The sequence below is a fragment of the Oryzias latipes genome, chromosome 18 (genome assembly GCF_053564925.1).
Source record: "Oryzias latipes strain Hd-rR chromosome 18, Olatipes_Hd-rR_3.1".
Classification (NCBI taxonomy): Eukaryota; Metazoa; Chordata; class Actinopteri; order Beloniformes; family Adrianichthyidae; genus Oryzias; species Oryzias latipes.
The window spans coordinates 1,651,513-1,789,328 of record NC_136254.1 but is presented as its reverse complement, the minus strand read 5'-3'; the positions used below and the strand labels follow the sequence as shown (position 1 = coordinate 1,789,328).

General features: G+C 44.7%; 5 protein-coding genes and 1 long non-coding RNA gene across 9 annotated transcripts; 4 read left to right on the top strand and 2 right to left on the bottom strand.

The window, feature by feature from the left end:
• Positions 1–1,150: 1,150 nt before the first annotated feature.
• On the top strand, positions 1,151–3,752 carry LOC144987274 (tripartite motif-containing protein 16-like). The gene has a single exon (XM_078936593.1). It carries the CDS (start codon positions 1,181–1,183, stop codon positions 2,843–2,845), a length of 1,665 nt encoding a protein of 554 aa, XP_078792719.1. The 5' UTR covers positions 1,151–1,180; the 3' UTR covers positions 2,846–3,752.
• A 15,241-nt stretch (positions 3,753–18,993) lies between these two features.
• On the top strand, positions 18,994–20,265 carry LOC144987272 (uncharacterized). Its single transcript, XM_078936591.1, has one exon. It carries the CDS (start codon positions 19,054–19,056, stop codon positions 20,056–20,058), a length of 1,005 nt encoding a protein of 334 aa, XP_078792717.1. The 5' UTR covers positions 18,994–19,053; the 3' UTR covers positions 20,059–20,265.
• An 8,833-nt stretch (positions 20,266–29,098) lies between these two features.
• LOC105356494 (uncharacterized) lies at positions 29,099–30,357 on the top strand. Its single transcript, XM_011487792.4, has 2 exons — positions 29,099–29,503; positions 29,784–30,357. The coding sequence occupies exons 1-2, from the start codon at positions 29,218–29,220 to the stop codon at positions 30,197–30,199; spliced, it is 702 nt and encodes a 233-aa protein (XP_011486094.2). The 5' UTR covers positions 29,099–29,217; the 3' UTR covers positions 30,200–30,357.
• Positions 30,358–38,497: 8,140 nt separating this feature from the next.
• Positions 38,498–48,744, top strand: tspan5a (tetraspanin 5a). 3 transcript variants are annotated; one of them, XM_011487793.4, is made up of 11 exons: positions 38,507–38,842; positions 40,863–40,913; positions 42,108–42,254; positions 42,330–42,500; positions 42,888–43,013; positions 43,095–43,142; positions 43,425–43,541; positions 43,626–43,687; positions 44,864–44,944; positions 47,027–47,067; positions 47,143–48,744. In XM_011487793.4, the coding sequence occupies exons 1-9, from the start codon at positions 38,759–38,761 to the stop codon at positions 44,934–44,936; spliced, it is 879 nt and encodes a 292-aa protein (XP_011486095.1). In that variant the 5' UTR covers positions 38,507–38,758; the 3' UTR covers positions 44,937–44,944; positions 47,027–47,067; positions 47,143–48,744. The 3 variants fall into 3 exon arrangements, with proteins under 3 accessions (XP_004080116.2, XP_011486095.1, XP_011486096.1); XM_004080068.5 differs by lacking the exon at positions 44,864–44,944 and having other exon boundaries at positions 38,498–38,842; XM_011487794.4 differs by lacking the exon at positions 40,863–40,913 and having other exon boundaries at positions 38,522–38,842.
• A 1,189-nt stretch (positions 48,745–49,933) lies between these two features.
• rap1gds1 (RAP1, GTP-GDP dissociation stimulator 1) lies at positions 49,934–79,353 on the bottom strand. Of its 2 annotated transcripts, XM_004080070.4 has the most exons (15): positions 78,980–79,353; positions 73,463–73,570; positions 72,968–73,090; positions 71,084–71,209; positions 67,799–67,945; positions 64,246–64,374; positions 63,521–63,646; positions 60,729–60,872; positions 59,567–59,698; positions 58,712–58,846; positions 57,314–57,439; positions 56,973–57,112; positions 53,922–54,048; positions 53,642–53,770; positions 49,934–51,807 (listed from the first exon to the last, which is right to left on the bottom strand). In XM_004080070.4, exons 1-15 carry the CDS (start codon positions 78,981–78,983, stop codon positions 51,680–51,682), a joined length of 1,824 nt encoding a protein of 607 aa, XP_004080118.1. In that variant the 5' UTR covers positions 78,984–79,353; the 3' UTR covers positions 49,934–51,679. The 2 variants fall into 2 exon arrangements, with proteins under 2 accessions (XP_004080118.1, XP_011486097.1); XM_011487795.3 differs by lacking the exon at positions 67,799–67,945 and having other exon boundaries at positions 78,980–79,352.
• LOC144987273 (uncharacterized) lies at positions 60,233–60,731 on the bottom strand. The gene is made up of 3 exons (XR_013651152.1): positions 60,602–60,731; positions 60,451–60,520; positions 60,233–60,368 (listed from the first exon to the last, which is right to left on the bottom strand). It is a non-coding gene; the product is annotated as an uncharacterized LOC144987273 (long non-coding RNA).
• Positions 79,354–137,816: the final 58,463 nt, after the last annotated feature.

The following is a 137,816-nucleotide window of genomic DNA, read 5'->3' as shown; positions in this document are numbered from 1 at the left end:
GTAAAGGGCGTATACTTATATAGCGCTTTCTACCTTCTTTCAAAGGGCCAAAGCCCTTTACAGTCACAGTCCCATTCACCCATGCACACACACATTCACACACTGGCGGCGGATCCGCTGCTGAACACTGGCGCCAACCTCCCACCAGAGGCAAGGTGGGGTTCAGGGTCTTGCCCAAGGACACTTCGACACATGGGCATGCAAGGCGGGAATTGAACCTGCAATCTTACAATCATGGGTCGACTGCCCTACCGCTGCACCACAGCCGCCCCAGAGATGGACCCTGGGTATCTCACAAATCCATTTGATGCATTTCTTTTCTTTTCCCCAAGGTCTTTCTGATTGCTGTTGTTTTGGCTTCCTGTTGTCATGATCCAGTCAGTAAGAGAGCTTCATGAAGGAAAATCTTGGCTTTAGTTTAGTTTCTTCAGCAGCAATCTGACTCATCATCAATCAAGCAAACAGATTTCCTAAAATTCCGAGTGTTTCAAACATGAAGCTGTGTGAAGAACAACACGTCTTGTCCTTTTTGTAGCAGCTGACAGTTGTCTTCAGGTGTTTTTCAGCAGCGTCTCTGCAGCGTCAAAGAGCAGCACAGCAGCAACAGTCTGAACTACAGAAGAAACTCTGAGAATTGATTTTAGTTCCTAGAATATTCACAGGATGTGGTCAGAAATGTTTGACAATTTGATGTTTGTTCTGTAAAAAAACATTAGAATTTATTAGTAGAATGACTAGAATGATTCTGTTTTTACATGGAACTGATCAAACAGTTTAACGTTCTGTATGATTTCTGTTCTTGTTGAAACTTAAAGCTTTTGCTTTCATTTTCAGTTTAGTTTGTAATAGAAATGCCTTTTCTTCTGGAAAAACTGTTGCATCATGGTCCTTCAGTGCATCTGTTATGTTTAAAGGATGAAATAAATGTAGAAATCTGACCCACCTGCTGATGACACATTTCTCAGGTTCTTTGGTTCCTATCCTGATCTAACAACCATCTTCTCTAAAGTTCTCCTCTTCCTCATCTGCAGCACCTCTGTCATGATGGCGGTAACAAACAGGAAGAGAAGAAAGAAGCTGTTTGGCTGAACTCACAGTGAAACCATCTGATTGGAGGATCAGAGTCAAACCGATTTCTGAGAAAGTGTAAATCTCACAGTCTGTGTGTCTGAGAGGAGAAATGGCGCAGAAAAGACCAGATCTGGATGAAGAAAGCTTCTGCTGTTCCATCTGTCTGGATCTGCTGAAGGATCCGGTGACTATTCCCTGTGGACACAGCTACTGCATGAAGTGTCTTCAAGGATTGTGGGATGCAGAGGAGAAAGTCCCCAGCTGTCCTCAGTGCAGGAAGACCTTCACACCGAGGCCTGTTCTGGTGATAAATGTCATGTTAGCAGCTTTAGTGGAGCAGCTGAAGAAGACCGGACTCCAAGCTGCTCCTGCTGGTCTCTGCTATGCTGGACCTGAAGATGTGGTCTGTGACGTCTGCACTGGAAGAAAACTGAAAGCCATCAAGTCCTGCTTGAGCTGCCTGGCCTCTTACTGTGAGGAACACCTTCAGCCTCATTTGAAAGCAGCTGCATTGAAGAAACACAAGCTGGTGGAACCCTCCAAGAAGCTGCAGGAGAACATCTGCTCCCGTCATGATGAGGTGATGAAGATGTTCTGTCGCACTGATCAGAAGAGCATCTGTTATCTCTGCTCTGTGGAAGAACACAGAGGCCACGACACAGTCTCAGCTGCAGCAGAAAGGACTGAGAAGCAGAGAGAGCTGGAGGAGAGTCAGCAACAAATCCAGCAGAGAATCCAGGACAGAGAGAAAGAGGTGAAGCTGCTCCAACGGGAGGTGGAGGCCATCAATCACTCTGCTGATCAAAGCGTGGAGGACAGTGAGAAGATCTTCACTCAGATGATCCGTCTCCTCCAGAAAAGAAGCCGTGATGTGGAGCAGCAGATCAGATCCCAGCAGCAAACTGAAGTGAGGCGAGTCAAAGGTCTTCAGGAGGAGCTGGAGCAGGACATGGCTGAGCTGAAGAGGAGAGACGCTGAGCTGAAGCAGCTCTGGCTCACAGAGGATCACAGCCACTTTCTGCTCAACTACCCCTCACTGCCCCCACTCAGTGAGTCCACCCCCTCAGCCAGCATCCATGTCCGTCCTCTGACATACTTTGAGGATGTGACAGCAGCTGTGTCAGAGCTCAGAGACAAACTGCAGGACATTCTGAGAGAGGAATGGACAAACATCTCACTGACCGTCTCTCATGTGGACGTTTTACTGTCAGAACCAGAACCAGAACCAAAGAGCAGAGCTGACTTCCTCAGATATTCACGTCAAATCACACTGGATCCAAACACAGCACACAGACATCTGTTACTGTCAGAGGAGAACAGAAAGGTGACAGCGATGGAAGAACCTCAGTCTGATTCTGATCATCCAGACAGATTTACTGATTGGTTTCAGGTTCTGAGTAGAGAGAGTCTGACTGGACGTTGTTACTGGGAGGTGGAGAGGAGAGGAGAATATGTCAAAGTAGCAGTCGCATACAAGAACATCAGCAGATCTGGAAGTGAAAGTGGATTTGGTTTAAATGATAAGTCTTGGTCATTATATTGTCAGCCAGACTTGTTCTCATTTGTCCACAACAGCATAGAAACCTCCATCTCAGCTCGTGTTCCCTCCAGAGTAGGAGTGTACCTGGATCACAGAGCAGGTGTTCTGTCCTTCTACAGCGTCTCTGAAAGCATGACTCTCCTCCACAGAGTCCAGACCACTTTCACTCAGCCGCTCCATGCTGGACTGTTGGTGTGTTTAGGATCCACAGCAGAGTTGTGTAAAGTGAAGTAGTTCCTTAAAGAAGTGAAATGTTTGTTTTCAGTGATTTCTCTGCTTTGGATCATCTACAACTAAACGTTTGAACTGTTCAGATTCTGTGGAGTCATGTTTGGAGTCAGAAATGGAGAGAAATGAAAATCTCTAGAATGTGGATTGGAGACATTTTGGAACATGAATGTCAAACTTTTGGGAGTCCAATCTGTTTTCTTGTGGTTTCTTTGAACTTTGGGATTCCAATGTTTTTGTGTTGTTGTCATGGAGACTGAAGGAAGCTGCAACACAAATGGAATCAGTGAGGTCACCATCCCAGACTTTCTCTGGTTTGTTCTCCACAGAAACACCAAGAGAAGAAGCTGAAGGAGAAGATTGTGTTTGTGGAAAGAAGAACATTTACAACTTTGTGTTCTTTCTGCTTCATTTGACAACCTTGGATTGAAGATTTGTGTTTTCATGTCTCTGTTTCTGAGAGCAAAACTTGAAAAGGTTGTTAAGATAAGATAGAATAGGAAATTCAGTTGTCACAGCAGTCAAAACCAGTGGCGCCTCCAGAAATGTTTTACTTCCGCCCCAAAGGCTCTGAGTGTTCGAACGCGGGAGTGAACCCCAAAGGAAGACCAGCCTCACCGTCTTATCCGTGTTCTGCATTCAGCGGCTCGTCTTTTGATGTCTGCACACTCAAAGGCAGCAGGGAGGGGAGGGGAGGGGGTGTGGGCCGGTTTAGGTGATCAGAGCTACTTGCCACCTGCTGGCTGTACATTTGGGATCAAATGCACAACTGATGCTACCACAGTTTGTAGTGGCTAGTGGGGTGACCGTGGCGTGGCCACTGGGGTGGCCAGGTGTCGGCCAGGGGTGGCCACCCCCTGCTGGCACCACTGGTCAAAACAAGAAATATAGCTGTTAGAAAAAACAAAGTAGCATTGACTACGAATAAAATTGTAATATTAGAAACTGGGAGTAAAAGTACACATCATCAATAACAAGATAAATTGTTAAAAAACAGCAGCAGTTTCAGCAGTCCTAGACCGTGTTGTTGTATAGTCTGACTGTTGGGACAAAGGACCTCAGGTATGGTTTCTTTTTGCACTGGGGGTGCAGCAGTCTTCGGCTGAACGAGCTACTCATGGTCGTCACCGTCACATACAGAGGGTGGGAGTCCACGCCAGAGACTACAGGAACTGCAACTTGGTTTGTGAGGTGATAATGGATGGTGGTAATCTTTGAAACAAAGAATGACATTAGAGCATTGCAAAAGTCAGGGTGAAAAGAGATGATTACAAAGAAAGTCAGGGGTTTTTGTTGTGTTGGAGAGAAGTGAGTAAAGAGTCCTAGAGCTGTGTCTGTTTGAATGAATCAGGCCAGAGTAATCGGAAGTTTTAGCAGAAGCTTTGGAATCTTTGTAGAGGATAATTTGGTTTTTGTACATGTCCTTAAGAATTTTCCAGTTTTATTTTGAAGTCTTTCCAGTTGTCTGCCTTTGGCTTTGAGCTGACGTAGTGAAGGTGTGAACCAAGGTGCAGAGCGGGTGAAGGAAACAAATCTTGTTCTGAGGGGTGCATGAGTGTTTAGAAGTGAATGCAAGTTATTGTTATAATGTAAAACCAGGTCTTCAGATGTGGCATCAGGATTTAATCTGGGAAGGTTGTTGATGTTAGCTGAAAAACTAGCAGTATTGATGTCTTGTATCTTACCGAATGATATGATGCTTGGAAGGTTGAGTTTGGATCATGTGAGCAGGAGATTAAAGGTGATGAGTTTATGGTCAGTGAACGGGAGTGAGTGAGGTTTGCAATCAGATGGAGCAAGTTCAGAGCAGCACACTAAGTCCAGAGTGTGTCCTTTGTAGTGAGTGGGAAAATTAATAAATTGCTGCAATCAAAGGCTTCTCATCATCTAAACATGATGAGAAGTCTTTGGCGAGAGGATTATTACAATTGTCCATGTGGAAATTAAAATCACCAAGAGTAATAATGTTCTGAGATCGCTAAGTGAAATGGGTCAGGAGATGCAAAAAGTCGTTCAGAAAATCCTTGTTGTATTTGGATGGACGGTAGACCGTAGATACTATGGTGGGGGCGGGTCCAGGAAGAAGTGACGCGGTGTATTCAAATGAGCAGACACAGGACGGACTTTCCAGGACTCACGGTGAATCATCAAGACACCACCACCTCGTGCACGTGTGCGCGGCTCACTGGTGAACACAAATCAAATCAAACTTTATTTATAAAGCACTTTTCATATAAAAATATAACACAGTGCTTTACATTAAAACACAACAAAGTATAAAAACAAGCATGATGATTAAAGAATAAATAAATAAAACTAAATAAATAAATAGGGCCCCCCTCCCCGTACCTAGCCCCCCACTCCTTTCACACCTCCCACCCCCTAACTGATGGGAAAAGACAGTGAGATAGGCTGAGCACAAAAACAAGATGCTGGAAACGCTGATAGTTGGAACCTCCCCCCCTGTGAACAGCCGCATAGACAGCCAAATGCAGCATCACAGGCGGGGACCGCTCCACCACAGCTAAGCAGTGATGCAGGTCCCCATCTAGAGCCGCAGTGGCTGAACAGCAGCCGACCCAGAGGGAGAGGTTCCAGCTGAGGAAGCACCGGAAATAAAATGAATAAAAATGAGAATAAAAAAGTAAACATATTGATAAAAACAATAAAACATTCAAATGAGGTCAACTAAAATAATGTGTTAAAGATCTAGTTCAAGTTCATAAAAGAAGATAAAATGGATAAGCATTTTAGATATAAAGCTATGGATGGCAGAAAACTTCTTGCAGCTCAACCAGGACAAAACTGAAGTTTTGATCATCGGTTCTGAAGACAAGAGAGAGATGATTTTACCCAAACTTAGGAATTTTAAATCTTCTCAGTGTGTGAGAAACCTGGGCGTTCTTTTTGACTCTGAGCTGAATTTTATTCCCCACATCAGAAACGTTGTGAAAACAGGATTTTACCATCTTAAGAACATTGCCAGAGTCGCCCGTTCCTCTCTCTTGCCAGCACAGAGGTGCTAATGCATGCTTTTATTTTTAGTCGTTTAGATTATTTTTCTCTCTGGTTTACCCAAAAAGTCAATCTCAAATCTACAACTATTGCAGAACTCAGCGGCACGAGTTCTGACGAGGACCAGAGGGCGGGAACACATTACACCGGTTTTAAAATCGCTGCATTGGCTCCCTGTGCGTTTCAGGATTGATTTTAAAATTATTTTAATGGTTTATAAATGTTTTTATGGTCTTGGGCCTTCTTGTTTACATGATATTATTTTAAAATACGAACCCTCGCGGACCCTGAGGTCCTTTGGCACTGGCCTCTTAGTTGTCCCTAAGGTGAGGACCAAGACACACGGTGAGGCTTCGTTCTGCCATTATGGTCCTCGCCTGTGGAACGGCCTGCCGGAGAACCTCAGGGCCGCAGAGACTGTAGAGGTTTTTAAGAAGAGGCTCAAGACCCACCTTTTTAGTCTGGCTTTTACATGACTTTGATCATTCCTTATGTCTTTTATTATTCATCTATTTATTAATTAATGTATTTATTTACGTATTTATTTATTTATTTATTTGTAAGGACTATTATTATCTCTGTTTTTAATATGCTATTCTTTTTATTGTTATTTTACCAATGATACTTAGGTTATGTTTTAATCACTGACGTATTTTATTTTTTAATTACTAACATTCTTATTTTATTTTTTATCTTTTTCTCTTTTTATTGTTGTTATTTTATTTTTTAATTACTAACATTCTTATTTTATTTTTTATCTTTTTCTCTTTTTATTGTTGTTATTTTATGATCATTTTTATTCTGGTGAGGTAGGGGTCCCTTCTTTGTGTGATTGTCCTTTGTTTTCCGTTTTTAACAACTTTAATTTTTTATGACTGTTTTATCTGTTTTTATGTTAAGTTATGTTTTTATGTTCCTTTGTGTTTTTAACCAAAATTAAAGTCGCTATATAAATAAATAAAGTTTGAGTTTGAGTTTAAATAAATAAACACATATAAATAACTAACTGAACAAATAAATAAATAAACAACTAAATAAAAGTAGTAAGAAATTAGCTAAAAGCCAGGTTAAAAATATGGTCTGGAGCCTTTTCTTAAAAGCATTAATGCTCTCTGCGGCTCTCAGGTCCTCCGGCAGACTGTTCCATAAACGGGGACCATAGTGCTGAAATACAGCCTCTCCATAGGTTTTAGTTTTTACAGTTGGAATGGTTCACAGACCAGAGCCAGAGAATCTCAGGGTCCGCGAGGGTTCATACTTTACTAAAAGATCTGATAGATAAGAAGGCGCAAGACCATTAAGACATTTAAAAACAGTTAAAAGTATCTTAAAATCAATCCTGAAGCATATGGGGAGCCAATGCAGGGATTTTAAAATTGGGGTGATGTGAGCTCGCCTCCTGGTCTTTGTAAGAACTCGTGCAGCAGAATTTTGGAGAAGCTGAAGGTTCCTAATGTTGGTTTGCAGTGGTCTGCAAAGTCCTCACACAATGAGGCGGAGGCTGGCATTGTGTTTTTGTTCGCATTTGAGTTTATTATAGATTCATTTGTGGTGAAAAGGACTCTTTGACATGGTGCCTCTGCCAGCTGCTCTCCCCCTCCCCTGCCTGCTCTGCTCCGGACGCGACCAGCTGTCTCCACTTACCCTCATCACCACCATGGCCTCTTAAGGAGTTCCTGGACCTCCACTCGACGCCAGTTCGTTTTCCTCCCACGGTGCTTAGTCTGACTTGCTCAAGTTCTTGTCCTGTTTACCAAGCTTCATGTTACTAATTGCCCCTATCGTCTCTGACTCAGGAATAATCTACTCTGGATCTCACCTGGTCGCTGTCCCCTGGTTCCACGCTGTCCCTCGTCTGGAATCCTGCTGCTGCTCTCCTCCAGCCAGCTGCTGCGCCCCTGTTGGAAAGAAGCCTAAGACTCACCTTTCTATATAAAGACTTCTTAACTCACCTTATTGTCCTAGTCTCCTTCTGGGTTACAGCATCTGGGTCACTCTGAACTTTTGACAAACCATGACAGAACAAACTGGCCAAACTCCTGACCCAGCTGACCCGGAAGGGCTCCAACATGCCTTATCCATACAAGAAAATCTTCTTACTCATCAAGCGGAGGCCATCACTCTCCTGTCCTCGGCTCAGTGGGATCTTTTTCGTCGCCTCGACAGCATCACGCAATTCCTCAGTGCATCTACTAGCCAACATGCTAATTCCGCAGCCGCTGCTCAAGATCCCGATTCCGTCAACAAAGCCACTTCCGTTTCCGCCGACATCCCAGAAAATGTCCGCCTTCAGCCGGAACCTTTCTACGGCAATGTTGATGCCTTTGGAGGGTTCCTACTACAGTGCCGACTCATTTTCCAGCAGGCTCCAAGGTATTACCATTCCGACCACAGCAAAATCTCATTGATTGTTAACTCTCTCCGCAGTAAGGCGCTACAATGGGCCCAAGCTTTTCTAGTCTCGCATCCTATCGCTCATCTCCCATACGACAGTTTCATTGGAGAATTCCGGCTCGTCTTCGATCAGCCCCGAAAGCAGGAAGAAGCAGTCCGGCGGTTACTAAGTCTCAAACAAGGTAACCGCCCGGTAAGCGACCATCTGATTGACTTCCGCATTCTAGCGGTCGAAGCTGGTTGGCCTGACTCTGCTCTAAAAGGGATATTTTATCAGTCACTTAACGAACGTATCAAGGATCATTTATGTTCTCAGCCAGAGGCGGACTCTTTTGAAGACCTGGTCACCGCAGCCCTAAGGTCAGACGTCAGGTTACGGGAACGGTTCGCAGAACAAAAACGTAAGTCTCCGGTCAATCCATCTCCTCCTATGCATGCGGTTCAACCTTCTAACCGTGAAACTCTTGACAATGTCCCCCATGAACCTATGCAGATCGGTCACTCAAAACTATCCCCCGAGGAACGTGATAAACGACGGGACGAGGGCTTATGTTTATATTGTGGCCAAGCCGGTCATATGGTCTCCGATTGCCGCGCACGTTTAAAACTCCCGAGCCCCCCGTTAGATAACAGGCCACGGGGAGGAGATGCTGAACTCATTCACAGTTCCAAGTTTTTATGTGTTCCAGTCAAGCTCAGTCACAAGAATCTGGTTTTCGAACTCGAGGCTCTCATAGACTCTGGGGCTGAACATAGCCTTATCGATCAACGTCTCGTTCAAGAACTCTCTCTTCCTGTTGAACCTCTCGCTAATCCTGTTAAAGCTGCCGGCCTAGGAGGCAAACAACTCACTCGCATTACTAAGCGCACTGGTCCCGTACTCCTTCTCACCTCGGGAAATCACCGGGAATACCTTCAGTTTTTCATTACTCACTGTCCTCAGACCCCGATAATCCTGGGGTTCTCCTGGCTCCAGATTCATAATCCACACATTGACTGGAGCTCGCCCCGTATTGCTAATTGGAGTACCTACTGTTTGGCTAATTGTCTCCATTCCGCCTTGCCCATTACTAACGTACCTGATTCAGCTCAAGAGGATATCGACCTGTCAAACGTTCCTGCCTGTTATCACGATCTTCGTACGGTCTTCAGTAAAGTTAAAGCTAGTTCACTTCCGCCTCACCGACCTTATGATTGTTCCATCGAGCTATTAAACGGCGCCCCCCTTCCCAAGGGGAAACTATATAAACCTTCGGGTCCAGAAAAGACTGCCATGGAGAATTATATTCAGGAAGCTCTGTCCCAAGGTCACATTCGCCCCTCATCATCTCCTGTCGGTGCAGGTTTTTTCTTTGTAGAAAAGAAAGACAAGACTCTACGTCCCTGCATTGATTTCCGTGAGTTAAATCAAATCACGGTTAAGGACAAATATTCTCTCCCTCTAATCGATTCCGTGTTTGAATCTGTCCAGCAAGCCAAAATCTTTACAAAACTAGATCTTCGTAATGCTTACCACCTCGTGCGAATCCGTGAGGGGGATGAATGGAAGACCGCATTCACCACGCCATTAGGTCATTACGAATATCTTGTTATGCCGTTCGACCTCACTAACGCCCCCGCAGTATTTCAACGCCTTGTAAATGACGTTCTGCGGGATTTCCTTAACAGATTTGTCTTCATATATTTGGATGACATCCTCATCTACTCTTCCGATTCCTCCCAGCATAAACATCATGTTCGCCTAGTTCTAGAAAGATTATTGGCTAATCAGCTGTTTGTTAAAGCCGAAAAGTGCGAATTCCATGTTTCCACCGTCCCATTCTTGGGATACATCATCGAAGCAGGCAACATACGTCCGGATCCAGCTAAGATTGAGGCCGTTGCCCAGTGGAAAATACCCCAGACCAGGAAAAAGCTCCAACAGTTTTTGGGTTTCGCAAATTTCTACTGCCGCTTTATCCGTAACTACAGTAGTATTGCAGCGCCTCTCACTCAACTCACCTCCATCAATAAAACTTACTCCTGGAACCCTGCTGCCGATTCCGCATTCAAAAAACTTAAGTCCCTTTTTGTTTCAGCTCCCATCCTCATTCAACCTGATGTCACGAAGCAATTTATCGTTGAGGTGGACGCCTCTGATTCTGGCGTGGGGGCGGTTCTGTCACAACGGTAGGAAAGCTCTGGGAAGCTTAAACCGTGTGCTTTATTTTCCCGCAAACTAAGCCAGGCGGAGCAAAACTATGATGTGGGCAACCGTGAGTTATTGGCTATAAAACTAGCCTTGGAAGAATGGCGCCACTGGCTGGAGGGAGCAGAAAAACCATTCATAGTCTGGACAGATCATAAGAACCTCGCCTATCTCCGCAGCGCAAAACGCTTAAACTCCCGCCAGGCCAGGTGGTGTTTGTTTTTCGATCGTTTTCACTTTACGATCTCCTACCGGCCTGGCAGCCGAAATGTTAAGCCTGATGCTTTGTCCCGCAAATACTCCTCCTCTGATTCCTCCTCTGACTCATCCATTCTCCCCATGTCCTGTTTCGTTGGAAGTCTCACCTGGGAGATCGAGAGCAAACTCCAGCAAGCTCAAGGTGAGATTCCTGCCGGCACCTTCTGTCCTTCTGGTACACTGTATGTCCCCGAATCCCTCAGGTCAGAAGTCATTGCCTGGGGACACACGTCCCGCATCTCCTGCCACGGGGGAGTTTACAGGACCATCCGCCTCCTAAAGCGGCGTTTTTTCTGGCCCTCCCTGGAACGGGATGTCAGGGAATATATCTCAGCCTGCAGTATCTGCGCCCGTTCCAAGGCTTCCAACAGGCCCCCCTCAGGTCATCTCCTGCCTCTATCCACGCCTAGCCGTCCCTGGTCTCATATTGCGGTGGATTTTGTTACTGGGCTTCCTCCGTCTCAAGGCCATACGGTAATCCTTACAGTCATTGATCGTTTTTCAAAAGCCGCTCAATTCATTCCTCTGCCTCAGTTGCCCTCTGCCATGGAAACGGCCGATGCCCTCATCCATCACGTTTTCAGACACCATGGGATACCCAGTGACATCGTGTCCGACCGCGGACCTCAATTTACATCTCAAGTATGGAAGGCCTTCTGCTCCGCCCTCGGAGCCACAGTCAGCCTTACCTCCGGGTACCACCCACAGGCCAATGGACAAGCTGAACGGGCTAACCAGGAGCTGGAGGCGGCTCTCAGGTGTCTGGCGGCTCAGAATCAGGAGGACTGGTCCAAATACCTGGTGTGGGTAGAGTATGCCCACAATTCCCATTCATCCACTGCCACCGGGATATCACCTTTTGAGGCCTCCTTGGGTTACTCACCCCCTTTGTTTCCTTCCCAGGAATTGGATCTGGCAGTGCCCTCGGTCCAGCTCCACCTTCAGCGGTGTCGTGACATCTGGCTGCAGACCAGGGCGGCTCTCCTCCGCACCAAGGAGAGCAACTGCCAGATAGCCAACCGTCATAGGGTGGTGAGTCCCAACTACCAACCTGGCCAGAAGGTTTGGTTATCGTCTCGTAACATTCCTCTACAGGCCTCATCCCGGAAACTGGCTCCCAAGTTCATTGGACCCTACACCATTGACGGGGTCATAAATCCTGTTTGTGTCAAGCTGCGTCTCCCTGCTGCCCCCAAGGTGAATCCCACGTTCCACGTCTCACAGGTCAAGCCAGTCACTGAGAGTCCGCTTTGCCCGCCGTCCGCTTCCCCGCCACCCGCCCGTACCATCGACGGCGCCCCGGCCTTTACGGTTGATAGGATCTTGGATGTCCGGCGTCGTGGGCGGGGGGTGCAGTTCTTGGTGGACTGGGAAGGGTATGGTCCAGAGGAACGTTCATGGATTTCCCGCTCCCTCATTCTGGACCATACCCTCATCGACGACTTTTACCGGGCCCATCCTGACCGTCGTCTTGGACCGCCTGGTGGCGGTCGTTGAGGGGGGGGTACTGACATGGTGCCTCTGCCAGCTGCTCTCCCCCTCCCCTGCCTGCTCTGCTCCGGACGCGACCAGCTGTCTCCACTTACCCTCATCACCACCATGGCCTCTTAAGGAGTTCCTGGACCTCCACTCGACGCCAGTTCGTTTTCCTCCCACGGTGCTTAGTCTGACTTGCTCAAGTTCTTGTCCTGTTTACCAAGCTTCATGTTACTAATTGCCCCTATCGTCTCTGACTCAGGAATAATCTACTCTGGATCTCACCTGGTCGCTGTCCCCTGGTTCCACGCTGTCCCTCGTCTGGAATCCTGCTGCTGCTCTCCTCCAGCCAGCTGCTGCGCCCCTGTTGGAAAGAAGCCTAAGACTCACCTTTCTATATAAAGACTTCTTAACTCACCTTATTGTCCTAGTCTCCTTCTGGGTTACAGCATCTGGGTCACTCTGAACTTTTGACAAACCATGACACTCTTGGGTTATTTGTATTTACAGAAATGATGTTCGCAAAGTAGGAATTTCTGGTCTGTTTTACGGTTTGATTATATAGTTTTAGTTGGTTTTGGTATAGTTGATATTTTATTTCAAGTTTGTGTTTTCTCCAAAGTCTTTCAGCAGATCTACAACGTCTCTTCAATTGTTTAATTTCCTCAGTTCTCCAGGGTGGTGTAAGTTTGATTCTTATCTTTTTAGATTTTAGAGGAGCAACTGATTCAAGACTGGATTTTAATTTACTGTTAAAACTTTCATGAGTAGATCACAGGGGACTGGTAAGAAAGTTGAAGAGTGGGAGTGAACAGATGTAATAAAATTTTCGACCACCTCAGGAGCAGGAGTCAAGTAGCGTTTCTTCACCGTTCTCACAGAGGTCTCCTGTTTTATAAAACCAGTGATGTTAAAAAGTACACAGTTATGGTCAGATACTATGAGGTGCCGTGTAGGTCATTATTCAGAATTAGCATTCATAAACACATATGAAATCTCTCACACACACATGTGAAAATGCTCTCACACATACTACTGAAATTTTCAAAAGAAACGACGGAAGGCATTGTGTTCTGATCATGGAAAACGTGGCTGATTTATAAATAATTAAATTACAAACACTTTGGTGTTAATTTAATGTATTTGTTCATAAATAAACCCCTCAAGTTATTTGTTCATGCCAATATTTATTTTTTGTTTTTGTGCCGCTGAACGATTAACGGGCTCTTGCGAGGAGGCATTTTTTTCTGTAGTTTTCTTACACCTTACTAAAAATGGCTTTGAATATGAATCTGTCCGTGTTCATGGCAATAATTCAACCGTTTTTCTTGAGATCATTTTGTATCGTCCCCCGCCCCGCAGGAAAAAAAACAGGTATTGGTATTAATATTATAAAAGAGATTCATGTCCCTCCTCCAGCCTCATCTTTTCATGCATTCCTCCTTTGTGTAATGTGCAACTTCATATATTTTCTCAAATCCTGCTCGGTTAAAAGTGTGCGTGTGTCCGCGCGCAGACAGACGGCCTGAAGCGCGCTAAACCAGCTGGTAAAGATGCAGGTCAAAGTAAAAAAAAACATTGTAATGGTTCGACAGAGCTGAAAATCTATGAATTAATTTTTTCCTGATGGAAAAACACTTTTTTTTTTAGCTTCAGCCATTTCCTGTTTTTGCTGTTTTGCGCTTCAGTTGGGCATCGGCATGCAGATCTGAACACCATGCGTGTCTCACGATTCAATTCAATTCAATTCAATTCAATTTTATTTGTATAGCCCAAAATCACAACAACAGTCGTCTCGATGGGCTTCGAAGTAAAACATGAAATCAAAAGGATCACGAATACAAAGAGTTCAATAGAAAAATACTAAAATGAACTAACAAACTGACTAAGCTATACTGGCATCCCTGCCCTTAGACCCCCCTTCGCGGTAAGGAAAAACTCCCAAAAAAAACGGATTCCGGAAAAAACGAAGAAACCTCAGGGGTGCCCACATGAAGGAGGGATCCTCCCCCAGGACGGACAGGCGATTTACCAGAAATCTTAGAGAAGAATTAACTTATCTAAATCTACAACTACATATATAAAAGTCCAGCAGACGAGCTTCATCCAGCCGTGGTTATCGGGACAGTCAAAGGCGCGAGTCGAGCCGGAGACAGGAACCACAGCCAGGTGTAGGAGCAGGAGCAGAGACGAGGTACTCGGTCAGGTACAGAGCAGAGACGAGCCAGAGATGAGCCGGAGACAGGATCCACAGCCAGGTGTAGGAGGGCGAGCAAAGGCGAGGTAAACGGTCAGGAACTGGAGCACGGATGAGCCAACTGGAGTCTGGAAGCACTCCCACTCCCCAGGAGGGGAGAGGAAAAGAGGGACAATACATGAATCGCACTGCACCAAACAGAGGCATGGAGAACTAAATGATAAATTATGATCAAGAATAGAGGAGAGGAAGGGTAGAAGTAAAAAAGGAAAGAGGACAGAACCCCAGTGTACCATAGTTACCCCAGCTTCAACTTCTAGCAGCCTTTTAAAAGAAATAGTTATTATTAAGTTTAATTTAAACAAACTAACATTAAGTTAAATAATCTCTGAATACTAACTAGTCTGACAATAAGCCTGTCCAAAGAGGAATGTTTTCAGTCTAACTTTGAATGTAGAAACTGAGTCGGCCTCTCTTACATGAGCTGGGAGTTTATTCCATAAGACAGGGGCTTGGTGGCTAAACGCTCTACCTCCAACCGTACTTTTACTAATTCTAGGAACCACAAGCAGTCCTGCATTTAGTGAGTGAAGTGTTCTGATTGGATGGTAAGGGACTATGAGGTCATTAATATAGGACGGGGCCATTCCATGTAAGGCCTTATAGGTTAACAGGAGGATCTTGAACTTAATTCTAGAATCAACTGGGAGCCAATGGAGCGAAACTAACACAGGAGTGATGTGATCTCTTCTGCTAGTTCCAGCTAACAATCTAGCAGCTGCGTTCTGAACAAGCTGGAGACTTCTTAAGGAACTCTTAGGACACGCTGCTAACAAGGAGTTACAGTAATCCAGCCTCGACGTAACAAATGCATGGATGAGTTTTTCAGCATCACTCTTAGAAAGTATATTTCTGATCTTAGCAATATTCCGCAGGTGAAAAAAGGCAGTTCTACACGCCTGAGATATATGAGCCTTAAATGATAAATCCTGGTCAAGTAAAACCCCAAGGTTTCTAACTGTGGAATTGGGGGCTATACTTATACCATCCAGGGAGACTATCTGAGCAGACAGAGCATCTCTGAGGTTTTTAGGACCAAGTATAATGACCTCAGTTTTTTCTGGGTTCAAGAGGAGGTAATTAATTGTCATCCAGGTCTTGATGTCACTGATGCAGGCGTTCAGTTTCTCTATCTGGTCATTCTGGTCAGGCTTCATGGATAAATACAACTGCGTATCGTCGGCATAACAATGAAAATTGATGCTGTGTTTCCTGATTATGTTTCCTAGGGGTAACATATAAAGCGTAAACAGGATCGGTCCCAAGACTGAGCCCTGTGGGACTCCATAGTTGACTCGAGTGCACTGAGAGGAATGGCCATTTACATTAACGAACTGATACCTATCAGACAGATAGGATTTAAACCACTGGAGAGCAGATCCTCTGATCCCTATGTCCTGCTCTAATCTATGGAGTAAAATACCGTGGTCGATAGTGTCAAAGGCAGCACTGAGGTCCAACAGGACCAGAATAGAAAGTAGTCCCTTTTCTGAGGCCAATAACAAGTCATTAGAGACTCTAACTAGTGCAGTTTCCGTACTGTGGTGAGGTCTAAACCCCGACTGAAAGTCTTCAAAGCGGCTGTTGTCCTGTAGGTGGCAGTAAAGCTGCTTAACTACAACTCTTTCTAGGATTTTAGAAATAAAGGGCAGGTTTGATATCGGTCTATAGTTGGCCAAGATGCTAGGATCCAAACTGGGCTTTTTCAGAAGAGGTTTAACAACTGCATATTTAAAAGACTGTGGCACGTAACCCGTTTCCAGAGAGGCATTTATCATTGTTAATATGGGATCATTAATTAGGGGAAAAGTTTCTTTAAAAAGTCTAGTGGGAATTGGGTCTAACAGACACGTTGAGGATTTGGAGGACGTAATAATTGATGTTATTTCCGCTTGATCCACAGCAGTGAAGCAGTCTAATGTTACAGAGGTTTCTTTGGATGCCTCCATTTCTACCGCTTCAGCCTGTTCTGGGCTGATAGTAGGAATAACTTGATTTAACTTATGTCTAATATTTGAGATTTTACTATCGAAAAATGTAAGAAAATCATCAGAGCTGAGAGAAACAGGAACATGTGGTTCTACTGAGCTCTGACTGCGAGTTAATTTAGCTATAGTGCTAAAAAGAAATCTTGGATTGTTTCCATTCTCTGATATTAAGGTTGAATAGTACTGGCTTCTAGCTCTACGCAGGGCTTTTTTATAATTTAAAAGGCTATGTTTCCAGATATCCAGAGACTGCTCTGAACCGGAGCGGCGCCATTCTCTTTCCAACTTACGGGTTTCTCGTTTAAGAGAACGAGTTTCAGCGTTAAACCACGGTGCTACTCGGTTTTGTCTGACGAACTTAGGTTTCAAGGGGGCAACAACATGGAGTGTACTCCTGAGGGCTTGTAAGGCATCATTAACAAAGTGGTCATTTATACTAGGACTGATACTATGGGAGCTGGTCTCAGAGTATTTTCTCAGAATATCACTAAGTACTGGCTGAACTGTGTGTTTAAACTCAGACACAGAACGGTCAGTTAAGGTTCTTCTAAGCTGTTTCTTATTCACTGGGGCAGAAGGATGTTCCAGTGTAAGCTGGAAGGTAATCATAAAGTGATCAGAAATGATGGGGTTAAGAGGAAGGACACTCAGCTGGCTGATCTCTATCCCATGGGTTAGAACAAGGTCCAGGGTGTGCTTATGACAGTGAGTGGGTTCATTCACACTTTGGGTGAAACCAACATCATCTAATAAAGCTGCAAAAGCCTCACGATGAAGCTCGTTTGAGCTTCTTTTCTGCTTTATCAATTGACATCATGTCCCTGCCAGGAAACCTGCTCCTTCCTTCCTCATCCAGCGCAGTGTTGCCAGATAGAGACACAGCTCTTTCATCCTTCTGCTGATTAATGTAATTTTGCTATGATCAGACTGATAGTACCTTGGGGCTTGTTGAAACAGCAAGCGGCACTGAAGAACGAAACCGCCACAGGCTTCGACGTCCCCATAGAATGGTTCAGGTAGTAGGCGGAAGTTTTCCAGGTTCATGGTGGAAGCGGAATTGGAAGCGTTGCTGGGAGCCGGAAGTGTAGCTGCGGTGGAAGAAGTGGACATTTGACCAGTTAAATTCATTAATGTTTAGGTCAAACCATCTGGGCGTCGAAACAGCTCTTGTTGGGTGGATGATATTTGGGACAGAGCGTCGGCTTGACGACCCAGGCCGATGCCTTGCTGTTTTACGGCGAAACGTAGTGCTTCTGGGTCAGCTGGGTCCGGAGTAAGGCCAGTTTGTTCTGTCATTATAATCAGGCAGAGCGAACCCAGACGCTGGAACCCAGAGTAAAGACAGGTAAGTGGGAGGTGAGAAAAGATTTATCGTTTCTCTGTGGAAGACAGTGGCATGGCCATGACGAGGTCCGGACTTGAGAATGGCTTGTGTCATGGCTGGAGGTGCTAACGCGGTAAGCGAGAGAGGCAGAGGCTGCAGGCTCACTGATACTGCTTAGCAGAGGGTCCACACTGGCGTCACTGGTTTCCTGAGGCATGAGAACAAGAGTTAGTTCTGGATTGAGAGCAAGGCAGAGCAAAACAGAGCACAACTGAGACCAAGCGAGTCACCGCTGAAGGCCAACGAACTGGCATCGGCTTGAGGCATGGGAGCTCCTTAAGAGCAGAAGTGGTGATGAGGAGAGTGACGGCTGCTGGTGGTAATCAGGAGCAGAATGGAGTAGAGCAGGAGGGGGAGGAGTCTGACAGAGGCACCATGACAGAAACAAATAGTTCTTCCTGCAGAAATCAACCACACAGAATCTTCCAGTGACTCATAAATGTATTCTGGGGCTGACATGAACACAAAATAGGTTGATTTGTAACTTGTAACAACTGTCTTTATGGGTGGTTTGTGTGTGGTTTTCTGTGTGTGGGGGGTGGGGTGGGGGGGGATGATAGACTGGCCTTTGCTCTGCAGTAGCTTGGATAGGCTCCAGCATCCCCATGACGGAGAAGTAACAGAAGATAGTTAGATGAAGGTGACTCATAAATGTATTCTGGGCCTGTGTGGACGTGTTAGTTCTTAGAAATCTGACCAAACCAGAGTAACGTGCTCTCCAAATAGTGCAGAAGGCGTGTTCCTTCTAAAACTGGAAACACCAGCAACCTTTTAGTCCCCTGAAGCAGAGCCAGTGAGCACGTTCAGACTGAATGAAAGCAGGATTCTGCAGCAGAAACAGCAAAAGAAAGAAGAAAGCTTCTGCTGCGACAGACTGGCGACCTGTCCAGGTTGTCCCCTGCCTTTGCCCACAAGTGGCCGGGATAGGCTCCGGCAGCCCCGTGACCCCGAAAGGGAAAAAGCGGTTAAGAAAATGAATGAATAAATGAATGAGCTTCTGCTGTTCCATCTGCCGGATCTGCTGAAGGAGAAAACTGTTGATGTCTTCTGTCTCTCTTTCTGAAAGGGTTAACAGATCAGGGCTCCTCTTCCTAATCTGCAGTTCCTCCTCTGTCATGATGGGCGTCACCACCAGGAAGAGAAGAAAGAAGCTGATTGGCTGAACTCAAAGTGAAACCATCTGATTTAAAGATTGGAGTCAAACCGGTTTCTGAAAAAGTGAAACTCTCACAGTCTGTGTGTCTGAGAGGAGAAATGGCGCAGAAAAGAGCAGATCTGGATGAAGAAAGCTTCTGCTGTTCCATCTGTCTGGATCTGCTGAAGGATCCGGTGACTATTCCCTGTGGACACAGCTACTGCATGAAGTGTCTTCAAGGATTGTGGGATGCAGAGGAGAAAGTCCCCAGCTGTCCTCAGTGCAGGAAGACCTTCACACCGAGGCCTGTTCTGGGGAAAAATGTCATGTTAGCAGCTTTAGTGGAGCAGCGGAAGAAGACCGGACTCCAAGCTGCTCCTGCTGGTCTCTGCTATGCTGGACCTGAAGATGTGGTCTGTGAGAAGCAGAGAGAGCTGGAGGAGAGTCAGCAACAAATCCAACAGAGAATCCAGGACAGAGAGAAAGAGGTGAAGCTGCTTCAACGGGAGCTGGAGGCCATCAATCACTCTGCTGATCAAAGCGTGGAGGACAGTGAGAAGATCTTCACTCAGATGATCCGTCTCCTCCAGAAAAGAAGCCGTGATGTGGAGCAGCAGATCAGATCCCAGCAGCAAACTGAAGTGAGGCGAGTCAAAGGTCTTCAGGAGGAGCTGGAGCAGGACATGGCTGAGCTGAAGAGGAGAGACGCTGAGCTGAAGCAGCTCTGGCTCACAGAGGATCACAGCCACTTTCTGCTCAACTACCCCTCACTGCCCCCACTCAGTGAGTCCACCCCCTCAGCCAGCATCCATGTCCGTCCTCTGACATACTTTGAGGATGTGACAGCAGCTGTGTCAGAGCTCAGAGACAAACTGCAGGACATTCTGAGAGAGGAATGGACAAACATCTCACTGACAGTCTCTCATGTGGACGTTTTACTGTCAGAACCAGAACCAGAACCAAAGAGCAGAGCTGACTTCCTCAGATATTCACGTCAAATCACACTGGATCCAAACACAGCACACAGAAAACTGTTACTGTCAGAGAAAAAAAAATTGCGCAAAAAAAAAAAAAAGTTAACAATGGCAGATATTAGTGTGGGCGCTATGAAGTGGTCAGCATAGAAGACAAGCTCTGCTAAAAACAAATTAAATTGATTTTTTCAGACACTTTATGCCAGGAAAAACACCAGAACTCTACTTGTCGTCATCTTAATCTCAACGAACATTATATATTGACAAGTTAAAAATCGAAAAGTGGCCAATAATCTTCGAAAATTCAAATGCTGCGGAGCGGCGCCAACTACAGGACACAAAACATCGACCGGTGAGGGTTCACCTCCCAAAGCTACCACATCACAACCTGGAGACCCAATGGACCCGTCGGTTCTGAAGGCAGAAATTCTGTCCTCCCAGAAAGCGGACTTTACGGCAATGTTCAGGCAGGAGCTAAAGGCCGCGCTCACAGAGGACCTTGAAGCCATCAAAACGGAGCTGTCTGAAGACCGAGCTGGCCAGCAGCACCGCAGCAGTCCGCTCTGAGGTGGAAACGATGAAAGCAACAATGACACACATGAAACACGCGCTTTCATCCCAGTCAGATGATGTAGTATCCCTTCAAAACAAGGTTGAAAAACTCAAAACAGAAGTGAACGACCTGCGAGGGAAAGGTCTGGACATGGAGGGGCAAATGAGGCGCTCCAACATCTGCATACTGAATGTCCCGGATACCGCAGGCTCCAGCTCCCCGACAGCAGAGTCCACACTCCTTGAAGAAGTCCTAAATATGGACAAGGATATCCTGATAGACCACTCTCACCGAGGATTAAAAACAAGAAGCCAAAACGACAAACCCTGAGTTATCGTTTCAAAAGTGCCCTACTATCAGGACTGTGTTGACATTCTCCGCCGCGCCAGAGAGTCCGGACTGCTCCGCTGGAAAGGAAAAGACATCCTCATCTTCCCCAATTACCCTCCAAACGTGGTGCAAGCCCGGTCAGACTTTGGCGAGGTGAGGCGGCTCCTCCGCGGGCTAGAGGGCATCAAATACGGACTTCTGTATCCAGCGCGACTCCGGTTAACGCACAACGGGATTGAACTCCTTTCTCTTTCGGCTTTTCCCATCAGGGGTCGCCACAGCGAATCATCGTTTTCCACTTCACTCTATCATGGACATCTTCTACCCTAACATTAGCCAACTTCATGTCCTCTGTTAAGACATCCATATATCTCCTCTTTGGCCGTCCTCTTGCCCTCCTGTCAGGCAGTTCCATCTCCAACATCCTTCTACCAATAAATCCACTGTCCCTCCTCTGAACATGTCCAAACCATCTCAGTCTGGCTTCTCTGACTTTGTCGCTAACACAGGCAACATGAGCCATCCCTCTGATGTACTCGTTCCTTATCCTGTCTAACCTGGTCACTCCTAAGGAGAACCTCAACATCTTCATCTCTGCTACCTCCATCTCAGCCTCTTGTCTCTGTCTCACTGCTACCGTCTCTAACCCATAGAGCAGAGCTGGTCTCACCACTGTCTTGTACACCTTTCCTTTGAGTCTTGCTGACACTCTTCTTCACACAACACTCCTGACACTTTCCTCCAACTTTCTTTCCCTGTCATTTTCCTCGTTCATCAGCTCCTCAAAATACTCCTTCCATCTTTTCTGTACACTCTCCTGGGTTGTTAGCACCTTTCCATCTCTGTCCTTAATCACCCTTACCTGTTGCACGTCCTTCCCATCTCTGTCTCTCTGTCTGGCTAGCCTGTACAAGTCCTTCTCTCCTTCCTTTGTGTCTAGCCTGTCATATAGCTCATCGTAAGCTTTCTGTTTGGCCTTTGCCACCTCTCTCTTCACTCTACGCTGCGCTTCCTTGTACTCCTGTCTACCTTCCTCAGTCCTTTCTACATCCCACTTCCTTTTAGCCAACCTCTTCCCCAGGACCCATTCCTGTACTTCCTCATTCCACCACCAAGTGTCTTTACCGTTTTTCCTCTTTCCAGATGACACACCTAGCACTTTCCTACCTGTTTCCCTGATAATCTCTGCTGTAGTTTCCCAGTCATCTGGAAGTTCATCCTGACCACCCAGGACCTGCCTCAACTTCTGCCTAAATTCCTCACAAGTTTCTTCATTCTGTAGCTTCCACCACTTGGTCTTCTTTTCTGTTTTCCCTCTCTTCTTCTTCCTGACCTCCAGAGTCATCTTACACACCACCATGCGGTGCTGTCTGGTTACACTCTCTCCTACCACCACTTTGCAGTCATTAACCTCTCTCAAATGACCTCGTCTACATAGGATGTAGTCCACCTGAGTACTCCTACCTCCACTTCTGTACGTCACTCTGTGTTCCTCTCTCTTCTGGAAGTAAGTGTTGACTACAGCCATTTCCATCCTCTTTGCAAAGTCCACCACCATCTGTCCCTCCAGATTCCTTTCCTTCACACCAAACCTGCCCATCACCTCCTCATCACCTCTGTTGCCCTCACCAACATGCCCATTAAAGTCTGCTCCAATAACAACTCTCTCTCCTCTGGGAAAACTCTCTATGACCTCATCCAACTCACTCCAGAATCTCTCCTTCACTTCTAACTCACAGCCAACCTGTGGCGCATACCCACTGACTACATTCACCATCACCCCTTCAATTTCTAACTTTAGGCTCATCATCCTGTCTGAGACTCTTTTCACCTCTAGAACACTGTTTACAAACTCCCCCTTCAGAATCACTCCTACCCCGTTTATCTTCCTATCAACACCATGATAGAACAGTTTGTATCCTCCTCCAATACTACGTGCCTTGCTGCCCTTCCACCTTGTCTCCTGCACACACAGTACATCTACCTTCCTTCTCTCCATCATGTCTGCCAGCTCACTGCCTTTCCCTGTCATGGGCCAACGTTAAGAGTCCCTATTCTCAAACCTATGTTCCTGCCTTTTCCCTTCTCTCTCTGGCCACGGACCCTTCTGCCTCCCCTCTTTCTTCGACCAACAGTAGTCAACGGGATTGAACAGTGGTTCCAAAACTCAGAGGAAGCCATGGCTTATGTGAAAACCAAGATCCTACCTGGAACATCAAATGACTGAGGATATAAGTTATATGTTCTGATTCATACCTTACTGTTTTTCGAAATGGTATGAGGTGCCTGATAAATAATAATTTAATGACATAGCAGATCTCTGTCAGTAGGAGTTACATTACCTTTTTTAAGCATTTAGATGTGCATTTACTTTTTTGGGGGTTTGTGTTGTCACTGCGTTCTGATCAGTAAAGGTTTGGGTTTTACTGCACCACGTTTTTATTGTATTTTTTGATGTTTTGGTTTTCAATCTCAATTTGTATTTATTTTTTACCTTTCTTTTTGATGGTCATCCTAATTTCCAAATGAGCATTTATATAAGTGACAAATAGCTCAAATTCCAATCACATATGACCACAACTAAAGTAGATTTCCTAAACAAACCAGCTGGGTGTGACGGAAATTTTATAAGTTGGAATGTCAAATCTTTGAATACCCCAGTCAACCGTAAAAAAGTAATGAACCATTTAAACAAATTAAAAGCAGGAATTGTTTTTCTTCAAGAGAGTCATCTCTGAAATTCTGCCCCAAGAGGGTTGCCCCGCCCCGTCCCAGAGCCAGGGAAGGGTTGATCCCAGCCCCAGGTGCAGATGGGCAGCCCATCCAGCGCCGCCGGACCTACCCCCGAGCAGGACCCCCCGCCAACCCCCCCCAGCACGGGCAAAGAGACCACCCCACCAAGCCAAGCCGGACCACCCACCCCCCCACCACCACCACCACCACACACCCCCCACCGCCGAGCCCAGAAGACCACGCAGCGCCCCAGCCCGCCCCCCCCAGGCACCGGACCCAACCCCCGACAAACGGGGTCCCCACCAGCCCCCACCAGGCAGCGGAGGCCCCGACCCCCACCCCGCACCACGGCAGAAAGGCAGGGAGCAGCCAACGACCAGGCCCCCCACCCTCTAAGTCATGGAGTCAACCATGGGAGACCAGAGAGCCCGAATTATTTCAAAGTTACTTGAACTTTGGGCTGACATTTTTTCCAATTAATTAAAATGTTTTTTTAGCAATACAAAGAGTTATGAAAATGATATTTAATAATTCTCCTTCTACCTCGATGGCAGTTACAATGCTTTCTTAACACAAATGGCGTTGTTGACACATGGTGATTCTTAACCCTAGAATCTCACAGTGATAGAACTTTAATTGATGTATGTTTTAGAAAAATACATGTCCCTTTAATAGAAGATAAAATATCTTCAGAGCTGGACAAACCCTTCTCTACCCAGGAGCTCATAAATGCAATTACATCTATGCAAAATGGGAAGAGCCCTGGACCTGATGGATTTTCAGTTGAATTTTTTAAAAAGTTTGCAGACCAGCTTTCCCCAATCTTACTTATAGTTTTTGAGGAGTCAATTACTACAGGCTGCCTCCCCCTGACTATGCGACAAGCAGTCATCTCTCTTATCCCCAAACAGAATAAAAACCCTCTCGAATGTGGACAGCAAAATTTTTCAAAAATACTAGCAAGCCGCCTAGAACAGGCTTTGCCTTCGATAATAGCGGATGACCAAACTGGTTTCATTAAAGGCCACCAATCATTTTATAACGTTAGGCGTCTATTTAATATTCTTTATGGTCCCACTTCACCCGATATTCCAGAAATATTGTTGTCTTTAGACGCTGAGAAAGCATTTGATTGAGTGGAGTGGGACTATATGTTCTACACTTTAAAGCAATTTGGTTTTGGCGAAAAATTTATCTGTTGCATTAAAGTTTTATACACATTGCCTCTGGCAGCTGTCCGTACCAAAAATAACCTCTCTCCTTACTTTCCCCTTCAGCGCGGCACTCGACAAGGTTGTCCTTTATCACCTCTTTTATTTGCTATAGTGATTGAGCCACAGGCTATAGCAATACGTCATGAAATTAACATAATAGGAATACAAAGATATGGTACTGGGAATAAAGTATCCCTGTATGCAGACGATATGTTTTTATTCCTGTCCAACCCTATAACAAGCTTACCAGTCACTTTAAATCTTCTACAAGAATTTGGTCAAATATGAGGATACAAAGTTAATCTTCACAAATGTGAAATTATGCCAGTAAATACAGAAGCTAAGAAAATTAATTTGGACCTATTTCCATTTAAAGTTAGTCCACAAAATTTAAATACTTTGGTATTTGGATTACAAACTCATTTAAAGATATTTTTAAGGCTAACTATATCCCACTATTAACTCAGCTCAAAATAGATCTGGAATGTTGGTGTCTATTACCTTTTTCACTGGGGTGTGTGTGTGTGTGTGTGGGGGGGGGGGGGATTAACACATTCAAAATGAACGTGCTCCCAAAATTTTTATATATGTTTCAGTGCATCCCTTTGCATTTATCTAAATATTTTTTTACAAATGTGGATAAATTAATATCAGGTTTTTTGTGGATCAAAGGAAAACCTAGAATAAGAAAAAAAATCTTACAGCAACACCGCCAACAAGGTGGATTATCCCTTCCTTATTTCGAATATTACTACTGGGCTGCCAACATTAGATCCATGTTATATTGGAAAGATTTACAATTTAACAAATCCACAAACCCAAAATGGTTATATATGGAGGGGGCTTCTTGTCCTCATGCCTCTCTACAATCATTACTTTGTTCAGAACTACCTTTTTCTGAACCTATATCGAATTACACCTCTAATCCCATAGTTAAACAATCTCTGAAAAATTTGGAGACAATTTAGGCAAGTGTTTTCCCTCAAAAGCCAATCAAATGTACACCCACAAATAAAAATCATAGGTTTATACCTTCGACTACAGATAAAGCTTTTTGGTAATGGAGCAGAAGAAGCATTGTTTCATTTGAGGATCTATTCATTGATGGTATGTTTGCATCCTTTGAGCAACTTGTAATTAAATACAATATCCCCCGCTCACATTTCTTTAGATACCTTCAACTTTGAAGCTTTATTTCAACCTCATTCCCTCATTTCCCATCCTGCCCACCTGACTCACTTCTAGAATCCATCTTGAAACTTAAAATAAGTGTCTGAGGTGCAATGGGGAACATTTACTACTTGCTAAACACATACAATGCAAATCAAAAGACACCTCTAATATTTCTAAAAACCCAATGGGAAGAGGATTTAGGCTTAAATATCACTGAGAAGATGTGGGAGAAAGCTCTTGACAGAATATACTCTTCCTCAATTTGCTCACATCACAGGATTGCTCAATTTAAAATTGTACATAGACATAGACCTTGGTCTAAAGCAAAACTTACAAAATTCATTCCAGATATTAATCCAATTTGTGATCGATGTAAACAATCAACGGCCACCATCTCACATGTGTTTTTGTCCTGTGCAAAATGAAGTTGCTTTTGACAGTCAATATTTAAAGTATTTTCAGATGTTTTACAAAGGCCTATAAAGCCTTCTGTAATTTCTGCAATATTTGGTGTAATCCCACAGAATCTTAATCTCAGCCACAAAATACCAAAACATCATTATCTATGGGACTTCAATTGCTAGGAGACTTATTCTTCTCAAATGGAAGGATCATTTTCCTCGAACATTAAAGATGTGGATAAGTGATCTCTTACATTATTTGGTTTTGGAGAAAATTCACTTCTCTGCTAGAGGTTGTGCACAAGATTTTTATTCCACTTTGAATCCCTTCTTAAATTATATGAAGAACTTAGACGTCACTGCTGTTAGAATATTTGATGATTGACTCTGTATTTTGGAAATGTGCAATTGAGAGGTTTATTTCTTTTGAAAATGTATATTTTACAAAGTTTGAAACTGTGGTGCAGTAAGGGGAGGGAGGGGAGGGTGTGTGGGGATATGTAATCAGTTTTGTATACTTTGTCAAACTTAAATCCTTCTACCCTCTGTTTAAAGTTGAAATGCCAAAAAAAAGACTTGGTGTAAAAAAAAAAGCAGATATTTAATATTTTCATTTGCAACTTAGAAATGCTGTGTGCATCGTGGTGGCATAAACATCACTCCACAGTGCAGTGGTTATCTCAATCCCTCGTCCCACAGTGAATCACTGAGACTGGAAAAGGTGAACTGGAACGGAGCGCATCTCTCCCAGTTCCTGCCAGTGATGTCCTGCTCTGATCAGGTCGTTGGTGAGGAACCCGTTGCTGCTGAGGACGGGTTTGGTGGCCGTTGTTGGAGGATTTCCAGGTTCTTCACGGGTCCCTCTCATCTGCTCCACCGATCACACGGGTCAGCCGTTGAACTGCAGCGTCTCCTCTCCCCCCTCCCTTGATGCCACATTCACACAGAAGGATCAGGAGAAACAAGAATACACCTGGATCTGGTCATTTGTCAAAAGGCGCTCCAACAGCCACCCAGCTAACTTTGTCCAGTATTTTCATGAGAAAAAACAAAACGCTGAACTGACCCTAAAACCGTCTAAACTATGCCTACTCACCCCAAAGCCATTTTACCCCCCAGTTTAGAACCAGAACCGCCCAATCTGCCAACATTGCTAGCAGCCGATTACGTGGCTGTGCAGATGCTCCTGTGACTTGGAGGCCTGGTGGGACTGGTGAACATTTACCCCCCCCTAGATACCAGCAACAGTGACTGACTGGTCCTCAAGTGGAAGTTCACTTGTTTGTCATTCATTCATCTTCTTCCTTTGTCCCTTTCGGGGTCACGGGGCTGCTGGAGCCTATCCCAACCCCTTGAGGGTGAAGGCAGGGGACACCCTGGACAGGTCTCCAGTCTGTCACAGGATGTTTGTTTTTTGCTTTTGTTGTCACTGTGTGTGTATGTGTGTGAGTGGGGTGTTTCTGTTTTTATTTTGTTCTTGTTGAGTGATCGGGGGGGGGGGTCTCGTATTCCAGAAAGGAGGTTTAAACTACCCTGACTTTAACCCTGAACTCTGGATGAAGTACGTCTACTTAATAGTTACACCTACTTAACCCTTGTTCTATTCTAGACACTTTAACATTGGGAGTTGGGTCATCTAGACCCACTAGACAGTGCTCTGAACCTTTTTTCTTCAATGATTTGTGATCTTCACTGGTGTCCATGGATTACATGAAATCTTTCCACCTTTATCCACCTTTGTCATGGTAGGGAGAACACGTCAATGGAAGGGGGGGGGGGGGTCATCTGGACCCCATAGGATATCACAAGGGTTAAAATGACTAAACTAAAAAAATGATTTATCTGAACTAAATCAAATAATGAAGTTAGATCAAAGTAATAAGTTTCTCTTTCCAACATCCATATGTGGTCTTATCACCCTCTCATGTTGGAGAAAGTATTATCTGAGCTTCTTCATTCAGTAAATCATCTTCAAATGGACACACCATGCTGCTTCACCTCTCTGTAAACAAACTAACCTTCAACTAAACCTGCTCCAGACCAGGTTATGTTCAGAGCATGAGTTGCTATGGCAACTAGACATACCCTGAAACATACTTCCATTTCTGGAACTGAAAGCTGAGGTTATCAACTTCCTTAGCTTCAAACTTACCGTGGTAACTAGCAGAACCTGCTTCCTGGAATACCCCCCAGGTCCGTGTTTGTGTTGACATGTTGTGTCTGTCTCTCATTCCAACATTTTCTGTGTTCTGCTCAGATCAAACTCTGAAAATGGACAGTTGATCTAGTTTGCTGTTTGATTCCCCGACAGCTTCTTCTTTGTCTTCCTGCTGCTGCAGCCTCCCTGATTTAGACACGGTCACTATTTTATCAACCTGTTTGCTTTTCAGCTAAAGATGTTGATCATTGTTTTATTATATTGTGTGTTCTCTTTAAGGTTTAAACTGGACAGAAGGAGGGAGAAAGAGTAAGGGGGGTAAAATAATGACATTTTTCCTTTTTTGTACAGAAAATAACTCCATTCTGTTATTTGATGATTTTCTTTTTCTTCTGCAACATCTAAGAATTTAAAGAGGATGTGAGTTTTTCCTCAGAACTGATGGACGGTCAGGTTCACACTTAGAAAGTGAAGAATTTGAAATCAAAACTAGTGGAGGTTTCCAAAAAGCTGTTCCAGTGCAGCAAATGAGTTCCTGTTCAGAGCTGCACAGCAGTGTTTGTGACAGAGGGAACATTCCTCTGCTTCAGAAGGGGCGGGGTCACGGATTCCTGACAGCCCCCCCATGGGGTCCATCTCTCAGTGACCAGAAGGCTCCAGGAGACGCCAACAGGCTGAAGTGGAGCTCAAGCAAAGACCAGACTCAGGCTCCTGGAAGCAGGGCGGAGAAATCCTTTTCAATGCAAAATGAGCCCAGGAGGATTCTGGGAATCTTTGGGACTGAGGGCTCTCCTTCTCCTGGCCTGCTCCGTGAGCGGCTTGGTGCTGATGGAACAACACAGAGACGCAGAGGAGGACCAAGAGGTGAACAAGGCCATTCTGGAAATGCTGCACATCAATCAGGTTTCAGCCAGCAGGCCAGCTAAAGTTCATCCATACATGAGGAGGATCCATCAGCGTCTGAACTCACTGGAAGCTCCAGACTTTGAAAGGCCAGAAGGGATCCTGATGCAGAGTTTTCACAGTTCTGATGGTAAACATTTCCACTTTGACCTTTCCAAACGTGTTCCTCTCAGTTTTAGTCTCTGTCTTTGTAACTACACTCCTTTATTTTAGTGGATAAACGACACAAGCATTGCAGTTTGAGATCCTTAACCCCATTGAACCAAAGACAGCAGGTTTCTTTTAGCTAAAGCTTGTTAGGAGTCATGGAGCTTTTTGTCTTTGCTGTCAGTTGATTTAGGACCAAAAAGAAGTCTCCATCAAGAGACTGAAAACACTGATTGTAGAGGTTCTGGTTTGGGGTTCCACAGGTTCAGGTCAAGCTCCTCAGGGATGGATCTGGTTTAACGTCAGCAGCCTGGACCCCCTCATGCTGGGAGCAGAACTGGTTCTCTTCAGGAAAACCCTCCATCCTGCTCCTCTCAGCTTGACGGTCGCCCTCCACAGCACCATTGGTCCACAGGAACATGTGAAGGAAGGCCCTGCCTTGGAGGAAAGACAGCTGGTCCTGAACCAGAGACCCTCCTCTGGGTATGATGTGTTTGACGTGTCCGCTGTCCTGGCTGGGAAGCCCCTGGAGCTGGTGGGTTTCCAGCTCCGCTACACTGATGAGAGTGGGAGTCTGGTCCTCCACGAGGCTCTGACACGGCGTCTGTACCATCTGGATGGAAGCTCCCTTAGAGAACCCTTACTGGTCTGCTACCAGACTCTCCCTTTCCACTTTTGACTGACATTGAAGCTCTTTTCTTCTCCAATCATGTTTCTGCTTTTTAAAGGATTTCACTTAAAGGTTAGATGTTGTGTAGTGATTCACAGCTACAGCTTTTTTTATGAGTGAAAATGTCTTTTATGATTTATGACTTTAATAAAAGTAGAAAAGCTCATTCATTTCCGTATCTTTAAAATATTTTTTTTTCTATACTTAAGAGTAAAAAACAGCATTACCTGAGTATGTATAGATAATGTACTTAGACTCAGCTGCTTTATCAGGTCCACCTGGCTAGAACTGTGTTGGACCACTTTTACCTTCAGAACTGTCATGATCTGCTTCGGCTGAACAGACCCAAACGCTGGAACACGGAAAGAGCACAGGAGAGTTAGATGGAGAATAAGATAACTTATTGTTCAGAATGAGGACCAATGATGTGGCGTGAAGTTGTGGTCATGACGTGGAGAGGAACCGGGACTTGAGGTAAGTCGTGACGGGGATTGGAGCTATGGCTGGAGGTTTTGCAGGACTGATGGAGATCAGGGTGCTCGTGATGAGATGGGACCCAGGTAGACACTCGTGCAATATTGTCCTGAAGATGAGCCAGAGAATGGTAGTTAGCATGAGGCATAAACCAAGCATGACTAACACTTGAGACCAGGTTATGCACCATAAAGGGGCAACAAACTGGCATTGAATGCTGGAACTGGATCTCCTTAAGTAGGCTGGTGGATGATGAGGTGAGTGTTCACAGCTGGGTCCAATCAGGAAGGCAGAGCAGGGAGGGGGAGGAGAGACTACCAGAGGCACCATGAAAAGAACCGCCTACATCCGTGGTGTCATAGATTCAACAAGGTTCTGGAAACATTCCTCAGACTTTGATCCACGTTGACATGACAGCATCAGTTGCTGCAGATTTGTCTGCTGAACATCCATGATGCCGGTCTCCCATTCCACCACATCCCAAGGTTATCTATTAGGTTCTGGTGACTGTGGAGGCCGTTTGAGTCCAGAGAACTCATTGTCATGTTCTAGAAACCAGTCTGAGATGATTCCAGCTTGATGACATGGAGCCTTATCCTGCTGGAAGTAGCATCAGAAGATGGTCCACTGTGGTCAGAAAGGGATGGACATGGTCAGCAACAATACTCAGGAAGGCTGTGGTGTTGGAACCACGCTCAACTGGTAATAAGGGGACCAAAGTGTGCCAAGAGAATATCCCCCACACCATGACACCACCACCACCAGCCTGAACCATTGATACAAGGCAGGATGGATCCATGCTTTCATGTTGTTGACGCCAAATTCTGACCCTACCATCTGGATGTGGCAGCAGAAATGGAGACTCATCAAACCAGACAATGTTTTTCCATCTTCTATGGTCCAGTTTTGGTGAGTCTGTGTGAATTGTAGCCTCAGTTTCCTGTTCTTAGCTGACAGCAGTGGTACCCGGTGTGGTCTTCTGCTGCTGTAGTGCATCTGCCTCCAGGTTGGACGTGTTGTTCAGAGATGCTCTTCTACAGACTCTCTTCCTGCTCTTCCTTCCACAGTCCATAGACATGCATGGGTTTGAAGGTTATAAGATGACTCTCCAGTGTTCTTCAGTTGTGAGTGTGTGTGTGATTGTCTGTCTCTGTGAGGCGTTGGGATGGACTAGAGAACTGTCGGGGGTGTGGACTACTCCACCTTTGTCCAGCTGAGTTAGGCTTAAGCATCCCTGTGACCCTGGAAGATGGAGAGATGTGGCGTCTTTATTAGACAGCAGTGTCCTCTGGTGGTCTATGTGCTGACTGCATCACCGGATTTTACACACACACACATCACAAACACAAACACACACGCACGCACGCACACACACACAGCCAACATATGTACACAATGCAAATGCTTTGTAGAGATAAGAACTTAAAATTGAATGAATGAATGAATGATACTTTATCATCCCACGGGGAAATTAGGTTCCAGAACAACTTGAACAGTATAAGTCTCATTCTAACATGGAAGTAAATGGGATTTTGTGTAGAAAAATTTGGAAGAATGACTGAAGTCGTGACTCGTTTGTTTTAAAGAAAACTTTTTGTGTTTCCTCCTTACAGAAATATTCTGGAGATAGGTCCTTCAGTCCTTGTTTTTTTATAATTAAAAGTAGAATTTTTTTTTCTTCTCTCATTTTTAACCCGTTCTTATAAAACTGAGGTTACAGCTTTTGTTTGTTAAAAATGTGATTTTTTTGTGAGCCTAAGGTTAATGTATGTGACATTATTGATAAAAAAGAAAAGGGTTATTAACAGTATGAATACATAAATGCTGTGTCTGAAATCACATTCTAAATCCTCCATACATGGTTAAGGATCAGGCTAGTGAGGCACCCAAATCCCCCCAAATAGTTCTGTAAAAGCTGCATCAACGTGTCAGTAATGTGTTTTCACTTGTCCAGCAGCTGAGCCCACAGATAGCTGAGGGCCTCTTGCATAGGACAGATTTCACTGTTCATAAGGGTCTCGTGTGGAGCAGGCAGCACCTCTCCACTAGGGGGTGTGTGTTGACAAGAGTCTGGCAATACGATATCCCAATATTGTACTGGAACACATTTTCTATCATTTTTTTAAAATATGACTTAGAAAAAACTCTACCTGAATCTCCATACGTCTTCCATTGTTATAAAATTGTCAAATTTGGTTTATTTCATGATCACATTGTTAAGGACTGCAACTGTATCTCGTATCTAAGTTGCTTTTACCCAGGGAAATTTGTGGTGCTTTTATTTTGGTAACTTAAACTATATAAGTCACTGCTGTAGGTGGTTCCCTGGCTGTCGTTGTTGCGTAACTTCCTCTCTTTTCTTCTGACGCACGCATCATGTTAGCTTCTCCTGACTTGAGCTGTGTGGTCAAGGTGCCCCTCCACTTTGGGGGGGTCTGCATGTTTATGTCGATGGCTTTCATGTCCCGCCTCACGGCATCTTTAAATCGCAGATTCGAGCGCCCTGCAGTTCTCTTCCCAGATGTCAGTTCCCCGTAGAGGATGTCCATTAGGATCCTCCCGACGCAGGCCACGCTGTCAGAGAATGGTGTACATGCTGGGGGGGGTGTTGAGTCAGAACTTCAACACTGGAGACTTTGTCTTGCCAGGTAATGCCCAAGATGTGGCGCAGACTTAGTAGATAGAAGGCGTTCCGTCTCCGCTCTGGTTTCCATATGTGGTCCATGTCTGGTTCCTGTACAGCATGGTGCTGATGATGCAGGCGTTGTACACTGCCATCTGGGTTGCAGTTGTCAGCCTGGGGTTGGTCAACACAAAGAAAACACACAAACAGTGCAAAACATTTCACTGTGCAGGGGCGGCCGTGGTGCAGCGGGAGGGCGGTCGACCCATGATCGTAAGATTGCAGGTTTGATTCCCGCCTTGCACGCCAATGAGTCGAAGTGTCCTTGGGCAAGACACTGAACCCCACCTTGCCTCTGGTGGTAGGCGGGCGCCTGTGTTTGGCAGCGGAGCCACCACCAGTGTGTGACTGTGTGTGTGACTGTGTGTGTGAATGTGTGTGTGACTGTAAAGCGCTTTGTCCTTGAAGGAAGAAAGGCGCTATATAAGTATACGCCATTTACCACACTCGGGTTGTCAGGCGGGCTAAAGAAGAGGAGGCCTTTCTGATCGTAGTCAAGCGCTGTGATGGTGGAACCCAAGTACGTGAACTGGTGGACGGCGTCAGGCTGGTATTCGTCTACTGTGATTCAAAGATTCAAAGGGTTTATTATCATATGCACAGTAAAGAAACGGGTTTCCCTGCACAATGAAATTCTTTTTTGCTGTCTGCTCCGAATGCCAAAAAGTATGGAGGAAACTGAAACAATTCACACACAACATACACACAAAAACACAAGATGTCGAGTGGCAATTCTAAAAGTGCAAATGTGCAAAAAGTGATGATGACAGTAGCAACAATGAGGATGGGCAAAAGTGCAGTTTGTTGTTTCAGACTCCTGTCAGCTGTTAAGGAGTCTGATGGCAGAGGGAAAGAAAGAGTTCTTGAGTCTGGTGGTCCTGCACTTCACACTCCTGTACCTCCGTCCTGAGGGGAGGAGAGTGAACAGTCCTCGTTGCGGGTGGGTGGGGTCCTTGATGATGGAGGCAGCTCTCCTGCAGACCCTGCGTTTGTAGATGCTCTGCAGCGAGGGAAGAGGAGTCCTGATGATCTTGGATGCAGTCTTCACCGCTCTCTGCAGGCATTTGCGGTCCATGGCGGTAGAGCTGCCGTACCACACTGTGATGCAGCTGGTCAGGATGGACTCAACCATGCAGCTGTAGAAGTTGCTGAGGATCTTCGGGGACATGCCGAACCTCCTCAGCCTCCTCAGAAAGTACAGCCGCTGATGAGCTTTCTTCACCAGCTGTGAGGTGTTGAGTGTCCAGGTGAGGTCCTGGCTGAGGTGGACCCCCAGATATCTGAAGCTGCTCACTCTCTCCACTTCCAAGAAGCGGCTGATGAGGGTTCCTCCTCTCCTTCCTCATGTCCACTATCATCTCCTTTGTCTTGTCGGTGTTGAGGTTGTTGTCTTCACACCATGTCACCAGACCGGCCACCTCCCTCCTGTTGGCTGCTTCGTCCCCGCCATTGATGCGTCCTATCACAGCGGTGTCGTCAGCGAACTTCAGGATGATGTTGTCCTTATGAGAGGCCGCACAGTCGTGGGTGAACAGGGTGTAGAGGATGGGGCTGAGAACACGGCCCTGTGGTGTGCCAACGTTTGTGATGATGCTGGCTGCAGCACTGATGGTGCTGCTTCTGTAGTCTGTGATGTGCTGCAGCCCCCCCCCACATGCGGCCAGAGTCAGCAGTAGAATAGAAGCCACCCAGCTTCTCTTCTATTCTGATGGCTGGTGGAGCGACAGTGTTTGTTTTTTCAAACTGATAGTCAGTTTTAGGGCATCTCTATTCCCCGTGCGGTGTGGAGATCTTGAATATAACATAATTCAATAAGCTGTTCATGTGGGGTTTCACCTTTAGAATTTAGGTTATGGATCAAATATTATAAAGCAAAACAATTCCGTGTATTTTAACTCAAATGGTTTCATGTCATATTTTACTGCCAATAAAGAAAAGATGACCAAAATAGTTAAAGATGCATACATAAAAAAACACATTTTCAGCTTCATTTTCAAATAAATCCCAAAAAACAAAATTCAAATGCCTGTAAGAAGCTGTTTGAAAAACCAATTTAATTCAGTCTTTGAAGTGTCAGTTTTCTGCTTAACGTGGGAGAGGACATGTTAAATAAAACCAGTGTCCCTTATTTTTGAGAAACAGCCCTGGAAAAGCAAACCAGAGGGAGTCTTTGTCCAGAATAAGTCCAGCCATCTCAGTCCAAGAACCCCAAAAGTGTGGAAGCATCAAGTCTCATAATTCAAAATAAAAGTCAATACCTTCCATGCAAAAGTGTGTGGCCTTCAGCCCTTGTGCTATCCTATGACCCCCCCCCCTTCCATTGAGGTGTTCTCCCTACCATGACAAAGGGGGATAAAGGTGGAAAGATTTCATGTAATCCATGGACACCAGTGAAGATCACAAATCATTGAAGAAAAAAGGTTCAGAGCACTGTCTAGTGGGTCTAGATGACCCAACTCCCAACGTTTACGGCCCCTACACACCGGGACGAATTTCGCGCGCGATATTCGCCGACGTTTAACGCCTCGTGACCAAACAAAGGGCACCAATGTGAGTGTGCACACCGACGCAAAAAACGCCATGCGTCATTTTTTTTAAAAAACGCCTCGGGTTCGTTTTTTTGGTTCGACGCGCCGCGTCAAAAACTATACGACCAATGAGAATGGCGCTTTTGCACACGTGTCTGGAGCTTCTGAAATTACAGTAAAACAAATCTTGGCGGCGCTCAAACACAAAACTGTCTTGCTGAGCACACATACGTCACAGCGAAGAAGATAAACGCAGAGTAGCGTCTACACTGCCGCGAAGAAATAAGACGAAGAAGATGCACTCACTGACGGACATTCTAAAATACCCCCGAAAACACTCATGATACATTTTCAGCTCTTGTACCAGTCGATAAAACTCCCCATGTTCTTCTCATCTCGTAACTATGGGATGTACCCAAAATCGGCGTCTTTCATCATCAACAGAACAAAAATTTCTTCATCACTGGAGCTACTGATGCTGGAAATATTCATGTTTTCTTTGTGTTATTCTGACAAGCCCATAAATACTTGCTCTCTTCTTCTGAGTGAAAAGCGAGTTTCATAAGCGTAAAGTTGCGCAGCGCCACCTTGTGTACAGGAGTATTTCTGTTTACATTAAGCGCCATCTAATGTCAGGGAATGAAATTGCATGTTCGCTCGGCTCATCGTCAGCGAAAATCGCCTGCGTGTGAACACAAAAAACGTGGCGAAAAACACTGCCGAATATTCGTCCCGGTGTGTTCGATCCTTTAAAGTGCCTAGGATAGCACAAGGGTTACACCTCCCCCCTTAAAGCTGTTGATCACGTCAGCTCTTCAGATATGCTGACATTTATTTTTCCAGATGAAACTAAAGTTAAGAAGTTTGGTCATTTTATCTGATTTGAAGCAACTATCATTTTGTTTATTTGCTAATTAGTGAGAGCGGCACGGTGGAGCAGTGGTTAGCACTCTCGTGTCAAAACTCCAACCATGTGTGCTGTGTTGAGTTTGGATGTCTTCCCCGTGCACGTGTCGGTTCTCCCCGCGCACTACGTCTTCCTCCCCCGGTCCAAAGACATAATTGGTTCCTTAAAGGGTTTATATCCTGCTTTTCTTAAGCCTTTCAGAGTAAAATATATCCATACATATCATCATATATTCCCTTTGGCACACTAAAGAACGATTTTTTATGAAATATTAGTTATTTTTGCTGCTCATTTTTTTACCAGAAAGGAAGACGGCTCGATCTCTGAGGCTCCGTCTTTCTCTCCTTGTGGGTGCCGCCTATTTCATGACATCATCCTAGTGTCTGTTTTTCTCCCACAAAAACAAACAACATCCAAACTTTTGCAAAGATGGACGTTAATGTTGTTCATAGAAAATGAAAGTAGTTTAGCCGCTAGCTCCACTGGGAAAGTAGGAGTGTGTTTCAGCCTGGGGGCGGAGCTGGCAGTGCAGACTCTTCCTGGAAAGGGCGGTTCCTGACTTTGTGATGTCACAATGGGAGAACCCGCTGTTGTTGGGAGGGGCTGGTGTTCAGAGAGCAGGTTTTTAGGAGGAATGCTCAGATTAAAATACCACTTTGGGATGCTTGTAGTGAGAAATAAATATTATAATCCACTGAAAAGCTCAAAATGTTGACTTGGCGTTATATAGTTCCTGTAATCCTTGTTCTATCCTAGGTACTTTAACATTGGGAGTGGGGTCATCTAGACCCACTAGACCAGGGGTGGGCAATTCCAGGCCTCGAGGGCCGGTGTCTCTGCATGATTTCCAGATAGTCTTGCCCTACTCATGGCTGATTACCTGGTTCAGGTGTGTCCAGCCAATCAGAACATGCCAGAGCATGGTATGCTGGAAAACATGCAGGAATGCGGCCCTCAGTGCCCACCTCTGCACTAAACAGTGCTCTGAACCTTTTTTCTTCAATGATTTGTGATCTTCACTGGTGTCCATGGATTACATGAAATCTTTCCACCTTTATCCACCTTTGTCATAGGGGGAACACGTCAATGTAAGGGTGGGGTCATAGGATAGCACAAGGGTTAAAGTGACCCTGTGTGTGAGTGGGAGTGTGCCCTGTGACAGACGGTGACCCATCCTGGATGTCCCCCACCTTCCCCAACAGTGACCAGGACAGGCTCCAGCAACCCCCTGACCCTGAAAGCGCCAAAGGAGGTGAAGAAGATGGATGGATGCTGTTTGTATGTTTTCAATTGACGATGGAGTGATTGAGAACAATAGTTTCTCTGATTTGGGGAAAATATCATATTCATAAAAAATGCAAAAGAGATCTGATCTTTTTCTGTAGAATGAAGTCAGATTGTATTAAAATGTATTTAGAACTCAAATCCTTCTATTGATGACATTTATACATCTGCTGTAGGATAGTGACTGATAGAGTCCAGATTGTTAATCGCCTGGAAACTTAATTTATGTTGAAAAGATGATGTATTTTTTTATATAGGTATGCATGTGGGAGATCAATGTGTGGTTGTGTCTGCGAGAGTTTTTAATAATTATATTTCTAATTAAATAAACAAATAAATCATTGAGAGCAATAGCTGACACCGGAAGTGGTTGGGCCGTCCTCGGATGTGATTGGCTGTCACGGCTGTCCGTCAAGCCTCCTTTCAGCCAATCCTCGGTACGGATCTGCGTGCGCGTTCCCGCCCTTCACAGGCGCGACTCGCCTAGAAATAACGGAGGCTCATTGTTCGGAAAAGCGGGTCGTTGCAGCCCCGCGGGCTTCTTCCGGTGAGTCTGAGCGCGTCTTGGAGGAAGGAGAACCGGAGCGGACGACGACGATGGATCCCCGGAGCGCTGACCCGGTTCCGTCCCGCCTCTAAACTAGCAGGCCGGCTCTTGTTGTGGTGGCGGCGGCGGCGGACGATGCTCCAACATGTCGGGGAATCCGTACAAAGGAGGCCACGAAGTCAGCTGCTGCATCAAATACTTCATCTTCGGCTTCAACATCCTCTTCTGGGTCAGACCTTTGTTCTCTTTGGTTCGATTTGGCTGGTTGGTCCCGACAGACACAGGAGGCCCGAACCCTCCTCCTCCTCACCGGACCGTCATCGGTTCCCGGTCAGGTCTGTCCCGACCCGCCGGCGTCCGGACTCACTGCTACCGGCGAGCTAATCGGCTTTGAGCTGAGAACCACTGTAAGCTGCGCGCGCCTCTCATCCAGCGCGCACGGGCGTGCGCGTCTGGAGGGGAGATCTGTCCCGCAGATTTGGACACTATGTGACATGACGTCATGTTTACCGTGCGGGGGAGCAGGTGCTGCGGGGAGAGAGAGCGCACTAGCGGCCAATTCGGGAGCTACTGCTGCAACTAATGTTGCTGCAATTAATGTTGCTGCTGCTGCAACCTATGTTGCTGCAACTGCACCTGCTGCAACCTATGTTGCTGCACCCTTTGTTGCTCATCTAAACCTGCTGCTGCAACCTAAGTTGCTGCAACTGCATCTGCTGCTGCAACCTAGGTTGCTGCAACTGCACCTGCTGCACCCTATGTTGCTCATCTAAACCTGCTGCTGCAACCTAAGTTGCTGCACCTGCATTTGCTGCTGCAACCTAGGTTGCTGCAACTGCACCTGCTGCAACCTATGTTGCTCATCTAAACCTGCTGCTGCAACCTGGGTTGCTGCAACTGCACCTGCAACCTAAGTTGCTGCAACTGCACCTGCTGCAACCTATGTTGCTCATCTAAACCTGCTGCTGCAACCTGGGTTGCTGCAACTGCACCTGCTGCTGCAACCTGGGTTGCTGCAACTGCACCTGCTGCTGCAACCTAGGTTGCTGCAACTGTGCCTGTTGCTGTGATCCACTCTGATCCGCCTGGGCCCTTAGAGAGAACCAGCGTCTTTGCTCTCTGGAAGGTCCTGCAGCAGAACTGAAGGCTGAATCTGTATTTGCCCTGCAGAAGTCATCCAACAGACCCCCCCCCCCCATAGCAAACAGTCGTACTCTTCAAAGTCTCTTGGAGTATTACTTTAGTATAAGTATAGCAGTCTGCTGTAGACCAGAGGTCCAGATCCGGTGAGGTGGAACGGTGTGAGGACCAACCAGCCTGCAGTCTTTAGCCTCAGAAATACAAATAAGTTACTTCATGAAAATGGGATTACAACGGGATACTCTTCATTTCTTCTCATATACCATTAATACTTTTTTTTTAAACTAAAAAAATTGTGAATTTTATATTTAAAGACCAGGAACAAATCTATAAAAGAAACACATCTTCTTGTTTGGACCCCCAGGCTCTGTGGAGCCACAGGTTTATAACGACTTAGATCGTCATTCAGCCAATCACAATCAAGAACACTGAAAAGCTCAAAAAGTCGATTTATCATGATTCAGGCCAAAGGTTCTCATTACGTCCATGGATCACATGTGGGTCGATCGTGGGCCATCAAAGACCATTGAACAAAAAACATATTTTCATTTGATTTTTCCCGCCATCTGAAAGCTTCCATCAAGCTCGCCGCACGCCGGGTCCCCAGGAGGAGGACCAATTTGGCCCCCAGGAGCCTGGGCCGGCCCGAGTGCTGCCTCGGTTGGAAGCCAGACTGAGACGGGCCCATAATAATAATAATAATAATAATAATAATAATAATAATAATAATAATAATGGATTCTTCTGGTCTTTTCCAGACGCTCAAAGTTCTTCCAATGTGTCCATCAGTCATTCATACTTGGTGATGGTACCTACTGATGTAGCCACAGCTGCCCCGGGGTACTACCATCACCCGGGGCAGACCAACAGAGGCGTGGCTTCACGCCTACGGCCCCTCTGACCATCACCGGGACATTCATGCACCAGTGGGGCAACACTGGAGGCAGGGAATGATTCAGGAATCTTCCTACTTTGATTTGGACAAAACGTTCTGGTTCTGGTGTGAGTCCGGTCCTAAAGCGTCCACATAGACTGAAGCTGTTTGTGAGACTCTTCCAGAACCAGGAGGTCCAAAGAACCCAGACCTCATGTTTCCTGTTGTTTTGCAGCTGCTGGGCATGGCTTTGGTTGGAATCGGAATCTGGGCCTGGAGTGAGAAGGTGAGCATTAAGCGTTACATGACTGTGTGATGAATAAACACAACGCTTATCTGGATGTGAATGCACGTCTAAATCCTCCTGAAAGCAGGCCTGAGTGTGTTTAAGTGGAGAAGCATCCTTTATGTGCAGAAAAGGAAAAAGTGAGTCAAACGGGTCTGGACTCAGTCCTGATGGTTCTGGTCTTTGTAGCTTAGAGACGAAAGAAATGGAAAATCTAAATGTTTCTGCAGCGGCTTTTTCTGATTCCGTTGGATCGTTTGTCCTCATTTTCTATGGAGTTAATTTAGTCTCAATGATCAGAAACGCACACAACCTGTCTCACAAAAACACACACTCTAATTCACAAATGTAAGTTTATGCAAACGTGCAATATAAACTTGGAAATGCACACTTTGTGTTTCACACGCACACACACACACATTGTGTTTCACACATGCACAATTTGTGTTTTTCACAAATGTGCATGCTGTGTTTCACAAAAACACAATAAATGTTTCACAAATGCGCAATAGATGCTTCACAAACATGATTTTTAGCTACACTTGTGATATGAACTCACAGATCGTGTGACCTGCAGAATGTGCATTAACACCCCCCCCCCATTTGTGAATCTCAACACATTTGTGAAACAAACCTCTTGTGGTGAATTCTGAGACTCCTGACGCAGCAGCTCAACTAGTGTCACCATTGGCTAATCAATCTGTCAATCAAACTGAACAGCAAAGCAGGCGTGTTTGCTTTTTTGTAAATGCACATTCTGCAGGTCACATGATTTGTGTGTTCAGATTACAAGTGTACCTAAAACGCATGTTTGTGAAACATTTTTGTGTTTTTCTGAAACACAGTGTGCACATTTGTGAGAAACATTTATTGTGCATGTGTGAAACCCCATGTGTGCATTTCCATATTTATTTTGCACGTTTGCATAAAATTACAGTTGTGAGTCCGAGCTTTTGCTTTTTGTGAAGCAGGTTGTGTTCATTTCTGATCATTGAGGCTGAACTGACTCCATATTTTTGTGCGGTTCTTGTGCACTACCACCTTCAGACTGTTGTGTTGCTAAAACTCTGCATCCGTGTAGCGGCTGACCGTGTTCTTGGAGAAAACGTCCCAACATGATCATGATCCGTTGTGACCTTTGACCCCCAGCCTCACAGCTTCTCTCTCACTGAGCGCGCTCCGTCTCTCCTCCAGGGGGTTCTGTCCAACATCTCCTCCATCACGGACCTGGGGGGTCTGGACCCCGTCTGGCTCTTCGTGGTGGTTGGGGGGGTCATGTTCATCCTGGGCTTTGCCGGCTGCATCGGAGCTCTGCGGGAAAACACCTTCCTGCTGAAGTTTGTACGTTGAATTCTGGCCTCGGCTGCGTGAACAGACGCTGACGGCGCTCTGACCGCTCTGCCTCCTTCTTGGCAGTTCTCCGTGTTTCTAGGAATCATCTTCTTCCTGGAGCTGACGGCTGGAATTCTGGCGTTTGTCTTCAAGGACTGGATCAAGGACCAGCTCAACCTGTTCATCAACAACAACATCCGGGCCTACAGAGACGACATCGATCTGCAGAACCTCATCGATTTCACTCAGGAGTATGTAAGTCAGAGGATTCCTCACTAACAGGAGCTCAGAAAGACTGTTTCCAGAGTGTAGAGGACGTTCTTCACCTACACCCGACGGACAGACTAGAACAAAGATACAGACTTGCTAACACGCCTTTAAAACATCTTCAACTTCATTTTCCACAATCGGGGTTCGTACGCTAACGAAAAACCTGAAAACCTTCTGGAAATAAAGAAATGTCATTTCTGGGTCTTTGAAGATTTGTGGAAAAAAAAACCTACTGGTCACATTTCTGGTTAAGGTGGAATCCCAGGACTGGATGGATGGATGAATGGATGGACGATGGATGGCAGACAGACCGACAGACAGAGGTCTGCGTGTCTTTCAGTCCAGGGTTGTAACTGCCCCTCATGTCTCCAGTGGGAGTGCTGTGGGGCTTTTGGAGTCGACGACTGGAACCTGAACATCTACTTCAACTGCACCGACGGGAATCCCAGCCGGGAAAAGTGTGGCGTCCCGTTTTCCTGCTGCACCAAGGACCCAGCGGTAGGATGCTACACACACGGAGGTACACCTGTGCTGGGGCGTGGCAGCCTCTAGACCAATCATGTCGTCCTTCCTCTCCAGGAGGACGTGATCAACACTCAGTGTGGGTACGACATCCGAGCCAAACCGGTGAGTCCTGCTGGTCATGTGACTTGTGCTCCGCCCTCTCCCGGTTTGCTGTGTTTTCAAAACCCCCGCCACGCTGGCCTGAAGATGAAGTCTGGATGTTTTCATACTCTAACGTTTCTGGTTAAAGTGCAATCTGTGCATCTCTGTATTCTCTGCTGCCGTCTGACCACTTCCTGTTTCTACGTTGAAGCGTCTGCTCAGACAAGAGAGGAAGTCACCAGGAGCGGCTGGCGGCTCCAGTTCTGCCTTCCAGCCCAGATAACGGGACGTTTGTGCTTTCAGGACTCGGAGCAGAAGGACTACATCAACGTTAAAGGCTGTGTGCCGCAGTTTGAGAAGTGGCTCCAGGACAACCTGACCCTGGTGGCTGGGATCTTCATCGGAGTGGCGCTCCTGCAGGTCCGCTCGGTCCTTCTCAGAACCTTTCTGAAAGTCAAGGAAGCTGAGCCGTTCCTGTTCTGACTCTGTGTTTTTCCTTCACAGATCTTTGGGATCTGTCTGGCTCAGAATTTAGTGAGTGACATCGAAGCGGTGAGGGCGAGCTGGTGAGAAACCCGTCGTGATTCTGGATTCATGGTTGTGTGTTCCACTAGAGGGCAGCACACAGCCTGTGTTTGTAGCTGGAACTAACGTAGCAACGGTTTCTTGCTCATCCGCCTCTCAGTAACGTCTAAAAAACAAAGGAATGTGATTGTACAGCCGCATCAGACGGTCGACCGTCTGATCCACGGACTGAAGGACCCATAACGCCCGTCCACCGTGTCGGGGAATCGGGCAGCAGCTCCACCCACAAGCTAACAAAACCCGTCTGCCCTCATCTGATCCAGGAAGTACAGAACAGAAGATCAGCTGTTTTCCAACAGGAAATACTTCCTGATAGTAATAATATATTTCCTTCATAAGCGGCTTTCCAGCGTAACAAAGACACTCTACGAGTGAAAACAACACAATTAAAACACAACATTGTGCAAACAGAATGGATAGAGGGATGGAGGAGTTGATGGATGGAGAAACAGTTAGTTAGTGCCTTAAAACCCAAGGTTGGATCCTGAAAGTCGTCGACTGTCGGGACAAACATGCTCCTCGTTGGGTTCATTGGTTGGACGCTACACCCTGTTCCTGTTGGGATTTTTTTAAAATATTCAAGCATTTTAATGCTGTAATGTCTGACTTTCATGAGGTTTCCTAAAATTTAGAAGACTTTCAAACTGATTCCAGGACTTTGTCCGGTTGGATTGGGACAGTTGTCAGAATGATTTGGGATCTGAAGGTTTTAGAGAAGCTTTCTGAAACGTCCCTCTCACTCTTTCAATATTTGATGTTTTGGGTGGATGGGGGTGTAGTGGTCAGCACTCTGGTTTGTGGGTGGAGTGTCATGTTCTCCTCCTGAATGAGTGGGTTTCCTCCCACATTCCAAAGACCTGCTCCATCTGTTAACTGGGATTCTAAACAGCCCGTTGGTGTGAATGTGTGTCTGTGTGGACCTGCAACAGACTGGTGACCCGTTCAGGGTGACCCCCCCTGGTTTCTAGCGGCCCTGTGACCCTGGATGGGATACAGCAGGTTCTAGAGATGCTATTAGGAGGCGGTGCTTATTAGATCATCAGCTGTGGTCCAAACCGGCTGTGTGTCTGACTCTCCCTGACGGCCGGGGAGGGGCCTGAAGCATTCAGAACCATCACTCACCTCATCCTCATTCTTCCTCCTCCATGCTTCATCAGGGTGCCCCCCCCTCTCTCCATGCGTCGACTCCCACCGCAGTCCTGCAAGAAATCATCGGCCTACTACTCATGAGACACACGGTGTGTGTGTGTGTGTGTGTGTGTGTGTAGATGGTGGGTTAGAGGGGCCCAAACGGGTCGTTTGTGTGGTCCTGAAGGACGGCTCTGTGTGGTGTTGTGCTGTGAACTAGATCTGGTAGAAAATGTCAAGCAGTTGCATTTGTCCAAAAAACAGAAGCAGACTTTGTTTTGACAAACTAAAGAAACCCAGACGGAGCAGATCCAGCAGAACCTGTAGATCCAGCAGACCCTGCAGATGCTGCAGACCCTGCAGATGCTGCAGACGCTGCAGATGCTGCAGATCCTGCAGATGCTGCAGACGCTACATATATATGAACAGAGAAGTTAGTTTCTATCCACCAGCAGAAACCAGCAACCATTTCTGTGCAGGAGAACCTGACTGCAGCTGCAGCCTCGTCCTTTAAATCCAGAACTTCCTTTAGCATCACCATAAACTGAAAAAACACTAAAACATATTTTCTAATATAAATGAAAATAATTTCAAAGGTTAAAAGTTAGTTTTTCTAAAAAACTAAATGATCAACAGGAAAAAGGACTTTTCTAATCCATGATTTTAAAATGGATGAATTGGACTAAAGGATTTACATTTTCACATAATCGTTCATCATTTTACTTATCCTGGTAATATCTCAGCATCAGCCTTGCAAACATCTTTTTATTTCTTTATTGTAGATTTTATTTCTGCTTCTTTATCATATCTCTAAGAAAATGGGAAAAAGGAGTCAATCATAGATGACCTCCATTGAACTTCTACGCTTTGACATTCAGAGCATTGAGCAGAAATTTGCATCAGCACCACGGTCAGCTCCCACCGCGGGCCGTTACGATGCTTTGCTTCAATTCAAGATTCATGCATCAATGATGTCATCTGAACGTGATCTGTGCGCCGTAAACGTGATCTAAAAGTTACACATCAGTGGTTCATGCATGAAAAGTCTGTTAGACAAACGTGGAACGCTCCTGGAAAGACACACATTTCTGGATGAATCTCACAAAAATCACACACAGTTGAGGAAGCTTTACAAAATAATTGTGTATAAACTACATAAAATACACAAACTGTAATTCTCAACTGACCAAAATCTCTGAACATCTCTAAACTGAATTCACTTAAAGACTCGTCGGCTGAAACCCTCGACGGACGTCTGAGCACATTTATGAACGCAAGAAACACGTATGAATGATGTAGATCACGCATGGATCACAGATGACTGACATTTCATACGTGGAAAATGTATGTAGCTGCTGTGAGACACGGCCTTTACCGCCTGCTGCCCCACACAACACTAGATAGATAAATAGATATTCTTTATTGACCCCACATTGGGGAAATTCAATTGTCACAGCAGTTCCAAAGAGCAGAGAAATGAAAAGTGACAGCAATGTGCAAAAGTGAGGGGTGTTCCCAAATGTGCAAGTATACAAATACAAAAAATGTGCAAAAACAGAAAAAAGTAAAAAGTAAGTAAGTAATAAATTATGTACACTATTACAACATAACACATGTTATGCCTAATAATAAATTTAAATAAATAAAGTAAAGACACAGAATATACAGATGAGCTATGGATGTATGAAAACCGGTTTGTACATGCATTTTTAAACTGTGGCATTGTACAGTCTTACAGCTGTTGGGATGAATGACCTGCAGAATCGTTCCTTCCTGCATGGGGGGAGTAACAGTCTGCCACTGAAAGAGCTGTTCGTTGCCTCCACTGTCTGATGTAGTGGGTGATCCAGCTCTCCCTGCTGCGGATTACCTGGATCAGGTGTGCTCAGTCCGTCAGACTGACATCTGAGTCAGCTAATCTGCCAAACGCAGAGCAGAGGGAGCTGGAAACAGGCAGGGGGGGGGGCAGATCAGGAGGACCAGTTCTGGATTAGACCCCCCCTTGCCCCCGTTCTGGCGTTGAAAGTGTCCAGTTGCAGCTCCCAGCATCCACGGTCTGCTGGATCCTCTGCTCCTTCCACAGTCCGCCCTGCGTTCACCACATCCCGTCTTTGTCCGTTTGTGATCCTGGTCTGACGCTGGAGGACAGACGTCTTCTGGATTTTTACTTTCTTTTCTGTCTTCTCTTTCAGTTTCTTTACCTAAAGCGGAGGCGGCGTCCGCCGTTGAACAGGTAAAGCGTCTTTACGTTGACAGACTGATTTAAAGACGTGGAAGTCAACATGGCTGTTTTTCTCCTTTGTGTCAGCCTCACGTTTGGATGCGACCACGGAGCGTCACTGATCACCGCGGCCTTCCACAGGAAGCAGCACCTCTGACCAGCCACTAACATGTTCTGTGTAGACGAACACTGTGAGACTACTGACACCAGACGCTCCGCTTTTCACTGCTACCTTTAGAGATTAGACCTTTGGATACATTTTTGATATTAGATCAGTATTTTAACAAAGAATAAAGTCGTCCTTCAGGGTCGGAAAGGACCACGGACTGACGGGGTGGGCAGGGGGAGTGGGGTCACTTCAGGGTTTTTTCTGTCCAGCACTCAGAAAGCTCCTCGGTCTGAGCCGGAACCGCCTTTAGTCATCGTCACGGTTCTTCTGGATCAGTGTGGAGTCAAACTGCCGGTAAAGACCTGCAGGTGGATGTGGAGGTCCGGGCTTCAGGGTCCAGGATTTGGGGGGTGGGGTGGGGGTGGAACACTCTTATTATTCTGGTCTTTTTCGTTGTCTTTTATGATGTGACTTGGGTTGTTGGGCGGCCTGTGGCAGTCAGGACGGGGGGAGGGGGGGGGCAGGATGGATTTAGCCCAGTGAACAGTGATGTGGTGTTGCCATGGAGACCGCCACTCCTCCGCGGGGGTTTGTTACCGTCCCCATCGCCCCGCTGGTTCTTTCCTCTGACCGCACCTCCAACCCGTGTGTGGGAATCTGGGCAGCTCCTCTTTTTGTTTCTTTTTCTAACCGTTTTATCGACACGTCGTCTGAAGTCGGACTGAAGGACAAAACGCAGCAGATGCAGAAAGAGTATTGTTGTTTCCATGATGCAGTATGAACTCTGATGACCAGGACGACATCTGCATGGACCACCTGACCTGGAAATACTGGAAACATTTTTTCATGGAGTATCCGAGTACAGCAGATAACTGCAGAGGTTTCAGTATTTTCCCCGTCAGCAGAGATGTCTCCTGCTCGTCTTCATGCGTCCATCATTCCCGCCTCGTCCGTCTGCTGGACGGTTCTCCGTAGAGGTCAGGCTGTCTGAACGTGCAGTTTCCTTCCAGCGGTAAATGTAGGAACAGAACCGTCTTATTTCTTTTTCTCCCTCACCGTTGAGATTCAAACAGAAACTGTGCATTTTAGTGAGTTGAAAGATAAAGTTCTGTGAGAACATTCGGGTCAAAGCGGGTCTGCCTGCTTTTATGCTGTGGTTCTGTTTGTCATAGACGTCGTGTTTCCTCTGAGGACGTCAGTCAAGTTTGAGGGATCCGGGTCACATGATCCGGATCAGACCAGGTTCCTCAGACTGGACTCTTCTGAACACTTGAATGAAACAAATCGGGCACTTTGACTCCAGAGTTTGTGTGAATGAAGCACATCTGTACTACTGAATGGACTTTCCAATGTTCCTGTGAAGGTTACTGTTACATGAAGACGAGGTTTTTCCAGCGGACCTTAGCGGTCTCAAGTACAGGAAGTGAAAAGGGACAAAGGGTTTGTGATAATATTTTTTGTAAATGTGATTTCCTGACAGTCGCACTAATTTAGCTGATCACTGTCCAAACGTGAACCTCTTTGCTTCCCTCATGTTTGTCTTGTTCTGGTTTTTGAATAAATTCCTTCACCCACACTAAGATGGTTTGAATTTTTCTTAGAAAGGTTGATGCTGTTTGGGATATTTGGCCCCCCGCCCACTAGAAACGGGACGTTTTTTCCGGAGATGCTCTATAAAGAACCAGCTGATGGGAAATGACTAAACCTCTGCTGGGACCGGTTTCAGAACCAACAGCTGAACTAGAACCGGACTGAGTTCCTCCATCCCAACCTGGTCTTCAAATTAGGGGTTTTATTTTACCAACACAAAAATGGGATGGGCCTGAATTAAAATGGGATCAAGTTCAGAAAAAATGTAACTGAGAATCAATAACCAAAGCTCCAATGAAAACTGACCCCCCCAACAGGAAACAGGGAGATTTTACACTGGCTGATCAGACCAATGACACAAGAGGGAGGGAAGTACGAATACAAAACACCTGAAACCTAAATATTAACTAAAGAAGTAAAATACCAGTAATTTAGAGATTTAACAAACTGAAGTTATGCTTCAAAACAATTTGAACATATTTAGAACATACAAACAATAGTCCAACATAATCAACTTTGTCTTCCCCCTCCATCATCTCCAGATGGAGGTGTTCAGGCTGGTGGTGGTGGTGTCATGGTGTGGGGTGTGGTTCCAACCCCACAGCCTTCCTGAGTATTGTTGCTGACCATGTCCATCCCTTTCTGACCACAGTGGACCATCTTCTGATGGCTACTTCCAGCAGGATAAGGCTCCATGTCATCAAGCTGGAATCATCTCAGACTGGTTTCTAGAACATGACAATGAGTTCTCTGGACTCAAACGGCCTCCACAGTCACCAGAACCCAATAGAGAACCTTTGGGATGTGGTGGAACGGGAGATCAGCATCATGGATGTTCAGCAGACAAATCTGCAGCAACTGAGTGATGCTGTCATGTCAACGTGGACCAAAGTCTCTGAAGATGTTTCCAGAATCTTGTTGAATCTATGACACCAAGGGTTGAGGTCCAACACGGTTCTAGAATGGTGGACCTGATAAAGTTGTAGTTTTATTTTATTCTATTTGTAGTCCTTCCTGAAAAAGACGTTGGGGTGTCCCTTCAAAAACTGCAACAATGTGGTTCAGTTGAACTACCAAATACCTAAAGTGAGGTGGATGATTCAGAACCGTGCCAAAGCCCATAGAGGATAACCAACTGGGAGAGATGTCCCATCAAAGGAAAAACCAGACACACCGGCGTCACCAGCTATGGTTTTTATTTCATCTGCTGAGATCTCCAAATGTACAACTTGTGACATTGATAACAAACATTTACGTTTATAGCATTTCACGCAGTTACTATGCATACAGTTCCACTGGCGCGTGTCTGCAGTAGATCACGACTCTGATAAATAACCGTTCATACGTAGGAATGTGGGATCCAGACCGGGGAACAGGCTGTGCATCAGTACGCTCGCCCTTTAACCTCAACCCATTCTGACGTGTTCTTTAAAGACTCGTCACACGTGTTCCAGCTCCTCCAGCATGCCTAGAAAACCATCTTTGATAGATTGTTCGTGACCTCAAATCTACAAACTAAATCCCTTCTGCTGTGGCCTTTTAGAGTCAAATCTCCCTCTTCAGGACTTGGTGGCCTTTGTAATGCAGGTAGACTAGAACCTTCTGGTCTAAACCTCCGTCCCGCCTCGTGGTCAGAGTAAAGATCCGTTCCTGTCTAAGAGCTTCCACTGAGCTCCAGTGGACTGAAGGTTTTCATGAACATGATTCTCCTAAATCCAGTTTTTCCTTCAGATCAAAACTGAAATGTCCTGCAGACCCGTCTGTGAGTTAGCATGACCCAGTGGATGTGTCTCAGGTGCGTTCAACTCGTCTCTCACAGCAGCACTACAGTAGAATTTTCAGGTGAGTCTGATGAAGCACGGATAAGGAGAAGGGTCGTCCAGAACCACAGCCAGAGCGCCGCGTCTCTGCCGTGGTCACACGTCTAACGGGGTTGGCGAAAGGCACACGTTCTGTTGGAGATTGGACATTCTGTGGTGTCAAACTGGACTCTTCCGGCTCTGCTCTCTCCTGTCAGGTGAGTCTGATCCCGGGTTTCCGGTCAGAGAGTGAGGCCTCTACCTTCCGCATGAGCTGCTGGATCAGGGGGACGTCTTTGGGACGGGACGAGGGAGGAAGAAGGAAGTCCTAATGCCAAAAAAGGGAGCGCACACGACTGGAGGTGTGGGCGGCGATAAGGACATGAGTGCAGAGAAGTGAACACGTCACAGCTTCAACGGGACGAAAACATGCACAGTTTCTAGTCAAGTTCTACTCGGTCTACGTGGGACACGACTGCGCACGTCATGGATGCTGCTAGAAAAAGAAAAGGGATCACAACAATATTTTTTGTCTTTTTTTGGTTCTTTGTCCACATGGTTACTGGTAGGTTACTGGCAGATAGTGTCACAGCTGTGGTCTTAAAAGAGTGATGTGTCTATGGCGCCAGGCTGTTGGTGGCGCCGAAGCTCTCGGGGAGCTGCAGACGGCAGGAGATGCATGCAAAGGTGAGCTGCAGGCTAGGTTTAGACTGATGCATCAGCGGCTGCAAATCACGCCGAGCGACGCGGGTTTTACGGACCTGCTCACACACCCGGATCAATCTCTTCTTATGGCTTTCAGAGGGAGAGTATCAGACGTCCCGTGAGAACCGATAAACAGTTTCAGAGGCCGTTTATGCTGACAGATTTAGGATTTTCGGTGGAGACTTGTACAAAAATGAAGAAAAACTAGAAAAAGATGAAGAAGTGTCATTCAGTGGGACACATCAGTCTAAGCCTAGAGGGTGGGGGCGGAGACTCGGGGTCAGAGGTGTCTGGCTGGCAGTTAATGGTACCTTGGCACGTGATGACAGGGCACGGGGGCAGCGATTGACAGGCGTCAGGTGTGTGAACAGGCGGGTGTTTCGGGGCGAGAGGGGGCGTGGTTTGGGCAGGACACAGTCATTTAGCTCTGGGCCGTTAGCCGCTGCTCCGTGAGCGACGCCTGGTGCGACACCGTCTTGTTTTCGTGAGCCCTCAGCTTGGACACGACGTCGATGAACGCCAGGCTCTGGACCTCCTTGTGGAGAGGTTCTACATGGAGAGAAGGAAGCAGAAATGCTTTTCAGCATGTTTTTCCATGGAAAATGACAGAACAGGAGTATTTGTTTCTCATTTCTGAAGGATAATTGGTACGAAGCCCATCGAGACGACTGTTGTTGTGAATTTGGGCGAAACAAATAAAATTAAATTGAATTTTGTTTCTAAAGAAAACATCTTCGACTTTCACACTGGCTGCCTTTTAAATGGTCTATATCCTGCTTTTCTAAAGCCTTTCAGCCAATCTCTCTCTCTCTCTCTCTCTCTCTCTCTCTCTCTCTCTCTCTCTCTCTCTCTCTCTCTCTCTCTCTCTCTCTCTCTCTCTCTCTCTCTCTCTCTCTCTCTCTCTCTCTCTCTCTCTCTCTCTCTCTCTCTCTCTCTCTCTCTCTCTCTCTCTCTCTCTCTCTCTCTCTCTCTCTCTCTCTCTCTCTCTCTCTCTCTCTCTCAATTTATTTCAAGCGCCTTTCAGGTCACCCAAGGTCGCTGTACAAGGTTAAAATAAGAAGAACAGAATAAAACATCAATAAGAAATTATCAGAGTAAAACACGAGTAAACATATATATATATATATGATCGTATTTGACCTTTTAACACTAAAGAACCAATTTTTTAGTTATTTTCACAAACTCTTTGACCACCTGGAAGTAAGACGACTCAATCTTGGAGGCTCCGCCCATTTCAGGACATCACCCTAGAGCCAGCCTCAGAGGCGTGTCTGCGTTTCTACCACGAAAACAAACATCTAAGCGTTCATAATGTAGCCCTAGCGTTTCTTCCATCACAGACACTGGTGATGGTTAACGGGTACATCTTATGTTCTGATTAGCACAGGCTCTGAACGTTTCTGTCCTCATTGAAGCGTCAGCCTCCGTATCAAAAGCCCTCCTCGCTTTCATCATTTTTTCGGAGACACGCCCACCTTTCCTCACATAATCCAGGTTCAAACCAGTTCCACTAATTCGTCGCTCGCTTTCTTTGAACGTCCACCAGGAAATGTTTGCTCCTTTTTCTGCAGCGCCTTCTCAATGTCATCCACCTGCTGGCGCCGTTCAGGATGGATGAAGCCCCAAAACGTGGTGCAGATCCTCACCGGGTTTAAACGCTAAATGGAATGAGCGTTTTTTTATGGCCATTGCTGCACCGGGTCACAATACAAATACCACAGACAAGTGCGCCTGACCTGGGGGCGGAGCTGGCAGCGCAGTCACTTCCTGGAAGGGGCGGGTCCTCTCTTTGTGACGTCACAATGTAAGGGCTCGTTCATTTTGATGGGTTGGGAGGGGCTGGTGCTCAGAGTGAAGGTTGGAATGGATCTTAAAAACCTTCATGTGGACTCTCCTGAGGTCTCTGCTTTTTTCCAGAATCCGTTTTTTGTTTTGTTTTTCCTTACAGAGAAGGAGGATCTAAAGGCAGGAATGCCCAGTTTAGTTTAGCCATTACCTTTTGAATTCTATGACTTTATGTTCTTTATGCTTCATGTTTATTACAGTTATCGGTATGAAGCCATTGAGACGACTATTAATCTTGGGCTATGGAAATAAAATTGAATTAAATTAAATTATTATACTATAAAGTATTAAATTATTATTATTTATAGTGAGGAATGAACAGTAGTATCCACCCTTCAAAAGCACTACGATGAACACGTGTCTAAGCTTTAATGGTTTCTGCTGTAACGTAGCTTCAGTTAGCTGATGCTTTGGTTTAAAGGTCAGAACCGGAGTAACATGTTTGCATCTTAATGAAAGACGTGCAAAAACCGCCTATACTATACTAACACACAAAGACCCTCTAAATATGAAAACAAACGGTAGAAAAAGCCGTCACCTGAACCCATGAGAGCACAGATGAGAATCATGGAGTTATATTTAATCTCTGGCGCGCTCCTCTCGTCGGACAGCAGTTTATGGAGAACCGACACCAGGTTGGCTCCAACAAAGTCCTTCTCTGCTGCAACTGGAAACCAGAACACAATAGTAGCGTTAACAGATGGACATTAGCAAACAGTTTCACACACAGAAAAACTAAAATGTGTGGAAACTAAAGTTATGTTCAAAAGCAACAATAGCGGAGCAATTTACTCAACAAAAGTTAAACACAAACATACCTAAGTCCAGTGCTGCTATTAGGCCCAGAGCCACCAGTGCTTCATTCTGCATAATCATATGCTCACTGGTTGCCATGGTGACCAAATGTTTGACCCCTCCGCCCTGGATGACGGTCCTGACGACCTCCTACAAGAGACGAGAGACTGGAGTTTAACGAGGTCAAGGGTCGTACCAACAGGTAGAGTAGAGGTGAGACTATCCGGGCCAGGACCGCTGACTGTTGAGCCCAAAGTTTGGTTTTGATCCCAAAAGTCTGAAACCTTCCAATGAATCCACTGGGCATGAACTCATCTATGAGACATCTACATCCTGAATATTTTCCCCTTTACGGCTATAGATCTGCAGAATACATACAATAGTCAGCGACTCATAGAGCTCTACCGTCCATTGCCGTTTGGACCAATGACTATTCCATGACTCATCGCGTTGCTGTCTCATCGTGCCTTTTTGTTTTTATGCAAGTTTCTGAGACCTTTTAGGTAGATTTCAGTAAAAATGTTTTTAACCACTAGTTGTCAGTGAAAAAAAACACACAAATAAAACTTATTTCTAAGATTGCAGCATTTCTTTAATTTCTATTAAATGTTCAAATAACTCCTCTAACAGACGTCCAAAAATACCCCAGGATTCGATGTCTACAGGTAGATGAGTAGCAGACCTGTACATGCAAGTATCCATCAGAACTCTATAGGTAGACGTCTAGTAGAGGAACATAACAGAGAAGCCTGAGATGTCCAGTAGACGTCTACAATTGTACATTAGGTATCTAGTAGTCGTCTTGGTGGGTAATGTACCTTCTAAACGATTCTGCTTTTATCTAAGAAACGTTTTAGTTCATGTCTAATGTGACATTAGACATTAGTGCAGGGGTTGGGAACCTATGGCTCGCGAGCCATATATGGCTCTTTTGATGGTCACGTGTGGCTCGCAGACAAATCTTTAATTATACTTTTTTTTTTTTTTCATTAGACCAGTCCTTGTCTGGCGCGATGCGATGCCAGAGGCGCGCAGTAATGGCGGTGCTTGGAGAACAAAATCTGCGCCAGGACTATCAGTTTACTATTATCTATTATTTCACAGAGTTTGTGCCAGCTGAAAACCTGTGAATTGCCGTGCCTAAAACTGCGCGCTCCAGTCTCCAGGGTTGTGTGAGGAAGAAAGCAGAGGGTGGGGGGTGGTGGGGACAGGCAGCAGGTGAATCGTGCAGGGATTGTAAAAACGTAAAACCCGCTACCCGTCACTCACTGCAGCGTGTGAGTGTGTGTTTGGCTCCACGTCTGCATGTGAGCAGTCTGTCTCACATCTACAAAACATTCAGACCTACGATCACGTTTAAAGTCTCAACGCCTGGATGAAGCAGAAACTCACCACGTATCAACCGGACTAGACCATCAGCAAAACTACCACGAGAAATACTCATCATTTATTAGCAACAGCATAACAATGTTATTAAAAAGAATCCACAGACTTATTGTACTTTAAAAATGTTGAAATTAAATCAAATGCACACATTCATTTGTATATTTAGTTTTAAACAAATTGTTGCGGACTGAGTTGGACTGGGTGGGTGTTGGTCCGCGTTAAAAGTCCTGGAGTTCATTAAAACGTATCAAGCAGAGATCTGATTGGCTCTCAGTTCTGTCGCTCAGGCTGTTGTTAGGTAGTTTGGACCAATGGGGTTCAGCTATGGGCCGAATAAGGGAAATGGGAGGGCTGAAGCGGGAGCAGGGGAATATAAACTTGGGAGAAGCGCTCTCGTCTCGGCGGGAGAAATTCAGGAGTTGCTGAATTAATTGTACGGCGTTCGTTGTGGTCTACAGTAACAGAATAAAGAACCTTAAAAGAGGTCAAGTCTCCGTGCCTCAGTGTGGGAAAGGGACGCTACATTATTGTATGGCTCTTTGGAAATTACATTTAAAAATATGTGGCGTTTATGGCTCTCTCGGCCAAAAAGGTTCCCGACCCCTGCATTAGTGCATGTTTTCTTAGGGATTGGGAATTCATGCAATTCATGCATGTAGCATACTTCATTGAAAATGGGTAGATTCTATTGCTCTCAGTTATTTCAGTCTTGCCCCAAAGCTTTTGGAAGAATATTCACCAGATTATAACCAAGGTCCTGGGCTACAAAGACATGCTTATTTCTTTATCTGGGATATATTGTAGAAAATGTACTAAGAAATGACACATGTTTAGTCAAACGTTTTTTGCCGCAGGCAAGAAAACAATCACGAGACAATGGTACAAGACCGATTTGCCAACACCGCAGAAGTGGGAAAAACTTGTGGAGGAAATACACGAGATGGAATTGTTGAACCATAGGATAAGAAGTCAAGAAGATCTTTGTCAAAAAGATGGAGAAATGGACTACCCACCAAACAACATTATAAAGACTTATACATGGATAATGTTGGAAAAAATCCGTAGAGCCAAGGGATTCCGAGGTATTTCTTACTTTTTTTGTTTTGCTCTGTAAACCTATTTTATTGTTCCTTCTGCTTTTTTCTTGTATGTTTTCAACTGTGGGTTTAAAAAGCAATATAGAAAGAAAGTAAGAAATAAAAAGACAATAGGTGGATTTTATGTTCAAGGTATCATGGGACAGCGACACAAGAAGTGGGATAGTCGTTTGCTAATCCTTGTGCCTCCAGGCACGTTAACGTTGGGTCATCTAGACCCACTAGACAGAGCTCTGAACCTTTTTTCTTCAATGATTTGTGATCTTCACTGGTGTCCATGGATTACATGAAATCTTTCCACCTTTATCCACCTTTGTCATGGTAGGGAGAACACCTCAATGGAAGGTGGGGTCATCTGGACCCCATAAGATAGCACAAGGGTTAAAGGTTCAGACAGTGATGTGCAGTAGAGCTCCATGACTGATGGATATGGAATACAGATGTAGAGGTGTAAACATCAGAACATCTTTTCTGGCGGAATTTCTTTGAGATACACGAGGACGGCTTGTCTGCGGCTCTAAAGCTGACCAGCCGTCAGCTTTCAGGATGTAAATGTCGAGCGCTTGCCAGAGGAGTTGGGCCTGGACTCACCTTAGACTTGCTGTGCCGAATGAGGGCCGACAGAAGGCGGTTGGACTCGCCCATCACCCCTGCGTGATCTTTGGCTTCGCACCACTCCACCAGCCGCTCCACCAGCTTCCCGTTGGTTCCCAGCTGGTCTGCAGCTTCAGCTGAATCAACACACACCGCGGGGTGAAACACTCCCAGCATGCACTCTGCTCCGATGACTACCGATTACAGAGCTTCTCTGTCTCTACAAGCTGAACATCTTGGATAAAACCAATCTCCTTTTTCTTGATGTAAGATTAATAAACTGTTCTGAACGCAATCTTTGAGACACGCGTTTGTAGAAAAGGAACAAAAATGTTTACCCTGAGTGTCTATCAGCATGCGTAATGTCCCCAGGAGCTTGAACTGGACCGGAGGCATCTCTGATTGCAGAAACTTCAGCACCACGTCTGCCACACCGGCCGACAGCATCTTGGACTTGTTTACGACTGTGGAGAGGAACAGAGGCCCAATTTACCACCGTTCAAACACGTGTTCCTATTGGCAGACATTTTACAGCACGGCATTGTGTGCGTCTCTGTAGCAGCTCTCAGGGCCGGTCAGGCCACAGCTGAACCTGCAAAGGTCTGCCGGGGCTGGGGAGGCGCCCTCTGGAAATGAACTCATGGAGGAACCTCGGCGGTGTGACAAAATGTCACAACAGAGAGCTTTCAGCAGAGTGTGAAAATGCCAGCTGTCAGCCGGATTACGGCAGCCCTGAAAGGCCTGAAAGGAGAAGGCGGGAGTCTTGAACCACAAACACACAAAAAACAACACACGTCTGAAGAAGGAAACTGCTTCTGTAGCCGGCGGCGTCATAAAATATATCTTCGATGTGCTCAGATGTCCGTCAAAGGTTTCAGCCGACGCGTCTTTACGTGAATTCAGTTTAGAGCTGTTCAGAATTTGAAAATTACACAGTTTATGCGTATTTTACCAAGTTTTTACACAATTATTACGTAAACCTTGCACAATTGTGTGTGACTTTTGTGAGACACTCAAATGTGTGTCTTTCCAGGAGCGTTCCACGTTTGTCTAACAGACTTTTCATGCATGAACCACTGATGTGTAACGTTTAGATCACGTATACGGCGCACAGATCACGTTCAGATGACATCATTGATGCATGAATCACTGATGAATTACAGATAAACATCACAATAATCACATGGTTCATGTTCTACGTTGGGTTACGTGTTCTTAGCGTGTTTATTCCTACTTCTTCTGTGGTTTTAACGTGGTTCATTCCTGATCCATCTGTGAACATTTCACCTAAAGACCACAACATCACTTTTTCCACGTAGATTCACGTATGACCAACTTACATCCATGTAATATGCAGAAAATGTACATAGTGGTGGTGGAGTGACATGGCCTTTACATCGGCATTATATAGATGATATAGAATGACTCAGGTGTTGCAGACGTCCTGCTGAAGCACAAACATCAACCTGTTTGAGTGTCTGCAGCAGGACCTAAAGGGAGTAGAGCATCAATGAAAATGAGAAAACCACACACATTTGAGAAGTTAGCAGAAATGTTGTGTGAGAAAATTATAACCAAGTTACAAATGGATCTATGGTTTAAAACCTCACATATGCTTTTATTTTGAATGAAACACATTCTTTATTACTTAACTTCTTGATGATCCAGCGACTGTTTCTAAGTGTGAAAACATTTACATTTGTCCGGTAAAAGGCCGAGGCGCTGAAGTGACTCACCTGGTATAGCTAGGTTGCGCAGGGCGCTCAGAGCGGCGTGTTGGACGGTCACATTGCCTTCCTCTACGTGTCGATCCAGCAGGTCCAGAAGCTTCTGTACGATTCCAGTGTCCACCATGTGGATACAGTTCCCATCTGACAACAGACACAGAATCGCCTGAAGGACTCGGGTAGCACAGAGTTATTGTTCACAGAAATAATTGGAGTCCCGTTAACATCTCAGAACCTGAAATCTCTTTACTGCTCTACCAAAGTCGACCAATCACCACTCCAGGAATCTGTACAGAACAGAGTCAGGAACTTTCCTCTGGAAAAGAGCTACAGGAATCCATAGTCATCCGTCTCACAAACGGAGTCACGAAACCCCCAAAACTGAGGAAAGAGACTTTCATCGTGAAGAAAACTGTCAAACTTTTAACCCTGAAAGCCCAAATGCAGCCTCAAAAGAAAAACCTCCATCTTATTTTCGTTAAAGTCCATCCGCTGACACACATCCAGCTGTGGGTCATGTGTTCTTCACATTTGTCTTCTCCCCTGGGGGAGCACTGAACTCCACACAGGAACCATTTGATCGGTAAACACCCCCCATCCAACCCTTTAATGCTGAGCGTCAAGCAGGGAGGCACTGGGTCCCATGATGCCTGGATTTGAACTAAAGACCAGCCTCATGGCAGACACTCTACCACAAGGCCACTGAGTGTTTTTTTTTTTTACTGTGGTTGAAAATGCAAAATAGGACTAAACACAAAGCCTTCTGGGTAAACGTCCAGCTGGGGAGCAATCTATAACAGTTCAGCCATTATTTACAGTTTGATTGACAGATGGGCATCAACGCCACGGGAAGGTCACACTCACCATTGCGTGCAAAGTTGGCGATGGCCAGAGCGCCGGCCAGCTGCAGCTGGTGGTTGTTCGATGGTATCCAGGACAAAACCCTCTGGAAGACGCTGCCCTTTCCCCCCTCAAACAGCTTCTGCATGGACTCATCTGCAGAGGAAGGAACCACTTTACCACGGCGGGGGCCCACGCTGAGCAGGAGCTAAAATCTAGGCCTCATTTCACAATGAAGACATCGCGTGTTACATATCACCTGAACAATGAAGATAAACAATAAAAAAATACTCTGTTTCTGCCAGAAGATGCTATGAAGCTTTTCCAAAACTGTTTTACTGCTTTTTCCTACCAGAGGCGTCTCCATAGACTGTTTAGCCCTCATCTGATTGACATTCACTTTGATTTGGAATATTTGCCAATACAGAGTCCAGATTCCACACTTTTGTAACACATTAAAAGATGAACAAATGCTAAATAGACAGAAACAGGTATTCCCCTTTTTAATTCATCTTCTTCTTCTCTTCCTTTGGGTGTTTCCCTTCAGGGTCTCCACAGCCAATCAGCTTCCTCTGTCTGTCTCCTGCATCCTCCACCAGCAGCTACCTTCATGTCTTCCTTCATCCAGAATCCTCCTCTCTGGTCTTCCTCTAGACTCAGCATCCTTCAGTCTGTCCTCTGGACATGTCCCAACCATCTCAGTCTGACTGGATCTCCAGAACCAGAACATGTGCTTAACCTCTGATGTCCTCATTCCTGGTCCATCCTGGACCTCGGCATCTTCATCTCTGCTGCCTCCAGCTCTGCTTCCTGTCTTCCTCAGAGTCTGTAGGCCCAACAACATGGCCGCTCTCTTTGGATCCACACTTTTCTAAATCTTCATTTCAGCTGAAACTCGTCTATCCCACCTGACACTTTTCTCCACCCGTTCCAACCTGCCTGCACTTTTCTTCACTTTTTATGACCCTCTCCATTCCTCTAATAGAAAGGAAAAAAAAGCCTTTGTAGGTTTGTTTGAGTTAAAACAAACCAATACAGACACTTGCTGTCAGTATTAACCTTTGTTTCAAAGAGTTGTGGAGCAGAAGCCTAATCTGTGAATATCCTCTGATTTCTGTTGAGTCTGAAACTCTGTGATTGGCCCGCGTCTGATCACATGATCGGGGCGGGACATCCCGATGGTTACCTCCGAGAAGCAGGAGGACCATGAGGTCTGAGGCAGTCTTGAGCTGGGCGACGTCCTCTTCCCGCTCTCCGTCTATCGTCTGAGCGACCACGTCCAGCAGACACTCCACCAGGCCCGCCTCCACCAGCTGCAGCTTGATGGCATCTGCAGGACAAAGCGAGCGCACGTGAGCAGAGGACGTCCACGAGAACGTCCTGGCAGATCATGTGAACAGAAACAGGCTCCAGTGTTCAGTGGGACTTCAAATAGTCGATTCTCTCATCCTTCACTGAGCATGACGGCTTCTTTTAACGCTGAAACCCTAAAGGCTGCACCATGAGGAAAACTCGCCATGTGTGAGATTAGTGATCAATTTTGTGATAGCTTGTGATACATGAACGAATGGTAAAACAACCAAAAACATCTTTTCTATTTCACTGCAACAGTTTCAATTAAATAAGAGTCAACATAACCTCTAAATATTCTCCAAATCACCTTCGTCTACATCTGACATCAAAGGGCTCCATCCGATTGGTCAAAAGCATTTATTTAATTTATTAAATACTTCAAGCTGCATAAGATTGTTTTAGTACATTTAAGGGAACCATTTCTCACAATTTTCACTATCTTATGCAACATGCGTATTGCACAGCTTGATACTGTGATAAATTTGTGATGTCTTGTTCAGGCCTCCTAAAGACGTTGATGGGCTGTGAGGTGGACGCATTTCATTGGTTAAAATCATCCTTCATGGTTTCAGGGAAATCAAGGATGGTGAGTTATGCTCATGAAGCTGTCCTCTCTCTCAAGGTCATGTCACACAGCAGCTACATACATGAAGTACATTTTCCACGAATGAAATGTCAGTTATCTGTGATCCATGCGTGATTCTTGTGTTTGTCGATGTGCTCAGATGTCTGTTGAGGGTTTCAGCCGACGGGTCTTTACATGAATTCAGTTAGAGATGTTCAAAATTTTGGTTGGTTGAGAATTATCCAGTAATTTATGTAGTTTATACGCAGTTACAACGTACATCTTACACAATTGTGTGTGATTTTTGGGAGATACACAATTTTGTGTCATTTCCACGACCGTTCCGTGTTTGTCTAACAGAGTTTTCATGCATGAACCACTGATGTATAACTTTTAGATTACTCTCAATCTCGTCTTAATTACTCTTAAAAATCTCAAACATAAATGAACAAATAAATAAATGAACTAATAATTCATGTCACACTGAAACAATTAACTATTCAGACGGTCAAAAAGAGTCGAGTTGAAAGAGATTAGGAGGAAGCGAACTTTTACAATCCCACCCTTGCTACTTTTTATTTTCTCTACCTAATTTATCATTTTTGGGTTCTGATCAGTCATCTATACTGTACCAATACAGATTCAGGTTATTAAGAAATCCCCAAGTTTGAATAAATCACACGACAAAGCTGAAGTACATCAAGATGATGTAAATAGACATTATTTCAGAAGTCATCCTAACAGATCAAGTGTCAAAAATAGGTGCAAATGATTTGTTATTGGAAAAAATATCTTTTTAAATCAAAGTGTGATTTATAAAAATAAAAGAATAAAAATGGGATAAACCGTGCGCACGTATTGCTAAACGGTGCCCACGGGTTAATCAGGGGGTGTACGATGGCCTGCGACTAATGATGATGTCACACTCTTTGATTGGCGTTGAACGTTGGTCCGATGACGTGAAAGATGGTGATTGGTCTGGATAAATCCATAGAAGAAGAAATTGGAGGTCCCGTTGTAAACAAAGCTCTGACATAGAGTGAGATGAAAAAAGGGGTTTTGTTTTTGTTATGATTATTATTGAGTGCATGTTAGCTCATAGTTTTTTAAAACTAGTGCTTCAGTTCTGCCAATAGGCAGAACTGCCCCGGAAGTAGGGTTAGGATTAGGTTTATACGGGCTAACAACATTTAGCAGTGGATGAACTGAAACTGGAATAACCACGTTTTCTCAGGACTGTTCATTCAAAAGTCGCCTCCGCCCGTCCCATAGCCGCTCCTCTGCTTGGAGATACAGATCTCCCAGGAGACCCGGATCTCCTGAGTCCAGCAGCTCGCTCACACAGAGCGGCCGGATGGACTGCAATGTGTGCGCGCAGACGATTGCGCAACAGTACGAGCACAACTGATTAAACCGTTTAGCAATCTGTGCACACAGTTAATCCAATTTTCTTTCCTTTTTACCCCTGGCCCCTGGAGGGCTCCGTGCAAAGCAGCTCCTTTCTGCAGGAACCCTGCTGAAGGATTGTGGTACAGAACAAATATTCAGCCTTTCATCTGAGCATCACAACACCATCGGGTAAAGTTTCACTTCTGATACACAAGAGTCGGTCTATTGTGTTACAACTCCCCCTTAAATGTCCACACTTTGGACATTCAGGTGCAGCTCTGCCACCCGCTTCCTAGCATCACATTTAAAATCATTTTGCTGAAGCTGACAATCATTGTAAAGATACGCGGTTTTCTCAATAAACTAATGAGGTGCAGGCGGTTTGCCAAATGACAGCAGACAGAAAGCTTTCCCCAGAGTGGGGTTTAGCTGCACGTTGCCATGGAGACCAACACTGTGGGAGCACTTTGTGCCTCTTCTAATGATAGCAGTTAGTTGCTTCCTAAGACAGAATGAGCAGCGGAACCCAAAGGCAGAGCAGTCTGCCATGACTCAGCATGTTCGTGTGCAGAGCATGACTCGCTGCTTTCTCAAAGCCACATTCTGAAGACACGTTTGGACTGAATTGACAGCTTTTTTTTGTAGAGTTGAAAAAGCTCAGGCCAAATTACCGTTTTCGGCCAGCGGAGCCAGAACTTCAAAGATCATTTCTTTCTTGTCGTGTTCGGCCTGCTTCTGGAAAAGACGAACCAGCTCCTCGGCGATGTTGGTGGCGGCAAACTGCTCCTTGCTGGACTCTGCGGACACAAGATGTTTATCAAGTAAGGGTTAATGGCTGACAAAGTGTGCATTATCAGAAATTAACGCACTTCGTCCATTTGGTGGACATCACACCGTCCGACGGTTGCTTCCGCGAAGTGCGATAAATTCTGATTATGCACACTTCAAAGGCCATTTACCGGCATATACCATGGTCACTTAAAAAAAAAATACATTCAACCAGTTTTTAGTACTTTGTTCTTGCTGTTTTTCCGGCTTGGATCGCTTATTTCACAAAGAGATGACTTTTAGTTATGTGCAGTCAAGGTCCGGCAATATAAAATATGCTGATGATCACGATGCGTTAAATAAAGCAGCAGTTCAGGGAGAAAGTTCTCCTCTTAATGCTCATTTTTGTCCAGGCGATGAAGATAAATGTTGTTTTAAAGAAACCAGCGCAGCGATCCAGAACATTTAAGCTATGTGACCAGAACTACTTTTTTAAGCGTACGTTATCCCTGCGCATTTTCACTTAATTCACACCCAGCAGCCAATCAGAAGCGAGTAGTTACCCAGACCACGGCATAACGGGCTTCAAGGATGCTAAACCTGTTAAAACACAAAGTAAGAAACTCACCGAGCTCGGCCAAATTCCCAAAGGCAATGAGACACATTTCTGTCAGAGATGCATTGTGGGAATGGATGCCCAGCAGCTTCACCAGCGTAGGAATCACACCCATGTTGATCAATTGGGCTTGTAAGGAATCTGCAATAAAAACACACAGCTGGTTCATTCCTGTTGTGGCCTAACATGCAGAACAGTCAGATGACATATTTGTCATATTCATATATATACATATAAAACCTTTAAGGCACCATGACTAATGGAGGCTCAGCTGAAATACAGCAGCGATGGGTCACGTCTCTCACGCGCCCCTGCAGAAAGCTGCTCGGTGCTCCTGCACAGCTTTTTTTAAGGATCCACTTTATTGTTGTAGCTTTTTGTTTTAGCTTTTCATCTGGGAATTGTTGCGTGACCCGCTTTGAGCCGTCAGACAGATGGCCTCACAGTTTACACTGAAATACTTTGCTGATGGAGGATTTCATGGGCAGTCGAGGATTAGAAGAAACGCAGTGAGTGAGAAACCAGATCCTCACTGAGCTTTGGTTTTTTTTATACTTCAGCCAAACATTTTTTCTTTGACCTCGTCAGTCTGAACACTGCTGTACGGGCTTCCTGGTGTGTTCATGAGAACGTTTGAGAACCTACAGCTCAGCCGTTTTAAAAGGTTCTAAACTTATTTAACATCATTTGAACTGAAGCCGTCTTCCATTTGTTGACCGTCTCTGAAACCGCTTTTATAGACATTGACCGGAGATTTTTCCAACCCGGGTTGAAACTAATCATTAAAAGGGATTTTGAAACTTGGAAAATAAAAAACATGATGTTCAATAAAACAATTTAAAGTGTTAATTTAACTTTAAATTTGTAAATCTAATTAGATTTAAAAAGCAACTTCCATCCTTACCTTTACTCATCTAACCCCATCAAACTGAATGAGCTGCTTTCCTCTAGAACTTATGAAGTTTATTAAAAACGTTTTTGGATCTGAGGATCACGTCTCATTTCATTCATTGGAAAATAGACACATTTTTACAGCCGATGATGCAGATTTTTACAGATTATTTGACAGGATTATGCAAAGCAACAATTACACCAAGAACACCAGGAAAAGCCAGAAGCTTAAGAACATGAAGAAAAAAGAGAGGAGCACTTCCCAGCAACCATTGCCGCATTAATATTAGAGTGTTTTCCCTCTAAATGTTTTCAGTCGTCCTCTACATCAGCTTGTTATGACGTCAGCATCAGCTACATGAAGAAAACTGCAGTAAGCAACAGAAATGCATCAATTTGGGTCGAGCAACCCCAAAACCTCCCATAAGAAAGTCCAACACACCCCAACGTCACTCAGGAGCCACTGACGTCCCGTCTTTGTGTCCTTACTTTTATTGCTCTGTACCACATACTAGAAGAAAACCTGTCCAAGAAAGACGTCTGGTGTGTAAGTGTCAGGTGTCTGGATGGAGAATAAAAAAAGAAAGAGTAGCTACACAAGTTAAGAGCAAAGAGGGTCAAAGGTGCACAGTAAGGCCTGCTGAGGGGTAGATGGCAGCTGTAGCGGAGTTGACCCGGATGGGTCCTCGGGGTTTTTGTTTTACTTGAGCGCGTGGCAGTTATTTGACGTAAGGTGGCAAATGGACTTCTGGGTATGTGAATGATGAGGGCAGAATAAAGTATTGGTCCTATACACCCAAACGTGTCTCTGAGCTCCTTATTTTACACATGAACCTCCGCTTTACCAACACCGAACCCCCTAAAGCCGGCTACACTGAGGATAAGTTGGTTTTGACCAGCTTAGTGGCCCTGTGGTGGAGTGTCCGCCCTGGGAAGTTTGTGACTTTAAAATCCAGTCATACCAAAGACACTACAAATGGGACCCAATGCCTCCCTACTTGATACTCAGCATTAAGGGTTTGGATTGGGGGGGTTAAACCACCAAAAGGTTCCTGAGCGCGGCTGTGTCTGCAGCTCACCGCTCCACCATCTTTCCATTATTGAAAGGTTTACAGTTTCTTTATTTTCCACAAACGCTCTACATCTTTCATCTTCGCTCACGGCTCCATTAAACAGACTACTTTTTTTTCGTAAACGTACCTGTATTAAAGTCATACATTTACACCTTTGTAGTCGCAATTTCACAGTTAGGACTTTTTTTCTAATAAAATTTAGGATTTTAAAGTCATAATTAAAATAAAATGAAAAAGTTTGTTTGTAAAATGGTTCTAAATGGAAAATGTCGTATACATATATAGCGCTTTTCTACCTTCTTCAAGGCCCAAAGTGCTTTACAGTAGAGGTAAGATCTTAAACCCGAGCCTGAGTCAGAACACGACACGGCCCGAAATACGGGTCGGGTCGGGCGGGCGGTTGTCAAACAGCTCTTTATTAATCCTGTATTTCAGAACGGTTACAGTACGAACCGAAAGGCACAGCCAGCTTCTTCTTACTCAGAGGGAGAACGTTCACCGAACGCACACACACACACAGGTAGACCCCGCCCACCAGTCACCAGCCCACCGTTGATTGACTAACAGGAAGCGCAGACGCAGAGCCAGGGGGCACGCTTTGCGCACGTGTCGTGAATGTAATCTTCCCTCCGCAAGTCTGCATCTATTTTGTTTAGGTATCCCTGATATGGAGCAGCAAGAAGTCAAGGAGAAACTGAAGACAGGGGAACTGAAAAGGCAAACACGCACCGCCGCGGCTGCAGTATTTGTCTGCATTAAGATATTTCTTTCACTCTCTTTGTCTGGCCTCTTATTCTGTGTTCCAGCATTATTTCTTTGTTCAAATGCATTTATCATGATCATAAAAATATGTAGACATTTTAACCTTAAATCTTTTTTCTGGCAAAAATACTATGGGATAAATTTAAATTTCAGGTTTGCTTCGGGCTCGGGCCTGCAAATCAAGTTAATTGGTCGGGTTCAGCTTTAATGCCTGCGGGCCTGGGTCGGGTCGGGCTGGGTTTTTAGGGCCGATCTTACCTCTACTTTACAGTCACAGACCCATTCACCCATTCACCAACACATTCATACAGTGATGGCAGCTCTGCTGCTAAACACTGGCGCCAACCTGCCACCAGAGTCAAGGCGGGGTTCAGTTTCCTGCCCAAGGACACTTCGACTCATGGGCGTGCAAGGCGGGAATCGAACCTGCAATATTACGATCATGGGTCGACCGCCCTACCGCTGCACCACGGCCGCCTTAAACTTCATCGTATTTTCTAAAGCACCACCAAGTGGTTTAGGTTTGCCCATTTCTAACCTGGAAGGACAACTGGGGCTAAAGCATAGGAGGCAGGAAAACACTGACACGTCTTTCCTACTAGCTAAGTCACAGGGCTCACAGAAAAATGAGAGGAAGATGTTGCCACCACAAAAGCAAATACCAAAAGATTTTCTCAGAGTTCAAGGGAGAAAAGCAGGTAAACATGGCAGAGAGAGAAGGAGACAGCCTTTACAAATCCCCTGATCCAGTTCAAGCTGTGTGCAGGAAGAAGAGCATCCGCTGATTAGTAAGGGGAGGTAACAGTGGTTCTGGGGGGGGGGGAGAGGATGGTCATTACCATTATCATTGCTATAGTTCATCAGCATGCCACAAAAGACAGTCAAGAGCTTCTCATTTTCCGGCTGAGTATTTTGGTAGAGGGATTTAATGTGTTCAGCTACTATCTGAGCCCCTCCTGCCAGGTGAACTGCACTCCTGCCCTCATCTGTAAAACAAAGAGGCCGGAACACAAATCAACCACAAAGGAACAAGAAATCAAGCAAAACAACAAGAACCTGGAAAAAAACAAAACAAATTTCAATCAAAGAAATTAACATAAATTCCAGACAGTCACATTCTGAGTAAAACAAATGAAAAAGCAGGGAGTAACAGTTGGGACAAACAATAAAACTGTTACCAATATATAATATGTGAGATGGAGACCCTGGAGATGGCTTGGTCTCAATAAAACTCCTGTTTCTATTTACGCATTTACAGATTCAACCAAGAGACAGAAAATTTCAAAGCATAATTAAAGAGATCTAAATTAAAGAAATGCAAAAAAAGGAGAGGCAGCACGACATGAACAGATCCGCCTGTCAGGCTTTTTTAAAGCGTTTCTGTTCCACCTCCAACCAACAGAGTTTCCATGTCAGCCTGTGTGTTTGTCCCCCTCATTAGTGATGACTGTATTAAAATAAAACAGCACAAAGGACATTCCTGTGGAGAAAGATTGGTCAAAGTTGAGAGGGAGCATAAATGAAAGCTGATGGTGTTAGTAGACCTTAGTAGGGTCAGGAAGCAGCTTTATCTCAAGGTTTAAAGTGACAGATGTTCATGTGATTTATGGAACTGAGGTTCTCTTTAAGCTGCAGGAATAATGCAAAGAAATATTCAAGCACTTTGCTGGTAGAAGAGTTAGGAACCACATCTTTCCTGACTCAGCAGTCACCATTGACTCATCTTTGGTCTCCCCCTCCCCACAGGTGAGGGTGTGGGTGTCCGCCTGGACAGCTCATTATCTTTTCAATCCCGTATCAATACTGTTGCTTGCTCTGCCCATTTTCACTTCATTGATCGTCTTCGCCCCACCTCACCGTCCACTCTGGTCACGTAATCCTCTCCTCTTTGGTTACCCTCAAAAAAACCTCTATACGCTCCGACCGGCCCAGAACTCTGCATCATCTGCAGAACCCCATCCTTTGGTCACATCGCCCCACATGCAGTCAGGCCTTTTCCTCACCAGCTGCTCCAGCAGCTGCACTGGCTTCCCAGAACCTCCAGCAACAAATTAAAACTCCTGCTCCATAACCTGACTCCTCCTCCTCTTTGGGACCTTCTCCTTATCAATACTCCTTCTGCTCCTCTTCTTACGTCCAGCTCTCCGCTCCCCCGGCCCGGCTCATTACCATGGGGAGTTGAACCTTCAGCTGCTACGCTACCAAACTCTGGAATTCTCCTGCTCCAGACCACCGTAACATAGACTCTCTCCCAAACTGAAAATCCCAAGTCAAATCTGTTCAAATCAGGTTTGCTCTCCAATTTCCCTTTCTGTCATCTGCTCTTTACTGTATATTTGCTCTGGTACAGTGTCCTTGAGCTTCTTGAAAGGGAATGCAGGTTTTCCAGATGTTCTTGCCCATCTCACAGTTGATTACCTGGATCAGGTGTGTCCAGCCAATTAGAACAAGGCAGAGAAAGGTATGTTGGGAAACCAGCAGGGACGTAGCCCTGGATGTCCTCGCATAAGGGGGAAACTGTTCGCGTTTTTGAAACATCTGGTGGGAAAAAGCCCACTACACTCCCATATCATGATGAGAATTCATCAAAGCTGTGCTTTAAAGTTACACATCTTCCAAATAGTCTAGTGAAAAGCCCAAATGTTTCGTGTCATCTGCACCCCCATGATGTCATCACTTTCTGGTTCTCTGGACCTGGGAATCTGAGTGGTGGACAGACCTGGGATGTCTTGGTTTACTGTCAACACATCCCAGGTCTGGAGGGGATTCTAGAGAGGGTTCAGACTCCTGGTACAGCTAAAAAGCATGGGGGTGGAAACATCATGCTATGTGGCTGTTTTTCAGCCAGGACGACTGATCCGTGTAAAGGAAAGAATGAATGGGGCCATTAATCGTCAGATTTTAAGTGAAAACCTTCTTCCATCAGCATTGACCTTGAAGATAAAACATGACTGGGTCAGCAGGACAACCAGCCCAAACACACGTTGCCCGGGTAACAAAGGAGTGGCAACATGTCCTGGAGGTCCTGGAGTGGCCTAGCCAGTCTCCAGATCTCAACCCCATAGAAAATCTTTGGAGGGAGCTGAAAGTCTGTGTTTCTCTGCGACAGCCCCAAAACATCACTGCTCTAGAGGAGATCTGCATGGAGGAATGGACCAAAATACCAGCAACAGTTTGTGAAAACCTTGAGAAGACTCAAAGAAAATGTTGCCAACAAAGGGTTATAACAAAGTATAGAGTTGAACTTTTTTATTTATCAAATACTTATTTTCCGCCATGATTTACAAATAAATGCTTTAAAAATCAGAAAATATAATTTTCTGATTTTTTTTCTCATTTTGTCTCAGTTGAGGTTTACCTATAATGAAAATTACAGGCCTCTCATCTTTCTAAGTGGGAGATCTTACACAATTGGTGGCTGACTGAATACTTTTTTGCCTCACTGTAAGTTCATTCCAGGACATAAGCCATCAATCACAATTCTTTTCATGGTAAAAATTGATTTTATTCATTAATTTTCTTTATTTAGCCAATCAGTGTTAAATTGGAGTCATTTTAATTTTTTTAAGAAGTTTGCAAACAGGAGATGTCTTTTCCTGTCATGACAAACAGGTTTTGTGCCTCTATTGCTGCAGTAAATTCAAGAAGAAATGTGCAGAGTCAAAAAAAATGTTGATTACAAATTTTTAGAGCATCGTCTGAGAATCAAGCATTTATTTTTGGATTATGAACATTTGGAGAGTACAGTAGTGATAAGATGTATTAAGATGAAAAAGATGATAGTAGGGAGAGAGCTCAACAGCAAAGGTTTTGTAGCGTGTTGTGTAATCCAACTGTATCAAGGACACTTCCTACATTTAGGGTTCGTTCCACTTAATGACAGAGATAGACTGATGTAGAGAGCAGGTATCAACTGAAGTAACACACAGCACATCATTTGGACCCAAGAGTTGAAGTTCCTGCTGAGAAGTGTGAGATTGAATAAATCATTGTTCCCTTCTATTGCAAACCCAGCATTTCCCACAAAATGAAGGAAATGAAGCTGAAATGTTCAGTAGCTAGCACTGATGTGATGGTGCCAAAGACCTGAAACCTGAAAAAAAGAGAAGCAAACTCCCACTTACGGCTGTCATAGCAGATGTTACCAAGAGCTCGGCCAGTCTGCAGCAGCACCTCCTGGTCGGTGGAGTTCAGGAGCTGAACCAGAGGAGGGATGAGGCCTGCATCCACACAGGAACTCCGCATGAACTCTGCAGACAAAACAGGAGCTTAGTTATAGCCCAGCATGCACAGGTACGGCCCCCGCAGGCACAGGTACGGCCCCAGCAGGCACAGGTACGGCCCCAGCAGGCACAGGTACGGCCCCTGCAGGCACAGGTACGGCCCCTGCAGGCACAGGTACGGCCCCAGCAGGCACATGTGCGGCCCCCGCAGGCACAGGTACGGCCCCCGCAGGCACAGGTACAGCGCCACAGGTATGGGTTTAGCCCCTATAAACACAGGTACGGGGCTGCTTCATCTCAAAGACGCCTATTGCTGCATTGTATTTAAGTGTGTTTAAGAATCTAAGAATCTTGTTGTTGTTGCATGTGTTTAATGTTAAAGCCCCGTTAGCATGTAGTTGTGTGACATTTATTCTCTGCAGTTGACCCATCCTCTGGGGGAGCGGCGAGCAGCAGACACAGACGCGCTCGGGAACCTATTGGTTAGCGTTAACCATAACCCTTCTCTGGTTCCATGCGAGCCAGAAAAAAACTTTAGCACCGGCTGCGTGCATTTAGAAAATTACATGCGAATAGACACTTTCTAAAAAGGAAAGTAAGGAACTCCTCCTGGTCTGGGGAGGGGGCTGTCAGGTTTCCTGCTCTAGATGTTTTTCCTGCTTCAAACTCGCTCATTGTCACTCCCCCAACAGTCATTTACCCCACCGTGAATGATTGGTTCGTCAGTTCCGCACACAACACTGAAAAGTGTCATTCAAAAAAAACTGGCGGGATGCACAAACATTGAATTTTAATATTAAGGTGGGGGCAGCAAAGTATTGTCTTGGGGGGTCGCGAGTTTGAGACATCATCCATACAGTGTTACATGGTTTCTCAAACAGAGAAAATGTGTAGATCATTAATATTGTAAAGGCTCTAAAATGACTCATTTTACAAATATTACACATGCGTGCACGAGTCTGTCGGAAATAACACGGAAAAACAAAAAAGGGCCAACGAAGCAACATTAGCTTAAAATTATTATGCTTTTATTATTCTACATACAAAGGGGCTCATGGAAGGGTAAAAAAAACTCATGCAGGGGTAAAAGAACCCCATGGAAGGGTAAGAGACCCTCATGCAGGGTAATTCTGATTTGTAAAACAAACAAAACACATCAAAACGTGCAGATGTGTTTCACATCATTAGAACATCAAACTGCAGATATTCGTTCTTTCACAGACGGAGCCCCAGGCAGGCGGATGGTTCCTCTTTCAGTGTTTTTCAGGTCGGTCCAGCTTTTATGACATTTCCTGATAATTGAGGCCAAACTAGAAGAAACTCTGCAGGTCAAACCATGTTTATAATGAATCGTTCAACTGTCTGAAATGGAAGGAGCCGTCTGTGGCGAAGTGGCTGACTCTTCCGGAAGCAGTGACAGATAAATGCCGGCGGCCCGGGGGCAGGTTGGCCAAGCTGCCTCCCACCCATCATTAACTGCAGCCCTGCCAGCTCAGAACCCGCTCATTATCAGAACCTTTTCCTGCTCCAGGCTGCATTCACATGAAGGCTTTTTCCGGACCTTACGCAGAGACGAAGAGGAAAACGGAGCTGAGCACGCCTGCAGTTAGTTCAGCTCTACCAAGCTCTCCCAAAAGCCCTGAGGAGAAGGCCTGACTGCGTACAACCACGGGGTTCTAACACCCACCTTTGATTCTCATCAAAACATTTAAAAATGAAGCATTTAAACCAGAAAGAGACTCATAGCAGCCCTGAGAGCACAGGAGCTTTGGAAGTGGACCGTACCATTTTTAGCCAGTTCTGCTATTATGTTGGCCACTTTGGGGGTGCATGAAGACTGGGGGTTGAGCAGGTTGGGAAAAAGAGGAAGGATGCCCATCTCCTGGATCTTCATGCTGGCTTCAGTGTCTGCAGGAGAAAAAAGGCCAGTTAAGAAGATCGCACCAGAACCGGAACTCTGCTTTCAGACCAGAACTTTCCAAACCCGCCGGCTCACATTTCATGCAGAATCAATAATTATACTTTTGTTTTATCTGGTGGTTGTTGACGTGGATCTGTCTGAGAATGACCCAAAGAATTACATCAACACACTTTGGGTTTCTTTTTCCCACCTAAACCTTTTTCAGGTCATGCGGTTCTGCACGTGTTCTGCCAATCGTTTGGACCTGTGGCACTGCGGCCATTTTTTCCTTTAGATCACATGTTCTGAAGTGGCTGCTCTCAACGTCAAAAACTGGCCCAAAGATTTCTGGCTGACCCGAAAGAGCGTTCTGTACTCACTGCTGCTGGCGAGCGCTTTCAGTAGACAGTCCAGGCAGATGTCCACGCCGTGGGCGGTGCCGTCGCCGGACGCCAGCTTCAGCTTCTGCAGGGCTTCAGTCAGGTTGTCTGCAAACACGAGTGAGGCTTCACATTATCACCACGTAAACCGGACCGCACTGTCATGGTTTTTCTAATTACCCCAGTCTGCTGCGGGACCCATGAAGTCTGAGCCATCCTACCTATAAGAACGCCGTTTATTCTAGTGGGAAGAATACAATAAAGTATTCAACCTTCGTTTTCCTGTTTCTCTTTCTTTATTCTAGTATCTTCCTCCATTTTTTGCTGCTTAACTCCTCCTGCAATGTTTCATCTATTCTAAACATCCAACTATTCAAATGTTCAGCTCTTTCAGCTTTTTCCAGCTATGACTTTTGGTCCTTCAAATCCTTTGAACTTTTCAAGATATTCCAGGATTTCTCCCTCCATTGAAATACATGGAGAATCCTTGGTTCCTTGCTTGACTCGGTGTGGTGGTTAGCGCTCTAGCCTCTGGAATTTGCGTGTTCTTCACGTTCATGTGTGGGTTTTCTCCAGCTTCCTCCCAGAGTCCAAAAACACGCTTGACTGGCGTTTGTACATGTGTGTGTGGTTGTGTGTCTGTGTTTGGTTGTGTGTCTGTGGGTTTGGTTGTGTGTCTGTGGGTTTGGTTGTGTGTCTGTGATGGGCTGTAGCTGGGTGGTTTCCAGCCTCTCCATGACCATGAACAGGAAGTGATGGCTGCAGGGACCAGCCTTTCCCGCTTACCCAAATACATTTAGCAGCAAAACTGTGGCTCATCGTCTTTGTTCTAGAACTAAAGCGGATCCCTTTCCTCTCCTTAAGGTAGCTTTGATCTAATCGAAAGTCATTTGTTTCTCAGTAATTACTGGAAGCTGTAATGCACTTCTACAGAAACTATCATTGGAGGTGGAGATTCTTAATTGAATCTGAGATTTTACATCAATTATTCAAACTGGAGAGAGACAGTGGATGATGGACTCTGGGTAACTTCCAAGCTCCAAGAACGGACTACAACATTCAACAACACATGAGACTTCCATGTGTGCTTGTTGGGATGTTTGTCTACCATGAGCTTTGGGACCAATGACCGTCATTTTTAGTTTTGTATAATGTGTCAGTGTCAGACTTTGCCTGTTTCCTCTATCATAAAGCGGTCTAAGGCTAGCATTTGAATTTGAATGATTTGCTGTTATGAAATGTATTATTGTTGATGTCGATATGTTGCTATGTATTTTGATATGCTGGTATAAAAATGAAATTGTTTTAACTTATTTTAACATGTGAAGATTTTAAGGTAAATATGATGAATTAGTCACTGTATTTTGTGAAATCAGTTTTGTTTTTTTTGAAATTGGTAAAATGTATGTATTTTTTGCGTATGGACCCCAGGAAGACTAGCGACCACTTTGTGGAAGCTAATGGGGCTCCAAATAAATAAATAAATAAAAATGGGTGACAGGTTCAGCTGAAATATGTGGATTGTTGGAACACTTAGTCCACTCTTTGTTAAGAGACTAAGAAAAAATTGGAGATGTAAAGGACACAGACACGCATAGGAAAATGGATCTAGGTATGGTCAAAGGCAGATCCTTTTATAGCACTTTAGTACCTTGGTTGACCAACACTGGCACCGACCTATAACCACCAGGAGCAATGTGGGGTTCAGCGTCCTACCAACCGACACTTCATCCCATGGGTGGGCAAGGCGGGAACCAAAACTACCATGTATCGATCAGAGGTCGACCACCTTACCTCAGCACCACGGCGGCCAGTTCTGACAGTAACAGTGGAATCGGTTGAAATAGGCCGGCACAATAAATCGCAAATTTATCATTATCGCGATATCAAGCTGTGCAATATGCATGTCGCAAAAGACGGCGAAAATTGAAATAAATGGTTCCCTTAAACGGGCTAAAACAATCTTATGGCAGCTTCAAGTATTTAACCAATCAAATATATCCTATATGCATTTGACCAATGGGATGGACACCTTCACGTGTTGACCAATCGGATGGAGCCCTATTGTGTTAGATGTTCACCTACTATGTAGACAATGGTCATTTGAGTATGATTTTTAAAATGAAAGGGAAATTATGTTTTTGATTGTTTTACTATTTGTTCCTGTACCGTAAGTTATATTGTCATTGCAATATTGATCACTAATGTCACAAGTTTTCCTTATATCGTGCAGCCCTAGGTTGAAACCAAAGATATGCAGAAGGTTGTGTTGGTAAGAAGGAAATAAATGATCAGTTTCTGGTAAACGCTATCCGTCTTTTTATGGACGTGTGATGTAAACACAAAGACATCCAATCACAGGCTTCCTTTTACCAAGTCGGGTCAATTCCAATTGGCTGAAGGTGAACCACAGGGAGGGTTGTGTGTTCAGGAAACATTAAAAACATGTTTTCACAGCACTGACCAACAACACGTGAAGAAATACACTTTATTTTAACACAAAGAGCAAAACGGTCTAAAAGACCCAAAAAATCAGGTTTGAATGTTTGAAGCTGTTTTGTTGATTAAAATAAAGATTACAAAGAGTTTATCTGTTAAAAGACATTTTTACTTATAGTCCCAAATAAATTATAAATCTCTAGATTGCATCTCTTTAGGTAGAAGAATGTAACGTTTCCACCATAAAGTTATTCAATCTTTGGTTGGTGGAGCCTGTATGAAGATGAGGACAGAGTCATGTGACGGAGAGAAATATACGACCCTAGAAAAACACACGCATGATCTCCCTCGGAAACGTTTCCTACTGCGGGAAGCGTCGCTGTAGATGCAGTCAGATGTAGGTTAATGTCAGAGGCTCATCTTCATCATGGCAGGTATATATTTATATCACAGCCTCATCTTCATCATCGTAATCGTCATCATGGCAGGTGCAGGGCTCCAGACTGCGAGCAATTGGTCGCATTTTGCGACCAAAATTTGAGAGTGTGCGACTGAATTTTACATCCAGTCGCACATGTGCGACCAGTAAATTTGCCTCCCCCACCCTCCGTATTTTTTTATACATTAAACGTGGAAGGGGCACGTCAATGATCGATGAAATAATCAATGAGACGCAAGCCCACACGCACGCAGGCAGACACACACACTCGTGCACATACTCATGAAACGCGAGCACGTACACTCTCGAGTGATGCCCATCTGTGAGGCGGCCACTGCGTGTGAGAAGAATAGGGAAAGCCACTGTGAGTGGCTAAAATGCGTGGAGGGGGAGGGGCCTAGAGATAGAGTGCTCGTAAACATCTGTGGGAAGGAAACGGAGACAAATATCACAACCTGATATGTGCGTCTGAACTATGAGCAAGCGAACTATTGATTCGTTCTTCCGACCTGCGGCTAGTGTACCAGTGCCAGAGTGTACAGCAGGGGTCTCAAACTCGCGGCCCGCAGGCTATTTGCGGCCCCCAAGATGATATTTTGATTGATCTATTTTGATGATACTTAACATGAAGGTTTAATGTTACTGCAGCCCGCCAGTTTGTATGAATGACACTTTTTCATTGTCGTGCGCGGAGCTGACAAAGCAACCAATCACAGTGGGGTATATGACTCTTGGGGGCGTGGCAATGACCGGGCTTGAAAGCAGGAAACCTGACAGCCCCCTCCCTCCCCGGACCACATTAAGGAGTTCCTTACTTTCCTTTAGAACGTATTTATTCGCTTGTAATTTTCTAAATACATGCAGTCAGTGCTGAACTTTTCTCTGGGCCGCACAGACCTGGAGGAAGGTTTAGTGTTTCGGTTACGGTTACGGCGGCGCATCAAACGGTTATGCACGGCCGTTACGGCAGCACACCGCTCCCGTCCCGCGGGAGTCGGGTCAGCTGAGGAGAATAAATGTCCCACACCTACATGCGTGACAGCTAACGGGGCTTGAACTTTAAACACGCTCCAGCAAAAACAACATTAGTTTTAGACACACTGAAAATACGTGGGGAAAATGCAACGATAGACGTGTTTGAGTTGAACCGACACCTCACCTGGATCGTTTGGGGGGCGGGGGGGCTGTGAGATGAAAGCGAATCTGCAGCAAGACTGAAGGAGAACAGGAAGTTGGAGTTGTCCTTAACATTCAATTTAGTTTTAATATTCTTCTCCCCCTTAGTATGATCTGTGTTATTATATATTTTATGATTATTTTAATGTTTTGTGATGTATGTAGCCTTTTTAATGAATTGGTATTTTAAATTATTTTAATTAATCACTCCACTACAAAAACCATCAGGACACATGTCCCATAATGCATTGTTTTGTAGTCTGTAGGGCAGCTTTCAGTCAGTTCAGTTTCCAGCTGTGTCCGGGTAGGTTTGCCCCTTGCTCCCACCCCTTTCTCCTGATATTTTTGTGATGATTGACAGGTGATGTTGGAGCAAAAACAAAAATATATGTCACACACCAGGTGATCTGCACAGCGTTGAGTTCACCTGGGTGACCTCAAACACACTTACTGTGCCGCTTGGCTGCACCTATTTGGTGTCACAAAGATAAATATCCATCCGTTTTCTTAACTTATTTGTACTGTCATGACAGCGATGGTGATGTCAGTTTACCTTCTTGTTGCATCTTCAAAAGTGAAGAATAAAATGTGACACTGAATTAGAAACAGCACATTGTAATTTCTGCATCTATTATTAAAGTATTTATTAGTAATACAGTGGAAATTTGTAGATTTGGTTAGAATGTTGATTTACGGTATGCGCCCCTAAATTTTCTGGTTGTGCCCCTAAAATTTTCAGTTAGGGGCCACAGTGCTCCTAGTGAAAAAGTTAGTCTGGAGCCCTGAGGTATATGTTTATATCATCATCATCATCTTCATCATGGCAGGTGTATGTTTATATCAGAGCCTCGTCTTCATCATCATCATCATCATGTCAGGTGTATGTTTATTTCAGAGCCTCATCTTCATCATCGTAATCATCATCATGGCAGGTGTATGTTTATATCATCATCTTCATCATGGCAGGTGTGCTGCTAAATCCTGAGCCTCCCTGCAATTATTGCATAAGGATCCACAAAGTGTTGCAGTGACCCGATTATTGCTGCCAACAAACCATCCTCCTCCTCCTCAGTCTCTTCCTCACAGACGGTCTTATATAAACTGCCCGTCTGTCGCGGGGGGGCTGCAGCGTGTCGGAGGATGCACAGCGGAGGAGCCGCATCAGTAAGCGGGGGGCGTCCGCAGTGTTGCAGCGGGAGCAGCTGCGCGTTGCAGGCCGCTGACATTACATAACAGCTGCGGGGACGGGCCGCCTTCAGTTCAGCCGCCGTGTCCCCGGAAAACATGCTGCAGGAGGCGCGGACGGGCGGCAGGGAGGCACCCCGCCCAGCCGCCGCCGCTGAGCCCCCGACATGCCCCCCCCAGCCCGCTGAGCCCTCCAGGGCTCGTTTCTGACCACCATCGTTTAGGTTTTTTTCTTCAAGCTAACCGTCTCCGGCATCCCAGCTAGCCGTCCAACTTACCCATCTCCGCGGAATGAACCCTCGTCGGGGGGACGAGGGTGGTTCCGTAAACCGAGAGTCGAACCCGCAGGAGTCCGCGCCGTTCGGCTCCCGCTCTGCTGGTCAGGCTGGCGCGTGGAAGCTAACAGGTTAGCACGACAGCTAGCTCGGAGCGCCGGCGGGCGTCACGGACGGTGGAGTCCGGCTGAAACAAACGCTACTCCGCCGCGGCCTGTACACCAGCGGCTGCTAACGCGTCCCACCTCCTCTCATATCCACGGTAACGGCGGACGGGCTAGCGGCTCCGCTACAACTGGCTCCGACTGACGGCTGCAGTCAACCGGAGATCACTTCCGGCCCAACCTTCAAAATAAAGCAGCAAATAAAAAAAAAAGGTAAAGTTTGTAGTAGTCACAGATCACCAGCAGGGGGAGTTAGAGAGAATTTTTTAATCTGGTGTCATCACAAAATACCAGAGAGATAAAAAGATTTACTTACAAATATCAATTTATAACCATCTCCACAGTCAGTTCCTTTATAAATCATTTCAAGAAAACGTATTGCATAAAATAACCAAAACACTCGGCAAACAATACAATATAAGCGTCACAAAACAGCCTCTTGAGTGTGTGTCCATGCATAAACTCCAATATTTATGCACAGTTGGAAACATATCTATTCATTACACTTGTGAGCGCATACAGTAGTTTATATAGATATCGCTGTCCGACAACAAACTAGAATTCAGGTGCAGACTCCATTGTCTCTAGAGGCAGAAGGATGCCAGAGAGAGACTTCTATTAGATAAATATACACATTGGATTTATTACAGACTTAAAATCCGATCATTAAAAAAAACTCACATATGCAATACAATAAAAGATGCAGTTCCAGGAGTACAAAAACTAAAAATGATAGAAAACATTATCAAAAAAGAGCAATAAAAAAAGTCAGGATTAAAAATATACAACAGATGTAAATATGATTTAAAAAAGTAATTATTTTAGGCCTAATAATAATAATTATCATAAATAACATTTACAGAGCTTTCTCAAACAAGAACTATTCATCTTTTGATTTTTGTTTGTAGTTTATGGTGTTTTATTTCTTTTTTGTTTTAACCCATGTTTATATTTTATGTCAAGCACCTTGTGCTGTAAGCATGGAAGGAGTTTAATAAATTAGAACACTGATCAGTGGATACTATTAATATTATTATTAATAATTATGTGCACATACGCACACACGCACTGAAGGAGGAGGGTTTGGGGAAGAGACAGAGGGAGCTAAAATTGTGTGCCTTGTCTAGGCTACCCCACCTTGGTGGGACACAGCCTTGGTAAATAATAATAAAATAATAATTAATAATTATTATACCACCATAATTAAGTATTAGCTGAATATTGATACTTCAGTTCAATAGGTGGGTCATCCTGTAAATAAAACAAATGCAGTTCATTCTCTTTATTTTATGGGTAAAATGAGTCAGTTAACAGGACGGACGGACGGACGGACAGACGGACGGACGGACAGATAGATCTTTATTGTCACTGTCTGGTCGGTCCTACATTCATCCATTTAACACAAAAAGGTTAAAAGAACTTACTGAAATGATAAATAATGCATAAAACTACATAAGTGCTTCAATATGTGTTAAAATTGTTTAACAGAGAATTAGTAATAATAATAAAAAAAATAATTAATATAAAGAAAGCTCCCAAAACTAACACAATTTATACAACAAGATGCATGTTTAACATTTTAGGGCAGTCGGAAAGAAACTATTTTGAAAGATTACATTAGACCAGATTACACATTACACCATCCAGAGTTACACATCAAAAAAAAAAAATCACATTCAGAGTAAAAGAGGTGGACTTTACCAACGCTGCTGCTGGTGTTTCTCTGCTGCTGCTGCTGCTTTGTATATGTAATGGAGTGTTGGAGTCTCATCTTTGCTTGGCCTGGTGCGGTAGCAGAGGTGGTCTGTGGGGCAGTGCCATTGACACAGGTTATTAAGGGTCTGTGGGTTCTTCAGACAACCACAGTTCAGTGTTTTCCGATCGAGCTGAAGAGGGCAGATAAAAAACACAACAGCTCTGATGTCACTTGCCCACTGCCTGATCTCAACCCCTCCTGAAGCTAGACACTTCCTCATCTCCTCTACAAGCTTCTCAGCCGACTCAGCCATAGAGAGACTTTGTAGGCGTTATCCACATAGAATGACTTCTCAATGGATGGAAGGATGTCTATGCCATCTTTAGTTGATCTCTCCAGTCTTTCTGGAGGGCAAAGATCACACAGCATGGACTGCAGGTGTCACAAACTGGTGGTGGAGGACCCAAATGCAGGAGACCAAGCTTGATGACTGGAACTAAAACATTTAATTAGCAAACTGAAACATGACAAAACTATGAGGGGAAACAAAACTGTGACAAAACAGAGCAGATGACCTGACAAGGAAGAACAGAAACCAAGACACTTAAATAGGCTGAGGGCAATTAACTGAACTGAAGACAGCTGTGGATCATGAACCTGAAGGTGTGACTGACAAGGAAACCAAAAACATGACAAAGAAAACCAAACCACTGAATCCTTACAGTACCCCTCCCGAAAAGGGCAGATCCCAGATGCCCAAAAACCCCTAGGAGGAGGGGACCTGGAGGAACAGAAAATGAAAAAACAAGTCCAGAACGGTTTGGGTTCCTGCAGCCAGACGGAAGTGAGGGGCATCAGAACCCCTTCTGTGAACAGGCATGAAGATTAGAAGTCCCAATTGCTCTCTCCAGGGACAGGAACCATTAAGGGGAGCAGCACTGGTGACCCTCTTCTGGACCAGGTGACACAGCCAAGGGGGAATGGTGACCATCCTCCGGGACAGGGGACATGAAGTGTGGGCCCGGCGACCCTCCTCAGGAACAGACATGAAGAGGAGCGGCCCCGGTGACCCTCCACAGGAAACTTGATGCTTGAAAGATGGTCCCGGCAATCCCCCTCAGGAACAGATAGGCTTGATGTGGAAGGGCATAGCATGAACAATGCTGCAGGAACTCATCTGGCAAGGCACGGAATGGGCATGATGGAAAACTCCCCTGCTGGGTCCAAGCTGGTCAGGTCATTCTGTCACGAACTGGTGGTGGAGGACCCAAATGCAGGAGACCAAGCTTGATGACTGGAACTAAAACATTTAATTAGCAAACTGAAACATGACCAAACTATGAGGGGAAACAAAACTGTGACAAAACAGAGCAGATGACCTGACAAGGAAGAACAGAAACCAAGACACTTAAATAGGCTGAGGGCAATTAACTGAACTGAAGACAGCTGTGGATCATGAACCTGAAGGTGTGACTGACAAGGAAACCAAAAACATGACAAAGAAAACCAAACCACTGAATCCTTACAGCAGGTTGTACCAAATGGTGGTACACACCATTGGTAAATATCAGGTGATTCTTCTCATCTCAACAATGGTCCATCTTCGGGGAGTAGACAGACTTGGTGGAACATTGCCTTGATCCTCCTGTTTCTCCCTCCCAAGATCCAGCTCCCAGCTAATCTGTCTGTCTATCTGCCTGACTGCCTGCCTGCACACCTGTCAGCCCTCCTGCCTGCCTTCCTGTCTGTCTGCCTGCCTGCAAATCTGCCAGCTCGCCATCCTCCCTCTGTTTAAAATAAAACTTGTTACCCGGAAAGCTGTGTGCGCATTTGGATTCCACCTTCCACCTACCTGCCATAGCAGACCCAGCAGTAGTTGATCATTTAGTGCAGCGGTCCTCAACCCCTGGGCCGCGAACCGTTACCGGTCCGTGGGTCATTTGGTACCAGGCAGCACTGAGAGAATAAATAACTTGCATTACTTCCGTTTCATTTATGTCGGAATCTGAAAGATGTTTTATTTTGAAAACTTGCCAAATTCTCTGTGCCATCCGTGTATGTCACTCTTGACGCAGAGGCGCTTTTCTCAGTCACGTGATAAGTTACCGCTATAATAAAACCCAGGAGCTAGCAAAATGACTAAAAACAAACGGCTTTTGGAAGTTTCTCTGCCAAGGGCAAAACGCCCATCCAGGAGACAGAAGAGGAGCCTTCCGCTTCCAAGAAAATGAAAGCTACATTTAATAGACAGTGTCAGGAGTTCTACTTCAGATACAGATTTATCCCAACAGGAGATTCACATGCACCAAGCCCACTCTACATAATATGCGGCGACCGCCTCTCTAATGAGGCAATGCTTCGCCACCTGGAGACCAAGTGAGTTTTCAGGCACTTTTTATTTGCTGTGTGTCTTATTTTGAAGGCATGTTTAATTGGTATCGTGACCAGAGAGTACTGCTGGCAGAGAGGACGTTGGTGCTTGTATTTTAGTGGTGGCCACGTGCACATTGGGTCAACTCAGGGAATTGTGGGATACAATCCCCTTTGCCTGTTTTGGACCAAATAGGGTTGAGCACGGGTGTTTCTCTTTGCCTACATGTCCTTTCACATGGCAGTTTTGTTGTTTCACCCTTAGCTATTTCTTCCTGTAGTGTTTACTTCTTTTTTTGCACCATGAGTGTGGGAAGGGGAGAGGATGCTCAGAGTTGTATGATGTACAATGTAGTGTCTGACAAAATAAAAGCTCTCTCTGCCTCTATCGTAGCATTGCTACAGTATTAGTCCGCCTCACATAAATTACTGGTCCGTGAAGATTTTGTCTGATATCAAATTGGTCCGTGGCGTAAAAATGGTTGTGGGCCCCTGATTTAGAGAGTCCATTACAGACGAAGAAACAGCCGAAGACCAAACAAGCCTTGTTGTTATGTCTAACGAGGTGATGAGGAATGAACCAGGATTCCTCAGAGGCATTTATTTCCTCTTCACTAAGCTTTGTGACACATCCTCCAGTAATGAGCTTGTTTATTTCTGCCTCATATTCTTTGGCTAGTTTTGGATTCCTCATTAGATGACAGTCATTGTTGCGGAGAAGCTACAGAACAGTTTCAATTGAGGTCTTTAGTTTTGGCACATTCTTGGCTCTGATTAGTGGATTAACATAGTGAAGTGTTTCACCAACCTGTAGTCTCTGGGTCCATTCCTCCAGTATGCTCACTGCTTGTTGATCTAGTCTGGATCTGATGGCTTGTTGCTTCGTTCTTAAATGGAAGCACATCTAGTTGAAAGTGGTTTGAGCGATGTAAAGAAGCAGGACGCGGTTGAGCATGACATTCCATCTGGGCCTTGGAGTATCCATCCCGGTGCTGTACAGATTGCTGCAGGTCCGCCTTTTACACCGAACTGGACTGGCTGTTTGGCAGTGATGAAGTGGCTGTGGTCGACCCCAATAAGCACAAGGGGTTGAACCTTACTGATACTCGGCAGCGGCAGTCCTTTCAGGTGGCGATAGTGATTCTGTAGCACTGCAGTGGGATCAATTTGTTCAGTCAGAGTGAGTTGACTTTTGATCAGATAGCTACGGTGGCCCTGAAGTGCAAACCATTCAACAAATCACTCGATACAAAAACATTTTTAAGATCACAACAACAATTTAAAAAGCAGTATTACATTTTAAAAAAACAAAACAAAATTTCAGAAACCAAAACTTAAAAAACAAAAATGAAAAAATAAAAAGAAAATTCAGAAAAGGAAATTAATTTCCAGGAAAAAAAAGAAATATTAAAAAATGAAAACATTTCAGATAACAAAATTAATTTTCAGAAAACAAAATGAAATATTAAAAAATGAAAACATTTCAGAAAACAATATGAAATATTGAAAAATGAAAAACATTTCAGAAGACAGAATTAATTTCCAGGAAACGAAATCTTCAAAAATGAAAAACATTTCCAAACCGGAAGGGCCAGGTACTATGGGCCAACGCTGATTGGATGATGATGTTTGTCAATCATTTGAACTGAAAACTATTTTAAATGAAGCGATGCCAGATTTTATCGTCCAAACAACAATATACCATATTAATCCATGTAATTCCCATTTGAATTTTAAATCAAAAACGCAGCAAACTGTAATGTAGGAAAAATATAATCTGTCGCTTTGAGATTACTTTCCTTGTTGCATGTTCAATAAAGTCGAGAAGGAGAAACCACGGAACTCGGCCGGATTAAAGATTAACACATTTATTTCCCTAACAATATTTCTAAAAACAGAGTAAAACAAAATATAACAGATATCCGGATTCCCAAAGTTTCAGAGCTTGCACAGCGCCAAATTACAAACGTCTTAACGTGTCAGCCTGTTGGGAACAACGAAAGTTCCTCCGTCCAGCTTTTTTAACATCTCGGTTTCAGCCTCCTCCTTCGTAACACAGCATGGTGTCCAGACTCCTCCTCTGGACGCTCGGATTGGCTGGCAGGGAGCCTGCCTACTTCTGTCAGTCCATATTAGGAGTCAGCATCCGTTCCCCGCGTCTGAAGTCACCTCCCAGACTGACATGGTCCCGCAACCAAATGGCTCCCTAGGTGGCCCCCCCATGTGGCCGGATCTTCTTAACATACAGTAGACAATACACCTTTGTTCCCCACACGGGAGCAGATGCCTGTGGCGATTCCCAGGGATGGAAATCAGTCTCAGAGATGATTGATTTATGATCCAAGTCAGAACTACAACCAAATGGCCTCAGAAGATCAAAGACCGTTTTCTCCTGAAGGGGATGAGTTCGAAGCTCCAGCATCACAACCTCTTTACATATGCAATGTTCAGGAAGCCCCTTTGAAATTCAAAGTGTGGGAACCTCACACAGTAAACCTGTAAGAAAACCTTCAATGAAATAAAGATAAGATAAAAACCTAGGAGAAATAAGAACCACAAAAAATAAATTCCTTCAGTTTCCCTCTCTTGACCTCACGAAGTGAGGTCACACAAAAAATAAAAACACATCATCACATCATGCAATCAGAACAGCTGTGGTCTCAAGCCCTCACAATCTTTAGCAGAACCAATGTGCCCTTCAAAGGTGTGAATGATTTGTTCATAAGTGTAGGAGCGAAAACCTGTCAGAGCTTGCATTAACCATCTTTAAGAAACGTTCAGTTGGACAGGGAAAATTCTCGCTACGGTCCCGTGCCCCATCGGCGACCATCCCTAAGGATACTTATGCTTCATTAGATATTTGGCACATTGGCATTTACAAAGAACAATACATGAAATAGTAGTCAAATTTAAATTTAAAAAAGTCAAAATATAAAAGTACAGAAAAATAAAACATTCAAAGTCAAACTTAAGTTTAAAAAAGTGAAAATATAAAAGTCAAATTTAAAAAAGTCAAAATATAAAAGTAAAAAGGTAAAAAATACAACAAAGATAACACTTCCTATAAAGAAAAGAAAACACCTAGAATTAAGGGAAAAAATGGAGATAGGTTAAACAGAACAAACTCACACAGACTGATTTCCCACCCAGGGTGGTGAAAAGGGATCACTAACAGGTAACATTGCATATTGTCCGTATTCCCGAACCTTTTCTCCCAGAGCCTTCTCTATGAGGCGTGTCATAAGGGTCCTAAGGCAGGGAATACAACAACAACCACAGAGTGTGAGAATCGCGGAAAAAACTGCTCCTGCAACGAGAACGGATGAGACTAAAGTTTTCCATGGACCAAACATTTTGAGCCAGTCACCCCACATAGATGTATCTATGCCTGCATGTTCCTTCATTTTGTTATTCAATGTGCGCATACCTTCAATCGCCACTGTCAATTTTCCATCTGACTGTGTATTGTTTTTTTATTTTTTTATTTATTTTTTTATTTTTTTTCTTTGGCCAAACTTTATTAATTTCAATCATGTTTGAAAATCTTTGGTGTTGGACCGGACGGAAAAGGAAAGAGGGGAAGAAGAGAGAGGGACGTTAGAGAGAGGGGGGGTAGGAGGGTGATAATCGGAGGGGAAAGGGGGTAAGACCATGAAGCAGCATAGAGCAGACAGACTTACTGGTTGTTTATCGTTACGGTACGGTTCAAATGTAGTACAAAAAGGGCGGGGCCTGTTCACACACACTCAAATATTATCAACACACCTGCTAGCCGCAAAAATGTCCACATGTCAACATGCACACAAAACAGATAGTGTTCACGAATGCATACCTATGCCTTTAAACCAACTAGTGTGAAATCTTTCATTCATTCAATCATGCAAACTATTAGTGCAAAGGTGAGCCAACACCTGAGTGTTTATGTTCTTCTAAAATGGATGGTGGAATGTGAAAAGAAGGAGGAGGAGCGCCCAGCCACCCCCACACCCACACCCCCGCCGCAGCAGCAGCGGCAGCCGGAATTCCCCCAACGCCACACGGGAACAGGCAGGGAACAACCGCCCCCCGGGCGACCAAGACCGCCACCCAGGCCAGGGCCAGCAGGACCGCCGCGAGGCCCCCAGAGCCAGAGAGCAGGGAGGCGCAGAGGGAAAGAGAGCGCCGCCCCAGCCCAGCCAGGAAGGCAGCCCCCCGCCGCGCCGGAAGAGCCCAACGCAGGGCCCCACCGGAGAAGGACGCCCACAGCCCCAGACGAGCACCCCACCACCACCCAGGAGTTCCGGGCATCCCCCCGCCCCGACCCCAGGTACGAGCCAGGACCCCCCAAGGGAGACCCGCTCCGCACTCCAGGCAGCCACCCACCCGGCCCACGGTTGGTCCAGGTAGGAGCAAGGCAGGGGCCCGCCGCCCCCGCCCAGGAGGGGGGAACCCCGGGGAAAAAAGGGCGGCCCACAAGGGGTGTTATAAATATGGCCCGACCAGGCTCGGCCATGTTGGAAGTTTGGCGGGGCCCAGCGCCCAGGGGCAAGGACCAGGACCCACCCCCCAGGGACACGAACACCCCCGGCTCTGGTGTAATATGAACCCCCCCACCGCGCGGAGAGAGCACCGCCGGGCCCAGGGAGCCGGCACCCAAGGGACACGGCCGCCATCGCCAAGGGGCCCACACCCCCCACCAGGGAAGGGGTAGGGGACAGATGGACCAAGGTCCCACCTTCCTTGTAAAATGTGTGTGCGTGTATGGGTGCTTGAGAGGGTGTTTGTGTGCATGTGTGTGTGTTTATGTTTGAATGTATATATTGAAGGGGGAGGGGTGTGTGTACTAAGGGGGGTGCAGTTAAAATTGGCGAGTAGGGCACTAAGGGGACATCTCCTGATTACTCACAGTGATGTCCCCTCACCCTCCACACCAAGGGGCCCTAAATGTCTAAGGTGCGGTTAAAGTTGGCGGGTAGGGTGCCAGGAGGACATCTGCTGCTTGCTTGCAGTGATGTCCAAGCACCCCCCCTACCAAGGACCCTACATGTCTAAGGTGCAAATAAAACCGAAAGAGGGGGGGGCCCACTCCATACGGCAACCATAGGAGGGGGGCCTGTGTGACTGTGTATTGTTGGGGATAAAAGAACAACATTGATCCCCAAAAATACCACAAACTCCAGATTTCTCCGCCAATAACATGTCTGACGCAATTCTGTTTTGGAATGCCATTAGTGATGTGGCCTTTAACTGTTCATGAACTGCTTCAAACCCTGCAATAGTGTAGTTTCCTAATTTTTGAACATTCTAATGGATGTAATTAATTCTATCAACATTTTTATTCGGAGTTACCCATAGAAAAATACTTTCAAAACCGGCTGCCACCTGATTGACTAATTTATATTCATCAGGCACACCACGGGGCACACCTAATGCGTCAATATAAGTTGGATCCGCATCATTCCAATGAGTTGATCGCTTCCTCCAGGTTGGCTTTGAGTCGTGTTTTTGTTCCACCACAGCTAAGAAATCTGATAAAGCAACAGGTTGAACATACACAGGGAGTAATAGCGATATTAAAGCACAACGTCCTGATGCATTCATAGGTAACCTGTCAAAAATCTGATCCGTCCCGCACCAAATCCAGAGGTCAGCTCTGGAAATAGGTTTGAAGTTACTGAAGGTTTGAATATTATTACACCAGTCGTAATCAATTTTTCCCAAAGACATAATACCTTTATCCTCTGAAAATTCAAAACATGAAAAATTTTGTTTGGCTACTTTCCTGTCAAAAATGGGCTTACCTTTCTGACTGGGGACCACTGGATAATACTGATTTAAGTCGTTACATTGTAATTTATTAGGAATTGAATTGACCATGATGTCTGCAATACATTGTGATGTAACAGTGGCAGGCACCACCTTAAGTAAAGGTCTGGGGCCCATACAAACCAGACAATCAGCGTTGGTTGTGTTAGCTGCCTGTTCTACCATTAACAACCAGTTATTAGCGTCTCCACTAATACCGGTTATAGCTTGGAACCAATTGTCTGGAGAAGGAGTACCTTCTATGATTTTAACCTGTCTGGCCGGACCGACACCTGACACTGTCCTTACGGGGGTGGGGGTGGTAGCATTGTAGTCTGGGCAGAACATAAGCTGCCAACACGGATCTTTTCCATTTGCCCATGCACAAATAAGTAATCGTGAGCAAAAAGTGATGTAGCCCTTTGTTGGTGTAGGAAAAAGTTGACCAGTAGTGTTCACACTGAAAGTAAAAAATGAATCTGAAACTGTAAAATTAGAAATGATTCTGGACCATTGTTGAGCCTGGGGTGTCCAACCAAAGGTACCTTTCTCCCAAGATGATTCTGCTGTGGATCTAAATATAGATCCCCATCCTTCATCCCCTGACAATCCTTGGATGTACCAATGATAACCCTGCCACTCACTTGCTGTTCCCCAGTGATTATGTTTAAAATTCCACTTTGGTGCTATAATCAACACATCCATGGTCTGATTAGAATTGTAGCTAAAATAAGGGAATGCTACAGGGGGCGCCAGAGAGCCACACATTAATTGTTCAGCTTCCCTGGTATAAGTCCAGATATCATAAAATGCATTGCGCCTGGTTCTGTCATGTCCTGTAGTTGTCTGCCTGTGGGTTTGTACATCAGAAAAGGTGAACCATACAAGAAATAATAAAAATACAACAAAACTAATACCTGCTAATGTCCATCTCCCTCTCTTGGACTGGGAAAATCCCAGTCCACTAGCGGAAGAAAACATATTAGACACAGACATGGGCAAAGCACACAACACAGAAATATAAAACGACAGTAAAAATATATGTAGAAAGTTAAATGGAAATGGAATGCAAAAAGTAAAATCAAAATAGAAAATACAAACGGAAAAAAGAGAAATTGAATATAAAAAGATAAATGTAAAAATATAAATGAAAAAATAGAAATTAAATGTAAAATTATAAACGAAAAAATAGAAATGAATGGAAAAATATAAAGGAAAATTAGAAATTGAATGCAAAAATTTGAACAACAAACAGTTCAGTGTCCCGTTCAGATATAACTGGCGTCCCGTCCACGTTCCTGTAAAAGGCAAGGTCTTAACATGGAGTAATGGTACCACTTGTTGTGTCTGCCTTGCAGCTGCACAGCAGACGTTGTTCGAGCAGTAACACGATAGGGACCCGTCCACCTAGGCTCTGACCACTTCCTTTTGTAGGCTTTCACGTAAACGTGCGTCCCGTCAGCTAGGTCTGCACCTGGTGGGTCAGCTGGGGGCACGTCCTTCTTTCGAATCTCCAGAAAACTCAACCACAGCAGCTGCTGCCTGAAGGGGTCCAGCTTTGGAGCGGAAACAGCAACCATCTGTAAAGAAAGTCCTTCCTGCTGGAAGAGGCTTTGTCTCCAAGTCAGGCCTAGTTCGCAGCTCCTTCGCCACAGCTACAGAGCAAGAGTGAGGGTCCACAGAAATTCCCTCTGACATGTTAATCCCCGTGTGTTGATATTGAATATTTGGAGCTGTCAGAGTTTTCATGAGCCTCGTCTGTCTCAAAGATGACAGTGTAAAAGAAGATGACGCAACATACGATGCGACTGAATGTTCTGTCAAAATTATCAAAGGATGCGACATCACAATGTGTGCTGTTTTTAGAATGACTTTTGCTAATCCTGCAGCATAGCGAGTACAAAGCGGTGCGCGGGCTTCAACAGCATCCAGGGAGATGCTACAATACATCAGCACATCCCGTCTACCCTGATTCTTCTGAAAAAGAACAGCATTGCTTCTATGACACTGTGGGTGTCATAGAAGCATCAAGACAAAACGGCTGAGTATAATCTGGTGGTGCGAGAGCAGCCGCGCATGCCATGTCCTGCACTAATGTGACAAAAATCTCATCAGTTTCTGCTGTCCAGTTTAACACGGCTGTGAGGTTAGTTACACCCTGTTCTTTAATTATTGACCTCAAGGGGGCAGTGCGTTCTACAAAACAAGGAAGAAAATGTCTACTGTAACCACAAAGACCTAAGAAAGCCAACATGTCTCTGACTGCCTCTGGACGTTTATGCTGCAAAATAGACATTCTATGCTCCGTAGACATTGATGATCCCGTGCTAGAAACAATTCTGCCAAGAAATGTAACTTCCCTTCTGCAACATTGCAATTTCTTTTTAGACACTTTAAAACCTAAATTACACAACTTCAGGAGAAGATCCTTCGTCGCCTGAAGGCAGGTTTCAGCAGTGGGAGCTGCTAGCAAGAGATCGTCAACATACATCAGCAAAACACAACCTCCTGGCAGCTCAAGATCCTGTAGACAAGATTTCAAACACTGATTGAAAATGCCAGGAGAGTTTTTAAAGCCTTGTGGCAAGCGAGTGTACTGCAAGCGGACGCCCTTATATTGAAATGCAAATAGATGTCTGCTGTTCTCATGTAACGGAATACAAAAGAAAGCATTTGCTAAATCAATAGCAGTGAACCACACACATTGTGGGGTTAAAGTTGACAGCATGCGATGTGGATCAGGCACAGGAAGGACTGGAGTAATGGTGACATCATTCACAGCCCTTAAATCATGTGCCATTCGATATGTTTCACCATCTGCTTTCAAAACCGGTCGCAAAGGAGTACACCATGACGACTGCGAATGCTCAATAACACCAGATTTCCACAAACCAGTCAAAGTGTCCTCCATCCCTTCATCTGCATCCTTCATCCAGCGGTATTGTGGTCTGAACACCTTGGCTCCTGCAGTTACCTGAATCTCCACCGGGGGAATGGTGGAGCATGAACCAACATCAAATGGACCGACAGACCATAAAGACTCAGGGAGCGTTTTTAATAACCCCTCTGCATCTTCATGATCCGTCTTCTCCCTTCCATGATGTCTGGCAATGCATACATGCTCCAGTATTGAGGAGTTAGTAGTCAAAGGCAAAGTTATTCTGTACATTTTTGAAGATGGAGAAAATTGGACACCTGAATGAGCACAATCCTGCCAGTCTGTGTTGTTCACGCCCCTCTTAGTCATGGGTCCGAGTTGTCGAGCCTCATGACCAGGGGATAATGCTAATGATATGTGTGGCACAGCTGTGTCTGACATCCGATACCATTGCATTTGTGTGTGTGTTAATACACAATGAGCCGCTACACCCTCCGGACCAATAAATATATCAGTGGAAGTTAAATGCCACGTGTGGCCTTCAACCTGATGAAATGCTTCCTGATATAGTTGATCATCCTCTCTGTCGTAATAAAGTGTGCAGTGCAGCTCATCTGGAGGCGGGAAATATGGCTTCAAAGACAAGATCCAGGATTTCCACACCTGAAATTCATAAAAAACACCTGGCGTTTTAGGGGTCTCCGGATCCAACGGGGCCCAGTAGATGTCAGCAGTGGGGGTTGGCTGTGATTGAGGCTGCAGCAACCACTGTCCCTCATATTGTGTGGCATGGCATCCAGTCAGAACATGTCCATTCGGGAAGGTGATCTGTATCCCATCTGGAGAACATAGGATGCTGGCACCTGTTTTGACAAGAATGTCCCTCCCCAACAGATTCACAGGTGTATGTGGTGAATGCACAAATGAATGTTTCACCTTCTGACCAGCCAGTTCAAAAGTGAGTGGGATGGTCTTTTGCAAGTTTTGAGGTGTCCCAGAGAAGCCAACAAAGTTCATATGTTCATTTGTCAGAGCAGATGTAGGTAACTGACAGTTTATAGAGGAACAAGTCGCTCCAGTATCCACTAATCCCATCATATGATTACCTCTGAGTTTGAAAGGGACCATGGCTCCTGCATCACCAAGTGGTCCCAAGGCTCCTGGGCACCCCTAGTGGGATTGTCCGGTTTGCCACTCCTGTGGTCCCTGCCAAGGTGGAGGAGGGGCTTGGAGCGGCCGTGAGTGTCCGCCACGCCCCCTGCCTCTGGACTGTGTATGCTGCTGTTGGGTACCTCTGTGTGGACAGACCTTTGCCCAATGATCCAGAGCGCCACAGATGAAGCATTCTTCTCCAGCTGCTGCAGGCGGGGGTCCCCTGGGTGGTCCACGTCTCCCAGGATACGTACCTCTTCTCCTCCCTCGGTCTCCGTAGACCGGCGCCTGCCACATAATCGCTGCTGGTTCTGGGGATATTTGACTCATTCATCATGTTATTTTCTTTTTTAACCTCCTTTTTATCTTGTTTATCCTGAGTGGATTCTTTACGAGCCTGTGCTAGTTGGAGTTTTAATAACTGTGTTTTTAGCTGTTCAATCTCTCCCTCCGCTTTGTCCTTTTTGTCCAAATGTGCTTTGCAATGATAACCCAAATGCCTTTTGAAACGACCCTCATCACTCGCCATCAAGTCTGGGTCTGCTTTTAATGAATCCTGCACATCCTGAGGCAATCCTGCCAGGATTGCAGTCCTAAACATGACTGTCTCAGGAGGTGACAGGCTGGGATCTCTGCCCGTGCTGTCTGTCCATTTCTGGACGCACTCTGAGTAAAATGTGTTGGGGTCCTTACCTGTGAAGGGGAAACAGGATGGAGCTGCAGTCTGTGGATCTGGAAAAAGTTCTCTGATGGTATTAAAAACTGGACCTTGAACCTCCACTAAAAGAGTGGAGTCCGGAAGGTCCTGCACACCCGCACGCTGTTCTATAGACTGGATCTCAGTAATTGTTGCTGTTATGCCCAAAATCTGTCTCAAATCACCCGTACAGGGAACATGACCCTGCATAACTGTACATAATTGCTGGAGAAAGTTGCGTCCACCATTCGCCACACGTGTTAAACGTTCACCAAGTGTAGACACATCCTTTAGCGGAAGGGGCTGATAAATAGGCACACCAGCTCCCGTCGCTATCATAGGAAACATATGTTTTGAGTCCCCACCTTTCTTACCTTTTCTGGGTCTTAAATTGTATTGTAGTCTACTTACCTGCGTCAAATCCTGATTGGTGACAAGGACACGTGGTCTGCATGGAGAGTCTTCATCCTCCTCCTCAGATTTGTCGCCTTTCTGGTCTAAAAATATCAACCTTTGACATTTTTTGAATTCAGCTGGTGATTGATACTGACCTGCCAGGCGCTGCAATGCATTCTCAAGATGCACAGTGCGGTTCTCATATGTTTGCAGGATCTGTTGGACCTGAGGGTCAATCACTGGTGTCTCAGCTCCTACCTGTGAGACTGGAGGACTGTTAGAGTCAGGATAAGCGCATGCGCCTGCATAACTTACCCATGGCCCAGAGGGGGTTTCTGGTTGAGGATTCATGAGATCTCGGGGGAGGTCTGCTCCTTTGTCCCCCCTTTTGGATCGTCTCTCCCGCAGCATGAGGGCTACATGCTGTTTTTCCTCAGGGGTTAAATCTTCATCCATGTCACAAGCAACTTCACCACAAATTTTCAACATTGGGTACATGTTTTGTGAAGCATAAGGAGGGGGGAAAGCAACCGGAGGGGTTTCTGTCCCTACTGGAAGGGGAGGGTAAAGAGGGAGGGGGGCTTTGGGGGAAGATGGCCTCACAGGAGATTCATGACTCCCCTGCTCCGCCTTTACCACAGCTAATGTTGTAGCAGCAAGAGTTAACTGATGAAGCACGCGTCTAATTTCATCAGCTTCCTTGTGTCTCCGTTTATTTCCTATCCTTCCCATCCATGATCCTTCTTTTACCTTCACCTCCAACTCCCGAACCTGTTTCATCACACAATCCTCATTCTTTCGTAACTGCTGACTAAATGTCAACCAACTTCCAGTCCGTTTCAAATCCATCTGAACCCACACATCACGCAATTTCACTCTCTCCTTCTCCCTCTTACTCTTTTCTATTCCACCCAACACCTGGCTTTCCAAAATCTCATACATTCTCGCCCATTCAGCATCATTCAAGTCACCGTCACCGCTATTGTCCTCGTCACGTGGTCTGTCGTCAAAACAAAATACACCGGTTTCCTCATTTTTTCTGTCTAGTGCACCTTTCATTTTTATTGTGAATCTCTCTGTGGTTTCTCTCCGCATTAAAAATAATTTGTGAAGGTTCGCCGCCTTCCTGGTGTTTCCGAAAATCCTAAAACGCGCAAAATTAGTTCCTATAGTAATACCGTTTTTTTCGTACGGGATTTCGTACAGGCTCAAACAGACGAAAAACCTACTAAATTTGCTTTAATCCAAATATCACAAGCTCCAAATTTGCTATTTATTCAATTTTGACAGGTTGAACAGACACAAAACCTGCACAATTTGCTCAGATTCAATTTCATAAATTTCCTAAGTCCAATCTGCTGTTTCAGGAGGGTGAACCACAAAACTTATAGGTGCGCTATGCCGCTCACACAATCCACTTCCCCACAATTTTTAGTTATTCACTAAGAGAATAACCTTGTCAATATGCAGAATTTATGAACAGGTTCCTGCTTACCTTGTTGATGATGGGGCCCCGAGGGAAATCGACCACGTGAGGGGGGAGCGTCACCGACTTTTCGCCGAAAGTCTCAGAGATCTCGTTATAAACCACTATGTTCCGGTTCAACCGGTCTAATCCGCGTTGCGATCCGCGTTCCTTCCCCACTTTTCACGTTCAGGGGTCACCAATTAAAGGCCCGTACACACCGGGACGAATACTCGCCAGGCGTTATTCGCCAGCGTTTTTCGTCACGTTTTTTGTGTTCACACCCAGGCGATTTTCGCTGACGGTGAGCCGACCGAACATGCAATTTCATTCCCTGACATTAGATGGCGCTTAATGTAAACAGAAATACTCCTGTACACAAGGTGGCGCTGCGCAACTTTACGATTCTTAAAGTCGCTTTTCACTCAGAAGAAGAGAGCAAGTATTTACGCGCTTGTCAGAATAATACAAAGAAAACATGAATATTTCAAGCACCTGTAGCTCCAACTGGTGCTTGGTTCGGGGATATTTTAGAATGTCCGTCATTATTTCTTTGCGGCAGTGTAGATACAACTCGGCGTCTATCTTCTTCGCTGGTATGTGTGCTCAGCAAGGCAGTTTTGTGTTTGAGCGCCCCCAAGTTGTGTTTTACTGTAACTTCAGAAGCTCCAGACACGTGTGCAAAAGCGCCATTCTCATTGGTCGAATAGATTTCGACGCGATGCGTCGAAAAAAAAAACGAACCCAAGGCGTTTTTTTTTTTTTTGACGCTTTGGCGCGTGGCGTTTTTTCGCGTCGGTGTGCACACTCTCATTGGTGCCCTTTGTTTAGTCACGAGGCGTTAAACGTCGGCGAAAATCGCCGGCGAAATTCGTCCCTGTGTGAACAGGCCTTAATGTAGGAAAAATATAATCTGTCGCTTTGAGATTACTTTCCTTGTTGCATGTTCAATAAAGTCGAGAAGGAGAAACCACGGAACTCGGCCGGATTAAAGATTAACACATTTATTTCCCTAACAATATTTCTAAAAACAGAGTAAAACAAAATATAACAGATATCCGGATTCCCAAAGTTTCAGAGCTTGCACAGCGCCAAATTACAAACGTCTTAACGTGTCAGCCTGTTGGGAAAAACGAAAGTTCCTCCGTCCAGCTGTTTTAACATCTCGGTTTCAGCCTCCTCCTTCGTAACACAGCATGGTGTCCAGACTCCTCCTCTGGACGCTCGGATTGGCTGGCAGGGAGCCTGCCTACTTCTGTCAGTCCATATTAGGAGTCAGCATCCGTTCCCCGCGTCTGAAGTCACCTCCCAGACTGACATGGTCCCGCAACCAAATGGCTCCCTAGGTGGCCCCCCCATGTGGCCGGATCTTCTTAACATACAGTAGACAATACACCTTTGTTCCCCACACGGGAGCAGATGCCTGTGGCGATTCCCAGGGATGGAAATCAGTCTCAGAGATGATTGATTTATGATCCAAGTCAGAACTACAACCAAATGGCTTTAGAAGATCAAAGACCATTTTCTCCTGAAGGGGATGAGTTCGAAGCTCAAGCATCACAACCTCTTTACATATGCAATGTTCAGGAAGCCCCTTTGAAATTCAAAGTGTGGGAACCTCACACAGTAAACCTGTAAGAAAACCTTCAATGAAATAAAGATAAGATAAAAACCTAGGAGAAATAAGAACCACAAAAAATAAATTCCTTCAACTGTTAATGAACTTTTAAATTCAAACTACTTCTCCCGGAAGTAGTTTGTGTGCACTTTACTATGAACGCTGTGCGCTAATGTCTACGGCTGCGAGGGTCATGCTGTCATTTATCGTCATTTTCCAGGTAAGAAACAATTCTGTGATCTTTTCTTTTGTCAGTTAAATGTCTATAAGGATGTTAATTTGAGGATGTTGAATAAAAGTGCTGCTTTGAAAAGATAATTGTTTATGGAGACGAACTGTTTTCACATGATAGCCGTTCCTGTTTTCGGTGAAAACATGAGAGAAAAAGCTCCGAGCCTGATTCTGCGATTTATACAGTAATTACAGTAATTATATGGCATCAGTGTTGCTAAAATGTACTTTAAGATTGAAATCAGTAAACAAGTTATTATGGGAAATAATATTAAAGTGCATTGTATATTTTTGAACCATGCATATACATGAACTGACACTTAAAAATGAACTTTAAAAGTTTATAAAATACTTAATTGAATTAACATGTGACATTTCTGCAGGTGAAGTCTCTCAAAGCGAAGTTCCAGAAAGGTTTGTGCTCCAGAAGAACAGATGGCAGCTCTACATGGGAATACAAAAAGACTAAAAGTCATTAATCACTGTGCAGTGTACAGGCCAATCACCATGATTTATGTGCAATGTAATCAATAAATATTATTTAACCTTAATATCTAATTTTTTTTTAATTGCAGGTCCTTTAAAAAAAAGTATTTAATCTGCTGCATAAGCCTGATCAGTTGTAAATGATGCAGTGGGGAGTGAAAGACGAAGCACAATTCCTGGCTTTAGCGTCGGGCTGATAATCTGGAAAACCACATTTATGAGGAATCGCATCAAACACTTGTACAACTTAATGTTGTAAGCAATGTTTGTAAGCAAAACTCCAGTTTAAAATGTTCATATGAGAATTGCTTCATTTAGGAGTTTTTCCATGTTTACCATTTTAGGTTTTAAAGCTTTATTAACAAAGTTGATGTTTGATTTTCAAAGCTGTGGTTTAGAAATGTTTCTTTGTCAATGAAAAAACTGAATGCTGATGTGAGGATTGTAATTATGGATATGAAAATAAACAAATTTGTTTCATAGCAATGCAGTATATTTATTGAAAACTTAACATGAATACGTTATTCAGTAACAGAAACAAAGAAACAGTTGTGGATTTTCCTTTATGGGCTTCTGTAACATCCGGTGTTGTTCCACGCACCGACGTAAGTTGATGACGTATGTGACGTGTGACGGAAATAAATAAAAAGGAAAAGAGTTGTCTGACGAAGAAGCCTCTTGTAGTCCCTGAATACCCTAAATAATACGGAAGTATTACATGGTGTCAGAACGGAGCGTGCCCACATCGACCTGACGATTGACGATGGAAAGCGCCGGCGTACCGATGCCGCGAATGGATTGGGATTCCACCAATTTACCTGACGCTTGGAGAAAATTCCGCCAGCACGTGGAGCTCATGTTCTCGGGCCCGCTGCGTAATAAATCTCAGGAGGAGAAATGCAGCTACCTGTTGTTGTGGATTGGGGAGAAAGGCAGAGATGTATACAGCACGTGGACTCTCACAGCTGATCAAAGAAAGGTACTGAGAACTTATTTTGATAGATTTGAGGAATATGTCACGCCCAAAGCAAACCCAATCTTTGCACGCTATAAATTCCATGAGAAGATACAGGGAGAATGTGAAAGTTTTGATCAGTTTTTAACGGATTTAAGGCTCCTGGTTAAAGACTGTAATTACCAAAACAGCGATGAGATGATCAGAGACAGAATTGTGTTTGCAACCAACTCACCACGAGTTCGGGAAAAACTGCTGTGTCAAGGCCCCGATCTGACTCTAGAAAAAGCGATCGACATCGTTAAATCACATGAGCTGTCTCAGCAGCAACTAAAAGTAATGGCAGGTGCCACCTCCAACATTTCTTCTGTAGAAAATGTATGTTTTAATATCTTATTCTTCATTATGTTATAGCTTTATCTTTAGTGTGAAGTGAACTCATTTTGAACTCAACAGGACTTATTCTCCAGTGACCTTCACTTGTGCTTTGTAGTTGCAGCAGCAACTAGGACTTCTTTGTGCAAATCTAGGAGTTTCCAGAGACGCAATAAATATGTCATGGACTACATTTCTACTATCTGGGTTGAACACCTTATCCTTGGGAAAGTGTTCAGGTTCGTGTTCTCATGTGGAGGATGAAGCTGACCTCTGATCTCGTGCCGGCGATGGAGTATTCGTTTGGCTGGTATGATTTACTTTGGACCAGAGGAGGACTCCTTTCGATCATGGATTGTGTGCGCCGGTGAATGGCCCCCACCCCTGGAAAGGCGGAGCGGATCTGGACTTTGCAACCTTCAGCTATTGGCCGGTGGAAGCAGGCGGGCTATCAGCTGACGAATCAGAGTGTTCCGGGGCGGAGGATCAGCGACCATGATCTTTCCGGAAGGCGGAGATTCAAACACATCTTAAAAAGACTGGTTTTAAAGTTTTCCATTGTTCTTAGGAAAATCTACGAGTAATTCGCATGTAACTTGTGCGTCAGTAGATCTTTACTTGAGAATCCAGATATATCTGCATTAATGTTTTAAACTGTGCTTTAGAACTATTGTCAGGGAAATAAACTCTGTGTATTTTTAAACCGGTTGAATCCTTGTTTGTTTTACCACTCTCGACTATCGAACACGCATGGATGGAAAGAACCCAAAAACGGACGATTCTCTTTCCTTCAATTTGGTGACCTCGAGACGTGAAGTCGGGGGTGAATAGGAAACGCGGACCAGACCGGTTGGACCACATCATAGTGGCTTATTACGAGATTTCTGAGACTTTCGACGTAAAGTCTGGGGATGCTTCCTGCCATGCGGTCGACTTCTTCAGAGGCCTCATTCATAATCATGGTGAGCAGAGCCTTTTGTAAAGTCTGCGTATTGATGATCTCAAATTAAAGGAGAAGTCGATTGTATGGGTGGCACAGTGTACCCTATACGAACGAACGGGCGAGCGCACCCCAGTAAATAAGTGTTGGGTTCACCCTCCCTAGAACAGCGGATTGAACGGTGGCAAAATATACACTTTGGACAGCAGTAAATTTTGAAAAATTGGACATTTATAAATTATGCAGGTTTTTCGTCTGTTCGGCCTGTAAACATTGAACGTTGGCAAATTGGGAGCTTGTGATATTTGGAAAGCAGCAAATTGACTAGGTTTGTGTCTGTTCAACCTGTTAAGAAATCCCTTACGAAAAACAGAGTTATTATAGGAACTAATTTTGCGCGTCTAGGATTTTCGGAAACACCAAGGAGGCTTCGGCCTCTACAAATTATTTTTTTATTCGCGGAGAGAAACCAAAGAAGGATTCAAAATAAACATGAGCGCTGAATTTGACAGAAGATGAGGAAAATTGTGCATTTTGTCAGGACAAAAACAACAACATGACTTGACGACTGACTGATGACAATACAGACGTGATCGCTGATGAACGGACTGAATGTATGAGATTTTGGAGACGTGACTGCTTATGAATGAAATGTATGCATGAGATTTTGGAAAGTATGGGATGAAAAACTGTTTGAAAGCAGCGAATTTTGGCTTTATTTTCCATGTTTCTGTGTGAAATGTTTTCTCTATGGACGTGGCCATCTTGTTTCGAATTAGCCAATAACGGGACGTTTTAGTTTCTTTCAAATGCGTCGACAGCGCTGATTGGCTTTGTTTGTACCATGTGGTCGGCGTGACGGCGTCCATGGAGACCGAAATGTTCAACCTGCGCTAAACTTTCACGTAACAAGGCTTAAGAGTTTGCGAACTAATTTGTGGTAAAATAACAACTGACATTGTAGTTATTGAGCGTGGTCATGACCTCGGTTGTAAGACGTCGATAAAAACAAATTTCAGTGGTCTTAGTTCGACGAAAAAGATTTTTAAGTAGAAAGGAGTCTATGAGCAGCGCTTCCGATGGAAGTTTCAGCCACAACAGCAGCTTGACTACAGCTGCAGCCTGCAGCAACGGTCTCTGTTCTGTCTCTGTCGAACGTAGCCTAACTTTCTCTGGAATTTGCTTAAAGTTGGGCAAATCTTTCTAAAACACAGTAAGGTAATATCGGTCCAATATATTTTGTGTAAAATGATTTTGCAATTATTTCGGTTTTCTTATTTTGAATAAATGTCTCTACTTTATTTTGTAATTCCTAATTACCATGATTTAGTTAAGTTTTGCTAAAAAGTAATGCTATTGACACTAATTGTAAGTATTTGTTGGTTTAGATCCGGACTCCCTTAAAAAGAATGTTAAGTTTATGTTTAGTTTATATGTTTATATGTTTTGATATTTCTCAGATTACTTAGTGTTGGTGTTAAAGGATTTATTGGTGTTTAAAGATAGTTTGCAGCAGATCCCATGTTTTGATGTAATTATAGTTTGAAGACAGTGTAAGTGGATGTTGTACAGAATGGGGAAAGGACAAAGCAGTGAATTAAAGTAGAAATGAACGGCATTGGAAGTGATAGAGGGTCTGTGGACACAGAAAGGTATGGTAAGGTAAGGAAAGGTGCTGGTTCTAGTAGAACAGAAGAAGGGAGAACATGAATGTTAATGCTAGTGATAAACGATTCATTTCAGTGAAATGGTTTATCTTGTTTATCTGTAAGGTGCCTAATTTGTTGTGTTATGTCTTTTGGTGTGGTTTTGAGAAAACGGTTAAAAGTTATTGTCTGCGTATTGATTGTCTGTGTTTTAACGAACCTGTTGTGGTTTAGAGTGTGAATTGTGTTTTTAGTTAAATAAGGAAAAGCTTAAATTGTGGAATTTTGTTGCTTTTAGCACTTCTCAGAATTCTTTTTGTAGGACAGCAAGTCCTTAATGGTAAGTCAAAACAAATTGTCTTTGTTTCTGGATTAAAAGTGAATGATTAGCTGCCAGTATGCATCTAAAACAATGTATTTTTCAAAGATTTTGCTCCACATCCGTCATATAGTTCAGAGAAAAGTTTAAGGTTTTTTTCCTTTGCTGATTTTCATCATTGATTAACCAACTTTAGCATCCATAGAGTTGGTGATGGTGAAAAGAAAGCATGACAGTAACAAATCTGCTTTAACAACATCTGCAGTAACAACATGTTTTTTCCAAGCAGCACATAGCTTTAATGTTGCAGGAAAGGCGCACAGCCGTCCTGAGACCTCATAAATCTTTACACAGAAAACCCCCTCTGCTTCATTGGGTGAGTGACAAAAAGAGCATTTCTCAGTTCTTTGGCTTCACAGGAAGGAGCCGTGTTAGGGGGGTCTGACCCTCAGGTCAGCTCCGCTAATCAAATGAAGCCATGACTGCATGCATGGAGAATGCATCGGAGCGTCTGCGAGGTGATAAGAGTCGATTTAAAATACATCTGATTCATCACTGCAGAGCACATTTGAAGAAAAAGGACAAAGGGAGGAGTTGAACAACTGAAAAACAGTCATTTACACTGCAGGAACAATCCACTCTGGATAATGAAGGTGTTTAAAAAAAAAAAAGCACATAACATGATGAGTTTAAATACCCTCAGGACCTGTAGCAATGTTCAGGTATCGGAGGCCGGGACGGGAGGACGGGTATCCCCTCCTGGAAGGCGTGGGCCACCCAGGGACCCCCCAGCAGCAGCTGGAAATGGCATCTGTGGCGCTCAGGACATATGGCAACGACTGCCCACAACAAGGTACCCAACAGCAGAATGCACAGACCAGGAGCAGAGGACACGAACAGCACCCACGACCGCTCCAAGCTCCTCCACTGTGGCGAAGACCACAGGTGACAAGTCGGACAATACCACTTGGTGATGTAGGAGCCATGGTCCCTTTCAAGCTCAGAGGTAACTCCATGAATGGACACTGGTGCAATGTGTTCCTCTATAAACTGCCGGTTGCCTCCATCAGCTCTGACAAATGAACATATGACTCCTCAAACCCGGCAAAAGACCATCCAACTGACTTTTGACCAGATGGTGGAACATTCATTTGTGCATTCACCACACACGCCTGTGAATCTGTTGGGACGGAACGTTTTTGTCAAAACAGGAGCCAGCATTCTTTCAGACTGGATGCCATGCCACACCCCACAGCCAACCCCTGCTGCTGACACCTGCTGGATCCAGAGGGCCCTGAAACGCCAGGTGTGTCCATGTATTTCGGGTTTGGATGCCATGAGTCCTGTCCTAGAAGCAATATTTTTCCGCCTCCGATGACCTGAACTGCACATTCTATTATGACAGAGAGGATGATCAACTGTACCGGGAAGCATTTCATCAGGTAGATGGCCATACGTGGTATTTAAACTACACTGACATATAAATTGGTCAAGAGGGTGTATAGTTTATTTTTTATTCACACACTCACATTTGCCATGATACCGGAAGTTAGTCACACCTGTATCGCACATAGAATTAGCACTCCCCTGGTCATGAAGTTCGGCAACTCAGACCCATGACTGAGAGGGATGTAAACAAACATCTGTCTAAACTGGGATTTTCAGGTGTTCACTTCTCTCCCTCAATAAATATGTACAGGATAACTTTGTCTTCAAGTACTACCTCCTCAGTTCTGGAGCATTTCTACATCGTCAGTCATCGCAGCAGATAGAAGACAGATCATGAAGATGCAGAGGTGATGTTAAAAACGCTCTCTGATGCTTCATGGTCAACAGGTTCATTTGATGTTTGTTCATGCTCCACCGCTTCCCCGGTGGAGATTCAGGTAACTGTAGGAACAAATGTTTTTAGATCTCAGCGCAGCTGAGTGAAGGATGCAGATGAAGGGATGATGGAAACTCAGTTTGGTTTGTGGAACTCTGGTGTAATTGAGCATTCGTATTTTTCGTGGTGTACTCCTTTTTAGACCGGTTTTACAAGCAGATAATAAAACTTATCGCATGGCACATGATTTAAGGGCTGTTGATGATGTAACCATTACTCCAGTCCTCCCTGTGCCTGATCCACATCATTTCAACTTTAACCCCACCATGTGCGTGGTTCACTGCTATTGCTTTAGCAAGTGCTTTCTTTTGCATTCCATTACATGAAATAGCAGACATCTATTCGCATTTCAGTATAAAGGTATCCGTTTGCAGTACACAGCTTGCCACAAGGATTTAAATATTCTCCTGGCATTTTCAATCACTGTTTAAAGTTTCTCCGACAGGATATTATGCTATTAGAGGGTTGTGTTTTTGATGTAAGGTTGATTAGCTCCTGCTAACGGCACCGACTGCTGAAATCTGCCTGCAAGTAATGAAAGATCTTCTTTTGACGTTGTTTGATTTGGGTTTTGAAGTGTCTAACAGGAATTTGCAACGTTGCAGAAGGGAAGTCCCATTTTTAGGTACAACTGTTTCCAGCACAGGTTCTTCAATGTCTACGGAGCATAGAAAGTCTGTTTTGCAGCATAAATGTCCAGAGACAGTAAGAGAAATGATGGTTTTCTTGAGTCTTTGTGGTTATGGAAGACATTTTCTTCTTTGTTTTGTGGAACCTACTACCCCTTGAGGTCAATGCTAAACGACAAGGGTGACAGACCTCACGGCTGCAAGGCAACGACAATAAGTGGTTTCATTTCTTCACCTTGTGATCTTGCTTTTCCCAGGACCGTGGACAGGACGCCTGTTAATCTGAACGGTGCACTGATCTGTTTGTTGTTCTTCTATTTTATGTTCAATTTTTATTCAATTTATATTTTTCCTTTCAATATTATCTGGTTTTGTGTTTGTGCCTTATCTCTGTTTGACTCTGCAATGTTTCCACTCCAAGAGAGGGAGATGGACATTAGGGAGTCTTAAGGAAATTGTTTTATTATCATCGTCAAATTGTTTTATTATTATCATTTGAATGTATTTGTTTAGAAGGGATGTTTAAATGGTAACTCAGATTGACCTTTTTCACTTTTTCTACAGCTTTGTTTGTGTGTTCCTCTGGTTCACTCATCCTCAGCAAGGATGAGGAAGTTTTACGACACTGTCCTGGGTTGATAAGGCAGTTATACGACTGTCTCTAATGAACTTTTCTTTTTGTCTTGAATTTTTTTCTTCCCCACTTGTGTTCTTAATGACAGCATGAGGAGAAGCAGACCTTTGAGAAGAGAAACACTGATGGACTTTTTCCCATCACATTTGCTGCTCTCCCCTCCGCAGGCGTAACATGATTCTTGTGTCTTGTGTTTTGTTTTTCTAATATGGTTTTTGGATTATTGTTTTTTATATTTAAGTTACTGACCCTAACGCTAATCAATATTTAGATCCACAGCAGATTCATCTTTGGGAGAAGGTACATATGTGTGGACACTCCAATTCTTTTACAGCTGTTCTGTTGTGTCCTCTGTATCAGATCTCTAATTACCAGGTTTATTGAGAAGTTCATAGGAGGCCTGGTCCAAGCTGGTCAGAGCTTGTGGGACATACAGAAGGACGCGAGTGTTCGAGGCCCTGAAGGATCTTTTGGATTTTGTTGCATTTTACTTATTGCTATTCTTATTTAGGTAGAGCGCATGTATCACAGCCCCTCCAATGGGACCCCATGGAGGAGATGGAAGTAATTTCCTGAATTACGCTTGCTGTTCTGTTTAACAATTCTGTTTTTCTTTTAGTCATCTGTGGGATTTTGTTCTGCCTTAACATGTCTCGCTTTCCTCCCCCTTAATTCCAGGTGTTCTTTTGCTTCACAGGAACTGTTATCTTTTTTACTATTTGAATTTGAATTAGACTGAATTACACTTTGAATTTGTTTTATTTACCTTATTTACTACTTTAGTTTTTGTACTATGTAACTTTTATTAATGACATTGTGCCAAGGGGTTAGGTCGATCTTGTGAGCATGAGCATCCTTTGGGGTGGTTGCCGCAGGAGCACGGAGCCGTCGCAAGACTTTTCCTGTCAGACTGAACACTGAATGTTTAACTGATGCTCCGACAGTTTTCGCTTGCACGTTCATGCATGGACGCCTAACTCCTTTGAAATATTTTGTGTTCCAGATTGTGCGGGCTTCAGACCACAGCTGTCAGGTTAGGTTAGGTTTGTAATGTTTTGTTGTTTTGAGTGTTGTAGTGTTAAATCTTTTAGGTGATCACACTTTGTGTGATCAAGAGAGGGAAATGTAGAAAATGTATGTTTTAATATCTTATTCTTCATTATGTTATAGCTTTATCTTTAGTGTGAAGTGAACTCATTTTGAACTCAACAGGACTTATTCTCCAGTGACCTTCACTTGTGCTTTGTAGTTGCAGCAGCAACTAGGACTTCTTTGTGCAAATCTAGGAGTTTCCAGAGACGCAATAAATATGTCATGGACTACATTTCTACTATCTGGGTTGAACACCTTATCCTTGGGAAAGTGTTCAGGTTCGTGTTCTCATGTGGAGGATGAAGCTGACCTCTGATCTCGTGCCGGCGATGGAGTATTCGTTTGGCTGGTATGATTTACTTTGGACCAGAGGAGGACTCCTTTTGATCATGGATTGTGTGCGCCGGTGAATGGCCCCCACCCCTGGAAAGGCGGAGCGGATCTGGACTTTGCAACCTTCAGCTATTGGCCGGTGGAAGCAGGCGGGCTATCAGCTGACGAATCAGAGTGTTCCGGGGCGGAGGATCAGCGACCATGATCTTTCCGGAAGGCGGAGATTCAAACACATCTTAAAAAGACTGGTTTTAAAGTTTTCCATTGTTCTTAGGAAAATCTACGAGTAATTCGCATGTAACTTGTGCGTCAGTAGATCTTTACTTGAGAATCCAGATATATCTGCATTAATGTTTTAAACTGTGCTTTAGAACTATTGTCAGGGAAATAAACTCTGTGTATTTTTAAACCGGTTGAATCCTTGTTTGTTTTACCACTCTCGACTATCGAACACGCATGGATGGAAAGAACCCAAAAACGGACGATTCTCTTTCCTTCACTTCTCAGTCTGCTCATGCAATAAGCCAAAAACCACATAAGCCGAGCTCGTCCTACCACAGATTCAAAACCTATAATAGCAATGTGACGGCTCCAAACACAGAATGTGGAGCATGTGGAAAACAACACAGCCGCATGGAGGACTGTCCAGCAAAGGGACGCCAGTGCAACAATTGCAAGAAATTTAACCACTTCGCTAAGATGTGCAGAACGCAAAGACAGCCTAAAAATACTAAATACAAGCCCAGAAAGGTGCATACTGTCATGGATGATGAGCAGCAACCAGAACTGTTCGTTGATTCTGTTACTTCATGTTACAAAGACACAGACAAAGAACAAGCCTATGCTGAAATTGAGCTAGGAAAACAGAGACACAGATTGAGTTTTAAAGTGGACACTGGTGCTCAGGCTAACATCATACCAGCCAAAATATTTCACCAGACGTTCGGGAGTGTCGCTTTACGCCCAGCAGACAGCAAGCTCACTGCATTTGGTGGGCATTCACTGAAAACAGAAGGAGTCTGCAGGCTGACATGCAGACACAAAGAAAAGATCATTCCTCTGGATTTCACCATAATATGCGAAAAGGCTCCCCCTGTCCTAGGCATGCGTGCTTGTCTGGACCTCGACATAGTCAGACTAATACATGTCGTTTCTGCAGAACCCAGGAGAGGCACAAACATCCTGGAAGAGTTTCCTGATGTTTTTGACGGCGTTGGTCTATTCCCTGGAGAATGTAAGTTTCAGCTAAAACCTTCAGCTGTCCCAGTGGTATGCCCCCCCCGCCGGATCCCGCATGCCCTGCGAGACCAACTTAAAGCTGAGCTTGATGCTATGGAAAATACAGACATAATACAGAAGGTGACAGAGCCAACAGAATGGGTAAATGCCCTAGTGGTAGTGGAAAAACCCAAAACCAAGAAACTTAGGGTGTGTCTAGACCCTCGCCCACTGAACAAAGCCATTCAAAGACCCCATTACCCCCTGCCTACGTTGGATGACATCACACCGAGGCTCGCGGGTGCACAGTACTTCAGCGTACTGGATGCCAGATCTGGATACTGGGCGATAAAACTCAGTGAGGAATCATCCATGTTGACCACCTTCAATACCATCTATGGAAGATACCGGTTCAAAAGACTTCCATTTGGAATAGTTTCAGCTCAAGATGAGTTCCAGCGGAGAGTTGATGAAGCATATGAAGGGCTCTCAGGTGTTTCCGCCATTGTGGATGACATCCTGGTGTACGGCCGCACGGAAGAGGAACACAACAGGAACCTGCGTGCAGTACTAGAGAGAACCAGAGAAAAGGGCATAAAACTGAATAAGGACAAAAGCATCATCTGCGTGCCTGAGGTGAGCTATTTTGGACACAAACTAACACGGGACGGGATCCAGCCCGATCCTAATAAAGTCAAAGCCATCAAAGAAATGCCACCTCCCAGCAACAAATCTGAGTTGGAGACCATATTGGGCATGGTAACTTACCTCTCAAAGTTTGCACCCAGACTTTCAGAAGCAACAGACCCACTACGTCAGCTACTAAAGGAGAACAGTGAGTTTGTGTGGGACTCTAATCATGACGTTGCTTTTCAGCGTGTAAAAGACCTGCTGACACAGGAACCAGGTCCTGTACTAGCGTACTTTGACTGTACCAAGGATGTGAAATTGCAGGTGGATGCATCCCAATGTGGCCTAGGAGCGGTTTTGCTGCAGGACGAAAGGCCAATAGCATACGCATCCAAAGCACTGAATGACACTGAGAAAAACTATGCCCAAATAGAGAAAGAACTGTTTGCAGTGCTCTTTGGGTGTAAGCGTTTCCACCAGTACCTGTATGGGAGGCAGGTAGTTGTCGAGTCAGACCACAAGCCTTTGGAATCCATAATGCGCAAACCACTTGTCGCCGCACCACCTCGACTCCAGCGCATGATATTGCAGCTTCAAAGGTATAACATTGACATCCAACACAAGCCAGGAAAACACATCCCCGTCGCCGACACGCTGTCCAGGAAACCTATTGAGTGTGACAGCCAGACATTGTGTGAAGGAATGGACTTTCAGATTCACAGTGTAATCTGTAATGCTCCTGTGAGTGACAGAAAAATGGCAGAAATCAGAGCAGCCACCGCACAGGATGAGCAGCTGTCAAGATTGAAGCAGATGATCCAATCAGGTTGGCCAGATTCGTGCAAAAGGTGCCCAACCACCGTCGCTGAATACTGGAACCACAGACATGAGATATCTGAGGTAGATGGCATCTTGCTGAAGGGCGAAAAGATAATCATCCCTCACTCGCTCAGGACAGACATGTTGTCACGCATACATACCGGACACCTTGGGATTGAAAAATCCAAGCAGAGAGCGAGAGATGTTCTGTTCTGGCCCGGGATGGGAAAACAAATAGAAACGCTGGTTGGATCTTGCAGCATCTGTCTAGAGAGGCGTCACTCACACCAGAGAGAACCAATGATATCCCATCCTATCCCAGAGAGACCTTGGCAAGTAATAGCCACAGACCTGTTCACGTGGAACAGCCGTGACTACATAGTAGCCGTTGACTACTACAGTAGATACTTTGAAGTAGAGAAAATTGTCAGTCTTACATCAGCCGCAGTGATTACAAAGCTCAAAGCTATGTTTGCCAGGTTTGGTGTGCCCCAGACTGTCATCAGTGATAACGGACCCTGTTACAGCTCACAGGAGTTCAAAAACTTTGCACATTCATGGGACTTTGAACACATCACGAGCAGCCCATTGTACCCACAGAGCAATGGACTTGCTGAAAAGACAGTGCAGACTGCCAAAGCTCTCATGGATAAAGCTCATGCTCAAAGAGTTGACCCGTACCTGAGTCTACTGGAGTACAGGAACACACCAGTGGATGGTCTGAAGTCACCAGCCCAGTTATTGATGAGTCGTCGCTTACGCTCTGTGTTACCAGCTACGGAGAAGCAGCTGCAGCCGGTCCTTTCGCCTCGCTGCACATTCCAGAGCAGACGACAATTATGTCAAAGCCGGCAGAAGCAATACTATGACAGAAGTGCCAGAGCGCTGCCTGCTCTGTCCCAAGGATCTACAATTCAATTCCAACTTCCATCTGGGACATGGAAGCCTGCAACTGTCAGTGGACCAGCACCCACACAAAGATCTTACAACATTGTCACTGATGAAGGCCAGATGCTGAGGAGAAACCGACGTCACCTTCTACAGACGCAAGAACCTAATCCTGAAAAAAATGCATCTGACCCAATCAAACCTGCGAGCACCGAAACAGAGTGTTTGCAACATCCTAACGCAGACCCGTTAGAACCAGAAGAAACATCACAACTGGTTTCTACCAGATCAGGTCGCATAGTGAGACCTAGGGTTGTTCTAGATCTGTAATCAAATCAGTCGTATTCTTTAGACTGAAACCTTGTTACCAAATGTGTTATTTTAAACCTTGTAAAAACTAAAAGAAAAAAAAACATTGGTTTAATAGTTCATCCAAACGGGATTTGAATTTGCTCCATAAGTTTTACTGCTGAGTCTGATTGCTTTCTGGTTTAGTATGGTTTACACAGTCTCGTCAGTTTGACAACTATACTGAAGTTTTTTTTTAAAAAAACAAGGGGGATGTAACATCCGGTGTTGTTCCACGCACCGACGTAAGTTGATGTCGTATGTGACGTGTGACGGAAATAAATAAAAAGGAAAAGAGTTGTCTGACGAAGAAGCCTCTTGTAGTCCCTGAATACCCTAAATAATACGGAAGTATTACAGCTTCTTCATGCAGTCAATCAAATGTTACGTTTACATTCAGCATTTACTCAGCGTACCTGTCAGTCACATTTATTAGAGGAAAAAATGCATCTGGGAAAAGTCTGTTTGTGCTTAACAACTATATCAAAAAGAGTCATGTCAGGGAAGGTTTGTCCACATTGCTGCTCAGCATCACATCCACAGGTATGCACAGGTAAGGGACGCCAGTTCCTGCTCCTACATGCTTGCAGCTTCCTCTGCACTGGACTCCAGCTCCACTGACATCCCTGACAGAAATCATTTAATAAATTAAAAATCCCTGACAGGAAAACATCAGCTGCCGGTTATCTTTCATTCAGGAAAAAGTTGAGTTCATCAAAATGAGGAGAAAATGGGTTAAACCAGAAATTCATTAAGGAGGGGTCAAAACACCAAACTCAGAATAAAATACATTATTTTAGTTTTACAAAAATATATTCTAAAACACTTTGGTATTCCTCCTCTGCCTGAAAGACAAATGTTTTTTTTAAAGATTTTTTTAGACTACAGACTTTGCCACCGTTAGTTACACACCTGGACGTGTCTGATGATGTGCACATCCAGTCATTTACTGTCATGTTTCTGTGCACTGACACACTCTAAAGTCACAGATCTTAATAGTGTGAATAAGAAGCATTCATAAATGTTATTCTGAGACACAAACTGCTGCAGTTTACCTGACAGCTTTGCTGATTCTGCGGCTGGTACACCTGTCTGAGAATCCTGCCCACGTGACCCCCCCTCTCCAGCTGATGAGGTAACCTGTCATTAACGTATGACTGAAGGATCTTGGATCTGTCTGTAAACACCCACCTAGAAATCACGTTTAACGCTACATTTATTAGATCAAACAAATGTGCCTCCATACCTTATCTGTGGATGACGGGACTGCATTCCTGATCTGCGTCGGTCTTCAACGTCCGTTTCTTCGCAGCTGCTGCTGCTTCAGACAGAATCCTCTCACAGACATTTCGAAACATTTGTAAACCTGGTTGGTGTTGATATTTCTGCGTGCGTTCTGTCATCACATCCGCTAAATATTCAAAGATTAACGTTTAAGTTAACGTTTTATCCTTTTGACTTTCCCTTTCATTGTTTACCTGCAGAACAAACGTCATCCACATAACCTACTTCCGGGTGACCGTTCTGCTTCAGGCGAAATATTAAAAAAAAGAATTTAAAAGTTCATTAACAGTTTGCTGCATTTTTGATTTAAAATTTAAATGGGAATTACATGGATTAATATGGTATATTGTTGTTTGGACAATAAAATCTGGCATCGCTTCATTTAAAATGGTTTTCAGTTCAAATGATTGACAAACATCATCCAATCAGCGTTGGCCCATAGTACCTGGCTCTTCCGGTTTGGAAATGTTTTTCATTTTTGATGATTTCGTTTTCTGGAAATTAATTCTGTCTTCTGAAATGTTTTTCATTTTTCAATATTTCATATTGTTATCTGAAATGTTTTCATTTTTTAATATTTCTTTTTTTTCCTGGAAATTAATTTCCTTTTCTGATTTTTATTTTTTATTTTTTCATTTTTGTTTTTTAAGTTTTGGTTTCTGAAATTTTGTTTTGTTTTTTTAATATGTAATACTGCTTTTTTAATTGTTGTTGTGATCTTAAAAATGTTTTTGTATCGAGTGATTTGTTGAATGGTTTGCACTTCAGGGCCACCGTAGATAGCGCTTGGTTGGCCTTTCCAATGGTGATACGTGGAAGTTGACTGACTCACCAGTTAGGCGGGCAACGTCCTGGTGGATGGTACGCAGGGATAATGACTCGCTCTCACCTGTTAGGCAAAGGCTTCCAGTTGCAGCTGGTAGCAGCATGGTGTGTTTGGCTTCATCATCCAGCATGGCATAAGTCTGAAGAAATCTTTTCTACCTTGAGGTAGACTTTACTGCATTGCTTGGGTTTAGCAAGGATAACCTGGTCTTTTGGTGTGATGAGATACACTCTGGAAGTAATTTGGTTCACCTCATGAAGAACAGAATGGTCAGATGGATGTCTGAACATTTCCCACATGGCTGTTTTAGCACACAGGAAACCTGCTGGTGACCGGTCCGGTCACAGTTGTACCATCGCTTGCCCTTATCTAGCCACTTCTTTATTTCTTCTAGTGACCGCTATTATTATAGTTTGATCAGAATCTAAGACAATAGTCGATAGGAAGTCGGAAAACTCAGTTAAAAATTCTGAATATGGGCCAGGGGGGCGATAGATAATTATGAATAAAACAGGTTTTTGAGTCTTCCTGTTTGGGTGATTTATAGACAATATGATGTTTTCAAATGAATTATAAACATTTTTAACTTTAGGGCTGAGAAGTGAGCAAGACTGTGATATTACTGCCAAACCACCTCCTTTCACTGAAATCCTGGATTTCTGATAGTTAGCATAAGTGGGAGGGGTTGCTTCATTCAGTCTAACATAGTCATCCTGATGGAGCCAAGTTTCTGTTAAGGCTAGAAGACTAAGGTTGTTATCAATCATTAACTCATTGACTAAGAGGGACTTAGAGGAAATGGATCGAATGTTTAATAAACCGCATTTAATTACATCATAATTCTGCTTGTGAGTACTGCTGTCTGTCACTTTAAGGTTTCTATGACGCGCTCCTTTCATTTGTCTTTCAGCACATAAGCTAAAGCTCGGACCTGCTTGACTTTCCCTGCATGGGTCTTGCACCGGCACTAACCCTAAGGGAGGCTCAGAGGAGCGTTTTACACTGCTGCTCTGCGCCCGGGTCTCGTCTCTGGATTGTCAGGTTGACAGACTAAGGCTAGCAGAAATGTTTCTAGAAAGAAGAGCGGCACCGTCCCGAGTGGGATGGACGCCGTCTCTCCGCATGAGACCGGGCTTCCCCCAAAACGCGCTCCAGTTATCCACAAAACCAACGCCGTTTTCTGGGCCCCATCTAGAAAGCCAGGTTAAATGATCAAAAGCGGCTGTACATTTCATCACTGACTAAGTTCGGCAGGGGACCAGAGAAAATTACAGTGTCGGACATCGTCTTAGCCAGTTTACACACCAAAGCTACGTTTAACTTAACCACCTCTGATTGTCTCCGTCGGGCATCATTACCGCCTGCGTGAATCACGACTCGACGGAACCTGGACTTACTCTCAGCTAACATCCTAAGGTTCCCCTCGATGTCACCAACTCTGGCCCCCGGATAACACCTGACTGTAGCCGCTGGGAGCTCCACGTTTCTAACTTCAGAAGAGCCGATAACCAGAGTTGAGTGTTCAGTGGGTGTGTTGCTGAGGGGGGAGAACCTATTATTAACGTAGAGTCTCGGGTGCTCTAAGTTTTTGCGTTTAGCATTATGTTTCCTCCCAACCGGTGCAAACCCCTGTGTGTCTCCCGGCTGTTGGGAGGGCGCTGGGGTGCTAACTAAGTTAGCCCTGGTAGCGCGGCCCGCGCCACGAGTAACGAGCTGGCTAGCCGGCTTAGCTTCCACTGTAACTGCTCTAGCCTGGCCTCCGAGTCTAACACAAGACTACACTTAACACACCTACCGCTGTCTTCACTAAAGGAGGCAGGATCATCACTAAACATATGGCACATGGGGCAGGAGAGAGGAGGACAGGCGGAAAGAGTGGTGGCCATGCTAGGTTCTAAGCTAAGGCTAGCGGTGTTTAGGTAAAGAGAAGTGGTCTATTTAGCAAAATGAGAAAGTGAACAGCAAGCGGTTTAACAGTAGTGTATTCGCTAATAAAAAGTACTAGATGTGAATATTAACCCAGATAACCCTTACAGTAAGCAATACCAAACAAAAGAATACTCAAACACGACTAGAACTGGAAAAGGCTCACCCAGAAATGACGTCACAGGACGTGATTTGGCAGCAGTGTAGGGGTGTGGATAATGCCTGCAGGATTGTGGTATGAGCTTTGCTTCCTCTAGGACCAGATGGTCCATCAGAACTCTACATTTATTGATTCCTGAGAGATCTGTATGAGGGTGAGTAGGTGATCTAAAGTCATTTTCAGATCAGCGGTGTGATGAGGATGGGTGTTTCACAGATCCAGGCAGTCGTGTTCCAATTGCAACTGGTTTATTTTTCTCCATAATTCCCCAAGTGCAATGATCCTCGGTGAAATTTTACATACGTTCAACAGCATTACACAGGAGAGGAGCACATTCATGTCTTCCCTCATCGCCTGCCCGCGGCAACTAACCTCTCCCTCTTATATAGTCTAAGCCCCTCCCATTAGGCTGAATTCTCAATAGACCTCTGATTAGGCATTTTCCTGTCCTTATGGCCATTTCTACCAACTATTTCAAAGAAAATGAATAAAGAAAAAAAACATAATAATTCCACACCATTTAGGGATAAATCCCTACATCCCAAAATGCTACAAACAATAATACAGAATATTTACATGACAAAGTTGTTTTTCCCACACATCTATCTGATGACGTCATTTCCGCCCACTGCTCCCGGTCGCGTATTAACAGCTGACCAGGCGTCGCCTCTGTTTGACACTCCCGGTTCTAAATGGCTCCCGGTAAAGCGTATTGAGTGTGCACCCTCAACACAACCCACCCAAGGAGCGCCCGCCTCGCGACACAGCGTCTGAAAATGAGGTGAGTGGTTATTAGGATTGGAAAAACTACGTGGGTATGCTTGTGTGTGTGTGTGCGTGTGCGCAGGTGGCTGCATCTAGAGGCGCTCCGTCACAAGGGGACACCAGATCAAGGGACTGGGACAGGCTGGCAGAACGGGTATAATGGTTGCAATTCAATTCAATTAAGACGAGGTACACAGTCAGGTACAGGAGCACGGATGAGCCAACTGGAATCTGGAAGCACTCCCACTCCCCGGGAAGGGAAAGAGGGACAGTACATGAATCGCACTGATCCAAACAGAGGCATGGAGAATTAAATGATGAACAATGATCAAGAATAGAGAAGAGACGGAGGTTAGAAGTAGATGAGAAAAGAGGACAGAACCCCAGTGCACCATAGTTACCCCAGTTTTAAAATTACTAGCAGCCTACTAACAACTAATTGTTATTGTTATTAAGTTTAATTTAGACACATTGACATTAAGTTAAATAGTCTCTGAATACTAGCTAGTCTGATAATTAGCCAAAGAAGAACAGCTGGGGTGAGCTGAACTGTGGCTGAAAACCTCACTGTGCATTTGGATCTACTGCAGTAACATGTCAATTTATGTTATGTGCAAAGTGCGCCACCTGGTGGCTGTAGTTGACTGGCTCAAGAAATTGTAGAGTTTGTGATTGATACATTGCTTGTGGAGCTGGAGCTGACAAGTAGATAGGGGGTGACAGGGGCACATGTCTATGAGGTACTGAGCGACCGGGCATTCTGGAGGTGAGGAGTAAGCTGGTTGACTAATCACCGGTTGAGTCACAGGAATAGCAGTGACGGGGTGGTAAACTTGGTGGAGCTGTGGCTTACAGAAAATGCTGAGGTTGGCTCACCATTTGTGCTGGTTGTGATGGCTGCGTTCAGCTGCAGCTGGTGAGATGATTCATACGTTGATAGTCTCTTGCCTCCTTGCATCCATGTTTGGGGGATGAGGGAGGCCGGTTGTGATAACGCCTCGTTTGCCTGTGCTGGGATTGGCTGACCATAGACTTTGATTGGTGGTGTAGATGCCAAAGTAGCTGGAAGCGACCGGGTTAGTGTGTAAACTAGTGGTTGTCTTGAATATGTTGCGGCTGCTCCTACTTGGGTTTGCAATGTTGTGCTTTTGATGCCTGTTTGTGGTGTCATTAGAAAATGGACTACTTTTCTGAGACAAGAAACTTTGATTTAGGGGGTTAGCTGCTGAACACCACTCATCATGGGGTACATGAGCTGGGTTGAATAGTCAGAAGGAGACTGAGGAACACCGTTGGTTGAGAACCTTGTAGTAGGTAGTCACTTGGAATAAAATTGGGCTCTTTTATATTATGGACACTTCCCTGGGCAGGAACATCGGGCTTATAGTTCCACTTCTTTGCCTTGACCTGGGTTCTGTGTTTTGATATTATTCTTTCAAAACACTTCATGACTACAAGATGGCTGACACTCCTGGAGCTGTCGTTTGTGAATGCAACTCAGATCACTGCCACCTTCTAGCCAGTATTCAAAGGCTAAGATCGGAGCTTAAGGAGAAATACAACCTGATTGATAAAATACTCTCAGTTTCAGCCTCACAGTCAAATTATATTTCATACCTCCAGCAATCAGTCATTGTGGACCAAGCCAGTCGCTCCCTGTCACAGACTCTTCCATGGTCTGGAGGAAAGCCTGCTGAAACTCAGTCCATCGGCTCCGACAGCAATATTGTGGAGCTACGTGGCGTGACAGACGGATTGGAGCCGACCGATGAGATCCGAGGCCCAGACAACCCCAACTCTGGAGAGTCGGTTCGGTTTCCAGCTGACCTCGAGCAGGAGAAGGCCGATGCGGGGCTCAGGGACCCGGCTCTCAGCTCTAAACCCAAGCTGTCATGGGCGGAGGTGACATGGCGCAGCCGGAGGAGCCACAGGCCGAAAACTGATCCTTCCTGCTTGGCTAGACTGGCGCTCTCCAACCGCTATGCCCAGCTGGGTGAAGATCCGGGACCCGCTGATCCGCCAACAAACCAACAGGACCCATCGGGAACGGGGTTGTGTCAGCGTCGTCCTCCTGCACTCCCATCTCCCACGGCTGGTGCCGGATGTGATCGGAAGGAGCCTCCTGTCGTTCACCCCTCGGCTACGATCAGGGTTCGGAATCGGGGAGCGAAGTCCACTGCGGCCTCCGGGCTTGCCATACGGGAGCGGGAGCCATACCGGAGCACATTCTCTCCAGGAGCTGCAGCGCCGGTCCCGTCACCTGCCGCCGCCGCTATTCCTGCGTTCTCCGCCGCAGGAGTGACGCGCCGCCGGCTGTTACGTGACGCGGTAACCCGGCGCTCGGGCGAGCCCCTCCGGGGTTTGGAGAACATCTTGCCCGATCATCATCCTCTGCCAGATCTTCCTCCTAAGCTTCACCCGGGATCGCTGTCTGTCGGGCATTCTGCTGCCTCGCAAAACCCGGCTGTCAGGTATGGGAGCCCCGCACCGGATCCGGGATCAGCGCCCCGTCCAGTTCTCATCCTGGGAGACTCTATGATCCGGCAAGTCAGCATCAAGAGGTGCCACACACACTCCATTTCAGGGGCATCAGTAAAGGACATCCACAATCATCTCACCAATAAACCCCCCTCTGCCTGAACCATCATAATCCACGCAGGTACCAATGACATTAAATTCCAGCAATCTGAGACTTTGAAAACAGACTTCATCCACCTCATTCATCACATTCAGCAGTTAAATTTACATTGCATTATATCTGGACCTCTACCTTCACCCCGTTACAGAGACACAAAATTCTCTCGAATCCCGTCAGCTCCATATGTGGTTAAAAAGTTACTGCCACTCCCTAAACATCCATTACGTTGACAATTTCACCGCATTTTACAATAGACCAAACCTTTTCAAACCAGACGGCTTACATCCAAACCATAAAGTTCCCATCTTCTTGGGATGAACATAGAACTCACCATCCTCTCCTCCACTGCTCCTTCCAGCTGACGGTTCGACCAAAGCACACACATTCCCTCCATATCCTTTATTCCAATACACATCACGAGCAGAGATCACAAACGTTCACATTCAAAGTCAACCATTCATGTCATGGTGGCCTGGCAGACTCCTCCCCCTCCAGCTCTGCTGCTCATCTCTCACAGCTGTGACCACTCTACTCATCAGACACCTGCTACTTAAGGAGACCCAGCTTCATCATTCTTCGCTAGTACGTTAACCCTGATGGTGCCTAGTCTCCTGAAGCTCACTACGTCTGGCCCCCTTGTCTTGTCCCAAGTTAACCTTGACTGTTTTCTTCGCTTCAGGTTCTCACCTCACGCCAAGAGTGTCACCTGAATCTCACCTCCTCGAGCAGCAGCTGCCGCAACACTCCTCGTCGACGCCACCTGTGTTTGTGAGCCACAGTCTCTGTGCTCCTCTGGATCTCCAGCCACGCCACGAACTCTGTCTGGCCTCCCAGCTCTTGGGACTCTGCACGTACGGTACCAGAGACTTCAGTCAGGAGCCGCAGCCACGTTACCCACAGCCTCGCCCGGAATCAGCAAGAACTTAAAATAAACTCTTTACTTACCTTTCACTCACCTGTCTCTGCCTCTGGGTTCCAGCGCCTGGGTCCGTTCCGTGTTCTAGTCATGACAGAACGGTCTAGCCAAAACCCCGACCCAGCTGACCCGGAAGTTCTCCACCATGCTGTGCAGAAACAAGGTATTTTCTTGGAACTCCACTCCAATATACTCTCTCGCCTCACTTCTGTTCAGGAGGACCTTATTTCCCGGATCCAGGATATCACACGGACTCTTCAGACCTTAAACACCACAGCTCCAGCTTCAGTCCCATCCCCCAGCGATCTGTTTACTTCCGCTTCTACCCCGGAAAATTTCCGGTTACAACCTGAGCCATTTCACGGGGATGTTGAAGCATGTGGGGGGTTTCTGTTACAATGTCAACTCCTTTTCCAACTTTCTCCATGTTTCTACCACTCAGATCTCACCAAAATAACGCTAATCGTCAACTCCCTCAGGAGTAAAGCTCTGCGATGGGCCCAAGCCTTCCTGGCGGTCGATCATATTCCTCAACTCCCCCTCGAAAGATTCATTAACGAGTTTCGACTCGTTTTTGACCGACCCAAAAAGCAGGAAGAAGCCACCAGACGATTGCTAAGCCTCAAGCAAGGTGATCGATCTGTCTGCAACCATGTCATTGATTTCAGCATCCTAGCCATGGAAGCGGGGTGGACGGACCCCGCACTCAGAGGTGTTTTTTACCAGTCATTGAATGACCACATCAAAGATCATCTGTGCACTCAGCCAGAAGCTAACCGGCTTTGAAGGTTTAGTCAACGCTGCTCTACGATCTGATATTCGCCTCCGTGAACGTAAACTGGAGCGCACCTCTCAGCCTCGTACTCCGCTTATTGCTAACCAGAGTCCTTCCTCTATCCATCTCACAGAGTCCCCGGCGGTCTTACCTCGCAAATCACCTGAAGAACCCATGCAGATTTGCCACTCAAAGCTGTCTGCCGAAGAACGTCAGAAGCGGAGTAATGAAGGCTTATGCTTTTACTGTGGAAATCCCGGTCATCAGGTCTCCCAATGTAAGCTTCGTTTAAACTCCCGAACCCCCCGCTAGACGGCAGGCCGCGGGCGGGTAAGTCTGTTTCTCCTCCCACAGACTTTTGTTGCATTCCTGTCAAGCTATGTTTTGATTCTCGTGTCACAGAGGCTCAGGCTTTAATTGACTCTGGAGCCGAACAAAGCCTCATTGACTTAGGCCTCGTAAAATCTCTCTCGCTACCTACTGAACCCTTGGAGACCCCCGTTAAAGCTGCTGGCTTGGGGGGTCATCACCTCTCAGTCATCACTCACCGTACTGGTCCCATCCAGCTTATTACATCCGGTAATCATCATGAAAACATTCAATTCTTTATTACTCACTCTCCTCATAATCCTATAGTTTTGGGTTGTTCTTGGTTGAAACATCATAACCCCCAGTTTGATTGGGTTTACCAACGGGTTAATTCTTGGAGTGCCTACTGTATGGCTAACTGTCTTCAGTCTGCCATCCCCGATTTAGCTCCTCTTAACTCTGCTCTCGCTGAATCTATCGATCTCACTAATGTTCCCTCTTGCTACCATGATTTTAAAGCTGTCTTCAGTAAATGCAAAGCTAATGCTCTACCTCCCCACCGGCCTTATGACTGCGCCATCGAGCTCCTTCAAGGGGCTACGTTGCCCAAGGGGCATCTATTTAATTTATCTGGTCCCGAAAAGGCCGCTATGGAGTCCTACATCCATGAGGCGCTTTCATCCGGTCACATTCGTCCGTCTTCTTCTCCTGTTGGTGCTGGGTTTTTCTTCGTGGTGAAAAAAGATAAAACCCTGCGTCCCTGTATTGATTACCGCGAACTTAATTCTATCACTATCAAAGACAAATACTCACTTCCCCTCATAAGCTCGGTTTTTGATTCAGTTCAAGGCGCTCAGATTTTTTCTAAACTTGACCTTCGCAATGCCTATCATTTAGTCCGTATCAAGGAGGGGGATGAATGGAAAACCGCGTTCAATACTCCCCTCGGCCACTACGAGTACCTGGTCATGCCCTTTGGCCTCACCAACGCCCCTGCGGTTTTTCAAAGACTCGTGAACGACGTGCTCCGAGATTTCATTAATCGGTCCGTCTTCGTCTACCTCGATGATATCTTGATTTTTTTCCCGTGATCCCGTCCAACACGAAAGCCACGTGCGCCAGGTTCTGACCAGGTTACTCGAAAATCAGCTGTTTGTTAAGGCAGAAAAATGTCAATTTCACGCCCCGTCTGTCCAGTTCCTTGGGTACATCCTCGAGGCTGGTCGCGTCCGTCCCGATCCCGCAAAAATCAAAGCAGTCTCCCAGTGGGAACCCCCTGTCACTCGCAAAAAACTACAGCAGTTCCTGGGTTTTGCCAACTTTTACAGAAGATTCATTCGTAATTACAGCAGCATTGCCTCACCCCTTACTCAGCTAACTTCTATCTCCAAGCCCTTTCAATGGAACCCTAATGCTCAAGCCGCCTTTGACACCCTCAAGTCACTGTTCATCTCAGCTCCCATCCTCACGCAACCCGACCCGGCCAGACAGTTCGTAGTAGAGGTTGATGCTTCGGACACTGGGGTCGGAGCGATCCTCTCCCAGAAAGAAAGCGCTTCTAACAAACTCAAACCCTGTGCTTTCTTTTCCCGGAAACTTACTCCCGCCGAGCGGAATTATGATGTGGGTAATCGTGAGCTGCTGGCCATCAAACTAGCGCTGGAGGAGTGGCGTCATTGGTTGGAGGGACCGGACCTACCCTTCATTGTCTGGACCGACCATAAGAACCTGGCATACTTGCGTTCCGCCAAACGGTTAAATTCTCGACAAGCTCGGTGGTGTTTATTTTTTGACAGATTCAACTTCACTATTACCTACAGGCCAGGCAGTCGCAACACCAAACCTGATGCTCTCTCACGCCAATTCAGCCCCGATGACTCAACGACCTCCAATACCATCATCCCTCCTACTTGCATCGTGGGCAGTCTGACCTGGGACATCGAAAACCGGGTTATTAATGCCCAGGGTGAGGAACCCAAACCAGACTCCTGTCCTAACGGTGTCCTCTTCGTCCCCACTTCACTCAGGTCGGACGTTTTATCCTGGGGCCACAGTTCTCAGGTCGCCTGTCATGGCGGGGTGTTTAGGACCCTCAGTCTCCTCCGGAAGAGGTTTTACTGGCCTAGAATGGACAAGGATGTGCGTGAGTACGTCGCCGCTTGCACCACCTGCGCTAGATCTAAGTCCTCCAGTTCACCTCCTGTCGGCCTGCTCCATCCTCTGTCCACTCCACATAGACCCTGGTCGCACATCGCCGTGGACTTTGTTACAGGGCTACCTACGTCACAAGGTCACACAGTTATTCTTACGGTCATTGATCGCTTCTCCAAAGCCGCCCAGTTCATCCCTCTGCCCCAGTTACCTTCAGCCACTGTGACAGCCGACCTCCTAGTGAACCATGTTTTTCGCCATCACGGGATTCCAGCCGATATTGTCTCTGACAGGGGCCCTCAATTCATTTCCCATGTTTGGAAGGCCTTCTGTTCTGCGTTGGGGGCTACCGCCAGTTTGTCCTCCGGCTATCACCCCCAATCTAACGGCCAGGCAGAGCGTGCCAACCAAGAGTTGGAGGCGGCTTTGCACTGTCTGGCTGCCCAAAATCCGGCTGATTGGGCTACTCACTTGGTGTGGATCGAGTATGCCCACAACTCTCACGTCTCATCTGCTACCGGGGTCTCCCCCTTCGAGGCTTCGTTGGGCTATTCACCCCCTCTGTTCCCCTCTCAGGAGCTGGATCTGGCTGTCCCGTCCATGCAGCATCATCTTCAACGCTGCCAGCGAGTGTGGAACCAGACCAGAGAGGCGTTGCTTCGGACCAAGGAGGAGAACTGTCGGATCGCCAATCGCCACAGGGTGGCAGGTCCCACTTATCAGGTCGGTCAGAAAGTGTGGCTGTCATCTAAAAACGTTCCCCTGCAGACCTCGTCCCGCAAGTTAGCGCCCAGGTTCTTCGGTCCATATGTCATTGATCGCATCCTCAATCCCTCCTGTGTCCGCCTGCGTCTGCCCGCTGCGCTTAAGGTGCACCCCACGTTCCACGTCTCTAACATCAAGCCCTTTTTGGACAGTCCGTTGTGCCCGCCTTCCACTTCCCCACCACCCGCCCGTATCATTTATGGGGCTCCGGCGTTCACGGCCACCCGCATCCTGGATATCCGCCGCCGTGGCCGTGGCCACCAGTACCTGGTGGATTGGGAAGGGTACGGTCCTGAGGAACGCTCCTGGGTCTCCCGTTCCCTCATCCTAGACCCTTCCCTCATCACCGACTTCTTCCGCGCCCACCCAGATCGTCGGCCTGGACCGCCAGGAGGCGGTCGTTAAGGGGGGGGTACTGTCATGGTGGCCTGGCAGACTCCTCCCCCTCCAGCTCTGCTGCTCATCTCTCACAGCTGTGACCACTCTACTCATCAGACACCTGCTACTTAAGGAGACCCAGCTTCATCATTCTTCGCTAGTACGTTAACCCTGATGGTGCCTAGTCTCCTGAAGCTCACTACGTCTGGCCCCCTTGTCTTGTCCCAAGTTAACCTTGACTGTTTTCTTCGCTTCAGGTTCTCATCTCACGCCAAGAGTGTCACCTGAATCTCACCTCCTCGAGCAGCAGCTGCCGCAACACTCCTCGTCGACGCCACCTGTGTTTGTGAGCCACAGTCTCTGTGCTCCTCTGGATCTCCAGCCACGCCACGAACTCTGTCTGGCCTCCCAGCTCTTGGGACTCTGCACGTACGGTACCAGAGACTTCAGTCAGGAGCCGCAGCCACGTTACCCACAGCCTCGCCCGGAATCAGCAAGAACTTAAAATAAACTCTTTACTTACCTTTCACTCACCTGTCTCTGCCTCTGGGTTCCAGCGCCTGGGTCCGTTCCGTGTTCTAGTCATGACAATTCCTACTGTCAGATATCTCCGTCCTATTCACATAGCACCAAATACAGAAATAAAATTAACAGAAAAATCACGGGGTTCTGGACTTGGTCATCACCTACGGCCTGTCTGCTGGTGTGTCCTCTGTTGTTGACTTGGCTGTGTCAGACCATTATTGTGTGTTTTTTAAGGTGACTGGTTTTATCCAGCAAGAGGCCTCAATGAGAACGGTGACGAAGCGATATATAACTCCTGAAGTGGCAGAAAATGTTGACATTTTAAAACAAACTCCTGCTCAGATTTGACCTTTGTCCTGCGATTCTCTGACTGATGATTTTAATGACAGACTTAAGTTTGCCATTGATACGGCCGCTCCAATGAAAACAAAAATCTTGAAACAGAATCCAAAGACGCCTTGGAGAAACGGTGCTACTTTAAATCTGAAGAGAATTTGTAGGAGAACGGAAAGAAAATTTAGAAAAACTAATTTAACAGTCGACTATGACTTTTTAAAGGATCAACTAAAAACCTACAACCACGCTGTTAAACAGGCAAGGACACTTTATTTTTCTAATCTCATCACAAACAATAAACACAACCCCCGGTTTCTTTTTAAGACTATTGATTTTTTATTAAACAAAGATTTTAATAAATCCATCATGCCTCACTCACAAACTGCATGTGAGGACTTTGCTGACCACTTCAGGAGTAAAGTCAATGCTATTAGATCCAACCTTCAACAGGTACATAGCACTAATCCTAGCAGGTCAGTGGCATTGTCTTTACCCGAGGAAACACTGGAGAGTTTTGTCCTGGTTGATGCAGAGATGCTTGGTCGAGTTTTTTCCCAAGCAAACACTACAACCTGCCTTTTAGACCCTATTCCCACTTCTCTTTTTAAAACATTTTATAAATTCTTTGAGTCCGAGATTTTAAACATAGCTAACTGCTCTCTTCAGACGGGGGTCTTCCCCTCTGCCTGTAAGACGGCGGTGGTGAGGCCCCTTCTGAAGAAGAGTAACTTGGACCCAAAGATCATGGACAATTACAGACCTGTATCCAACTTACTATTTTTAGAAAAAATTATTGAAAAACTTGTTTTTATTCAATTAAATGATTTTTTAAATGAACATAATGTTCTTGAAAAGTGTCAGTCTGGTTTTAGGACAAATCACAGTACTGAGACGGCCCTTTTAAAAATTTTAAATGATCTCAGAAATACTTATGACTCGCAGAAACTTTCTGTTCTGGTGCTGCTAGATCTTAGTGCCGCCTTTGATACGGTGGATCACAAGATTTTACTTGACAGACTTAGGAGTCGGTTCGGCCTCTCAGGAACTGCTCTTAACTGGTTTCACTCCTATCTCACAGATCGCCATTTTTTTGTAAGTATGGATACTTGGTCCTCAGGAGTCCATGAAACAAGTTGCGGCGTTCCCCAGGGTTCAATCTTGGGTCTAATACTTTTTAACTTGTATATGTTGCCTCTTGGGGATGTCATCAGGAGACACGGCGTTGACTTTCACAGCTATGCTGATGATACACAGCTTTACATCGCCGTGTCTCCTGATGACCTTGAACCTGTCAACACTCTTTTAAACTGCATTTTAGATATAAAGCTGTGGATGGCAGAAAACTTCTTACAGCTCAACCAGGACAAAACTGAAGTTTTAATCATTGGTCCTGAAGACAAGAGAGAGATGATTTTACCCAAACTTAGGAATTTTAAATCTTCTCAATGTGTGAGAAACCTGGGCTTTCTTTTTGACTCTGAGCTGAATTTTATTCCTCACATCAGAAATGTTGTGAAACCAGGATTTTACCATCTTGCCAGAGTCCGCCCGTTCCTCTCTCTTGCCAGCACAGAGGTGCTAATGCATGCTTTTATTTTTAGTTGTTTAGATTATTGTAATGCCCTGCTCTCTGGTTTACAGAAAAAGTCGATCTCAAATCTGCAACTATTACAGAACTCTGCTGCACGAGTTCTGACGAGGACCAGAGGGCGGGAACACATTACAGTAACCCCTTGTTTATCGCGGGGGTTACGTTCCAAAAAGAACCCGTGATAGGCAAAATCCGTGAAGTAGAAACCTCTATTTTTTTAACAAATATTATACAAGGCCCTCGCCTGTGGAACGGCCTGCCAGAGGCTCAGGGCCGCAGAGACTGTACAGGTTTTTAAGAAGAGGCTCAAGACCCACCTATTTAGTCTGGCTTTTACATGACTTTGATCATTTCCTATGTCTTTTTTATTTTTTTATCTATCTATTTATTTATTTACGTATTTATTCATTTATTTATTTGTAAGGACTATTATTATCTCTGTTTTTAATATACTATTCTTTTTATTGTTATTTTACCAATGATACGTAGGTTATGTTTTAATCATTTTTACGTATTTTATTTTTTAAATACTAAAATATTTAAATCTTAATTTATTTTTTATCTTTTTTCTATTTTTATTGTTGTTATTTTATGATAATTTTTATTCTGATGTTTTTTACTCCAGTGTTTCCTCTTGGGGATCCATTTTTCTGGGGCACCACCGGCTTGACCTGTAGGGGGTGCTGTTGCTGCGGTGCCCATTCTGGTTGGGCGGGCTGGGGTCCCGCTCTGTGGTCTAATAGCCATGGAGTGGGCCCTGGGCTGCTCTGTGCTGGGCGGGCGCTGTGGTAGTGGCCCCTGTGGTCTGGCTGGGCCTTGGAATAAATGGATCCCCATCATATCATTTCCTCACAGCAGTACCAAGCCAGACCTTCTTTAAGCTGCAGTTCTTTGTTTCTGTTCAGGGTTCTACTGGGGGAACTGGGTGGGTGGGGTGTGGGTGTGGGTGGCGTGGGGGGTGGTGAGGGAGGGGTCCCATCTTTGTGTGATTGTCCTTTGTTTGCTGTTTTTAACAATTTTCGGGTTTTTTGACTGTTTTATCTGCTTTTATGTTAAGCGCTTTGTGTTTTTAACTGAAATGAAAGGCGCTATATAAATAAATAAAGTTTGAGTTTGAGTTTGATGCGGGAGGCAACAGATGATGGACGAAAGGCTCTTCAGATTTTGAGGAATTATTATGCCGGAAAAGGTAAACCCCGGATCATAAGCCTGTATACTGAACTGACTTCGCTTAAGAAATCCAGCAACGAGAGTGTGACCGAATACGTCATCCGTGCGGAGACTGCCATCACAGCACTGAGAAATGCTGGAGAGACTTTGAGTGACGGGCTGCTTATAGCAATGGTTTTGAAGGGACTGCCAGACTCATTTAAACCCTTCATTATTCACATAAAACAGAGTGAAACTACAGTGACATTTGCAGAATTTAAAACTAAACTGCGGAGCTACGAAGACACAGAAAAAATGAGAGTAGCAGCAACGGAAGACAATGTCATGAAGATGAGAGTACAGGCGGGGAGGAGACCCGCAAAAACAAATTCAAATGATGCCGGTGCCGACTGTGTGGATATAACCTGCTTCAGATGCGGACAGAAAGGACACAAGGCTAAAGCATGTCACCGAAAACAGTGGTGCAGTCTGTGTAAGAGTGGCACACATCGAGACTCAACATGCAGGCGACAACAACGACGAGATGACGCAAGAAAAACCTCTGAGGACACCAGCAGCAGTAAGGAATACGCATTTAAAGTCACCGATTTGGATAAGGCAGAAGAAGATACCGCAAGAAGGAGCAGCTTGATGGTTGACACAGGAGCTACGTCGCATATAATCACGGATATAATCACAATATTACAAAGTTCACAAAGTTTGACGACAGCTTCCAGCCAGAGACACATTGCGTGGAGCTAGCTGACGGCACACGATGCAATGGGGTGGCAGAGCGCAGAGGAGATTCTGAGGTATGTTTGGTCGACAGCGAAGGGGGACGGAAGAAGGCAACGCTAAGACAGGCGTTGTACATCCCTTCATACCCGCAGGATATTTTCTCTGTAAGAGCTGCAACCACAAATGGAGCAACAGTGGTCTTTAAGCAAGGAAAAGACTTCCTGAAACATAGTGATGGTACAAAATTCCACATCCATGAGCAGAAAAGACTGTACTTTCTAAAGACAGAGGATGAATGTGATGATCATTCCAAAGGTTGTTTTGATATTCAAACATGGCACGAGATTCTTGGTCACTTTAATTATGAAGACATTTATAAATTGCAGAATGTTGTTGATGGGATGACGGTCAAGGGTAAAGCAGAGAAACAGTGTGAAGTTTGCATGCAGGGAAAGTTTGTCCAAACCAGGAACAGAGCACCTGACAGAAGAGCAAAAGCTGCCCTAGAGCTAGTTCACACTGATTTAGCAGGACCAATAGACCCAGAGTCTAAAGAAGGGTACAGGTTTGCACTGTCATTCACTGATGATTATTCCAGTGTTGTCTTTGTGTATTTTCTGAAACATAAGAGCGACACAGTGCAAGCAACTGAAAAGTTTATTGCAGATACGGCACCGTATGGCAAGATCAAATGTGTAAGATCTGACAATGGTACAGAATTTACAGGGAAACAGTATCAGTCACTTCTTAGCCAAAATGGCATCAGACACGAGACATCAGCTCCATATTCGCCCCACCAAAACGGCACGGCTGAGAGAAACTGGCGAACACTTTTCGACATGGCCAGATGCATGCTGACAAAAAGCGGTTTATCTAAATCACTATGGCCTTATGCAGTGCAGACAGCAGCTGTGGTAAGGAACAGATGCTACAACAATCGCACAGAGCAAACACCGTACTACATATTGACAGGGCGAAAGCCAAACCTCTCCAAGATGGAAGAATTCGGAACCGAATGTTTCGTTTACAAACAAAACAAAGGAAAACTAGATTCAAGGGGAGAGAAAGGAATTTTTGTTGGGTACGACAAAATGGTCCAGCGTACATGGTTTACTTCCCAGAGAAGGGGAAAGTGCAGAAACACAGACTTTTGAAGTTTGTAAGGAAAAGTACGACTGAACACCAAACACAAACGGATATCCCACTTGACGACGACAGTGAAGTGAGGAGCAGGGCTATTGACAAGGAAACACGGTCAGACGTGGGACATACGCGTGTACATAGTCCAGCACCTACTACCACACCAGAGGCTCATGGTCAAACGCAGCCTAACTGTGAGACAGAAAACGAGTCTAAAAGATACCCCTCCAGAAATAGAAAAAAACCAAGTTACCTGAGTGACTACGTAACCGGAGTGGAGGAGGACCAAGTGTTGACAAACATTGATTATTGTTACAGACTTGTGTGTGACATACCTCTAACATTTAGAGATGCTGTTACTTCATCCAGGTCGAAGGAATGGACAAGTGCAATGGATGATGAGATTCAAGCACTGAAGGACAATGACACCTTTACAATTACAACCCTACCAGAGGATAAGAAAGCAGTGGGGGGTAAATGGGTGCACGCCATCAAAAAGAACATGGATGGATCCAAGAAATACAAGGCACGATATGTAGCCAAAGGGTTTAGCCAGAGGAAAGGTATTGATTATGAGTAAACATTTTCCCCTACAGCTAACATGACGAGTATAAGAGTGTTGATGCAAAAAGCAGCAGAGGAAAACCTAATTTTACATCAGATGGATGTTAAAACTGCTTATTTGAATGCACCAATAGATTGCGAGATCTATGTAGAACAACCAGAAGGTTATGAGGTTAAATCGACTACAGATCATAAAAAGTTGGTGAACAAACTTGAGAAGTCGCTATATGGACTTAAACAGTCAGGCAGAAATTGGAACAGGACATTGCATGAATATCTGACTGAAAGTAATTTTGTCCAAAACCCAGCTGATCATTGTGTTTACACAAAAGAAACAGAAAATGAAAAAGTGATCATCATTATATGGGTTGATGACTTGATCCTTGCAGGTAACAGTGAACATGCAATGAAAGCTGTGAAAGAAAAGTTCACGGAGAGATTCAAAATGAAAGATTTAGGAAGACTGAAGCATTTTCTTGGCATTGATTTTTGCCAGACTAATGGCATTGTAAAAATGACACGGCAAGAGTATGTGAAAAAGATACTGAAAAGGTTTGACATGCAGGATTGTAAACTTAGATCAAGCCCATGTGAGCAGAAACTCACTTACACAAATGTTGCAGAAAAAATGACTGATGTCAGTAAATACAGAGATGCAGTTGGGAGCCTTATTTATCTTGCTACATGTACACGACCGGATTTGAGTTTTGTAGTAAGTAAACTGTCTCAGTATTTTAATGAACCAACAGAAGAACATTGGACTACTGTGAGACATGTTCTAAGATACCTGCAAGGTACAATCAATCAGGAAATGTGTTACAGGGGATGTGAAAATGCAAAACTGGGATTACATGCATACGGTGATGCAGACTGGGCAACAGACACAAGTGACAGACGAAGCACACTCGGTTATTGCGTCAGTTTAAGTGAGAATGGTCCTTTGATCACTTGGAAGACAAAAAAGCAACCTACAGTCGCTTTATCCACTTGTGAGGCTGAGTATATGGCACTAGCTGCAACTACTCAGGAATGTATGTACCTAGTACAACTGCTACAGGGCATGGATGGGTACCATTACAACTTACCCAAAGTCTATGAAGACAACCAAGGGGCTATAAAGCTAGCAAAAAACCCTGTAAGCATGCAACGATGTAAACATGTTGACATCAAATACCATTTTGTAAGGTCAACTCTGAATGAAGGAAAAATCATTTTGGAATATTGTCCAACTGACCAGATGGTGGCAGATGTGATGACGAAGCCTGCAACAAAATTTAAGTTGCATAAGTTTGCGAGTTTTATGTTTGGAGTTTAATCTTATGTACTTATAGTATGATAAGATGACAGAGGTTTTGTTACTATAGTTAAGTTAGTATAATAATATGACAACTTGAGAACAAGTGGGGGTGTTAACATATTCATATGTTTTGCTCTCAGTTGTAATAATCAGTCATGAGTGATGAGTGATGCGTTGTGACGTTTGCCAATGAGTGGCTCTGTTATTGATCATGTGACCTGTAAGAGGAAGCTGTTGAGAAAATAAAGTTGTGTGAAAAGTTGGAGTTCAACTAACATGGAAAAGTCTCTTCATTTTTCTCCCGTTCTTGAGTCGGATACTGGGTACACACGCCAGGACCAAAGCGTGAAAACAACTCTGCTAACACCCACACACCAGAATAACACTGTTACATTTACAGATGACATTGCAGTGGTGGCGGCTGATTCCCTCTGGGATGAGATGGTTTATTAATCTATATTAAATTAAAAGAGGTCCAGTTAGAAAAAATGTCTTGAAGTTAAAAGAAAAAAGATGTCTAAATATTCAATATATGTAAAATATTTGTAAGTAGCCCAAGATTGGTGGTTCATCTGCATGTCATTAATATCTAATTCTCCTGCCAAACGAATTCTGTACAATTGAAAACTTTTTGACAGTAACATAACATAAAACACGTGAAACTGTGCACTGCAAACACACATACACACAATATGATCTGAAGTTCAGCTTTTTTTTTTATTATAACTTTATTTTTATTAGTTTTTGTTACATGAACACAAATCTCAAACAACATCACAAAAAAACAAGAGAGAAAAGAAAAAGGTCAAGTCTAGGTGTTCCCCATGTCTATCTGTTGTACAGTGTCCATTTTTTCCACTTTCGGTGTAATTGTGCCTCTTGCAGCTTCAGCCTGTATGTTATTAATTCCATTGAATATATGTTGTTGATTGTTGCAGTCCATTGCTCCTTTGAAGGGATCTCCGTAGTGCCCCAGTTTCTGGTTATTGTTTTTTTGGCGGCTAGTGACATGACTTTAAATAAATATTTGTCACTTTGGTGGATTAGGTTTCCTGAAAACATGTACAGATAAAACAGTTCTGGCAACAAAGGAATTTTGTAACCCAGCACTTTGCATGTGAGATCACCCACCATCTTCCAAAAACCTGTTACATTCTGACATTTCCAAAATACATGAGAGTGGTCAACATTTATTTCTCCACATCCGCGCCAACAGCTCTGATTTGTTTTCAAATGTTTGTTCTTCAGTTTAGGTGTTATGAAAAATCTAATAAGGTTCTTCCAGGCAAACTCTCTCCACGTTCGAGATCCAGTGGTGGTGTGGTGGTGTCTCCACATATCTAACCAGTCCTGTTCAGTTATCCTTATGTTTAATTCTCTTTCCCAGTTATCTTTTACTTTCAAAGTTGTGTTTTCGTCATATTCCATCAATGATTTATATAGCATACTAATCCATTTAGTATTGTTGTCTTTATATGTCTTTGTTATTGTATGAACTATCCCGCCTTCATCCCCAGAGGAGTCTCTCTGTATTGCTTTCTTATGGTAGTTTCTCATTTGTAAGTATCTGAAAAAATCCTGTTTTTCAAGGTGAAATTGTTTAGTTAAGTTCCCAAAACTCTCCAGCTGTCCGTCCTTTTCTAGCAAGCACCATGCTGTTATTCCTTTTGTAGTCCAATATTTAAAGGTCTGATCATATTCTGCTGGTTTAAATTGCCTGTCATATGCTACCCATTTTAATTTTTTTGCACTATTTAAGATTTTGTATTTTTGGAGTAGTTTGAACCATACAGTTAGTGTATGATTTGTTATGGGATCTAAATGCCTTTTCTTTGTTTCATATAACTCTTTATCACCAATAATGTTTTGAATAGGTTCTTGTAAAGTTTCACATTCAATATTTTTCCATTTTCCAGTATAATGGGGGTTACACCAACAGCATAAGTACCGTAATTGTGAGGCGATGTAGTATTCTTTCAGCTTTGGTAAAGCCATACCTCCTTTGTTCTTTGGAAGCTGAAGGGTGCCATATTTTATTCTGGATCTTTTATTGTCCCATATGAATCTGGATATTGTTTTATCCCACGTTGCAAATTGAGTGTTGGAGACCTGTGCTGGTAGAGCTTGAAATAAAAATAAAAACCGCGGCAATATATTCATTTTCACTATTTCGATTCTAGAGCTGAAATCTAGTGGGAGTGTTGACCATCTTTCTATGTCTTTTTTTATCTTGTCTTGTACTTCTGAATAATTTTTAATGTTTATATGTTGAAAGTCTTGTGTTATTTCTACTCCTAAGTATTTAATACTTTTCATATTCCAATTGAATTTAAAGTTGTTTCTAATGTATTCAGAGGGGACATAGTTGAATGTTAGAGTCTGAGTTTTTGAAATATTAATTTTATATCCCGATAAATTTTCAAATGTTCCCAACAGTTTCATAAACTGTGGAATTGATGATTCTGGTTGTTCGAGGTACGCTATTAGGTCATCAGCAAACAATCCTATTTTATGTTCAACGCCATTCATTGAAACTCCTTTAATTTCAGGCTTTTCTCGGATTGCCTGTGCTAGAGGCTCAATAAAAAGAGCAAACAGAGTTGGGGAGAGTCCACAACCCTGCCTAGTGGATCTTTCCAATTTAAATGTTCCTGTTAAATTCCCGTTTATTTTAATTTTAGCCGTTGGTTGTGAATATATTGTTTTTATAATTTCAACTGATTTGTTATTAAATCCCATTTTTTCTAAGACTAAGAATAAAAATTCCCAATCAACGCAGTCAAAAGCTTTTTCCGCGTCAATACTTAAGAGAACTGTACTTATATGTTCTCTTTGGGCTCTTTCAGTTAAGTGTAAGGTTCTTCTAATGTTATCGTGTGTCTGGCGACTTTTTATGAATCCCGTCTGGTCCTCATCAATAATGTCAGGTAAAAATGTGTTTATCCTGTTACAGATTATAGACGTGTAGATTTTGTAATCTATATTTAGTACTGAAATAGGCCTATAATTGGCGCACGACTGTTTGTTTTTCCCTGGTTTCAACAGAACTGAAATAATTGCTTCGGACCAGGAAATAGGCATTTTATTATTTTGTAGGGTCCAATTCAAAGATTTGTGTAATATTGGAGTCAGCTCATCTTTAAATATTTTATACCATTCAGCTGGAAACCCGTCGCTGCCTGGTGATTTATTGTTTTTCAAAGAGCTTATGGTTTTTAATATTTCCTCTGTAGTAATTTCAGCTGTAAGTAGTTTATTTTGATTTAATCCGATAAATGGCAGATCCATATTTTCCAGAAAGCTTCTTTTATCTTGTTCACAGGCTGAAGGAGGTTGTGAATATAGCTTTTTATAGTAATTAGTGAATATTCTCTCAATTTCCTCTGGATTATTTGTTACTTTATTGGTTTCGGGATCAAGGATTTCATAGATTGTATTCAGAGTTTGTTGTTTTTTAATTCTTTTGGCTAGTAATTTTGTTGATTTAGGCCCTACTTCCTGATAGCTTTGTTTGAAATAAATCATCTTTTTTTCTATTTCGTCCTCTAATATGTGGTTGATTTGTTTTTTAATATTTTGTATTTGTTGGTATATTTCTGTTGTATTTTTATTTATGAGCTGCTGTTCAAGTTCTTTTAATTTTACCGAGTATTCTTCATATTTTTGAATTCTCTTTTTCCGCAACCATGCTGTTTTCGCTATTAGTTTTCCTCTAATTACTGCTTTAAGAGCATCCCATAGCACTGTAGGGTCTACCGCTCCATTGTCATTGTTATCCATGTATTGTTTTATGTCGGCTTTTATGTCCTTTATAATTGTTTCATTATTCAAAATCCCAACGTTCAGTCTCCATGTTGTTTGTTTCTTCCTATTTGATATATTTATTTTCATGTGCTGGATATTATGGTCAGACACATCTGCACCCTCAATTTTACATTCTTCTACTCTATTAATATCTGATTTAAAAACAAAGAAATAGTCTATTCGTGAATGTACTTTGTGACTTGCGGAGTAATGTGTGTAAGCTTTCTTACGGGGGTTTAAGCTTCTCCATAGATCTACCAATCCCAATTCTTCCATGGATAATTTAACAAATTTGGCAATAGTCTTTTTATGTTTATGTTTACTAGTTGTGTCTAATTTAAAGTTTAAGGCTACATTGAAGTCTCCTCCGCAGATTAATATACCCTCTGCCTCTTCAGCAATAACGTTAAACAGGGATTTAAAAAACTGTTTATCACTTTCAGGTGGGGCGTATACATTTACTATTGTCAAAACTGCATCTCCCATTCGTCCTTTAACAACGATGTACTGCCCGTCCTTCCCCTTTATGACTTTGTCAGTCTCAAATTGAGTTCTGTTTGATATCAGAATAGCGACTCCTCGTTTGCGGCTTTGTTTGTATGAACTGTAATATGTATTTCTGAATCCTAGTTTTTTAAGTTTCTCGTGTTCTTGATCATTTAAATGGGTTTCTTGCAATAGAGCTAATTGTATATTTTCTTTTTTTAATTTTTGCAGAATTATCCCCCTCTTTTTGGGTGTGGTTAACCCATTCACATTTAACGAGGCAATGCTCAAACTACACATTTTGTCTTATCTTCTTCTTTCTCTTTCGGCTTTTCCCATCAGGGGTCGCCACAGCGAATCATCCTTTTCCACCTCACTCTATCATGGACATCTTCTACCCTAACATTAGCCAACTTCATGTCCTCTGTTAAGACATCCATGTATCTCCTCTTTGGCCGTCCTCTTGCCCTCCTGCCAGGCAGCTCCATCTCCAACATCCTTCTACCAATATATCCACTATCCCTCCTCTGAACATGTCCAAACCATCTCAGTCTGGCTTCTCTGACTTTGTCGCTGACACAGGCAACATGAGCCGTCCCTCTGATGTACTCGTTCCTTATCCTGTCTAACCTGGTCACTCCTAAGGAGAACCTCAACATCTTCATCTCCGCTACCTCCATCTCAGCCTCTTGTCTCTGTCTCACTGCTACCGTCTCTAACCCATAGAGCAGAGCTGGTCTCACCACTGTCTTGTACACCTTTCCTTTGAGTCTTGCTGGCACTCTTCTGTCACACAACACTCCTGACACTTTCCTCCAACCGCTCCAACATGCCTGCACTCGCCTCTTCACCTCTTTTCCACAATCCCCATCACACTGAACTGTTGACCCCAAGTACTTAAACTCCTGCACCTTCTTCACCTCAGTCCCCTGTAACCTAACGCTTCTACCTTGATCCCTCTCGTTCAGACACATGTATTCTGTCTTACTACGACTGACCTTCATACCTCTTCTTTCCAGAGCAAACCTCCACCTCTCTAGCTGTTCCTCCACCTGCTCTCTACTCTCACTGCAAATTACAATGTCATCCGCAAACATCATTGTCCAGGGAGATTCCTGTCTTACCTCGTCTGTCAGCCTGTCCATCAGCATAGCAAACAAAAAAGGACTCAAAGCTGATCCTTGGTGTAGTCCCACCTCCACCTTGAACTCCTCTGTCTGACCTACAGCACATCTCACCACCGTCATACTTCTCTCATACATGTCCTGAACTACTCTGACATACTTTTCTGCCACTCCAGACGACCTCATACAGTACCACAGCTCCTCCCTCGGCACCCTGTCATACGCCTTCTCTAAATCTACGAACACACAATGCAGCTCCTTCTGACCTTCTCTGTACTTTTCCATCAACATTCTCAAAGCAAAAATGGCATCAGTGGTGCTCTTACGGGGCATGAAACCATACTGCTGCTCACAAATCTCCACCTTCTTCCTAAGCCTGGCTTCCACTACTCTTTCCCACAGCTTCATTGTGTGGCTCATCAACTTTATTCCTCTATAGTTGCTGCAGTTCTGCGTGTCACCCTTGTTCTTAAAGATTGGGACCAGAACGCTTCTCCTCCATTCCTCAGGCATCTTCTCACTCTCTAAAATCCTATTGAACAACCTTGTTAGAAATTCCACTGCTGTCTCTCCTAGGCACTTCCATACCTCCACAGGTACGTCATCAGGACCAACGGCCTTTCCGCTCTTCATCCTTTTCAGAGCCTTCCTAACCTCATCCTTTCCAATCTCTGCTACTTCCTGCTCCACAACAACCACATCTTCCTCCCTTCTTTCCCTGTCATTTTCCTCGTTCATCAGCTCCTCAAAATACTCCTTCCATCTTTTCTGTACACTCTCTTGGGTTGTTAGCACCTTTCCATCTCTGTCCTTAATCACCCTTATCTGTTGCACGTCCTTCCCATCTCTGTCTCTCTGTCTGGCTAGCCTGTACAAGTCCTTCTCTCCTTCCTTTGTGTCTAACCTGTCATATAGCTCATCGTAAGCTTTCTGTTTGGCCTTTGCCACCTCTCTCTTCACTTTACGCTGCGCTTCCTTGTACTCCTGTCTACCTTCCTCAGTCCTTTCTACATCCCACTTCCTTTTAGCCAACCTCTTCCTCTGGACGCATTCCTGTACTTCCTCATTCCACCACCAAGTCTCTTTACCGTCTTTCCTCTTTCCAGATGACACACCTAGCACCTTCCTACCTGTTTCCCTGATAATCTCTGCTGTAGTTTCCCAGTCCTCTGGAAGCTCATCCTGACCACCCAGGACCTGCCTCAACTTCTGCCTAAATTCCTCACAAGTTTCTTCATTCTGTAGCTTCCACCACTTGGTCTTCTTTTCTGTTTTCCCTATCTTCTTCTTCCTGACCTCCAGAGTCATCTTACACACCACCATGCGGTGCTGTCTGGCTACACTCTCTCCTACCACCACTTTGCAGTCATTAACCTCTCTCAAATGACCTCGTCTACATAGGATGTAGTCCACCTGAGTACTCCTACCTCCACTTCTGTATGTCACTCTATGTTCCTCTCTCTTCTGGAAGTAAGTGTTGACTACAGCCATTTCCATCCTCTTCGCAAAGTCCACCACCATCTGTCCCTCCAGATTCCTTTCCTT

What these genes read in the sequence shown, in the direction of transcription:
- rap1gds1 (XM_004080070.4), bottom strand. An exon ending in GAACTATAGCAATGATAATG is followed by an intron (nt 64,375 to 67,798) that starts GTAATGACCATC and finishes TTTTTATTGCAG; the next exon opens with ATTCCTTACAAGCCCAATTG. An exon ending in CGCCAACTTTGCACGCAATG is followed by an intron (nt 58,847 to 59,566) that starts GTGAGTGTGACC and finishes GTCTGTTGTCAG; the next exon opens with ATGGGAACTGTATCCACATG.
- LOC144987272 (XM_078936591.1), top strand. Translation starts at nt 19,054, where the DNA reads ATGGCGCAGAAAAGAGCAGATCTGGATGAAGAAAGCTTCTGCTGTTCC.
- tspan5a (XM_011487793.4), top strand. Translation starts at nt 38,759, where the DNA reads ATGTCGGGGAATCCGTACAAAGGAGGCCACGAAGTCAGCTGCTGCATC. An exon ending in GCTGCACCAAGGACCCAGCG is followed by an intron (nt 43,014 to 43,094) that starts GTAGGATGCTAC and finishes CTTCCTCTCCAG; the next exon opens with GAGGACGTGATCAACACTCA. An exon ending in TCGGAGTGGCGCTCCTGCAG is followed by an intron (nt 43,542 to 43,625) that starts GTCCGCTCGGTC and finishes TTTCCTTCACAG; the next exon opens with ATCTTTGGGATCTGTCTGGC.
- LOC144987274 (XM_078936593.1), top strand. Translation starts at nt 1,181, where the DNA reads ATGGCGCAGAAAAGACCAGATCTGGATGAAGAAAGCTTCTGCTGTTCC.
- LOC105356494 (XM_011487792.4), top strand. Translation starts at nt 29,218, where the DNA reads ATGAGCCCAGGAGGATTCTGGGAATCTTTGGGACTGAGGGCTCTCCTT. An exon ending in GAGTTTTCACAGTTCTGATG is followed by an intron (nt 29,504 to 29,783) that starts GTAAACATTTCC and finishes GGGGTTCCACAG; the next exon opens with GTTCAGGTCAAGCTCCTCAG.